Here is a 144,179-nt window from a genome sequence, read left to right on the forward strand (position 1 = left end):
TGTAATATATCATTAAGGAAGCTTGATAACAAAAAACGGATTGCGGCATTGAGTTCATCATAAAAAAGTAATTAAAAATGACGGGTCACAACACCAAACACCACCTTCATATTTAAAATAATTTATCTAATTTCAAAATGGCGAATCCAAGATGGCAGCCGAAAAAATACATCCCTCATAATCAAGTGAAAATAGGTTGACAATGACTGGTGGTGTATACTTATCTTTATCTAGCTCTATTTTGCGATTATAGTTTTAGTTTGTAACTGCACAATGTTAAAATGTGCTAAAAATAAGCTATAAAGTTCTTATAACTTTAGAATGGATCAAGATCTTAAAAACGGATTGCAGCATCGTATTCAGCGTAAAAATATAGTTTGAAACGATGGGTCACAATTCTACCTTTGCATTTGAAAAACAAACTTTGTATCCAATATGGCGGATCCAAGATGGTGGCCAAAAATTTATACCCAGTCAAAATGAAGTACTTACTACTCTACAATGATCTGATGTGGTCCGGAGTTGATATCTTAAGAAATGTAGAAAAAAGTAGGGGGGGACTCATTAAAACTCACCCTTATACAGGGTTTCCATAAAATAATGGTGCGGTTTAATTATGAAATAAATAGATAACGAGAAGAGGTACAAAAAACTATTTATTTTATTGGATTCCTTACATTAAAAAGATTTTATACATATCTAATAAAGCTCAACATGGCCACCATTCCTAGTCCTGCAGACGTCCAAACGATAATCTACTTCAGCCCACACATTTTGCAACATTTCTTTTGTCACCATTGAAACTGCATCAATGATTCTTTCCCTTAGGTGGTCCAAATTGCAATTTTTTTGAGCATATATTTAAAAAATTAGGTGATTTGGGGTTCTTTACATTACCCCAAAGAAAAAAGTCGCATGGAGTCAGGTCCGGGCTCCTGGGGGGCCATGCTATAGGACCGTCTCTTCCAATCCACCTGTTCGGGAACTTAACATCTAAAGCATCTCGAACAATTGTTTTATAATGTGGAGGTGCTCCATCCTGCTGAAAATAAAGGCTTCTTGCATTTTCCATGTTGTCAAGTTGAGGAAAACAATAAGTTTTCTAACGTGTCCAAGTAAAAATTTCCATTGATAGTTTTTTTAGCGAAGAAAAATGGCCCAATTACTTCTTCTCTGGACAGGCCGCACCAAACGTTTATTTTTGGTGAGTCTCTTTCCTTTTCAAAAGTTTCATGAGAATGCTGAGCTCCCCAAATTCTTACGTTGTGCCTATTAACACAACCACTGATGTGAAATGTGGCTTCATCTGAAAAAAACTACTTCATTCAAAAATGATTCATTTTCTGCCATTTGGTTCAACATAAATGTAGCGAATCCTGCTCATTTTTATCAAATCTGTTGTTTTTATTTTTTGAAGGAGTTGAATTTTGTAGGCATGAAGATGGAGTCTTTTGTGTAAAACTTTGTTAAGAGTACTTACAGGTGGGTATTCCTAATTCAAGACTACGGCGAGGGATGGATTTCTTTGGACTTCTAACACAAGATAGTCTGATGTCTTCAACTGTCTGGTTCGATATTGGTGGTCTACCAGGTCTACTTTGCTTTTTAACTGACCCAGTGTTTATGAATTGCTTACTCCAACGATTAATGTTGTTTTTATGAGGCGGAGCTTTATTGAATGTTCTTCGAAATGCCCGTTGCATTAAAGTCACTGACTTTAACTCACTTAATAACAATACACACTTAGCTTTTTCCTGATCTGAAAACATGTTGGTCGAAAAAAACTCAACTTATCGATTAAGAAGTGTTTTGAATAGTACAACAATCAAAACAGCTGTTTTAACAAATGTGAACAACTGTTTGAGCTACTATATACAGGGATACCAACAGAAGTCATTTAATTTGTCTTATAACAGTTTTACAGGATGTTAAAACCACACAATTATTTTATGGAAACCCTGTATTAAAATTCCATATTAAATTCCGAATCACTTGGTACAAGTCCCATGCATCTACGATTTTATTTGTTAAAGTTGTAGGACTTTGAAATTTTGTTATTGATAAGGGTCATTTTGAGAAAAACCATTTTGAAAGTTTCAAATACGCATAAAACCAGTTTTTCATATTTAAGAAACGGATTTGCTATCAAAAGAAAGCTTATAATGTCCTCTTAGGAGGCAAACCCAATTTTTGTCTTAACTCCCAGTAGTTTCCATTAAAATAATTGTTTTACCGAAGCATGTCGTTAAAATCGCATTTAAGAAAAGGGACCTCTTTATTTACCTATTAATATTTATTTATTGATTTTACCTTCCAACGGTCAAGAACCAATTTACAACTAGTGTACCTGTTGCTCGACGGAACACGGAAACTTGTCAACCCTCATCAAACTCGATGAAGATACCAAGAGCAAGGCTTGACTGATGGTCCCCGCTCGACCCCGCATTAGTGCTGGGATCTTCGGTCAAGGCTTGCCAAAACAGGTAAACAATTCTCAGGTCAAATTTAACCCTGGGATCTTCGGTCCGTCTACCATCCGTCTGTCCAACGGATCGTAGTCGTAATGGTGTTCCACTGAGCTATAATTCTAACTGGAGGTAGCACTCAATGTCAAAGATGCGTGTCGCCAGCCGCCTTGCGTGAGGCGTGAGTTATAAGAAGCCATGTTATTGGATAAGAAAACTCACTGCTATACCAACCTAGTTATAGAAGCCATGTTATTGCTATGATAAGAAAACTCGCTGCTATACCAACCTAACAAAATCAGCGACACGCTTTTGACAGACTTCTGCCATGGCAGTGCTCAGTGCTACCTCCTGTTATAATTTTAGCTCAGTGTGGTGTTCGGTTCGCTCGAGCAGTAGTGGAGGTGGGGTCAGGTGGGCGGTGGCCAGGCGGTGGCGGACGGCGGTCTGGTCTGACCTAGGAGGATTTAATCCTCCTAGGGTCTGACTGACGCAAGGCCCCACTAGAAAAAGGTGCTTCCTGGTCTCGTTCTTGTTTGCATTGCTATTGCTTTGCTATATATATTGCTGTGCTCGTGCTGCAGCTGCAATTAGTGATGTTAGATACCGTGATTTAAAAATATCGGTGACTTCGTTCCAGTGACAAAGAAATATCGGGGCGAAATATCGGTGACTAAAATATCGGTGACAGCTTTGCAGACCGCCCTGGTTTGTCTGTCACTGAGGCCTTTGTTATCGATGCTGTGGCCAATGACGATACGTACTCTCCCTTGACGATTTTGGATCAGCTGTTTGTCACAGAATTTTAATTATTTTGGCCATTTGTTCTAGGTACCAATACCTTGCTTTTAGGGTTTTTAGAGGAATATGTACTTGTTTGCTTACACTTTGTGAAATAAAAGGTATGACAAACTAATAAACTTTGATTCCATATTAAATGAAGTTAAAAATATGTAGGTGGTCTATAGCATTGACTATATGTTGTATAGTCAATGTCTATAGTCATAGATACTGACATAAGGCCTAGTGAGGTTAATATTGGGACCTATGCCTAAATCTTTGTCTTGTTATAAAGTTAGTAGGTTAAATAAATCAAGAGTAAATAAGCAATGCTCGATTAATAAAATTGGCTAAAAATAAAGTTTTTAAAAATACTCATATTTTTAGAACGGATCAAGATTTTTTTAAACGGATTGCAGCATCGTATTCAGCGTAAAAATCTAGTTTGAAACGATGGGTCACAACCATACCTTTACATTTGAAAAAAATTACGCCACACTACATTATTTTGAAGAACTTCCCACGCAAGGATTTAGTCCAGAAAACAGCTGTTTATCGCAAGCTTATTCAAATGGGGTTTCATTGCGTACTACTGTACTGCAATGAGTTTTACCGGACCCCAATCAGCTGATTATACTGTATTTAGGGGGCAATGAGTGGTTATAAACAAAAACATAACTTCTCTTAGAGGTGGTTACAGTGATTTTTAGTACTTTAGTTGGTGGTAATATATAAGGATTTGTACGGATTTAGTAGTATGGCGTAAACTATCGTACGTAACTCGTCCAAAATGTGTGTACCGGACTCGTATGGTAATCCCGTACTCGACTAAAACTCACCCTGTATATGTATATATCCTATATGTATAAAACTCAAAATCGAAAATTCCCGACAAGAGGTCGCTATTCGCTTTCCACATGACAAAAAATATTGAATTAGTCAAACAAACATAGTGCATGCATATAGTATGTCCTGTGTACAATATCTGTGCCACCCATTTTCTTTCATCCGGATGCGAAAATAGAAATTTCTGCTGTGAAATAATTGAAAATAAACTCAGCCCCCTATTTAACCAACCAATACGTTGGGCAGAAAAAGAAAAAAGGAATAGACCAAAACCACTGAGCAAAACCAAGCCTATCCTTAATAATAATACAAAACCAAATGGCCGTCGGCCGTCTAAGTTTGTGAAGCTTGAGTAGGCCTAGTTGTTATGAGTTTTGTTTATTATGAAATGTATGTTGGAGTTTACCTGTGTTTTCTGTGCAAGTGGAATGTTTTCTTAAAACTTTTATTTTAACTAACGTGTTTAGAATAAACTTTTGGAATAAATGGTTCTGCTCGTTTCAGTTTCATCGTTATTTATTTTGATGCAAGTATTCGTTTTATCGTTATATTTAAGTTGCTGTCAATATTTGGCCCATGTTAAGGTGAGAAACTAATAATAATCTTCCAGGGAGCTTTATTTCTGAATATTAGTTAGTAGTTTAAGCTACTTTAATACACATTCAATTAAGGCCGTTTGCAAAGAGGATCCAATAGGCAATAGGGACTTTCAATAGGCTAAACTCTGCTCTTGGCCATATTAGGCCTTTTGTCAATCTAGAAAATTTATTCACACTCAATGTTTACAACATGCCTCAAAGCTAATGAAGATTTTAACATTTTCTCTCGCGCAGTTATCTTTAGCCCAGGATTAGATTAGGGCTAGGGGTATTTCTTTTGTAAGTTATAATAAATTCCCTTGCAAATAGCCTAGGGCCTATATTGTCGCCAATTAGGTTAGTCCTATTGGTAACAGTGCAATAATAACCAGTGCTCGATTTGCAGGGAAATGGCACAGCAGTAAGTTGTAACCTCTCAACAATTATTTGAGGGTGGATTGGAAGGGGGTTGTGTCATAATTCCCGGGTAATTTACACTTCCGGCACCTTATTTTTTTTACAAATTGAGCACTGATAACTTATTAACTAAGTTAGGGCCTAACATTACTTAATAACATTGACAAGCAGCCCTGTTGATTTCATCAACTGCTTAACCCATTGGGGAAGGAATTAATGCGCTGCCTGCAGTTCCCTCTGTCGGCAATTAACTTAATAAAAATTACCGAATTTGTAGACTTTTAAGTTACTCTTAATTTTGTTATAGAGAGAAGGCTGCACTTTACTTGACGTCCTACACTCATTCGATTGGTTTTTTCGATTCGATATTTTCATTCGATTCTTTCATTCGATATATCGTTTAGTTAGTTAGGTTAGGTTAACCTTACCTAACTAACCAAACGATATATCGAATGAAGCAATCGATTAATCGATATATTGATCGATATTTTCGTTCGAATGAGTGTAGGACGTCAAGTAAAGTGCAGCCTAGAGAGAAAACTGTAACTTAAATTGGGATATTATGTCGGAGATGGTGACCAAGAGAACCATAGAAACTATATTTTTACCTGAAAACAATGGTGCGAAACTTTTCTGCTGTCTCAAAAACTTAAGTAGGCCTAAATACTTAAACTACGATAGTTTGAATATAATTACTGTAATGCCTTGTCTGCTAGTCTCTGTTGTCATTACTGTTAAGTGTTAATTGATTAACACAAACATAAACAATTGAAAGGATCATCTAGGCAAGAAGAAGAAACCTAAGATGACAAACATTAAGTTTCTACAAAGAGGCAAAGAGGTAGAGACATTGATCAATTCAACTGAACATTGATTATGAACTTAGGCCTAATCAGTTTAGACATGTGAGGTAACTTAGATATGTTTGGATTCGTGACTCTATTAAGGGTTTTGAAGTTAGGTTAGATTAGGAAGGTAAAGCTTAAGTTATAATGAATGGAGTTAGTTGTTGATTTATGTTAAGTTGTCTCCAGACTGTATTTGCACTTTGTAAAATAGTGCTATAGGCTAAACACAATAAATAATATTTACTTAGCCTAAGTTAAGTTATTTACTTTAAAATGGCATATAATCGATCAATACATGTGACTTGGACTATTATCTTTGATTTTACAGAGTAAACATTGATATGTGTCTAAATCAAAGTGCCTAATACAACATTAAATTTAAAATTCAAACGATCGTAGTTTATTCAGTTTTTGTGACAGCAGAACATTTTTTGCACCATTGTTTTCAGGTAAAAATCTAGTTTCTAATGATAAATACCTAACTATGGTTCTCGTGGTCACTATCTCCGACATAATTAAACCTAAAATTGTTACCGGTACTTTTAATTGGTACCGGTAATTGAATAGTCAAAGTGTAAAATAAAAAAATAAATATTAAATTAGGCTATAAATATTATAAAATTGAAAATTTTAAAAACAATTTTTTTAAAGTTAGCCTAAGTTAACTTGATTTACAAATTCCAAGATCAATCCAGACACAAAATGACACAATGTTATAAAGTTTTTAATTGATTCCCTACGTAGAAAAATCACAAATTGTTTACTTTTATAAGTAACTAGCTGGCCTGATAGACGTCGTCCTATCCTATTGTGGTTTTTTGTCAAATGCTCGTTCATTTTCAAGATGAGCTCGTTCGCATCGCTCAGTCACATCCTGGTTGAAGTTTGTTTGCTACGCTTACTCACCTTTAGATTGGAGCTCGTTCGCTGCACTCACTTGCCTTCAAGTTAAGCTCGTTCGCTACGCTAACTCACCTCCAGGTTGAAGTTTGTTCGCTACGCTCACTCACCTTTTGGTTGCAAATTAGCTGTTGTCATAAATTTAAAAATTATAGGGCTGCACCCTGTTGGTAAACATATTTAACTTGTTAATGCTATTGAACATCACAGAATAAAATTGTTTAGTTGAACCAGCTGATAAGATTCTTTAATTCCATTCAAATATAAAAATGTGTTTTTCTTAAGGTTAACATGGGAAACTCTAGAGCCACTGGGGTGGAGCCCTTTTGACGGATATGCACCAAACTTCACACAAACCATCCTTGAATAATGCTTACTAATGCCTGAATGTTTCATTACAATCTGTCAAGCCGTTTCGGAGTCCATAACGTTCAAATATATATATACAAACTTCCTCTTTTATAAATATAGATAACATAGAAACAAATTTTTTTACCTTACCGCAGCTGATTTTGGGTGATATCTGGTTTCCATGCCTACACAACCTGTTTTGTTATTCACAAAAATCAATGAGTAAATATCAATACAAGAAGCAATAGCCTATATTTATAAACATAATTATAAAAATAAGAAGAAACATAATGGGGGAAAATAATAATAATTAAATAACTAGTGGCGCTGCGTAGCGGTGACACGAGCAGCACTCGTACCTAACTCAGTCGCCGGGCCAATGGGTTAACCCAGGCCCCACTTTGGGTGAAAATTTACGACACCCAACATAGGTGTACCCTAAGCACTTCCTGAAGTGTAAAATTGTGTAAAGTTTAGTGTATGTTAAGGTTATTAACTCAACCATTTTTGAAATGATTACGTTTAAAACCTCATTATTTCGATAGCACAAAAAGACTCTAGGGATAATATGTCATATTATACATCATTTTAAAGGTATTTAATAGACAAACATTTTGGCGAAAATAGAAATGAATGATCTTTTTCCGCTTCAAAATGGCGGCAGTTTATTTGGAAAAAATCAATATGTTTTTAATACTCTTTGTTTCCTATACAATGCACTACTTTACTTAGCCCTTTTCCGGTTGAATTTTCTTACTCATTATGAAATTAGCTTTACTGTGATACTAGTGTACCTGTTGCTCGAATTCGAGCAATTGCGAAGCATTACAGGCGTTATTTTAAAACGAATAACAGTCATAATTTCCGATGACTTTATAAGAGTCAACTCAAAGATTATGGAAATACTCACAATGTACACAACAGTTATAATTGTTTGTAAATATCTTATCTTTTTTCAAAAGCTGATCTTGTTTTTTAGTGTTTTCTACAAATGATTCCACTCATAGCCGCATCAGGTTGTCTATAATAACGAATATAAATGAAAAAAAAACAAACATTATTTCTATTTCTTCTACTTGGTTGTGTTTTATGACTTTCATATGTTTGCAAATTGGCTCTTTAAAAGATTGCTCAAGAAATGTAGCACAGTGTTAATTCAGTTTTATTTGTAGTATATCAAATTGTCCAGGCTTTCTCACTTTTTCCATTGTAATAACTACACCAACCCAAGTATCGTCTACAGATGAAATACGCCAAAGAATATCATCTACGTGTATCACGCCTACGTACAATCTCTAAGAAGTGGTAAAAAGAGCAGAAACCAACGCATAAGATAGATATAAGTTAACTTCATGAAAAATAATTTTAAGAGTTACTGTGATATTAGGATTTTCCACTGATTTGGTAATAGAACATTACATTGCAAAACATGACATGATGCAGAAGAAAATCGATTTTAAAATCAGAAAAAGCCATTGCAAATACTTCATTTTGACAAATTCAGTAAATCACAATTTGAATATTAACAGCTGTTTCATTAAAAAGTAGTGTAAAATTATGCATATGGTCGTAATGTAAACAAATCTGAAGAGGGAACTTTAAATGCCTCTGGGGCAGAGCCCCAAGGGAATTAACTTGTTTCTCTTTTGATGGCTCATCTACAGACCAAGACCTTTCTTTAGAGACCCCTACCAAGTTTCTACGCCCAGCCGTTCTCTGAAATTAGCTGTGACAAAAACCGATTTCCCCCCCATAAGAATAACATGGGATGGGAATTTAAAGGCCACTGGGGCAGAGCCCCAAGGAAATTTACCACGTTTCTCTTTTGATGGCTCATCTACAGACCATGCCCTTTCTTTAGACACCTCTACCGAGTTTCTACGCCCAGCCATTCTCTCAAAATAGCTGTGACAAAGAAAAACAGTTTCAAATTAATATATAGATGCTACAAGTAACGGGTTTTTTAAAGAATAAGAATTAAAAAAAAAATGATTTTTGAAAATTTGCAAATGCCCATTGATTAAAATTTTTAATAGCAACATATGTCAATAGGCAGATCATTTTATAGGTTTCATAATCCTTAACAACTTTGTAAATTTACACTTACTTCGTATCTTTTAGTTTTTGTGTAAACAACAAAAAACCTAATTTCCTCATATCAAATTCTGAATGTTATTTCCATGTTTAATGCAGTTATATATACTGCATTAAACTGCCCCGCTGTGTTAAACGGGGCCTTTAGTGTTATGCATTTAATATTAGTTTTTTCTTCCAAAATTCTACCAAATTTGATCAAACTCTTACTAATATTATAAATGTGAAAGTTTGTGTGTTTGTTTGTTTGTTTGTTTGAAGTTCAATCACGCATAAACCACTGGACGGATAGGGCTGAAAATTGGCATAATGTAGGTCACATTCCCGATCAACATATAGGCATATTCTTATCTCATAAATCCTTTCGGGCTCCGCCCCAGTGGCTCTGTAGTTTCCCATGTTAACCTTATGAGTATTCATATTTAAAGAGAATTAAAGCATATAGTCAGCTGTTTCAACTAAAAAGGTTGGTTCTATGATATGGAAAAGCATTAAAAAGTTATCAGATTTACCAACAGGGTTCAGCACTATATTTTTTTGGTTTTATAAAAACAGCTAATTTGAGCTAAGCAGTAACAAAAAACTGTGATTCGCAATGAGAACTGTCAAAGTAGGCTTGTTTACAGTTATGTTAATGTTTTTCATTTTATGAATAATTTGTGATATTTTGCGAATTGTTGATAATTTATTATTCTCTATTGTTTAGGTGAAGTGGTAGAACATTATGGCTATGGTAGATGTGTAGTAGAATACCGGTACTGTAAATCTAAAAAAGCAAATTTTATCAAACTGTGTCCTCCCTTATTGCAAACGCAAAGCTTGAGTATAACTGCAATAAGCATTTTATACTTAACTAGCTGTAACCCGCGGGCTTTGCCCCGTTTAACTTCTTAATTTTCAAGATGATCTCGTTCACATGGCTCAATCACGTCCTGGTTGAAGTTCGTTCGCTACGCTCACTCACCTTTAGGTTGGAGCTCGTTCGCTACGCTCACTCACCTTTGGGTTGGAGCTCGTTCGCTGCGCTCACTTGCCTTCAGGTTAGCTCGTTCACTACGCTAACTCGCCTCCAGGTTGAAGTTTGTTCGCTACCCTCACTCACCTTTTGGTTGCAAATTAGCTGATGTCATAAATGTAAAAGAAATAATAGTGCTGCACCCTGTTGGTAATCCTTGTAACTTTAATGCCATTGAACATCATAGAACAGAACCAACTTGTTTAATTGAAAAAGCTGTTAAGATTCATTAATTACTTTTAAATATGAAAGATCACAAGGTTAACATGGGAAACTCCAGAGCCACTGGGGCGGAGCCCGAAAGCCGGATCAGAATAAAAACTACTTAGTTTTCCTATTTAATGCCCAAAGAATCGGTGTACCGAATTTCAGCCTCCTAGGTAAATGGGAAGTGGCAGAATTAGTGATGAGTCAGCGAGGGCTTTGCCTTTTATATATTTAGATACATTTTCTGGCATGTTTAGGGCTACTAATATAATAAAAATTAAAAACATAGTTAACAAAGTACCCTTAATCAAATGAAATCGGTCAAAATAAAAATGATTATTTAAAAAGGCCACTTTGTTAAGCCCTCCATACATGGAAAAGCATGTTGGCGAACATGCTCGGCGTTGTCAACAGACGGACGAGCATGCTCGCGAACTTGCTGGTCGCTCGGTAGCGGTTCTTAACCCTATTCTTGCTTCTCTTGTGCGCTGTGACCATGTGTTATGTACTTCGATGGCTGTGACAGTCAAGTTGTGTGTATTTATTTATTTAATATTTAATTAGTTTATTTGGATTAAATTTAAATGGATGCCAAATGCTGTTGTGGCTTTTTGCGGTGGTGCAGTTTGATTTGAAGAGGATAGCAAAAGTAAGCCACAAAAAATATGGTGTAAAAATTGGCTCAAAAATAGAAGATGGTTCAGCCATATGTCCCTTCTAAGAGAACTATTAAAATTCCATCGTTGTGCAAAAACATATCTCGTAGTTTTGCTTATTTTAGCCTTCTTTAGAATTATTTAATTGTGACAAATTGCTACACAGAATTGATTGTACACATTTTTGTAATAATATACAAATTTTAATTGATGAACCCTCTATTTTGGAACAAACACAAATAAATATTTATTTAGCTTCTGTAAACATTGATTCTAAATCTATTACTGTAACTGGAATACATCAAGAGTATCAACACCATGATGATTACAAGTGCAATCTGTCTATTGCGGCTACTTTAATGGCGGTAACGAAGTAATCTTTTTGAATCGGAACGGTTACTTTGTAATGAGTCCACGAGTGTAACTGGAATCATGGTTAGCGGCTACATTGATGGAATCATTTAGCCTATCGCTATCCACTGTGGGTGAGTTGCAGCGGCGAACATGCTCTCAAACATATTGGTCGTCCCCACAGACGGGCGAGCATGTTCGTGTGTCGGGCTCAACAGGTCCGACGAGCCGAGAGCCGAGCCCAGCATGCTCGCTGCGATGGATCCCACACACGGGCGAGCATGTTCCTCACCAACACCGTCACAAGCATGCTCGCGAACATGCTTGCCCGTGTATGGGGAGCTTTAACTATGTTTTTAATTTTGTATAAATATTAAATATTATAAATATTAGCCTATATATATATATATATATGTATGAATTTGAACGTATGGTGTTTTTGGTTTCTAGGGACCTCAAAACGAAAAAGCATATCGGTTCAGGGTCCAGGTCTTATCATGAGTACTACGGTAGTAGCTTATTCCCTATATGGGAAATTCGCTAAAAAGCGATCAATGGGGTCATGATTAGTTACCGCTTTGCATGGCTTCTGGGTGGGATCCTTTGGATACGCCCTGATACTTAGGCCTACTTAGGGGACATTGGTGTTATAGTGTAAAAACCATGGCCACCCAGAATGTCACTCCAAATCACAAGGTGACTTTGGGTCAATGCTAGGCCTCCCTCGACAACACCAAGAACTCTTTTTTACAAAATAAATTATTGCATCATAAACTACACACTTTTTTTATCAAAGTAGCCATAAAGAAAGAATTTTTTGACCGACCGAGACAAAAAATATTTCAAGAAGAATAAAAGCTGGGCCCAAAGTCACCTCATTTGACTATACATATAAACATCCAGCGTAAAATTCTGCAAAATTTAAATAGACCTAGCTTAATGTGTGATTTGGAACTTTAAAAAATTCATGTTGATTTTCCAATTTTTAGTACTCTTATTTGACTTTTCCGGGGGAAATGGCAGTCTTATAGACAATTTTAAGGAAATATTTTAGTGAAAGTCCAAACAGTCAAATGGACATTTGCTTAGTCTGCAGGTTTGCTGGGGCGAATGTATTTCTACTTGTGTACTTAAGACTTCTTATATTTTCAGATGTAATGCTGAATATTCTGCTTTGGATTCTATAAAGTTAGTATCTGACAATCTATCTGAAAGAGTGAAACTTGATTGTGCAAATAACTATGAACTATGTGAAAATAAAGATGGTGTTCTCATAGCTAATAAAATAAAAAGTGAAGTTATTGAGGTCTCAAGTGAAACAATAGTAAATGGCTGTTCATCTTTGAAGTCTCCTGAGGTTAAGGGTCAGAAGACACTATACCAAGACAGTGGCAAAGGGAATAGTATGACTGATATGAGCTTGAACAGTAACTTAATGTTTAGAAGTATGTTTTTCATGAATGATGAAGCTACACGACATTTTTTGGCACCACCTTTGCCCCCAGTACAGCCATGTGATATGCAAGCAGATTACAACTTCCAGAAGAAGTTGATATCTCAAGTATCAGGTTCCAGCACTCCAGGATCATCATCAGTCACTACGAGCAGTACAAAGTAAGTTGAACAAAATTTATGTGGGTACAGTTCTGCCGAGAACCTGTGACATAAGATCGGTTTAAATACCAATAGCCTATATCGTATTGATTTTTATTCGGTTTGATATATATTGTTTCTACAATATATTTTTGTTTAATGTAGGCCTAACCATCGAATTGAGTTATGATCAGTTTTAATGTTGATGATTAATAAATGAAACCATGGACAAAAGGAATGAAATAAATCGTCAGCAGTGCTGCGGTTAGCATATGTTCTGGCGTCCCCTGCTAGGAGCGCCATGTAGTTACGGCGCAAACCGCTGCAGCGCCAAGCGCTGGCGACCGTTGCCATGACAACTTGGTAGTTAAAAACCAGTGTTGCCAATATTGGAGTCCCGGACTCTAGGGGATTGGAGTTTGCTGACTTAATTAATACTAAGGAATAACTTCTTTAAATGCCTTATTTAATAGTAAAATAATTATTAAAACATAAATTTGTTATTTTTTTGTTTGGTTTCATTTAAAGTTTTGCTTTATTCATACATAGTTTTAGGAAGAGGGAAGTTCAAAATATAATTAACCTTATTACGTAGGTCTTTACCTATGCCTTACTTTAATCATCTTTGGTTCCTTAACATGGAACATTTCTGTTAAATAATTTATAAATGTTTTGCAGAAAAATGTTTTATTGTTTCTGAATGGTAAATAATGCAGTAAAATAGACTATTACTTTTCCTGAAATTTACCAGGGATTTTGGCTAAATATTCTGGGAAATTAAGAAGAATTTTGTGGGATTTGGTCAGTCACTACGGAGAATTACTTCTTTCGCTGTGGTCCGGATTCATAGCCTACAGGATGAAGAATCCATGACCAATTTGTGTATGGTCTGTATCTGGGATCTCTCAAAAAGTAACTAACTAACCTTTCTAGGTGAGAAGTACCTAAGTCATATTAAACAAACAGTACCTTTACACCTAGGCCCTCTTTCATAAAAGGTGACAGGTATATTAGACTATCTACAATTCTACAAATTTGTGTTTCATATATGTTTTAAAATTGACAATTTTATTTCAAATATTTTTTACAAATATGTCAATGTCTTGACAAATTTGTCAGATTTGTGTTTCATAAAACATGTAGTGTGAAAGGTGATTTTTGACAAATTTTCGAGAAATATGTTGACAATTATGTTGATAAAACCAAGGCCCCACTAGGTCAAAATTAAATTGATTTTACAATACAAATTTTTTGTTAAATTGTTTTGAATAAAATTGACATTTAAGGGTTCTGTGTATGTCAAGCCATTGTGTTTAGTAGTATGAATGTAAACTGTAACGAGGTGTTAGCCCGTCCTACGTACGGGCTGTGTAGGCCTATAATTCAGAACAGCTAGTTTACACGTATAAAGACAAATTTTATTGCAGCCTACAGTATAAAGAGTAATTATCAATTGAGAAGTTTATAGGCCTAGTCAATGATATCACCTTCCATCGCATACCTGCCTCTTCCATAATCAATATAATCACAATACAATTACTCATACTATACACAATTTCCAGTAGGTCTGAATTGAAACTCCCTAAAATAAAACGAAAACATCCAAATAAAATTTACAGTACACATAATTATAACGTTGGTGTCCTGACATCATTAAACGAATCGTCTACACACATCCTTTATGTCAATTTCACTGCATCAATTGCTAAATAAATAAGTGTAAACAAAGAGAAGTAAACACAACAACATATTAGTTTATTTTGTAAACAGCTGAGTCAAAAATAAAATAATATTCATTTGAACAAAAGGACTGGTCACATGTTGAAGGAATTTAAAAAGTAAAAACGCTAGTAAAGCTAGTGACGTAATTAATTGTCTATGTTTATTATCCATTCCGTTATCAGTTCTAATATCCTTGATAATTAAACCACTCTCATTGAATCAATGTACATTGTAATTCCCCATATTCATTTATTTAAACTATAAAATATTCAGCGCCTCCAAACGTAACCACAACTAAACACACGCCAAACAACTTTTTAGATTTCATAAAAAGATGGCTAGTCTAATTGCAGTATCCTACGTCAATGATAACGCTGTGTTCAATCTATGTCATTCATCTGTATATCGTTGGATAACACCCGTCTGAGGTTGTGGTGGTAATTTAAAATCGTATTCCTGAGGATTCTTGATCTCCATCTTTATGACATCAATATTTCCGGGCCTAATCCAAACAGTTCAAGCATTCAAAAACATTGATTGTAAACAAAAAGCTACCAAGATAAATTAAAACATGTAAAAATGTTTTATGATTTTCTTATCCTTTCCAAAAAAGTTGAGCAGTAAAATAATTTGCATATCTTTTTTTTAACTTGTGTACAGAGCCTCGACTTGTTCACATCAATGGTGTTACTTATCTCGCTGGTCTACTAATCTTACTTATTTCCTATAATCAATGACAAAATCAGAGTAAATAACCTCATAGTTCTATAGGGCATTTTTATAACTAACCAGCTGTTAGTTAAAACAAATTATATTGCACTAAAACAAACCGAAGATTACAAAGATTACTTAAAAAAATAATTTGAACATCCTAGTATTTTACTATGTATATTTAAATAATCCGTCATCCTCTTATCGAAGGATTGAACGTATCAATGATTAGCATTACACATAGTATAAATAAGTCAACCCTTAGTATGTCTTTTAATTTGATCCAAATGCTGAATTTGTGTTACAAATGCTGAATGTTTACAGCTGTTATGTTAAGCAAATTATATTATACCAAAAGCTAGTTTAGAATCTTAGTGTCGGCTGCTAGACTTTTCAAAAATTAAAACTTAATTTCTAAAAAACTGAAACCCTAAACTAAAATTATGGCTTCGACATTCCCTAGTTCTCAAAATTATCTTTCTTTCAACACAAAAATCATATAAATCCGTCAAGTGGTTGATTCAGAATCGTGAAATAAAAAACCCCTGTTTCGTTTTAATATTATAGATATTAAAGATAATTATTTTCAGTTCAATTCAATTCAATTAATTTGATTTATTCATGTCATAAACCAGTTTATAAAAAGACTAGCTGTAAACCCGCGGGCTTTGCCCCGTTTAACTTCTTAATTTTCAAGATGATCTCGTTCGCATGGCTCAATCACGTCCTGGTTGAAGTTCGTTCGCTACGCTCACTCACCTTTAGGTTGGAGCTCGTTCGCTGCGCTCACTTGCCTTCAGGTTAGCTCGTTCGCTACGCTCACTTGCCTTCAGGTTAGCTCGTTCGCTACGCTAACTCGCCTCCAGGTTGAATCCAAAAGCCCGGCAAAAAGCCAAAATGAGACTTAAAAATACAATGAAACAAAAGGACAGTTGGCGTTATAGTGCAGTAGAAATAATTGAAAATATAGCTTAAGGTGGAACTAATTGCAACACAAATGATTCTTGCTGTGAATGGTAGGTAGTATGCTTCTAATCAACATACTATAAATATACATCCGTACTGTGGCGCAAAATATGTTTTTTTTTTGCCGCCATCTTGAAAAAAGGGTATCAAATTATAGGAAATTTAATGCTGAAAAATGATATAATAGTGGTTAGAAGCACTATTTATAAATACGATCGTAGTACAAAATACCCCCGCCGCAGCAAACCTGCAGACTAAACGAATTTCCATTTGTCTTAATTGATTTTTAATTAAATCTAATAATTGAGTTTTAAAATCTTTGTACAACTAAATCTAGAGTTCTACTGGACCGATTTTATTAACTAATGGGTCGTTGGAAAGCTTAATTCGTGTAGATTTTCAAATAATTATGAAAGTTTGATTTTTTTTAAGGTGAAACCCGTCAACATCGACAGTTAGTCTACTATTGAGGTTGCAAGCAAAATCTTTTGACTATAAATCGATGTTAAATAACTCCATTTTTAAACAATTTTGGTTGTTTGTGATTTAAAGCAGTGTGCTTTAGGTACGTCCGATCTTAATAATGAATAATTCCAATGGAAGCTGGTATTTCACTGAAGGTTTTTAGATAACAACATATGGGATAATGTAACATCTTGAATACATATTTAATTAAAGTAAAAATTTAAAAAATCCAATTTAAATTTTGTTGTAGATTAATACATTTGATAGATTAATGATGATGCTTGAAGACAAATATGTGCTTGCATAGCTTTGAGACCGAAATTATCAAAATCGGTCGGGTAGAAGAGTTAAACGAACTAAAAAAACACATTTAAGTCACATAAGTAATGTACAAGGAGGCAGTTTGTGCATGACTCGAAATATACGTCAAAATGAATGCCGATGCTTGATGGCAAATCTGTGGTGCATCCATACCTTTAGTTTTAAAGCCGGATTTACACTATGTAGAAAAACCTGCTACATATATAACTTTTGCTATAGCCTATAACATTGTTATTTAACTTTTGCTATATAACATTGCTATATAACTTTTGCTGTATGAAAAATTTACAGACAATTTTAGTGATTCTGGTGCTCGTGCTATAATGCTATGTAGCACAACCTCATTCGCATTCCGTATCGAAATGTACGCTGAAGAGACTTGTTCGTGGCAGCTATCGCGGTGATCTTGGAAGTCAGAGAGAGAGAGAGAGACGGAAGTAAAGATCAACATAAAAAGATAAAATCATTTTTAGAAACTCTATACTGTGAATCTTGGTGACGTTCTGTTCTCTAATATTTGATTGTTTTCATGTTATCTCAAAAATGAGTCAGCATAATAGTTCTTTATTGGTTTGTGGTAGACGTTTAACATCGCTAATAAAGATGAAGGCGCTTATTAGACAATAGACAATAGACAAAGCTTTATTGTACATAACGCATACAATAATTACAAAAGTAATTCCCAAGCTGGTACATGGTCAATTTATATCTAGGTTCCTTAATCTAATTATACCCTGACAAGAGTAAAAACTATTACAATTTATCTTTAAAAAACGTCTGAATTTTGTAATACGCTTTTTGGCTCAAAGTCTCTTTCAGTTTATATGTAAAATTTGATTTTGATAAAGTTCTGTATGAATTAGGTAAATGATTGTAGATTTTTAATCCCATGTAAAGAGGCCCAGTTTCAAATTTTGTGTGCGAGTGATATTGAAAAGTTTTGTTATTATTTCTCGTTTGATAGTTATGATTTATCTTATATTTTTCAAAAAAGAAAGGATTTGCATGAACATACTTTGCTATTTCAAATATATAAAGAGAAGGTAATGTTAAAATGGAATGTTTTTTGAAAAAAGGTTTACAGCTTTTTTTAGACTTCTGGTGAAAAATAGTTCTGAGAATTGACTTTTGGCAAGTGAACACTTTCTTGGCCTCTGCAGAGTTACCCCATAGAGTGACGCCATAAGCCAGCAAAGAATGAACATACGCATGATATACTGTCAAGCAGACTTCTAGCGGCGTGACCTTGGATAGTACACTTAGTGAATACCTTGTTGACCTTAATTTTTTATTTAGATGATGAATGTGATCAGACCAACTTAATTTTGAGTCTATATTTAGACCTAAAAACTTAACAATTTTTGTATTACTGATTGTGGTGTCTGTAACTCTGTTTCTGAGTTTAAATTGAAGAATATTAGTTTTACATTCATTTAATTTCAGGCCATGGCTCTCAAACCATTCATTGATTTGTTTAATTGTGCTGTCAAAAGTTAATTTAAGTTCACTTAGTGTTTTTCTTTTTAAAAGAGCAGTTGTGTCATCGGCATACAAAGTGAAAGCACAGGAATTTGTGGAAAGGCAATTAGGCAAGTCATTAATAAATATAATAAATAATAAAGGCACAAGTATGGAACCTTGGGGAACACCATATGTAACGCTGGCCCAGTTAGAATAATATTTTATTGATTTTTTTATTACTATTGTGCGCTGCTTTCGATTGAATAGGTATGATCGTAATAATTCTAGTGCCATTCCCTCCAAGCCAATATTCTTCAATTTGATCAGCAGCAACCTGTGGTCCACACAGTCAAAAGCCCTGGATAAGTCACAGAAAACTCCTGCAGTCAACTGTGACTGATCCAGAGCTTCAAGGACACTACTAATATAAGTAAAAAGAGCATTATGTGTGCTTAGATTTCTTCTAAAACCAAACTGCTCTTGACACAGTTTTGAGTTACATTCCAGGTAATTTGCAATTCTAAGATGAATAATTTTTTCAAAAATTTTAGATACATTACTGAGTAAAGAAATTGGTCTGTAATTTTGGCTATTATTATGTGGGCCTTTTTTTAAAATTGGTCTGATTTCAGACAATATTAGCAAGTCTGGAAATTCACCCTCACTAAATGATTGATTGATGAGTCTAGCTATAATATCAGAAATAATGTCAGCAGTCCATTTCAATAATTTAGTGGGAATCTCATCCCAACCACAAGAATTACTATTACTTAAACTTAAGATAGCATTTTTAACTTCAAATTTGTTGGTAAAAGCCAAAAACTGCAATTTATCTGTATTGTCTGATTCTAAAGAGTTTTGACTGATGTACTTGTTATTGATGAAAGAGACATTTGGCACATTTAATATTTCCTTTATGTTGGAAAATTGAACATTAAGATATTCTGCAATTTCTTTGGGTTCATTTATCACCCTATCCCCAACATCAATTTTAGTAGTAGTCTCCGTTTTTACTTGAATGCCCAGTTCTTTTTTAACAACTCCCCACATAGCTTTTAGTCAGGGGGCAAACTGTATTCCGTGGGATTTTTTGTGAAGGGAATGTGTGACTATGTGGAATCTCTTTATTATATGTCACATAATGGTGTAGTACCGGGTGTTTACCCTTAAATTGCGGGGTTTGGTTTTTATGACGTCTTAAATCCAAGATGGCCGCCATGTGTGACATCTATTCATTAAATTAATAATAACTCTTTCCAGAGTAAAATAATCAAATTTTTATTTATACCATTGAATTCAGCTCAAAAAATTAAACAATTTGGTGTTTTGAATCATTGCTCTATGACCATTAGTTACCGAGATATTGAAGGCGGAAAACACAGAACATTGTCCCCAAGCAAGACCCCACTACCCCCATGTTATCCTTATGGGGAAAAAATAAAATTGTATATTTAGCTTATTACTAAGCATATCTTAATAATAATTGGTATGTGTCTTCATTTAGTAGAGATCTACTTGATTATGGCCTAAAATCCCCCATTTTGACATTTCCGTGGCAGCAAACCTGCATACTCACTTCCCATGTTATTCTTATGGAATTTTTTTTGCATACTTGTTTATGAACATACATGTTGAGAAATGTTAATGTGTGGCCCCATTTTAATAATTTATTGAAGCATTTGCAATTCGTTGAGTATACAGGTCTGCTGCTACGGGGGTATTGTAGCTATAAACAAATTACAGGTATAAAATAGGTAGAAAATTATATAAATTAGACTATAGTTGTGAGGCATATGTAATTTTGTAGGATTTTGAATTAAGCAATTGTATGATTGTTGGCAATAGACAGGTAATGACATGTCTGAAAGTGTGGCTAAGCTGGTGTTTTCGGCAGCCATCTTGGATCCACCATATTGGATATTAATAACTGTTTTTATGCAATGCTAGTGTTGTGACACATCATTATGAACTAGATTTTCACGCTGATTTCAATGCTAAAATATGTTTTTAAATATCTTTTTTCGTTTGGAAGAGATATTCAAATAAATACTCTCCTACATACATTTCTTAAGGACGTTTCGTAAGGTCATCAGTGTTACAATTTTTAGACGTGGAACCTCTTATATGCCTTATATGTCTTATATGCCTCATCACATATTATTTACTTTGTACTTACACCAAACAAATGTTGTAACCCTGATGACCAGCCCTGTATGTCTTTAATTGCTTTAACCAAAGACAAATTTCAAAATAAAAATAATTATTCATGTTAAATAAAGGTCCATGATTAATTTTCAATTAGTCAGATTTCATTTAGTGATTAATAAAATTTTAAACCAAACATTTACTGAGTAATTTGAGGCTAGAATGGACCCTTTAACGTATTAACAACCCGAGATATAAATCTTTTAATAAAAACTGATTTGGAAAAAGTTAAATTTAATATTGTGCTGTGGTCCATAGCTCAACTCTAACTCGTCCGATTTTAATGATCGATAGCTTAAATAAAAGCTCTTACATCACTGAATACTTTAAGACTAGAACGAATTTCAAGCGATAATATGAACTGGATATATGAGAAAAATAATCTGAAAAATAATCAAAGTACGAAACGTCTGTAAGAAATGTATGGGGGGGGGGGGAGTTTTCATTTCAATATATCTTTGAAACGAAAAACGATATTTACAAACGGTTTTTGGAATTGAAATTAGCGTAAACATCTAGTTTATAATAATGAGTCACAACACCAGCATTAGATTTAAAAAAATTTATTAATATCAAATATGGTGGATCCAAGACGGCGGGCCAAAAACACTAGCTAGGCCACACTTTCAGACAAAACACCCGGTAGTACGCGATACTATATTTCATTACCTATCTATCACTACCAATCATACAATTACTTAATACAAAATCACAAGAAATTACATATGACCCAGAACTATAGTCTAATTTATTTAATTTTCTACCTATTTTATACCTGTAATTTGTTTATAGCTACAATACCCCCGTAGCAGCAGACCTGTATACTCAACGAATTGCAAATGCTTCAATAAATTATTAAAATGGGGCCACACATTAACATTTCTCAACACGTATGTTCATAAACAAGTATGCAAAAAAAATTCCATAAGAATAACATGGGAAGTGAGTATGCAGGTTTGCTGCCACGGAAATGTCAAAATGGGGGATTTTAGGCCATAATCAAGTAGATCTCTACTAAATGAAGCCACATACCAATTATTATTAAGATATGCTGAGTAATAAGCTAGATATACAATTTTAGTTTTTCCCCATAAGGATAACATGGGGGTAGTGGGGTCTTGCTTGGGGACAATGTTCTGTGTTTTCCGCCTTCAATATCTCGGTAACTAATGGTCATAGAGCAATGATTCAAAACACCAAATTGTTTGATTTTTTGAGCTGAATTCAATGGTATAAATAAAAATTCGATTATTTTACTCTGGAAAGAGTTATTATCAATTTAATGAATAGATGTCATACATGGCGGCCATCTTGGATTTAAGACGTCATAAAAACCAAACCCCGCAATTTGAGGGTAAACACCCGGTACTACACCATTATGTGACATATAATAAAGAGATTCCACATAGTCACACATTCCCTTCACAAAAAATCCCACGGAAGCTGGATATGTGCAGTTTGCTCCTGGACTATTTACTCTTGTTACAAGATTTAATAATTTATTTTTGTAAAAAAATACAACCGACTTCAAACGCTCTAAAAAGAATGAAATAATTTCAATAAAGTAAACTTTTGTATTAGGCAAGCTCGCGTATTTTAAGTCGGCGCGGCTCTATGATGATTTTTGATACAAAATTGAAAGAGGGTGTCCATATTGCAGGTGACTATCTATAACTAAAGGTGTTAATCTGCATGTCTTTTTCATGGTTATGCGTTAAGTGTTATTTTATTACCGTAATCAGAGATCGGCATTATAGTGGTACTAACGAGTATCTTTAAAAAGATTATAACGCATTTAAATGTTTCTAACTTGGAAAAGTAACGTTTTAATACTAAACTAGCTTCTTTTCCCTATCATAATATCAAACTAAATTATTTTCCTATTCATATAGAACATTTGTGTGTGTTATTTTCAAAATGCATTTATTCTGAAGTAAACATAAAATATAAGAAAATATTTCCTTTAATATATAAACAAAACAGTTCAGTATGTTTTTTATATATTTATGTTATCCAGCTACAATTTATTGATTTTCAAAATACACACACAATATTTAATTTCAATCATATTTGCAGTTTTAGCCGCGCCGACTTGAAATACGTGAGCTTGCCTAATACAAAAGTTTACTTTATTGAAATTATTTCATTCTTTTTAGAGCGTTTGAAGTCGGTTGTATTTTTTTACAAAAATAAATTATTTCATGATTTTTAGTGACTGTATTTTTTTTATATATTAATTACTTGAGGTTTTTTGATAAGCAAAATTGTTTGAAACAATCAAAAGTTCAACCATGTTCAACAGAACAATCATTATTTTAAAACTGCTTGAGTCACCTGTTCAGGTTACATAATCAATGGGTATGAAAATAAACATTTTTAGATATTCCTTAAGAAAGAAAGAGTTGTCCATTACATTAAGCCTAATGAAAAACTAATTGTCTTTTCTAGATACATTGAAATGTCAGACATCATCGTTTCCTGCAATCGGTGTACTTATACATTATAAAAAGAAATACAGTAACGTCTCAAGCCTTTTGGCACAATATGAAAGTTATTCCTCAGCTACCAGCAATAAAAAATCTCTCAAAAGTGGAAAATTGGTCGTTAACACGTATAGTACCTTTGGAAAATATTATATGAAAGATTGGTTCAGCTAAAAGTGGTGTAATTCATGTAGGGGGTTTTGTTTGCTCAAGATATAGTCTAGTCGAAATTGCAAATCATCTTCCTCTAGGACTTTCCGAAGCAGGCATAATAGTATTGATATGTTATAGTAACTGGGTAGAGAATATTAATAAACATTCCACATCTGCAAATGAAATATGTATATGAAAGATTGGTTCAGCTAAAAGTGGTGCAAGCCATGTAGGTGGTTTTGTTTGATCAAGATATAGCCTAGTCGAAATTGCAAATCATCTTCCTCTAGGACTTTCCGAAGCAGGCATAATAGTATTGATATGATATAGTAACTGGATAGAGAATATCAATAAACATTCCACATCTGCAAATGCATGTTTAGTAATTAAAATATTTAACACTTTTAAGACAATTGACGACTATGCACTGTCTCACTTCATAGGTCGTGTAAGGAATAATTGCATTTAATTTATATTTAGACCTGTTTTACGAATGCTTTGGTTTTCACAATACACCTTTATTTGTCAATATCATACAGCTATTCACTGAAACATATATGTTTTTTTAAGTCAAATATTCAATACTAAAAACAGAATTACTGTATACACAAATCTGGTCAAACGTTAAAATACATTTTTTATAGTAACCAAAACAAAATGCATTTTTCTCAATGTAATTCATTTAGGCTCCATGGCAAGAAATAGTTTATTGGTCAATATGAAGCAACTGTTTCATGAAGAATTGTCTGTAGCTTCATTTAAATGGTTTCAACTAACAGCTGTAGGAATGTTATTATTATTTATTGCCTTCTCTGAACAAATGTAAACAATCTGCACAAATGTAAACAAAACAAATGTTGAATATTTAAGGTTTTCAGAATTTTTCACCGAAACAAATATTATACTTAAACATAATATATAAGGTACCTAAAAGAAACTCTCCTGGTTATTTTGGTGGTGGAACCACACTGATCGGTAAAAGAATCACTGAGAAATTGGTGAACATACATAGAAAAAAAAAACATCGCCACAAACAAATTGAGAACCTCCTCCTTTTGTTGGTAGTGGGGAAGTCGGTTAATAATAAAATTACTATTATGCAATCTCTTAGCCTGCAAAACTACCTTTTTGAAAATTCTTTTATAGTTCTTAACATAGTTCAAAAATGATTTTTGTCTACATGTTTTTGCCAATTGGTGTAATCTTCTTTTAGTCTCTGAAGAGACTGAAGAGACTCTTCTTTTAGTCATTATACCCTGAGTAATCCAATTCTCCTTACATTGGTTTTTCTTTTCTTTAATTAATTTCACAGGATAAACTTCATTCAGTGAAAGTGTAAAACTAGATAAAAAAGATTTGTATTTGTCATTCACAGATTTGTCTAGAGCTAAAGACTTGATATTGTCTCTTAATGAATTAATAAAAAGTGGTAATTTTTTAATAGGAAAAAAGCAAATTCTTTTGTATATACTTTCAGGCAAGTTTAAGGTTTTAGGCAATTGTAAAAATAATGCATTATGGTCAGACATGCCAAGATCAATATTTATGGTTGCGTTTTTATCATAGCTTACACTTGTGAGAATATTATCTATGCATGTTTTTGATGTTTTAAATACTCTAGTTGGCTGTCTAAAATTTATTTTCAGACCAAAATTACAAGACAAGTTCTCAAACATTTTTGTATCATTATAATTTTTTAAAATATCTATGTTGAAATCAGCTGCTACTATGATTTTCTTTGAGAAATCCTTTTTTTGTATTAGTTCCAGAAAAGATCTAAATTTACATAAAAATAGCTGTGTAACACTACTACCTGGTATTCTATATATGGAAACAACAATAATCTTCCAATCTATTATTTCTATATAAGAGGATTCAAAACAGAATTCATCATTAAATTCCTTTAGATCTTGCCTCACAATAAAATTGATTGTTTCATGCAATAGAACGCATGAACCACCAGCCGATTTTGTCCTAAAATACCCATCAGCTAAAGTAAAATTGGGTAATTTATTCAATATAGATTTGTTACTTTCTTTCAATTTGTGTTCATTTAAACAGATTATCTTAATTTGGTCAATATCTTTAATAATAGTGTACAATTCCTCAAATTTATTTTTGATGCCTCTAATATTATAGTGCATTAATTGACAACCTTTGAAAGTGGTTTTCATGTTTTCTCTGAGACTATTGCCAATAGCAGGTTTTTTGAAATTACTGGTTGTCCTATAACAGGAACATTGGACATTAGTGAATTAAAACTACTATTACCACTACTACTATTACTTTGGGATGAACTATTTTGGGATGAACATTCAGTTGCTTGGATATTGGAAATACAAAAATTTACAATTTTGGTTGAATAGGGAGTAGAGGTGTTGGGAGGATTAGGAGGAGAACACTGTTGGGGGAGCACAGACTGGCTTTTACACTCACTGGACACTAACTGCCTCTCAATAGCACCTGCCGTTGACTCCACTGGTCTTGGGTTGGAGTTGCTAGCTATGGCATCTTCTTCAACAGCATGCTGGGACATATTTGCCTGAGGTCTTGATGCCATGGAACATGTTTCCTCAACATTTAGTTTTTCTTCTCGAGTGCTCTTCTTGTATTCCCTTATTTGTTGATGGAGTGTATTTTTAAATGCATCAAAGCTCAGTTTATTGTAAAGATTTCTTGATGATTTCTCTTCTTGGACTATCACTGAAACCGGAACGCCTGTTGCAAGTTGAAAATTTACAATATTGCTAGCAAAATTTTCAATAGGGACCAAGTCTCTCACAAGTCCCATGGGCGAACAAATTAATCTTTTATATTGTCTTTGTTTAAAATCGTCCGTCAGATTACTAAAAGCTGTATCATAATCTGATATTGCCGGTTTCCCATTATACGTGGCTTTGGTAACCAGTCCATAGACAGCTGCTCCATTTTTATAAGTTTGCAGTGTCAGATAATTGTTGAGCATATCTGATTTTTTGGGCCTGCCAAAAAATTTTCTAAATGGAACTGCAACTCCAGCAGACATATTTCTTGGATTTATGAAATCACCTGATATGCAGTGAGAAAAAGCCACCTCCTGGTTTGATTTCAAGCTGTCTATTATATGATGCATATTTGATTCAATGATGTTTATGCTGTTGTGATTATTTAAAATATCGTTTATATGATTTTGTGTTGTCAACCAAGATGAAATAGTGTTAAGGATTATGTGAGCTACTTCAATTTTGCCTAGGTTGTTCAGATGTAAGCCATGTGAAGTGAAGTGTGATCTTTGAAGAATATTTAAGTTGATCAAATAGACATTATTTATTCTGTCTACCAATTCGGTGATATAATTATTAGCAGTTAACAGTTTAAGATTTTCAGGACTTTTTGCGGATTTGTCATGTCTCAGGGGTATCGTGCATATAAAAACTGGCCTAGAAGAACTCAGAAGTTGAAGTTTAGATTCTAAATTACGGTATATTTCATTAAAACAGTCTTTAAGACTGCCATTACTGCCTCCAAGAAAGATAACAGGCGAGGTGTCACTGACAATCGAAGCAGAATCAACAACTTGTGTTAAAGTGGTGTTTGCTCTGACATACCCGAAAGCATCCACTTTACCACCACTGAGAGCAGTTAGTTTTATTGGTATGTCCCTACCCTGACTGTCAGAACAGAAGGTTACTTTTAGATTAGATTTTGTTTTCTGTTGTTTTGCACATTTCCTATCCGATCCTAGTTTTATGTTCTTGTGCTTGAGGTGATTTTTCTTGTGCTTGAGGTGATTTTTCTTATGTTTGTTGTTGGCTGTCTTAGTTTGGTAATTGCTGTTTGTCGTAGATTTTTCTCCATCATTGTCATCTGATAACTTCTCCAGTATTGAAAACTTATTTACTTGTTTAATGTTAGATTCTCCTCCCGCCTTCTTAACATTTTTTTCACAGTTAGTATTGCTTTGTTTCTTTTTAGTTTGTATAACTGACCATGAATTACAACCAGCTGCCACCAGATTTTCAGTGTTAGGAGACTTGTTATGTACAAAATTGCTACTTACCCCATGTGGGATATGGTTAGTTTGCGGTTTAGTCTTCATTTCAACTGCAGGATACTGTTTAAGCATTGACTTGAGAACAACCATGTCAACTTTATTGCTTTGCCCATTGTAACTAAGGTATGCTAATAGTGCACGCTTTAATTACTACGTAAAAAACCAGCAATGAAGCAAACAACATGAGGAACATTAATAATCTAGTTAAGATTATTAAGTGTTTTAAAATCTCCTCTATATAGACTTAATACAAAATTAGTTGACATTGGCTGGTTTTAATTTGTATTCCTTACCATGATTAAAATGGCTTATAAATATTACCGACAGTTTTCTACGTTGTTCGTGATATTATTTTAACACAGGCTTACAACTCATGGCAGAGCAGAAAGCTAACCATTGCTAGCGGGAAGCGTGAAGAGAGAGACGACATATCAATGATAGGAGGCAGTTTGTATCAAGGATTAGTGGGTCGACGAAAATTTTTTGCTGACCGCGAGGTGCTTCATTTAGTCACGGTTTAGCTTGGAAACAGATTGTTTTGGTAGTAAAGTAGGCTACAAATTAGGAAGTCTTAGGATTTGTATAAAAAAGGTGAGAACTTAGCGGTGCCGGTCCTTATTATGCATCGACGGGTGGAGCATCTGCCACACTACATTAGTTTTTTCATATTGACTAACCAAATATATATTTATAAACCTTAAAAAACATACTAAAATTTTGTTTTTGTCACATTTTGCGTATTTTATTTGGAAAAAATATATTGAGGGTAAAACAAAATTGTGTACTCTAAAACATAAACATTATCAAAAAAAGTTAAAAATTTAATATTTCTTTGGATATAGTTTTATAAGAAAACCTTTAGTACAAAAGTTGTAGATAAACTTATTATAAATAATACAAATCAAATTTCACTACGATGGCATGCATAGAATTTGAATTATATCCAGTAAAGGGAACTACTGTAATTTCCAGGTTTGGAAGGGGTTGGGGGGGGGGGGAAATCTCAAGGGGGAGAATTGGGAACTTTTTGAAAATACACGTCTTAAGTGGTTCCTTCACATATAGCAAACTGCGATGACGCAGCGCAGAGGTGTTCAATTAGCCCGCACGGGCTCTCTTTGCCGACGCCCAGCTCTTCACCCGGTCACCTAGATGACTAACCAATAATATATTTGTAAACTAGGGATGGTCAAGTCTCGAAATTTCGGGAAATTTTAAATCTCGTTACACGAGACAAGATTTCTTTTTGGCCGAGATTTTTATCGAGACGAGAATAAAAAAAAAAAAAATTAAAAATTAAAAACGCCTGCAGAAAGTCAATGCAATACAGGAGCGTGTTGTAGTTGCGTTTCCTTTGCGAAGGCGTTCTTATTTAATTAATTCTTTAAATGTAAATATTACTTTAATTATTTAAATAATCTATAATATTAAAACGAAAGAGTGTTTTTTTATTTCACGATTCTGAATCAACCACTCGACGGATTTTCATGATTTTTGTGTTGAAAGAAAGATAATTTTGAGAACTAGGGAATGTCGAAGCCATAATTTTAGTTTAGGGTCCCAGTTTTTTAGAAATTAAGTTTTAATTTTGAAAAAGTCTAGCAGCCGACGCTAAGATTCTAAACTAGCTTTTGGCATAAAATAATTTGCTTAACATAACAGCTGTAAACATTCAGCTTTTGTGTCACAAATTCAGCATTTGGATAAAAATGTAAAGAAATACTTAGGGTTGACTTATTTATACTATGTGTAATGCTAATCATTGATACGTTCAATTCTTCTGTAAGAGGATGACAGATTAATTAAATATACATAGTAAAATACTAGGATGTTCAAATTATTTTTTAAAGCAATCTTTGTAATCTTCGATTTGTTTTAGAGCAATAATAATATAATTTGTTTTAACTAACAGCTGGATAAATATAAACTATGGAACTATGAAGTTATTTTATTTAGGCCTACTCTTATTTTGTCATTGATTATAGGAAATAAGTAAGATTAGTAGAGATAATTATACCACAGTTTTAACCAAAATTAATTAAACCACAGTACAAATCGAGGCTCTGTACATGAGTCTTAATAAAAAAGGATAAATGCAAATTATTTTACTGCTACACTTTTCAAGGAAAGACTAGAAAAATAACAATGTTTACATGTTTTAATTCTTCATGGTAGCTTTTTGTTTACAATTAATGATTGTCTGCTTTAACTTTGTTTGGATTAGGCCCGGAAATATTGATGTCATAAAAAGAAGATCAAGAATAATCCGGAATCACGATTTTAAATTACCACCACAACCTCAGCCGGGTTTTTTACAAAGATAAACAGATGGATGACATAGACTGAACACAACGTCAACATTGACCTAGGATACTGCAGTTAGACAAACCATCCTTTTATGAAATCGTGTTCAGTTGGGGGCGCCTATATCAGCGCCCCCTAACGTGAAAATATCACTTTTATTTCAACTATGAATATATTGTAGTTTAAATTAACTAATATGGGAAATTACGATGTACATTTATTCAATGAGGGTGGGTAATTATCAAGGATAGAACTGATAACGGTATGGATAATAAACATTGAAAATTACGTCATTAGCTTTACTAGCGTGTTTACTTTTTATATTCCTGCTACATGTGACCAGTTCTTTTTTTTGAAATGAATGTTATTTGAACCAAACAGCTGTTTCAAAACAAACTGTTATTGTTTTTACTTTTCTTTGTTCACGCTTGCAATTAATGCAGTGAAATTGATATAAAGGATAGGTGTGACGATTAGTTTTGATGTTAGGACACCAAAGTTAAATTATGTGTACTGTGAATTTTATTGGATATTATCGTTTTATTTTAGGTTGTTTCTATTCAGACCTACTACAACTAAGTTACTATACACAATTTCCAGTTATTGTGGTGATAATAATTATGGAAGAGGCAGGTATGCTATGGAAGGTGGTATCGTTGACTAGGTCTATACACATCTCAATTGACTATTACTCGCTCTACTGTAGGCTACTTATAATCAGATTGCGTCTGTGCGAATCTGTTGCAAATCTCACTTCAACGCTTTTCACATCGTAAAAATTGCAGAACTGCTGTTTTATTGTAAAATTATCGGATTTAAAATTCATATCGTATAGGCCTATGATGAAATAAAAACATATTTGGTCACACAAAATTTGTTTACGAGAGGATTTTTCACATTAAAACTGCATGAAACTTTGTCTTTATATGTGTAAATTAGCTGATCTGAATTGTAAACGGTTTTATGACTACTGAATTCCCGTACGTAGGACGGGCTAACACCTCGTATTACTTTAATAACATTTGAGAAGTTTTGTTAAGTGTAAGCAGTGTGAGGAATGTTTTATTACTATAAAAAGTCAAAACAAGTAACTATTTTATAAAAATTAATATTGCTTTTATTTGATGATTTATTTTATTTTAGGATAAGTTGAACTCTATCCTAACTGATATCACTATGTTTTCTAATCGTAGGCATTTTTAATAAGTTAGGCGTGATTAATAAAAAAATGTTATACTGATGTTTTTTAATAAAATATTGTAAATATTCTTGCCTATTATCATTATTTTTGTATTTAAACAGTCATCTAACAATGTTACAAAATCAGGTAAAAATTTTGAACGTGTATTTCCCGTTGTGTATGAGAAGGGAAATCCCGTCTCGATCTCGTCTCGAAATTTTATGAGAAATAAAAAATCTCGTCTCGTCTCGTCTCGAACTAAAAATCCAATCTCGTCCATCCCTATTGTAAACCTTGAAAGATGTACTGTGACGCAAAATTCTAAGGGGGGAATAAACTAATATTCACCTAAGTCAGGCTAGGCCTACCCCTAGAACTGGCCACACTCAAATTTCTTCCCCAGAGTGCTCAGAAGGAGCCGAGAAAAATCCAGGGGTCAATACGAAGTTGTCACGGCTTTGACTGATCAATTTATTTAAATTTTATCGAAGGCTCAGAGCTCTAGAAGCGCTCAGGAAATTCTGCAGACGCTCAGTGGGAGCTATATCATCCCAGCCTTCGTAATAGTGTTTTAGAAATTTTGCCTAACTTTTGAATGACTCTGTAGGGCCGACGAGTATTCAATCTTAAGCCAGTGTGATTCAATTACTCATAATAAACTTTAAAATAATTAACTAAAGGCCTAGGTAAATAATATAAAATCGAATATAATGTAAAAGCAATTCCTACAGAGTCGTTGGGGCCTAATTAATATAATTGGACGGATAATTTGACGTGAGATGATTTAAAATAAACATTAATTTACGTAGCTGATTGTTCAAATCAGCCTGCTCCCAAGACTTGGTTCTTTCACCCGCCAAAGACGGGGTTTAGAACTTAGACGACAAGTCTCGGGGTATTAAAACGTCGAATCGATTAAAATAATTTAAGTAATAATTCGTTAAGCGGATGAAACAAATGTAATTTCGTGGACAATTAATTTAAACGGAACGAAAGATATCCTCCGCTAGTCACTGACCGGCAGGAACTGGCGGGTCGACAAATATAATCGAACTTAAAACGGGTGAAAATAAGTGGCAGACGAGTATACGTATGTTAAAATAAAACGAAAATAAAATGAACGTTAGAAAGTCTAACAACGAAGTTAGCTAACCTGAATCAATAACGTAGAATCGTATGGCGTGATCGTAATTTCGCAAGAGCTCCTCGTGAACAAGTCGACGGTTGAACAGCGAATAAAAACTTGTCCGGCTCAAATCCCGATTTCCTCGGCCGCGGCTCAAGCGCTGCGGTGGCGATTTCGGAAACTAGCCAACAGCTGATCGGGGATTCGCCTGTTGAGCCGGTCTAGTTGTCGTCTGTCGTTGGTCAACAAACACCAGCTTAAGGTTATGTTGTCGTGGTCGGTGATAAATACTTGTAAAATCGGTCGGTTTAACTTTATTATGTGAAACGGAGTGCTATTATGAATAAATATATCGTTGTGGGTGTGTTTGTGTACTTCACTGTTATTAAAAGTAGGCCTACATTCTTTGGCCCATAGCCCAAGCTATGGCCAACACATAGGCCTAGGAGTAGGATGTTGTGGGTAAAAATCGGGTAAGTTATGGTGTTTGTTGACTATCAATACGTTTTTTTACCCCCCTTAAAATTTGGTACCTCACAGTACTAAAACTTTTGTTCGAACCATATTTGCGAATTATTTCTATTTAAAAGTAAACATAGAGAAAAACAAAATTTTGCACTCTGAAACAAAGCTTTTAACGAAGTTTAAATTTTATATCTCCCTAAGTATTGGTTTTAGAAAAATGTTGTAAATACAAAAGTTGTAGGAAAACTAACCAGAAAAAAAACAAAACAAATTGCAGCTCGATAGCTTACATAGCATTCGAGTTATGATCAATTAAGTAAAACACTGCAATTTCTTAGTTTGGAGTGGGGTGGGGGGGGAAAGCTCAAGGGGTAGAAGTGGGGACTTTTGGGAAAATACACCTCTCATGTGGTTCTATCACATATAAAAAATCCAGCTTTTTACCATTTAGTTGCGATAAAAAAAATTTATTGACTGGGCTAAAAATAGGTTACACAACCAATAACTTGATTCTTTTTTACTTGTGGGTGTATTTTGAGTTTGCAGTTATGAAAGCACCAAGCCAAGTAACTTAAGCACTTTAATTAAAGAGCATTGTTCTTACCCAGACCAATTTCAGTCATGAGCAACTATATTATATGTTGTTTTAAGTAAGGCTACATCTTTTAATAGGTTACACATTCACTATGGGAAATTTTGACGAGGGTAATCTTCCTGGAGGTAACTTCAAGAATAAAATCGTAGTATTCATATGGAAGTGCTTTTGTGGTTAAAATATTGTTTTTTTAGTGTTTATTTTTTAAAGTGTTTTCTTCAAGCAGCATTTTATGACCCTCAAAATATGCTACATAGGCCTATTGGTTTGATATGATAAAAAGTTTTGTTAAATGTGTTTAAAAAAAAATTTTAAATAACTACCCTATAACATACTTTAGCACTTATTAATTCACTAAATAAAATACACATACAGCTAGAAAATTGCTGGACTGCTTCTCTTCTAAGGCTTTATTATTACTGTATTTAATTTTTTACGTTGAGCCAATATATAACACGATGAATTTGTTTTCTAAATTCATATGTAATTTTGCGGGGCATTGAGCCGCACAGGTTCACTAGTAAATAATAAAAGTACAAAATTCAACATACATAACAAGAGTAAATCTATAACAACACAAAGCTGTGCAGAACAACAAAACTAAATCATTAAGGTTAAGAACAGGTGAAAAAAGGGGTTTGCTGAGGGTAATTTACAAGAGGCGAGATGAAGGAATATACAGAGAGAAGCACCTTGTACCGGAAATTCTGGCTTAGCTTTTCACTGATCAGGATTATAACTTTGTACAAACACATTAAATTTTTTCTTGAACTCTGCTTGGCTCACTTTTTGTGTTCTTAGACCAATTATCAATATTAATTATCAATCATTAAGATGGGGACGCCTAAATCTCTTTGACTCTTTATTGACTAAATCCACTTGTGCTGCATTTCCCAATTGCATCGAAAGAGGAATCGTACTGTGGTACAGGTATGAAGTCGGGTAATGCTGTCTGGTGAAAAGATGCTGCGGTCGAGTTCCTTGAGGTATGTGAAAGTCCAATTTTGTGAGAATTTCAGGACATTCCACCATTACTGATGGAAATTTATTAGAGACAATTTTAACTTTCTTTATCAAATTCTCAATAAGTTATGAGTTCAAGTGATAGTAGAAGTAATGATAGTGACTCTAAGGCAGTGATGTTGGTGAAGAGGTAATTAGATTAAAAAGGGGTTTCAAACAAAGGATAAACATCCACAATCCTTTCCCACAAAATTTTTCCAAAAAGGATGTCTTTATTCTCTTTTATTAGCTTTAAAACATTGTTATCTTGTCATCAGACATCTCACACTGGAGTATGTTGGGTTATCCTGAACAACAACAATAAACAACCATTAAATGTAAATGTAGCTAATTCATGACATGTTTTTCGTGACAATTGTCAATTTTATTAAAAGATAAATAAAACATGTGACAATTTGCAATTTTTAAATTGTCACCTGTCGGAATTGTCATTCCTGTCACCTTTTATGAAACGGGGCGCTTATTCATCATAAGACTATCTTTATAATTGTAGTAAACCGAAGCTTGATATAAATTTCTCATGTTCTTTTGATATTTCTCTATTTCTTCAGCACTGGTAACATCAGTGTGTCTTCGGCCAACATTAACACAAGTGGACAAAGCACGACAGGTACCAACACGACCAATCCTGGTAACCAACAGACGACAGTGAGTGTAGGTTCAGCTACATCTCCTGTGGACAACAAACTCAACATAACTCTGCCTAAACAGAGACCTCACACCTGTGAGGAGTGTGGCAAAACATTCTTGATGAAGCATCATTTGCTCACTCACATGCGGGTAGTGAGTAATCATTTTATTGATCTATTTTAGTTATAAATAACTAGTTAACTATAAATTAACAAGAGGATCTACCCGCAAATTCACGGATGTACAGAAGCCACCATTAAATTAACTTTGACTTTATATTTAATTTAAAGGGCCCAAGTTCAAGAAATCGTCATCAGAAGAAATGTTAAAAGCAGCAGAACCTTCATACCTTACGTTCTGAGGTGGCCGAGGTGGTTACTTTTGTACCTGAACTTGCCGCTCTCTTTCACGACGTCCTGTTAAAGATCGGTGACAACCTCTTGGAACGACCAACCGACATGTTTTGTTAATCTCATATTCATGGATTAATCAAACCCGAAAAGAGTCTTCAATTAATGTTTTCCAAATAATCTAATTACTTAAATGCTCAAAATTTACCAAAAATTCCTTGTTTCAAATTGAGTGGTAACATTGTAGACTGCTGTTTGTCCCAGGTACACACTGGTGAAAGGCCATATGTATGTCCTGAGTGCAACAAGAGCTTTGCACTAAAGCATTGTCTCAGCACTCATCTGCTGCTACATACAGCCGAACGCCCTTACAAGTGCAACGAGTGCAACAAGAGCTTCACACTTAAACATCATCTGGTGAGTGTTGCATAACCCTATATCCTCATCTAATCCATAGACATAATCATATTTTATTTGCACATAACATTCTATACATGTGTTACATACAGAATAGGTGCATTGTCAGAGTTACAATTATAAGGATATAATACCCCCGCCGCAGCAAACCTGCAGACTTAGCGAATTTCCATCTGCCTGATTGGATTTAAACTAAAATGTCTCCTTAAAAATATCACATTTATTCCCTATTTTAACAGAATTAGTTTAATGAGTACTTAGGTTTGCTGCAACAGGGAGGGTAAACAAGTTTTTTTTAATGTAAAATATTAAAAGGTACTGTGGTTTAGTAAGAAATTAATGTATTTTCCAAATTTGATCAAAATATGCTCATAAACAAGCAAACTACAACAGTTGACTTATTCTCCATAAGAATAACATGGGAATTTTAAAATTACAATTATTTTGAATTTTCTCCTTAACAATTAGGCGCATAATAACGCTTCAATATACTAAATTATTTGTTTTTTTAAGCTCTACAAAATGGTTTAGAAACAAATTGTGAAATTTTGTGTTTTTAGGGTCAAAAATGGGAAAAACCTATTTTTACCCCATAAAACCCCCCATAAACCCCCGTTCCCATAGTCCGATCATGCTGGTTCACGAACTCATTCAAGTTTATCCCGCCTTACACCTTCAAACCAAATTATATCAAAATCGGACAAAAATTACTCAAGTTATCGTGCGGATGGACACATATATATATATATATATATATATATATAGATAGATATATAAAAATTTGAACGAATGGTGTTTTTGGCCTCTGGGGACATCAAAATGAAAAAGTAAATCGGTCCCGGGCTTAGGTCTTACCATGAGACCTACGGTAATAGCTACTTCCCTATAGGGAAATTCGCTAAAAAATAAAATAGTAATCAAGATAATAATATAAATTAACAAAATTGAATGATAAAACTGATAAACTATTCTAAACTAAAGGGGTATTGTGAAAATGTGCAATTAAGTAAAAGGCTCTGTCAATTAAGAGTTCACCTATTTTATCTTTAAAATTATTTTCATTTAACAATTTATAGTTTGCATGCAGCACATTTTACAGCCTCAGCCCAGCATATAGTGGACTTTTTTCATAAAGGGTCAAATGGTGCCTTGGAAATCTAAAAATGTTTTCATTTCGAGTATTATATCTATGGTTGATTTGAATTGATTCTGGGAAGTTGTTTTTAGCTGAATGAATGTAGTTTAGTGATTCCAAAATGTACGGTCCTGTTAGGGTGTGGATTTTTAAATTTCGTAAAAGGTTTTTGCATGAACTACGTGGATGAGAGCAGGTCATAATACGGATAATGCGTTTTTGTAGCCTGAATATTGATTTGACTCCGGTAGCCTGACCCCATAAGATTATACCATACCTCAATACTGATTCTACATAAGCATGATAAACCATTTTCAGAGTTTCTTTAGGAACACAGTCCCTTAAGTGCAGAAATACAATTGACATGGATCTGTTTACTTTTTAATTGATTCAGATGTACATCCCATTTTAGTGATTCATCTATTTAAACACCTAGAAATTTATGAGAAGTTGCCAATTTAAGGGATTCAATTTTATTACCATTATTTCTGACGGAAAATTTTATTGTTTGCGTTTTTTCAAGATTAAGTTTTAATCCATTGTTCAAGAACCAACCCTCCATGTCATGAACCACATTTTCAAGAGAAGATAGCATTTCAGAAGTACTATTATTTTTTATCAAGGCTGTTGTATCATCTGCAAAAAGAATTAGTTCCTGATTAATAGCTTTAGGGAGGTCATTAATGTAAATTAGAAAGAATAGAGGACCTAAGATTGAACCTTGGGGCACACCTGCCAATAGGTTTTCCCATGGCGAATAGTACTTGATCTTATCCAGTGTTATTACAGTTCTTTGTTTTCTATTAGAAAGGTAAGAACTCAATAGAGAGTGACAACTTCCCCAATACCATAATCACTCAGCTTGAGCTGAAGGACTGAGTGATCAACACAGTCAAAAGCTTTGGACAGGTCACAGAAAACACCAGCTGTAGCCTGAGACCCGTACAAAGCCTGGGTAACCTCATTTATAAACTGTGTTAGTGCATAACCCTTGCTTAAATTTTTCCTGAATCCAAATTGTTTGTTATAAAATAGATGATTGCTTTCAAAATAACTAACCAATCTCAAATTTATGACCTTTTCAAATATTTTAGAAAAATTACTCAATACAGAAATTGGACGGTAATTGTTAATATCCGATTTAAGGCTCTTTTTAAATATTGGTGAGATTTGGGAAAGTTTTAGTTTATCCGGAAAAATTCCATGTATTAAACACTGGTTAATAATTTGAGATAAAGGTTCGGCAATGACATTAACAGTGGCTTTTATCAATTTAATTGGGATCTCATCCCAGCCAACGGATGATTTGTCTTTTAGTGACAGAACAATCTTTTTGATTTCCTCCACATTAGTTAGCCTGAGGCTGCACAAGGATATCCCATTATCATTACAGATATGTTTCACTGAAGCATGGACTCCATTGACAGTAGCCTTTTGAACATTTAAGTTACTTACTGTATTCGAAAAAAAATTGTTAAAAACTTTATCAATACTTCCAGGATTACCAAGCTCATAACCATTTGTATCTTTCAAAACTATTCTTTCTTTTGGTTTTTGGTTTGTATTCCAAGCTCTTGATTTACAATTTGCCAAGCTGCCTTAGTTTTGTTTTCTGATGTTTTTATAAAACTGCTATTCGCTAGTAATTTTGCTTTTTTTACAACTTTGTTAAATATGTTTTTATAATGCTTAACATATGTAATAAACTGTTGGTCATTACTGAGCTTGGCTTGCATGTGCAATTGTCGTTTTGTTTTACTTGAAATTTGTATACCTTGAGTAATCCAGTTTACAGAGAAAGACTTGGTTTTAGAATTATTACTATTATTTTTAAGAAACTTTGGAGGAAATATAGAATTAAAAGTCAAAAGAAAATCACTTAAAAAGTTACTAAAGTTTTCATTTGGGTTCAGGACTGGATCAAATGTAAAATTAATATTTTGGTTTAAATATGTACAAAATTCATCAATTTTTCTATTTGAAATTATTCTTTTGGTATATGAACTTGTATTATTATTACCAGTAGTCAATATATTCTTATATTGCCCAGGGAGGCTCAGGAATATGGCGTTATGGTCAGATAAACCTAAATCATTATTCAATTTGTGGTCTACTTTATACATTTTTTTTGTAATCATGTTATCTATACAAGTAAATGAATTGGCAGTTATTCTAGTTGGCTCATTAAACTGCAAACAGAAGCCATTACATTCGACAATTTCCTTAAACCTACTTGTGATTGCATCATCTTTTAAAATGTTTATATTAAAATCCCCTGTTATAAAAACATTTTTCCTTTTGGTTTTTTTTTGTAAACTAACAAGTAACTTTTCAAGTTTGTCCAAAAACAATTTACTTGAATTATAATTTGGCACTGTATAAATGGAAAAAAATACTGAATTGAAATCTACAAGTTCGATAGCGGAACATTCAAAAATAAAATCTTCATTTAAATAAGAAAACTCCTGTACAGTTAAGTATTTACAATTATTATCAACTAATATACCTGAACCACCCCTTAGACCACTATTTCTGACATACGAGTCGGCCCTTCTAAAATTATCTATTGTGTTGAGTAAAGAAATAGAATCATTATCCAACCAAAGTTCATTCAATGACATGACTTTAATATTTAATTTGGACTGTGATAAAAATAAATTGAGCTCTGATATTTTAGTAGAATTTAACCCTTGACAATAATTGTAGTGCATTACTAAATTAAATTTACTGTAAGTATCACTGTTTTTTATGAATCTGAGCTAATATTTCTCTGAGCTTTACTGTTGAGATAGTAAAATTTGTCTAGAACTAGTTTAGCAGGCATTTGGTCTTTTTTTTGGCATTTGGTCAGGATATCTTAGTTTAAAGACAAATGTAAGCTATTATATAAGGAGGAATCTACATCTATCACTGGATTGCTCTCACCACTTGACACAACACATTTACTCTGCTTTTTGGCACTTGACACTGATGGTTTCCTCTTCAACACCTCATTGTAGTTGAGATGACCAGGAACCGTTCGGTAGCCTGTGGAGCCAACATCAGGAACTTCTATTGCAGAGGGATGTTGTTGTGTTGAGGGATGCTGATCTGGTGATGACTGCTGTTGAGGGCTACTAGGTGGTGATTGTAGCATTGTAGCTGAAGTTGAAATTGTTGTTGTGAAATCATTTCTCTTGATTGTGATACTTTTTGTAATTCTTGTCGAAGTTTGAGGGTGAATTGGGGATGGGAGAGTCCATGATGGAGAACACGCTGAGCTCCTGGTTGCATGTTGGTGACAACTATGACCAGTAAACCGGTGATATCATGAAACTCGCTTATCTTCATGGCAAAATGCTCAATCTGCACAAGATCTCGGTCCATTGGGGAGCAGATTAGCACTCTGAAGCTCTTGGTTTTAATATTGTCTGTCAGATCTTTGAAAGCAGAGTTATAAGCATCCAGCGTGGGTTTGCTATTGAAGTGTTCTTAGGTTATAAGGCTGTATACCGTTGCTTGTTTAGGATTGGTCCTTTGGCATGTCAAAAAGTTTGTTAGGCAATCTTTTAAGTCAGGCTTCCCAAATAAAATAAAAGGGTTTCCTAAAAGCCACGGCCACACCCGCATCATTCTTCTTGGGTGATGGAAGTCGCCGGAGATGGTATGGGCGAAGGCTACAGAATTACACATATGAATCAATATTTCTCATGGATTGGTAACTACTTAATTGTAGTAAAACACAATCACACATCTATGATTCTCTCCATCCTCAATATTTTGATAGTTTGGATTCAATGCCGATTTCAAAATTGCACCAACATCGAATATTTTTGATCAAACAATTTTCACTATTTGGCCTCTGTGATTACTTTAAAATCCCAAGATTCCCTTCGCTAGATTGTAAACTTACTCTAAAAGACGGAAACGAAAATTCCCCAATACCATATTTTGGGTCTTCCAACATCAGAGAATCTCATTTTAAAATTTGACATAGTGTCCACCAATAAGGAGACCCGGGAATTATGCGTGAATTTTGAATTCCTACCGGGAGTTTTCAATTTACCCCAATCCCTCATGATAACGATGACGTTTCCGTGACCGCTAGAGACGATGATGATGTCCTCACGCCCATGGGAGATGGTCAATATTTTGCCGCAATCGTGGGAGACGATAACGATGTCTACACAACCGCAGGAAATATCAGAATGTTGCTGCAATTGAGGGAGACGATGATGACATCCATACGACAGCGAGAGATGATAATTATGACTACACTGGTGTTATGGATGATCAGAATTTGGCCACGATCGTGGAAGACAATGTTTATGTCCACATTACCACCCCGATAATTAACATTTTACCATGATCGCAGAAAATGTTCATGAGACTGCAGAAGACGATTATGACGTCTAAAATGTAGCCCCGGGATATTTTCATGGTTTTGCCATAATCGCGGATGATAATGACGATGTTACACAACCGCTGGAAATGATTATAATTATGCCACGATCACAGAATACGATTTTAACTGTTGACAGTTATGATGTTTTTGTTACCGTTGAGCGATATTTTGCCACGACCACAGAAGACAGTGGTGACGTTTCCGTAACTGAAGAAGACACTCAGGATTTTGCAGTGATCGTGGAAGAAGGTGATGATTTCTTTATGACAGCGGTAGATGATCTCGATATTACCTCGAGTTTAGATTGATAGACAATTTCAGGATGGCACACCTCTAGCAATAAAGTTTTCTATTGATATTTTTTTGTAATATAGCCTAATTTACCTTTGATATGATTTATTTAATGTGTTTAGAAGGGTTTAAAACTTAAATTGGCTAGTTAGAATGTTCTCATTGCTGCATTAATTTTTTCTGTAGGCTACTTGAAAAATAACCCATAACTCCAAAATACAAAATACATTATGGAAGTACATAAAGACAGGGGTTAGTGTAGTAATCCAAACAGAAATTTGGTAAAATTTTAAAAATGGTTTAAATTGATTTTTAGCGAATTTCCCTATAGGGAAGTAGCTATTACCGTAGGTGGCATGGTAAGACCTAGACCTGGGACCGATTTACTTTTTCATTTTGATGTCCCCAGAGGCCAAAAACACCATTGGGAACGGGGCTTTACGGGGGGTTTAATGGGGTAAAAATTGGTTTTTCTCACTTTTGACCCTCAAAACAAAAAATTTCCCAATTCCCCTTTAGATCTTTTTAAAGAGCTTAAAAAACTAATAATTTAGTATATAAAAGTATTTTTGTTCGATTATTATTAACCAAAAAAATTAAAAAAATTGTAAATTTAAAATTCCCATGTTATTCTTACGGAGAATATTGTCAAATGTTGTAGTTTGCTTGTTTATGGATATATTTTGATCAAACTTGGCAAATTTATTTATTTTGTACTAAGCTATCAATACTTTACTCAAAAACACACTTTATTAGTTTCCTTGTAGCAGCAAACCTAGGTACTCGTTAAACCTAATGTTATTAAAATATATTTAACTGAAAATCAATTCAGACAAATGGAAATTCGCTTAGTCGGCAGGTTTGCTGCGGCGGGGGTATTCAGGTTTTGGTATGGAGAATCGATCAATTTTGATATTGATAAATTACTTTTTTTTGATAAGTTATTCATAAATTGCAGGTTTAAGAATTAGTTTTTTCAAAGTAATATTTAAAAATTGCATTCTTGTGTCTAGAAAAATTACATTAATCACTAATATAATTAATTTTGATCTTTTAACTGAGTAAGCTTTTCTTATTAACTAAAATAGCAAACTGTGTTAGCCCTAAGCATTGCAGGGGTTGGCGTGATAAAACGTGTTGGAAAGTTTGGTATAAAAAGTATGACCTGAACTACCTGGAATTACTCGTGAATTTTTTCTGGTCGGCCTGGTGGACACCCTGTTTGAGTAGGGACCTTGAAATCAAATCTAAAAATACCCTATGAGGATCTGTATATAAGATACTTAAGTTTAGATTTTGCTACAAAATTCATTAACAAAGTACAGTACTCTTGCGTTATTTCCAGGTGAGCCATGAGCGTGTCCACACCAGGGATCGACCGTTTGAGTGTACTGAGTGTGGACAGCGGTTTCCTCAGAAGAGGCATCTTTCAACACATATCAAGTTCCATTCTGGAGAAAGGCCATTCTCATGTCAGGTATATTAAATTAGCCTATATAGTGTGAGTTTTAATTTGATTAGTACAACTATAGTACCTCTAGTGGGGGAGCAAACTGGTCTAGTGGTTAGAGCGTGGGACTTTTTGGTCCCTGAGGTCCCGGGTTCAAATCCCGCCAAATCACCAATGGATTTTATCTAAGTGATAGCATAGACTAAGCAACACAAGTAGACTCCTCGTCCCATTGTAAATTTTGAAGCTTGTTTTTCGTGTCTAGTTCATGTACATCAACACTGATCGCTGGGGCAGACGAAATTTTGTTTCTATTATTTTAGGGTTATTTTCATGATTTGTGCTTTACCATTTGGTTATATAACTAGGAGGCCAGTTATTGTTAATGATTATATTGTTTTACTTAATTAAATGAGGCTTTAAATGACTGAAATAACAAGAAACAAATTGTAAACAAAACACGACCCCTACAGTTGGACGTTGTAATATTTCATTTAATTCATTCATTTTTTTTAGCATGAAGTTTCTTAATATGTTAACTTTTGTTCATACACGTTTGTTATTAATCATTCCTCAGAAAGGCTGGCCTAGTATTCATTTTCCTAATTTATACAATTTCATTAATCTGTTCAATTAATCATTAATAATATTCTTTCCATAGCCTATATATATATATGTATATATAATTTTTTTTACAAAACCCAAAACTTGTTTATTTATTAAATTTGTAAGAGAATTGCAATACATCAAAATTTCTTATAATATCATTTCAAAATCCTATATATAATACGAGTAAAGTTTGAATACTTGTTACTTCGATCTGGGAATCGGCTCTAACAAAAACGTTTATATTTACGTTACGGAATAACTAAGTTCTGTGTCAAAAATAAGTTTTAGACCAGTGGTATAGCCAGGAAAAATCTATTTTCGCCATAATATGAGTACAAACTTTTGAAAATTTAACATGGGCCTTATGAGAAATCATTCCGTCATTATTGTCATTTGTTTACAGTTTACATTTTAAGACATAACTCGACGTTCTGTACCCACGGGCACCTCAGCTTGCGCATGCGCAGAAAGCTCTTGAAGCACTTTCCGAGGTTACTGTTGTATTCTGATGTGTATTACAGGGTGTCTAGTAGTCGGGAAAATCGGGAAAGTCGGGAATTAGTATTGAATTTCAAAATGGTCTTGAAAAGTCGGGATTTAGTCTTAAATTTGATTTCAAAGTCGGGAATTTTCATGATTTTGCCGCGATCGTCGTCTTGCATTTACGTAACCGCGAAACCCAATGATGATGATATCTGCTCGGCCGCGGGAAATGTTCATGATTTTGTCGCGATCGCGGACGACGACGATTACGTTTCCGTGACCGCGGGAGACGACGATGATTTTTCCGTGACCGCGGGAGACGACGATGACGTTTCCGTGACCGCGGGAGACGACGATGATATCTGCTCGGCCGCGGTAAATGTTCATGATTTTGTCGCGATCGCGGGAGATGACGATGACGTTTCCGTGACCGCGGGAGATGACGACGACGTTTCCGTGACCGCAGGACACGACGATGACGTTTCCGTGATCGCGGCAGATGACGATGACGTTTCCGTGACCGCGGGACACGACGATGATATCTGCTCGGCCGCGGGAAATGTTCATGATTTTGTCGCGATCGCGGGAGATGACGATGACGTTTCCGTGACCGCGGGAGACGACGATGACGTTTCCGTGACCGCGGGAGACGACGATGACGTTTCCGTGATCGCGGCAGATGACGTTTCCGTGACCGCGGGACACGACGATGATATCTGCTCGGCCGCGGGAAATGTTCATGATTTGGCCGCGATCGCGGACGATGACGATGACGTTTCTGAGACCGCGGGAGACGACGAGGATTTCATTGATGTCTACAAGGCTACGGGAAATGTTCATGATTTTGCTATGATCGCGGACGACGACGATCACGTTTCTGTAACCGCTGCAGTCAATGATGATGTCCAAACGTACGGTACGCGGAAGATTTCACGAAAAAAAAACTAATTTGCTAGTTAGAATTTTTTATTGCTGCATTATTTCTTTACTTGAAAACACGACATTATCATGATACTACTTTATGACAAAGACAGGGGTTGGTGTAGTATTGTTTAAACAATTTGGTTAAGCTATAAAAATTGGTACCGGTATCAAGGATCGAGAATCGATACATTTTGGTATCAACACCCACTAATTGTTGAACAAACTAGTCTTGAAAAATCTGGAATTAGTCTTGAAAAGTCTGGAATTAGTCTTGAATTTTGTAATGGAAATAAACTAGACACCCTGGTATTAGCTTCTGACTTACAATCTTGTCAACTTTGCCGACTCGACTTTGCTCCAGTTCATCAAATCGTTTCATGTATAAGAATTTGTATTACATTATACAACTTTCCAGAGTAATGAGTTTCTAATCCATTAATATATTATTCTCAGCTTTATTACTGTTTATTTAATACTTTTACCAATATAAACGAGCGATATATCTTATTTTTTATATTTTTAATGGTTTTATTACTAATTATCATCACTAAATTACTCTTTTCGTTGGTTGCCGTGTCGTGTCGTTGTCAATAATGTCGTCTTAAGGTCGATTCACACACATCAGTTACGGAACGTCACAGTCCAGTCACTTCAGGCACGTCACAGTTAACAAAAATATCCTTTAATGGAGTTTCTATTGCGCTGTCTACACTAATCCGTTGCAGTCGGGTCAGTCGCTCTACCAGCATCCGTCAGTTAATTTCAGATTTCTTTCCACCGATACTTTTATATTGTTCGGACGCCTGACAGACCGGTAATAGTGTTATTGTTGTTTAAATGGTTGTATTTATATTTTGAGTACAGTTTGTAACAATCAACAAGATGGACAATGAAAACTTGATAGAATATAGGTTTATAATTTAAAACTTTCGACTGTAAATTACTGTGAATTTTAGAGACGGAAGACTGACTGAAACCAACTGACGGACTGTTGACTGAGAAATTGCGGATGCAACTGAGACTGAACTGTTACTGGACTGTAACGGAACTGTGATGTGTGAATCGACCTTAAAGGTCGATTCACACACATCAGTCACGACACGTTGCAGTCCAGTCACTTCAGGCACGTCACAGTTAACAAAAATATTCTTTAATGGATTTTATATAGCGCTATCTACACTCACCCATTGCAGTTCCGTTAGTAGCTCTGCAGGCGTCCGTCAGTCAATTTCAGATTTCTTTTCACCGATATTTTTGGATTGTTCGGACGACTGATGGAACTGTTTGAGGTTAGAAAAAAGTGTTATTGTTATTTAAATGGTTGTGTTTATATTTTGAGTACTGTTTGTAACAATCAACAAGATGGACAATGATAATTTGATAGAATATAGGTTTATAATAAAAAAATTTGGACTGTAAATTACTGTAAATATTAGGTAAAATTAATTGATTGAGAAATTGTGGATGCAACTGAGACTGAACTGTAACTGGACAGTAACGGAACTGTGACTGAACTGATATGTGTGAATCGACCTTGATTCTGACTGATGTCAGATGTTACACTGAATCGGTTACAGGGATAATAATTAATTGTAACTAGAGGTGTGCGGATAGTGAAATTTCATTTCGGATCGGATTCGGATTGGATAGTTGAGGCTCGATTCGGATCGGATCGGATATTGGGAGGCTCGGATTCGGATAGTTCGGCGCGGTTAATAATAAGCTGCATATGTATTTTTAACCTATAAAACAATGTAAAGCTGTGTAAATAAACTTAAATGACGATTTTGAACTATAGAATTTCAAATTAGCCAAGTCCACAGTTTTCTCTCTCTTGAAAATCACAATTCACAACATTTATTTTCAAAAGTTGGTTGCTTGAATTAAGTACACTAGCAGCCAAAATCTTCACACAACACCTTAGCTCAGCAGGACTGATGTCAAACGTTTGGGCTTGTTTACTTGAGGTTATGTTTTATCTTGATTCCTGGTTCTCACAAGCCAAGGAGTTCGATCTCAAGTTTTCACATTGTATTTCCTTACGTTTTTGGAACGGATTATTGGCCTTAAGTGGCATTTTGCGGGTTTGCCAAGTTTAGAAAACATCACTAATGCACTAAGATGGGCTCTAGCTCACGATTTGATGTTGGGCAATTAAATTAGACTTTATAACTGTGTAAAAGGTGTGTATCCCTGAATTTATAAATTGCATTCTACACTTATTCACTGCCAAACATAATTCAGTAGAACCTTGATGAACCGAGAATTACACAGGGTGTCTAGTAGTCGGGAAAATCGGAAAAGTCGGGAATTAGTATTGAATTTCAAAATGGTCTTGAAAAGTCGGGATTTAGTCTTAAATTTGATTTCAAAGTCGGGAATTTTCATGATTTTGCCGCGATCGTCGTCTTGCGTTTACGTAACCGCGAAAGCCGATGATGATGTCTACACGGCTTCGGGAAATGTTCACGATTTTGCTGCGATAGTGGACGACGACGATGACGTTTCCGTGACCGCGGGAGATGACGATGACGTTTCCGTGACCACGGGAGACAACGATGACGTTTCCGTGACCGCGGGAGACGACGATGATATCTGCTCGGCCGCGGGAATTGTTCATGATTTTATCGCGATCGCGAACGACGACGATTACGTTTCCGTGACCGCTGGGGACGACGATAACGTTTCCGTGACCGCTGGGGACGACGATAACGTTACCGTGACCGCTGGGGACGACGATAACGTTACCGTGACCGCTGGGGACGACGATAACGTTACCGTGACCGCGGGAGACGACGATAACGTTACCGTGACCGCGGGAGACGACGATAACGTTTCCGTGACCACGAGAGTCAACGATGACGTTTCCGTGACCGCAGGAGATGACGATGACGTTTCCGTGACCGCGGGAGACGCCGATGACGTTTCCGTGGCCGTGGGAGTCAATGATGATGTCTACACGGCCGCGGGAATTGTTCATGATTTTATCGCGATCGCGGACGACGACGATTACGTTTCCGTGACCGCTGGGGACAACGATAACGTTTCCGTGATAGCTGGGGACGACGATAACGTTTCCGTGACCACGAGAGTCAACGATGACGTTTCCGTGACCGCGGGAGACGACGATGACGTTTCCGTGGCCGTGGGAGTCAATGATGATGTCTACACGGCCGCAAGGAATTTTCATTATTTTGTCGCTATCGCGGACGACGGTGATGACGTTTCCGTGACCGCGGGAGATGACGATGACGTTTCTGTGACCGCGGGAGACGACGATGATGTCTACACAGGCGCGGGAAATGTTCATGATTTTGCCGTGATCGCGGACGATGACGATAACGTTTCCGTGACCACGAGAGATGACGGTGATGTCTAAACAGCCGCAGGAAATGTTCATGATTTGGCCGCGATCTCGGACGACGACGATGACGTTTCCGTGACCGCGGGAGATGACGATGACGTTTCCGTGACCGCAGGAGACGACGATGACCTTTCCGTGACCGCGGGAGACGACGATGATATCTGCTTGGCCGCGGGAATTGTTCATGATTTTGTCGCGATCGCGGACGACGACTATTACATTTCCGTGACCGCGGGAGATGACGATGACGTTTCCGTGACCGCGGGAGACGACGATGACCTTAACGTGACCGTGGGAGACGACGATGATATCTGCTTGGCCGCGGGAATTGTTCATGATTTTGTCGCGATCGCGGACGACGACTATTACGTTTCCGTGACCGCAGGAGATGACGATGACGTTTCCGTGACCGCGGGAAATGACGATGACGTTTCCGTGACCGTGGGAGACGACGATGATATCTGCTCGGCCGCGGGAATTGTTCATGATTTTATCGCGATCGCGAACGACGACGATTACGTTTCCGTGACCGCTGGGGACGACGATAACGTTTCCGTGACCGCTGGGGACGACGATAACGTTACCGTGACCGCTGGGGACGACGATAACGTTACCGTGACCGCTGGGGACGACGATAACGTTACCGTGACCGCGGGAGACGACGATAACGTTACCGTGACCGCGGGAGACGACGATAACGTTACCGTGACCGCGGGAGACGACGATAACGTTTCCGTGACCACGAGAGTCAACGATGACGTTTCCGTGACCGCAGGAGATGACGATGACGTTTCCGTGACCGCGGGAGACGCCGATGACGTTTCCGTGGCCGTGGGAGTCAATGATGATGTCTACACGGCCGCGGGAATTGTTCATGATTTTATCGCGATCGCGGACGACGACGATTACGTTTCCGTGACCGCTGGGGACAACGATAACGTTTCCGTGATAGCTGGGGACGACGATAACGTTTCCGTGACCACGAGAGTCAACGATGACGTTTCCGTGACCGCGGGAGACGACGATGACGTTTCCGTGGCCGTGGGAGTCAATGATGATGTCTACACGGCCGCAAGGAATTTTCATTATTTTGTCGCTATCGCGGACGACGGTGATGACGTTTCCGTGACCGCGGGAGATGACGATGACGTTTCTGTGACCGCGGGAGACGACGATGATGTCTACACAGGCGCGGGAAATGTTCATGATTTTGCCGTGATCGCGGACGATGACGATAACGTTTCCGTGACCACGAGAGATGACGGTGATGTCTAAACAGCCGCAGGAAATGTTCATGATTTGGCCGCGATCTCGGACGACGACGATGACGTTTCCGTGACCGCGGGAGATGACGATGACGTTTCCGTGACCGCAGGAGACGACGATGACCTTTCCGTGACCGCGGGAGACGACGATGATATCTGCTTGGCCGCGGGAATTGTTCATGATTTTGTCGCGATCGCGGACGACGACTATTACATTTCCGTGACCGCGGGAGATGACGATGACGTTTCCGTGACCGCGGGAGACGACGATGACCTTAACGTGACCGTGGGAGACGACGATGATATCTGCTTGGCCGCGGGAATTGTTCATGATTTTGTCGCGATCGCGGACGACGACTATTACGTTTCCGTGACCGCAGGAGATGACGATGACGTTTCCGTGACCGCGGGAAATGACGATGACGTTTCCGTGACCGTGGGAGATGACGATGGCAATTCCGTGACCGCGGGAGATGACGATGATGTTTCCGTGACCGCGGGAGATGACAATGATGTCATTGATGTTTACAAGGCCGCGGGAAATATTCATGATTTTGCCGTGATCGCGGACGACGACGATCACGTTTCTGTAACCGCTGCAGTCAATGATGATGTCTAAACGTACGGTACGTGGAAGATTTCATGATAAAAAAACCAAATTTGCTATAGCTCGGCCGCTTAGAAAACGACCTGCGCGCTAATGCTAAACCAATGCTGGAGGAGGTCGTTTTCTAAGCGGCCGAACTATAGTTAGAATTTGTTATTGCTGCATTATTTCTTTACTTGAAAACAACATTATCATAATACTACTTTATGACAAAGACAGGGGTTGGTGTAGTATTATTTAGAAAATTTGGTTAAGCTATAAAAATTGGTATCAGTATCAAGAATTGAGAATCGATACGTTTTGGTATCAACACCCACTAATTGTTGAAAAACTAGTCTTGACAAATTTGGAATTAGTCTTGAAAAGTCTGGAATTAGTCTTGAATTTTATAATGGAAATAAACTAGACACCCTGATTACACTAGCCTACATAACTTCATTACCCCAAGTAAAATACCAAGATAATTTTTATAATCTCACTCAGTGGGGAACCCAATACCACAAATCAATATTTTAAATGAATACAAATATTTGGTAATAATTGTTTTATTAATATTCCCCTTGAAATTTCAATTAATTTGGTGTAAAATTTGACAAAAATCGGCCATTTTGACCGATTATTAATACAGTACCGAATACCAATAAAGTAGTCCATTCATTAGTAATTAAATAATAGGTAAAAATTAACCGATTTTCGTCAAGTTTTACCCCCCTGCTGTGCGCTATCTCACAAAAGCTGATAACGACATGGGTGATTAGTAACCATGGCAACTTGTTGAATGCGTGATGAAGGGAAATCCAAGAAATAGAAGAACAAAGAGAAAGAATAACGACGTTGTTATCTTTATACCCTTTTTACAATTTCCGTTATTGTTATCTTTATGTAAGATTTTATGATTTTGTTTTATAGGTTTATAAAATAATTCTTTTTAACTACGGGAATATCAATTTATGATTTATCAACGTACTTCTCTTCTGAAACAGCAATACCGGATGCATAATAAAGGTCAATGATCTAAAATATCACGATTGTGCAATATTGTATTTTGATGTTGAAATTAAAATCACGACAAAAGTTTGTATATATCCATGGTCCCTATAGTTTAATCATTTAATATGTACACAATCAATGCTAAATAATCGTGGTTATTTCTAACTTTATTTTTTATTATTCAAAGTTTCTACACAGTAAGACAATCCAAAGTCAAACCGAGCAATGAATACCCAAAAAACAACGTATCTTTTCCTGTGATTGGAATACCACTCGCCGGCCAGTCCTTTAGGTTTAGGGAAGTAGTGCAAGTCTATATATAGCTTCAAGGTCTTCTTACCCACCCCTTCCCCCTCCGGTCCTACTTGACTCACTACCCGCGCTCCTTTCGAGGTCATTGCCCAACCCCTCCCACCCTTCTATTGTGTTGCCTTTCTATTGTTTCTATTCTGACTTTTTTCGGGAAACATTAAATCTATTGTTTACGTATCATCACAGTAGTAGGCTAGATTTTTCTACTATGAAACAGTACTGTAAAAAAACCACTACGCAGCGCCCCTAGTATCAGGAGCGAGACAAGCACGAGTTGACTTTCATTTGACCATGGTAGTTCTTTTCTGCTTTATGTCTGTTCGTTCCAGACGAAACTAATCGTAAAGCAAAACAGCTGATAACTAGTGATGTGACGAGTCGGGTACTTTCCTGACTCAACTGCCGTGAACTCGAGTTACGAGTCGAGTCAGACTCAACTCGAAACTCGACCCGTAACCAATGCAACATGGGAGTCCGTAACGACTCGGAGTCAACCAATAGGGTTATAGTTTTGCAAGTCGGCCTACTCGGTAGCGGCCAATAGCGTATCAGCTTTACGAGTCGAGTCGACTCGACTCGAGACGTTCCGAGTTCGTGTAAGTTCGGCTTTCTCCGTACGAGTTCTATTATACAATTTGAACTAACACATATCCCGCCAGACTCGCACTCGGCCAATAGGGTTTCAGTTATACGAGTCAACTCAACTCGTGTTCCGCCAATAGCGTTGAATCTATGCGAGTCGACTCGTAAAGCTCTGACGCTATTGGCCGAAAGCGAGTCAACTCGTTACGTCCCGAGTTCATAAAGGTTCGGCTTTCTCCGTATGAGTTCGGTTTCTTGCCTCGCTTTGAGGCTGTGAGCCAATAGCGTTTAAGTTTTGCGAGTCGGACTCGTTACGTTACGAGTTCGTGTAGCTTCGACAATCTCCGTACGAGTTCGTACCAACTCGAGTTGTGAATGAGATGACTCGAGTTGACTCGACTCGGGTCTTGAATCGAGTCAACTCGACTCGCCAACTCAACTCGTCACATCACTACCGATAACGACTAAACTAGTTATCAGTATTGCATCATACGGCTTCTTTGCCGTTTGCTGTTAGGTCGTTGGAAACGTATTGCTGTAATTTTGTCCTGGGAAACTAATGGTGGCTATGGAGATTTAGTTTTCTGTCCAAAAAGTCAAAATATATTGTCTATCCGAAAAAGTCGGATATATAACGGATAGTGTTTATCACGGGTATTATGTAACTGTAAATTAAATTAAATAGCTAGCAATCATCCAGGTTGGGAACCGGAGATTCTGTGTGTATCAAGTTGTACTTGAATTTTGATTACCAGGAAAAGACCGTGAATCAGTGTTGTACAGGACTGGAAAACTTACCTTTCTATATAAATAAAATTAGAGTTTTATAAGTCACCTCAATTTAGGGAATTTATTATTGCCGGAATATAGCGTTCGTAACCTCTGCTTAACGAATTGTCAGCGTCTTTCTCTTGATTTAACGACCCCCTTTTCCTCCCGTTTGAAACATCACAGCTCCTTTGATGAAAATGAAATGGAAACAACGCTTGCGCCAACAATTGTCTGCTCAGTCTGTCTGCTGTGCGCTATATTACATCAGATTTCAGATACAACAGCTGGGGAATCAAGGCTCTGATTGGGCAACGAGTAGGCCTAAATATGGCGACTTGTTCAATTTGTGTATGAATTGAAGAGAAACCTAATAAATGACAGAAGAACAAAGAAAAAGAATAACAAGATTGTTCTCGTTACATTCTTTTTTTAAGAGTATTTTTACTTTCTCTAAATATAATTTTACACTTTTTTATTACTTATCTATCAATTCCTATGTTGTGATACAGCACCTACCGGTAGCCTTTCCTTATATCATGAGCAGTAGCTTATAACACTTTCTAAGGTTTAATATTTACGTTATTTATAGCAATGCAGTGTTTGGCTAGCTATATTTTTAAACGTTGCCGTTTGTGCAACTGAACCAAGATAAATAATTTGAAATGTCATAATTGCACAATAATAATGATTGTGCAATATTGAATTTCGTTTATAAAAATGCAAATCATGACGTTAATGGCTGTTTACAGCGTTTTTAATTTTGTTTGGTTTGTCATCTGTTTTTATTTTATATGGGATTAACTGTATTTTTTATTCTCCCCCCCCCCTCCACTACTAGGTCAGGTAATCGAGTATCTACACAATAGTGTAAAGTATTGTAGCCTATGCTACTTGATAGACAATAGACAATAGACAAAGCTTTATTGTACATAACGCCTGATACAATAATTACAAAAGTAATTCCCAAGCTGGTACATGGTCAATTTATATCTAGGTTCCTTAATCTAATTATACCCTGACAAGAGTAAAAACTATTACAATTTATCTTTAAAAAACGTCTGAATTTTGTAATACGCTTTTTGGCTCAAAGTCTCTTTCAGTTTATATGTAAAATTTGATTTTGATAAAGTTCTGTATGAATTAGGTAAATGATTGTAGATTTTTAATCCCATGTAAAGAGGCCCAGTTTCAAATTTTGTGTGCGAATGTTTGGGATATTGAAAAGTTTTATTATTATTTCTCGTTTGATAGTTATGATTTATTTTATATTTTTCAAAAAAGAAAGGATTTGCATGAACATACTTTTTTGCTATTTCAAATATATAAAGAGAAGGTAATGTTAAAATGAAATGTTTTTTGAAAAAAGGTTTACAGCTTTTTTTAGACTTCTGGAAATAGTTCTGAGATTTGATTTTTGGCAAGTGAACACTTTCTTGGCCTCTGCAGAGTTACCCCATAGAGTGACGCCATAAGCCAGCAAAGAATGAACATATGCATGATATACTGTCAAGCAGACTTCTAGCGGCGTGACCTTGGATAGTACACTTAGTGAATACCTTGTTGACCTTAATTTTTTATTTAGATGATGAATGTGATCAGACCAACTTAATTTTGAGTCTATATTTAGACCTAAAAACTTAACAATTTTTGTATTACTGATTGTGGTGTCTGTAACTCTGTTTCTGAGCTTAAATTGAAGAATGTTAGTTTTACATTCATTTAATTTCAGGCCATGGCTCTCAAACCATTCATTGATTTTTTTAATTGTGCTGCTCCAATCCAAAAGTTAATTTAAGTTCACTTAGTGTTTTTCTTTTTAAAAGAGCAGTTGTGTCATCGGCATACAAAGTGAAAGCACAGGAATTTGTGGAAAGGCAATTAGGCAAGTCATTAATAAATATAATAAATAATAAAGGCCCAAGTATGGAACCTTGGGGAACACCATATGTAACGCTGGCCCAGTTAGAATAATATTTTATTGATTTTTTTATTACTATTGTACGCTGCTTTCGATTGAATAGGTATGATCGTAATAATTCTAGTGCCATTCCCTCCAATCCAATATTCTTCAATTTGATCAGCAGCAACCTGTGGTCCACACAGTCAAAAGCCCTGGATAAGTCACAGAAAACTCCTGCAGTCAACTGTGACTGATCCAGAGCTTGAAGGACACTACTAATATAAGTAAAAAGAGCATTATGTGTGCTTAGATTTCTTCTAAAACCAAACTGCTCTTGACACAGTTTTGAGTTACATTCCAGGTAATTTGCAATTCTAAGATGAATAATTTTTTCAAAAATTTTAGATACATTACTGAGTAAAGAAATTGGTCTGTAATTTTGACTATTTTTATGTGTGCCTTTTTTTTAAATTGGTCTGAATTGATTGTATTTTAATGAGCTTTATGTCAACAAAGCGTTCTGTGCTGAGTCGCGGTGTAGCTGGACGTGTCTGTACCACTCGTTTTCTTTATCTATCTCAGCAGTTGAGCTATTCCGTGCCCTCCCTCTTAGATCTCACGTCTGTCTAATCTTGAATAATAACTTCCTACACGAATCCTAAACCATCCTAAAATCCTATTTTAACTAATTGAATAAAATAATAATTACGAGAGGTCGTCCAGTGGTCGAAACTCGACCAAAAATATGTAATGTACTCACTTCTCTATTTTCACCCCACACTGTAAATAAAACATGTGATTAGAGTTTCTTCCATTTGTTTTGGTTTTCTGTTTACATTTCGTTGTTATTTCGTTACCAGCATGGCAACGCATAAGATCCATGTTAATATTTTCAAATTTTTAAACTCATTTTTTGTGCTTATCTTTGAGCCTATTTAAATTTATGAAGGGATTCTGCACACCTTCAGGAAAATAGTTTTCTAACGGTATGCGTTGATTTTCCCTACGATGAACACGAGCTGAGAAAAAAGGTTTTAAAGAAACATGCTTGCCTATTAATATATAGATAGATAGATTGGCATTAATTAATCCACTTTCTATCTGGTGACTTGTAAAATATTTTTGATTGTCGTCACGTTGAACACTGTTGCAATTAACTTTAGCCACCCCCCCTCCCATTTGAATTTTTGCAACCCCCCCCCCAAATTTCAACTACGCAGTCTGCGTCACAGCCCCCCCTTGTGGGCACCCCAGGAATTGATACTTACTGTGAATGATTGAAACTTGAAACTAACTAACTGAAACATCACTACATTAAAAAGAAAAAGTTAGGTAATTTTATCCCGTAGAGAAGTCATGGCTCATAGTGTCAGGTAATAGCTAATAAAAACATTAAATACTATACCAACGGGCCTCTACTATACTAGATGTTACTAGATGATCTAAGGATCATCTTCCCATAGATGTATAGTACATTATCCTATATATAATACGAGTAAAGTTTGAATAATTGTCCACTCGATCTGGGAATCGGCCCTAACAAAAACGTTTATATTTACGGAATAACTAAGTTCTGTGTCAAAAATAAGTTCTAGACCAGTGGTATAGCCAGGAAAAATCTATTTTCGCCATAATATGAGTACAAACTTTTGAAAATTTAAAATGGGCCTTATGAGAAAACATTCCGCCATTATTGTCATTTTGTTTACATTTTATGACATAACGTGACGTTCTGTACCCACGGGCACCTCAGCTTGCGCATGCACAAAAAGCTCTTGAAGCACTTTCCGAGGTCCAGGTGACTGACTGTTACTTCTGAATCTGATGTGTATTGATTCATTGATTGGCTTCTGACATACAATTTTGCCAACTTGTGACAGAGAGAAAGAGAACGACTCGACTTTGCTCCAGTTCATTAAATCGTTTGATGTATAAGAATTTGTATTATATTATAAAACTTTAGAGAGTAATGAGTTTCTAATCCATGAAAAACTATTCTTATATTAGCCTCAGCCTCAGCTTTATTACTGTTTATTTAATACTTTTGCCAATATAAACGAGCAATATATCTTATTTTTTATTTTTGTAATGGTTTTAATAATAATTGTCATCACTAAATTACTCTTTTCGTTGGTTGTCGTGTCGTGTCGTTGTCAATAATGTCGTCTGATTCTGACTGATGATACACTGAGAATAGGTGTGAGAAAGGATAGGATAAGCAGGCTTACCTTAAAAAATGTAGGCATCCCACTTCATTCACTACAGAACACAGAAGGACACAAACAAAAGAAAAATAAACACTGGATATTTCGAGGCCACTGGCCCCTTTCTCAACATGGAGAGTCACATTGGATATTAATTAAGAGTCTTTCACTGGCAAGGAAACAGTGTTGCCAACACACTATGAATTTACAAATGAATATTTACAGGTTATGAGTCATTGATTTTATTTACACTTAGTCTAAGCCTGCTTTTTAGGTGTGGAAGGGGAAAGGAAAATGTTAGGCCTATCTGAGATTGAGGTTTTGGGGGCTCCCTGGATTTAGTGAACCATTGATAAGAGAGTTCCCATCTCCTTAGTTGTGATGGGTTACAGGTGGGAGGGAAAGATCTTATTATTTTTGAATTGAAACAACTGTTTAAATCTTGCATATTGTGGCTGGTAGCATGAATAGGCACTGGTTTTTCTGGATGGTTGTTTTTTATGTCTGTCCTATGATTTGAGATAAAACATGAATGTACTCATATGTGAATTGTAGCTAAATTACTTTTAATATTTATTAATTACTGTATTTTCAAAAAGAATATTTAAATTTAATGAAATATAAATTAGTGAAGAAGAAAAACTATATTCAAAAATACCATTCTAAAATTAAATAGTGTCTAGGTAGGAAATATTTTTTTTGTACTGTCCAGTGTCCAGGTGTGAAGTAATTGTTGGAAGGAAAGCTAAAGAAAAGGAAGAAAATGTGCTTGTGGTGGAAGATATAGAGAGAGATGGATGTGGGAGCCAAGTCTCCAGTGATTTAAATATCCAAAATTGAAAATTAACATTCAGAATACATATAAATATTGAATATAAAGAGACATAAAGAAAGAAGAAAATCACTATTCAACAAAATTGGTAATATCAACCTCAATTAACACTTAAAAAACTCATCATCAATTTCCAACCACCACATTGTGAATTGACTAAATTCAAGTGACTTTCAAATTAAGAACTTATAGCCTAAATTTTTTTATTCTCATTATTAGCCTATCTCATATTATTTAGCCTATATTAGTACTGTATAAATTAAATTAATCAGCCTATCAGAATTTCATACCCGGCACGAACCAACCCCTAGATTTAAGATAATTTGCTCTCCAAATTGTTAACTAGCCTAGCCCATCAGAAAAACCTAAACCAAAATATAATTTCACTATCTTAGCCCAATGAGATTATTGTAATAGCTATAGAACCTAAATATATTTTATTGTAACTTTATTGTAATTTTATTATCTAATTTAAGTAAATACATATTTTGAAATCCATTAATAAAGAGGAGTAGGTTGCAGATTGTTCATTCTTGTTCTAAAACTGGTGGTGGCAAGTCCAATGTATTGAGATGGGCAATGGTTGCATTGAAGTTGATATACAACATTTTTCGTGGAGCATGTATTGTGTCCTTTAATTTTGAAGGTTTCTCCTGTTGATATGCTTGTAAATGTTGTGCTGGGCCTATTAATGTGGCAGGATGCCATGTCACATGGGAATGAGCCTTCTATGGGTTTATCTTGGTCTTTGTTAGGTTTTGATTGTTTAGGGTGAACTAACAACTTTTTTAAATTGGCTGGTTGTCGGAATGTAGTTGTGGGAGGTTTTTCCAAGAAGTCTTTGGTGTGTGGGGATGCTCTGAGGATTTTGAAACCGTCTTTTAAAATTGTGTTTAAGGATTGGAGGCCGTGGTGGTAGGTCGTGATAAGCTGCAGGTTTTGTTGGGAGTTTCTTTTTTGAGTAGGCCTAACGTTGGTGGTTTCTGATTGAGCAAGACGGATCTGGTTTTCAACCAGATTGGCCGGATAACCTCTTTTAGTAAGGGAGTTTTTCATTCTGCTATTGAACTTTTCCAGTTCTATGTCAGAGGAACAAATTCTTTTGGCTCTCATGGCTTGGCTGTAAGGAATTGAACGTTTAGTGTTGGTAGGATGGCAGCTATTGAAGTGAAGGTATTGCAGGTGGTTGGTTGGCTTAATATGAATTCCAGTTTCGATGACACCATTTTGTAATTTTAAATTTACATCCAGGAAAGTGATTTCTGCGGTGGACGTGGTGTGGGTGAATTGGAGGGGACTGAAATTGGAGAGGTCATTCAGAAATTTAGTCAGATCCTCCTCTGAATTTGTCCAGATCATGAAGATATCGTCAATGAAACGAAACCAGTAGGTGGGTTGGGTTTTTTGTGTTTTCAGGAATGATTGTTCAAGGCGGCCCATGAATAAATTGGCATATGATGGGGCCATTCTAGTGCCCATTGCAGTACCCTTTATTTGTAGGAAATTTGTGCCTTCAAATTGAAAGTTATTTTTTTCTAGGATAAATTTGGCTAAATTAACTAAAAAAGCTGTACTCGGAGACGTATTGTTAGGCCTTTGGTCCAGGAAATGTTCTATAGCAGCTAGGCCATGTACATGAGGGATGTTTGTGTATAGTGAGGTGACGTCTATTGTTACCAATATGGTATTTGGTGGTAGAGGGGTGGTTATTGAAGATAGGCGGTCCAGAAACCAACAATCTAACAAAAGAAGAAAGAAGAGCTCTGCAGTCCTTACAGAAAAATGAAACTATAATGATTCTCCCGGCCAATAAAGGATCAACAACAGTAGTTATGGATAAAAAAGACTACCAAACAGAAGCCTATAAACAACTAGCTGATAAGAGTGTTTACAAACCATTGCAAGAAGATCCTACCGACAAATTCCACACTGAACTAACCACTTGTCTAAGCAAAGAAGCACCCAACCAAAATATCTCTCCGGAATCATTAAATCTACTAATAAACCAAAGTCCCACCACTCCACAGTTTTACATCCTCCCTAAGATTCATAAAAACATTACACCTCCTCCAGGACGCCCAATAGAAGCCAGATACAACTCAGCAACGGAACGCATCTCAGCCTACGTAGATTCTTATCTTCAGCCACATGTCATTAGCCTACCCTCTCATATTAAGGACACAAACCACTTTCTGGACCGCCTATCATCAATAACCACCCCTCTACCACCAAATAATGAAATGAAATGAAATGAAATGAAATGAAATCAACTTTATTCATACTTTGCAAACATGTGCACGAATGGCGTCATTACATTGGATCAAAATCATAATGCTTAATCCTAAAAAAGTACAAAAGATATAATCACTATTGAAAAAGTTCTTATTCTAATACATTATGTAAGAGGAAAAATTCGTTCTTTGAATACAGGGGATTGGTTAAAAAGTACATTTTTAGATTATTTTTAAATTTTGTAGTCCTTGTGTAGTCCTTTAGTTTTGTTGGAAGAGCATTGTAACATTTTATACCCATATACATTGGTTTTTTTTCAAAAAATCTTAATCTATGTGAAGGTGTTGCATAGTTATTTCTGTTTCTGGTACAATATTGATGAGAATCCCCTACCAGTGAGACATTATTTGAATTTTGGACAGTATATAATATACATTGATAGATATAATACCCCCGCCGCAGCAAACCTGCCGACTAAGCGAATTTCCATTTGTCTGAATTGATTTTCAGTTAAATATATTTTAATAACATTAGGTTTAACGAGTACCTAGGTTTGCTGCTACAAGGAAACTAATAAAGTGTGTATTTGAGTAAAATATTGATAGCTTAGTACAAAATAAATAAATTTGCCAAGTTTGATCAAAATAAATCCATAAACAAGCAAACTACAACATTTGACTATATTCTCCATAAGAATAACATGGGAATTTTAAATTTACAATTTTTTTAATTTTCTCCGTTACTAATAATCGAACAAAAATACTTTTATATACTAAAAAATTTGTTTTTTTAAGCTCTTTAAAAAGGTCTTAAGAGAAATCGGGAAATTTTGTGTTTTGAGGGTCAAAAGTGAGAAAAACCAATTTTTACCCCATAAAACCCCCCGTAAAGCCCCGTTCCCATGGTCCGATCGTGCTGGTTCGCAAACTCATTCAAGTTTATCCCGCTTTACACCTTTAAACCAAATTTAATCAAAATCGGACAAAAATTACTCAAGTTATCGCGTTCACGGACGTATATATATATATATATATCTATATATATATATATATATATATAAGTCTATATATATATACATATATAAAAATTTGAACGAATGGTGTTTTTGGCCTCTGGGGACATCAAAATGAAAAAGTAAATCGGTCCCGGGTCTAGGTCTTACCGTGCCACCTACGGTAATAGCTACTTCCCTATAGGGAAATTCGCTAATAGCTACTTCCCTATAGGGAAATTCGCTAAAAGCTATATACAGTCATTATGCCTAGTTCTTCAAATTTTTTCCTAACAGAATCTTGCCAATCCAAATTTAACATAATGCGTATTGCTCTTTTCTGGAGAATTAAAATTCTGTCTAAATTAGCTTGTGATGTTCCTCCATAAATACTTATACCAAAGGATAAATGTGAGTGAATATGAGCAAAATAAACCAATTTTAGGGATTCAAGTTTACAAAATTTTGATAATCGATAAAGTGCAAATAGGCCTGTTGACATTCGATTTGCCACATGATCAATATGATCATTCCAGCTTAATTTACTGTCTATGTATAATCCTAGAAATTTAGTGTTCTCAACAATTTGTATATCTTCACCGGCTAATTTTAGTGCTGGGTAATCTGAATTGGTATTAGTTTTTAGATTAAAGCGTGTAAAATTAGTTTTGGAAAGATTTAGTAATAGCTGATGATCTGAAAAAAAGTTATTGATGTTCATCAAGTTATCGATGGCAGATTTTTCTATCTCATGAACAGATTTTCCGCTTACAAGAAGATTAGAATCATCGGCATATAAACAGATGGTATTCATTGTTGAATTTGAAATAACATTGGGTAATCCATTGATATATGTAAGAAATAGTAGAGGACCCAAAATAGAACCCTGTGGTACACCATGTTTAATTGTTCTCAGCTGCGATCTTGTTTTAACCATCTGGTTATGGTTGTTTAAGTGTGTAATTTCTACGAACTGTTTCCTATTAGTTAAATATGATTGAAACCATTTTAGTGAAATTCCTACAACCCCTAGTCCTTCCAATTTTTTTAACAATTTATGATGAGATACACTGTCAAATGCTTTGCTTAGGTCCATAAATATTCCAATTACTTTATCTCCCCTATCTACAGAATCAATTATTGACTCAATATATGTAGCAGCCGCTGATATTACAGAATGGTTTGATCTAAAACCGTGCTGCTCTTTATCGAGTAGATCATTACTTTCTAAAAAGTTAACGAGCTGATTATACATAGCTTTTTCATAAATTTTAGACATGACAGGTAACAAGGCTACTGGGCGATAGTTTGAAACATCTAATTGGTCCCCTTTTTTATAAAGAGGTTTTACTTTAGAAATTTTTAATTTATCTGGAAATATGCCGGATATAAATGATGAATTTACTAAGTGTGCAAATGGTTTTTTAAGTGAACTCTGGGCATGCTTTATTACTGTTATGGGAACATCGTCGAAGCCTGATGATAGTTTATTATCAAATATGGAAATTATTTTACTGATATCTGTCTCACTGATTGGTTCACATCTAAATTTATTTTTTTGGTTATTTATTACTAAATTAGGTACTGATAAATTGGGTGTATTTGTTTTTGGAATTACATCAGAATCAACTACATTGACATAAAAATCATTAAAAGTGTTACATATAACCGTAGGGTCATTATATACTTTTGAATTTACCTCTATTTCATCTATGCTCTTCACAACCTTTTTTTTTTGTTTTTTATATTTAAATTAATTAAATTCCAAGTTGTCTTGGACACATTCCCTGATCTCAAAATTTTTTCATCCATATAACTTTGTTTGGCTTTGAAAATATTTTTTTTTAATGCTTTGTTCATTTCTTTAGCTGAATTCACTAAAGATTCATTTTTTGTTATCCTTCCTAATGTGCTTTTTTCTATAATTTTTTTCCTCTCGGTTTCTAGCTCATGATTATTCCAAGGGACTTTTTGATCAGTATCTCTACATTTAGTAATAGGAAAGCACATATCAAAGTAATACATAAAAATACTGTTGAAGATGTTAAATTTAAACTCTACTGGTGCAAAGTAGACCTCCTCCCAACCCTCCTGACTCAGCATATTTGAGAATTTTTTAAGATTTTGGTTAGAAAATATTCTTACTGATTTGGTTATTGGTTTATTGTTCATATTTTTATTGGGCAAGTTGAAGGTTAATAATTGAGCATCGTGATCAGAGATTTGTGTGTTTAAACCACTAATTTGCATGTTGTTGGGATAAAAATTAATGAAAACGTTATCAATAGCACTCTCGGTCTTTTCACTTACTCTAGTTGGAAAATTTACTAAAAATTCAAAATTATGTGAGCCAAGAATATCATTAAGTAGTCTAAACTCATTACAGTTTGGGTTTAGAACATTTATGTTAATGTCTCCAGTCATAATTACATTAGTGTATGTTTTTGAGAGTATTTCCAGGGATGCATTTAGTTTTGTCAAAAAGATATTAACATCAGAGATAGGAGAGCGATATATACCAGCTAGCACAAAAGAAAATGAATCACATTTAAATTCTATCAAACAGCATTCAAATTCCTTTTCAGATGTTAACTGATTCATTGACGGTAAATTCAAACTTTTAATTTTAAAATTTTTAGCCTTTAAATTTGTTTTTGATAGTATTATGACTCCACCTCCAGCATTTAAACTACGTGAATAAAAAGTGTTAATATTATATCCGGTTATGGTGAGAAGGTCCAATTCATGACTTTTCATTTTGTGTTCACATAATACTATTATATCTGGGTCAATTTCTTGAATAGTAATTTCTAATGGTTCTATTCTGCTCGGTAGATGTTGAATATTAAGGTGAAAAATTTTTAAGATGTGTGAATTTTGTGATATTTTATCGTGTGCTGCTGGTTTACAATTTTTTACTTTATTGGTATATTTTTCGGAGTGTCGGAGTTTAAAGGTAGGTTGTGTTTATGGGCTGTGTGAGATTGAGGGATGTCTAGGAAGTGGGAATTGTCGTTATCTTGTCGCCCACACTCACTTTCACTCACACCGGACTGACTCAGATCACGCATCACTACACTGCCGGACCGACTAGAACCCTTAGGAGATGGTTGCTGCTGGGTGATGGAGCTGATGTCACTTATTCTCTTGATTGGACAGGGTGTGGAGGTGTTAGTGTCTGTGAGCTGCTCTTGGAATGCTGTGATGTCCGGGACAGGCAGGTGCGAAGTTATTAGGCCTCTCAATGTATCTACAAACTCTTCATGAGAAAGTCCTCTCCATAAGCTTCTTCTTGCATTTTGGTTGTATGAAACTATAACTACATTAGCCTTGGTTTGCTGGTGAAATTTGACGATGTTTTTGATGAAATGCTCAGGCTTAATGAGGTCTCTAACGCAGCCCATTGCTGAACAGATTAAAGTTTTCAGCCGCTTAGACCTGAAATCTGTTGTAAGCTGATCAAAAGCTATATCATAGTCAATCTCACTAGGTTTGCCTGAGAATCGGTTTTTTGTGATCAAACTATATACAGTAGGCCCTCCATTCATTCTTTGACAGGCCAACCTGCTGTACACCAGATCACGAAAACAAGGACGTCCGTACCTCTCTCGGAAGGCAACAGCCACACCAGCAGACATGTGATTCGGATGCTGAAAGTCCGATGAGATGGTATGGGCCAGAGCAACTGAGGAATCCTGGTTAATTTTTCCAAAAATATCCTTCATATTGGTTTCTATTACAGATATTCTGTTTCCTATGAGGAATGGCTGAGAAGAGTTTGAGTTTGCGTTTGTTGTAGGCTGTGCTATTTCAGTCTTTCCTTCCCCTGTGATAATTTTCACAACCATTTCAGATACTCTTGCTTTCCCTCTCTTGTTTAGATGTTGCCCGTGGTTTGTAAATAGGTGGCGAGGTAGATGGTGAAGTGGTAAAGTGAAACAGTTATTTTTAGCAGCCATTTCTTCCAATTTCTTATTGATACTTGAGATTTTAAGTCTAAATTAGGTTGATCATACCTCAAAGGCAGTGTTGCTAGAATCAAGTTTGGATCTTTAGATCTTTCAAACAGACTCTGTACTTCGTTCAGGAATTGTGTTGAGCTCATGGTTTCAATGTTGTTGGAACCTGCAATTACAAGCACAGTATCCTCTTTCTTCATGTTTTTAGTGTTTTTAGTGAGTCGGTGGCTCAGTCGGTAGCGTCGCGGACTTCGGGCCCAAGACAGCGATGGCGTGGGTTCGGATCCTGGTCACTGCCGATAATATTTTATCAGTACAGTTCACCTTTGTACTGTACCGGCTCACTCCTTGCTTTGCTGTAAACGATCCACGCACGGGCGCTTAGTCTATGTGGACGGGCAAATGCAAGGTTAAAAGAGGCCGCCAACCTCTTTTAAAAAAAAAAAAAAAAAAAAAAAAAAAAAAGTAAAGGTGTCTAGGTCCTCAATCACATTTCTAAATTTAGCTCCAGGCCTGACACAGGAGAAAACGCTCAGCGTCGATCTTTGCTCAACACTATGGCTTAAATTTTTTCCGTGACTGTCGGCTAAGATAAGTAGTTGTCATTTTGAAGCCCCCGATACCGTAGTTGCTTTCTTGCATTTCTTATTGAATGTCTCATTTTTCAATGTACTATTATTCTGATTAAAGTGTGTAGTGGGAACTTTCACCATGGTACTATATTCATGATTTAAGTCAGTCTCAGAGAGTTCCATAGAAAGAACAGCAAATCGATTGGCGTTTTCCATATTTGATGTATGTAAATTATTTATCTTGGTGCGACAAATAGTGTTTGTTGGTTTTATCCAGGGATTATTGTCCGGTTCTGAACTCCTTAATACGGGGAAGCAATGCATACATCCTTGAGTTTTGTTTTTCATTGTTTGTATTTCATTTTGTAAATTTTTATTGTCATTTTGAAGGCAGTTTGTGGCACTGTTCAGACTCAAAATTTCAGTTTTTGCTCTGTTAAGTTCTTGTATGAGAATTTGCGTATGAAAATCTTTTGTTATTGGTCTACTACTAGACGAGTCACTTTCCTGTGAGATGTCAGCACTTTTCCCCTCTGACGTATTTTTTTCTGATAGCCTTTTATCTAAGCTTTGTGATACTGCATCTTGCTGATAGGTCAGGCCTAGGTCTGGACTGGTACTAACACCACGTTTGTTCCCAGTTACCGTAGTTGAGGTGTTTTCAGAGGCAGGGGAAAATGGGGAAACTGTTGAAATGTTGTTGACACCAGAAATACAGTTTTTGTTTATTGATTTCCTTAATGGCTTAGTCTTTGACCTTTTTCTTATTTCTTCGTCAATTTCCTTTATTGCCAATTTTAGATTATCATTAGTTTTTTTCCCATTGAAGAAAATGTGCTTGTGCTCGGTGTAGCTACTCAATTCACCACACCTACACACACCAGTTTCTCTAGTTCCAAAGAAGGTCACCTTAAATATATGTGATTTCCCTTTCACTTCTATTTTATCAATGATAGCTGGCCAGTGGGGATGGCCTCTTAATTTCACAATAACCAGATCATTTATTTGAAACTTGGATTCCATTGTGCCAATATTACATACAAAATTAATTGATAATACAAAAATTAATTCATATATATTTATAATAGTTTACAATGTGCTGACAATTGATTGATTATATTGTATATCAATAAAATATATTAATTCAATTCAAATATGATTTCCAATTGAGTCTTGCTTTCAAAATATTAAAATAAATTTATTGCAGCAGATAGTCATTAGGTAAAATTATGTAAACTTTGTAACATTTGGTTCCATTTGATTGTCTAATTTTCACATATAAAACAAAATAAATTTAATTTTTTATTGAATAGTAAAATATTTTATATAAACAGAAAAGCAAAGAGAGTATTTTGAGATAGCAAACACAGACAGATAGTACATAGAAACAGTAGAGAAAGAGGGAATGAGTTGGCTCTAGATATCAGCTGGTCAAAGGTCAGTTGACTCACTCCTTTGGGCTCTGATTCCTTATCTACCCCGTCTTATCTCTCAACATCTACTCTTGCAGGTAGTTACCCAAATTTTATACTTTTAATCATTAAAATGTCACACGATGGTATAATTTTAGACACCTATCCAATAATAATCTTGAAAAGCAAAACTTACTTCACACTTTGGTATCAATTATAACTTTAGAAAATTGCTAAAACCACTGATAAAGCACAATTATTCAACAGAAAGACACACACATGTACTGCTCCAACAGGGGTCCAATACCATATTGGTAACAATAGACGTCACCTCACTATACACAAACATCCCTCATGTACATGGCCTAGCTGCTATAGAACATTTCCTGGACCAAAGGCCTAACAATACGTCTCCGAGTACAGCTTTTTTAGTTAATTTAGCCAAATTTATCCTAGAAAAAAATAACTTTCAATTTGAAGGCACAAATTTCCTACAAATAAAGGGTACTGCAATGGGCACTAGAATGGCCCCATCATATGCCAATTTATTCATGGGCCGCCTTGAACAATCATTCCTGAAAACACAAAAAACCCAACCCACCTGCTGGTTTCGTTTCATTGACGATATCTTCATGATCTGGACAAATTCAGAGGAGGATCTGACTAAATTTCTGAATGACCTCTCCAATTTCAGTCCCCTCCAATTCACCCACACCACGTCCACCGCAGAAATCACTTTCCTGGATGTAAATTTAAAATTACAAAATGGTGTCATCGAAACTGGAATTCATATTAAGCCAACCAACCACCTGCAATACCTTCACTTCAATAGCTGCCATCCTACCAACACTAAACGTTCAATTCCTTACAGCCAAGCCATGAGAGCCAAAAGAATTTGTTCCTCTGACATAGAACTGGAAAAGTTCAATAGCAGAATGAAAAACTCCCTTACTAAAAGAGGTTATCCGGCCAATCTGGTTGAAAACCAGATCCGTCTTGCTCAATCAGAAACCACCAACGTTAGGCCTACTCAAAAAAGAAACTCCCAACAAAACCTGCAGCTTATCACGACCTACCACCACGGCCTCCAATCCTTAAACACAATTTTAAAAGACGGTTTCAAAATCCTCAGAGCATCCCCACACACCAAAGACTTCTTGGAAAAACCTCCCACAACTACATTCCGACAACCAGCCAATTTAAAAAAGTTGTTAGTTCACCCTAAACAATCAAAACCTAACAAAGACCAAGATAAACCCATAGAAGGCTCATTCCCATGTGACATGGCAAGATGCAAAACCTGCCACATTAATAGGCCCAGCTCAACATTTACAAGCATATCAACAGGAGAAACCTTCAAAATTAAAGGACACAATACATGTTCCACGAAAAATGTTGTATATCAACTTCAATGCAACCATTGCCCATCTCAATACATTGGACTTGCCACCACCAGTTTTAGAACAAGAATGAACAATCATAGGACAGACATAAAAAACAACCATCCAGAAAAACCAGTGCCTATTCATGCTACCAGCCACAATATGCAAGATTTAAACAGTTGTTTCAATTCAAAAATAATAAGATCTTTCCCTCCCACCTGTAACCCATCACAACTAAGGAGATGGGAACTCTCTTATCAATGGTTCACTAAATCCAGGGAGCCCCCAAAACCTCAATCTCAGATAGGCCTAACATTTTCCTTTCCCCTTCCACACCTAAAAAGCAGGCTTAGACTAAGTGTAAATAAAATCAATGACTCATAACCTGTAAATATTCATTTGTAAATTCATAGTGTGTTGGCAACATTGTTTCCTTACCAGTGAAAGACTCTTAATTAATATCCAATGTGACTCTCCATGTTGAGAAAGGGGCCAGTGGCCTCGAAATATCCAGTGTTTATTTTTCTTTTGTTTGTGTCCTTCTGTGTTCTGTAGTGAATGAAGTGGGATGCCTACATTTTTTAAGGTAAGCCTGCTTATCCTATCCTTTCTCACACGTATTCTCAGGCAATTAGCCCTTTCTCTCCAAACCTGATGTTACACTGAATCAGTCATAGCGAAAATAATTAATTGTAACCTAACTTACTACTAGCACTAACTAAGAGTGTTGCAATTAGCAGTGTAGGATGATTGCACTGGATAATTTAGCTATCTATTTCAGAAAAATAAAATTTTAAATAGATCAAACACTAAGCCTTGTTGAGATGGATCCTTTCAGGTTATCCTTGCCTGAACAACTGGGTTAGTAACTTAGCTTGACTTGGTTGTTCATCCATGTTTTGTTTATTCACACTAATCAATGGCTACTAGATTAGAAATGCCATATTCTGCTATGTTTTAAAACCAATATCCATAGGCCTTAAGCCCTAATTTTTGTTTTAAGTACTGGCACTGGGTACATCATTAGGTAACTCGGTAAGGTTGCTTTTTATAAATGGATCATTTCATGAATCACTAATACCCTATATCTAGGTGTGTTCAGTACATAATGAAACTCTAAAAAAAGTACTAATCCTAACCCAAATAAAATATAGGTAGCTTTAAGCCTACAGAGGATGAGTGTTTATATTACTTCTCTGTGGTGTAAGTTATGTATGCCTTAAGATGGCTATAAGTTTAGGACTGGATATTAAATAAACTCCCAATTAACTTATAGGCCTAGCCTATTATTTGTCAGTGTCAATAAAATAGTGCAATTAGGCCTTTATCGAGGACAGCCAAACTTGGATATACAACCATGTTTATACCTAAGATTCCTTTTTGGTACTCACCAACATGGATCAACCCGGGAAACGTTTACCCCTTAGTCGAGCTAGACCTAACCTATGTGGCTTAGCTACAAAACTTTACTTAAATAGGTTATACGTTTTCAAACTGAGCTAAGTTTGGCAAATTGATATGATATAACATATCCCAAGTTAAAGCATGCGTCGCATGTCATAAAATGATGCAAACCGACAAATGTCACCAGCTCGAAATTTCTCTGGAGAGTGGAGGCTATCTATTGTATTTTAAGCATTATAGCCTATGTTTCTGTACCCAAGACTGTGATGATTTTGAAAAGTGTGTAGGGATTGGTCTCCTAAACTGCCTAAAAAGTTTTAAAATGTTTGTGTTGCAGCGTGTCGTGTGTCGACAAATGTTACAAAACGACAAACGTCAACAATTGAATTTGCTCTGGAAGCTATCTATCCTTAAGCATTATAGCCTATATTATCTTAGTCCAGGAGCTGAGGGGGTTTGAGCATGCATGAAAGTAGTACGCAATGTTATTGCTGATTATTGTAATATGGACTGTGGTGATCAAAATTACGTATGTCGCCTATTTCAAAAGTGGTCGATAAGGTGGGGGGGAGGGGGCAAACATGGCGGTTTGCGCTATGCGTTAAAACGCTGATAGTTCGAAAACGGTAAAAGATAGAACATCGGTTAAAACGTCGTTGGAATTCTAAATATGTGGACAACAATAATGGTTATTGGGTCCGAGGTCGTATCTCTATAAATAAACAAGTTATTGTATAAAATATGTAAAAATGGACTTTTCGTGTAGTTTTTTAACCGAAAGTAGAATTAATTTGTGAGTGTCGCAAAGAAGTAATATCAAATATCTTTGCTGATAGTTGTAATATGGACTATGGTGATAAAAAATACGCATGTCGCCTACTTTTCAGGTGGTCGAGAACTTGGGGGAGGGGGGAAAAGATGGCGGAACGCGCTATGCATCGAGACGACTGTAGCTCGAGAACGGTACGAGATAGGACATCGGTTAAAACGTAGTTTTAATCCAAAAAATATTACCAATAGAAAAGGTCATTGGGTAAAAAGTTGTATCTTAACTAATAAAAAAGTTATAACAATAATAAGTTTAACAAAATCTACATCGTACAGCTATTTTTTCGAAAATCGTATGGATTGTTGATAAATAATAGTGTAATTCCTTAATTACTCGGCTATATATTAACTAGATGCATTTTCTTATAAGAAAAAAATATATTATTACGAATACATTTGGTTTAAAATGTAAAACACGGCCTCCAAACTACGTATAATACTTTGGGGTTTCGCCGCAATCAAATGCATAATACAGATTACCACTACAAATCCAATTTTAATTATTATAAAGTTGTAGGTTATTATAATATGATTATGTAACAGATTCTTATTCAGTTATGCCAGTTATTCAGTTCTTATTAACAGTTGTGCCGATATCAGCAGCACTGCGCAGCAATTATGACGCAACCTATCGGACGAACCCCAAGGCGTTTGGAGGCCGTGTTTTACATTTTAAACCAAATGTATTCGTAATAATATATTTTTTTTCTTATAAGAAAATGCATCTAGTTAATATATATAGCCGAGTAATTAAGGAATTACACTATTATTTATCGACAATCCATACGATTTTCGAAAAAAATAGCTGTACGATGTAGATTTTGTTAAACTTATTATTGTTATAACTTTTTTATTAGTTAAGATACAACTTTTTACCCAATGACCTTTTCTATTGGTAATATGTTTTGGATTAAAACTACGTTTTAACCGATGTCCTATCTCGTACCGTTCTCGAGCTACAGTCGTCTCGATGCATAGCGCGTTCCGCCATCTTTGCCCCCCTCCCCCCAAGTTCTCGACCACCTGAAAAGTAGGCGACATGCGTATTTTTTATCACCACAGCCCATATTACAACTATCAGCAAAGATATTTGATATTACTTCTTTGCGACACTCACAAATTAATTCTACTTTCGGTTAAAAAAACTACACGAAAAGACCATTTTTACATATTTTATACAATAACTTGTTTATTTATAGAGATACGACCTCGGACCCAATAACCATTATTGTTGTCCACATATTTAGAATTCCAACGACGTTTTAACCGATGTTCTATCTTTTACCGTTTTCGAACTATCAGCGTTTTAACGCATAGCGCAAACCGCCATGTTTGCCCCCTCCCCCCCACCTTATCGACCACTTTTGAAATAGGCGACATACGTAATTTTGATCACCACAGTCCATATTACAATAATCAGCAATAACATTGCGTACTACTTTCATGCATGCTCAAACCCCCTCAGCTCCTGGACTATCTGTAGGCATACACAAGAGTGCGATGACTTTAAGTGTAAAGGGTTTTTCTCCTAAACTAGGCTAGGCTACCTACATTTTTGTGTAAATAGGCCTAAGTAATACAACTAAACCAAGCCAAAACAAAAACTAAATAACATGAAATATTTGTCAATGGAAACCCCAATCAAGGGCTGCAAAAGATTCTTCAAGGTTAAAACTACTCACTATCCAATCCTAAAGTGTCTTTGTATAGATAAAATAAATACTTAACTCTTGATTTGATGTCAATCAATATTTTCATTAATTATGCCATATACACCGTAACAGTGTTGTTATTAGGACAATTTGTTCTATGAAAGCGTGTTACATAAGTTATTTTAAATTAAAGCTTAAATTTATTATTATTTATTCTTTAATGTATAGTTTCCCGAGCAAAGCTCGGTGCCCAGGTACTGTATGTTTTATTTGGGCAGGGCCAACAACTGTTTTTTGTATTGTACCTGTATCACTTTGTCCTTCCAGGTTTGTGGAGAGTCATTCTCAAGAGAGGAACACTTGGTGATGCACTCGAGGTTCCACGGAGGTCTCAGCCCCTACAACTGTCCTGACTGCGGGGCCGGGTTCTTGCGCAAGTTTGAGCTGGTGAATCACGAGCGACAGCACGGCCGCAACCCTGAGTCCTGCCCCCAGTGTGGCAAAGAGTTTCTGCAGAAACGCACTCTGCTGGTGCATATGCGCTCCTGCAATGGCAGTGGACCTGTCAATCAGCAGTCCTTCTCACCCACCAGGTGAACAATGAGAACATTGCCTGTGTTTTAGATTAACACTCATTTCTCCTTTGATCTGTTACTAAACAAATCAGATATTAAAAGCAATAATAATATTTTTCAGATTCAATGAGAGTGGTTCCCCTCCTAGATTTACTGATAGCTCTCCAACAAGATTTAACGATGGAATTAACCAGCGGTTTCCAAACAATAGTAATTCTTCTCCGAGATACTCTGAAAACAGCAGTAGCCAGTTCAGGTTCCCTGAGGGCCAGATCAGGTTTAACAATGATAACACACCCTCACCTTCTACTGTACCTTCAATGCAAGCCCCAAAAGACAAAGTTTGCAAGTAAGTGTTAATATTTAGTTAACCTGTGAAATTAATTACAACCTTATAGGTAAAATTAACGTTTTACTCATAATAATAGCTTAGTCAGTAAACATCTATACAAGTTTAAAGCCAACGTAGACATTATATTTTTTGAAATTAGTACCTACTCCAAACATAACATCCACTTAAGTTTGAGCTTTAAGCAGGATTCAATTGATTTTCGGGAGGGGGTTTGGAAGAAACACATGCAATATCATTGCAATTTGGAAAATTCAAAGTGTTAGTCATAGAGAGTGTAAAACTACTCTTTTTACTTTTTGTTAAAATAATAATAACAACAAAACTCAATGTTGAACAAACACCATATGTGGAAAGGTAGCGAAAAACCTTGTATTAACAGTAGAGTCTCGATTATCTGACCTAAATCCGTGGCAAGGTCGGATAGGATAAGTGAATAGATTGTGAGCGTTGGATATGCTGAAAATTTTATTGTGTTATGATCGCGGGAGATGTTCAAGATGGTGCCATGGCCACAAGACATTTTGAAGAAGCGCCGTTCTCGCGGAATATCTTGACAATCGTGTGGCGAATGTGGGACATGTTGAGGATGGTGACGTGATCGTGAGATCTATTAACACTCACGCTGTGACCGCAGGATGTGTTGACAATCGCACCGTGAGCATGGGATATGTTGACAATGGTGCTGTGATCAGAGAGATGTTCAAGGTGGCGCTTCGACTGCGGGGCGTATACAATCACATCTCGAGCGTGGAACATGTTGTCGTGATCGTGGGAGATGTTTGAGGTGACCCCATAACAGATGATTGCCCATGAAGGTCGGATAACCGATACTCTACTGTACCATTATGAAATAAATTCAGGCATTCAGTAAATGGCTTCGTTACTATGTTTAATTTTATGTTTCATCTTGAACTCTTGAGTTGAATGAATTTATGATGAGGGAGTTTTATTTTTTTCAGGGAGTGTGGGGAAACTTTTGCAAGTGTTGAAGGACTTGCTCTACACTTACGTTTACACTTTGGGGATCACAGTTTCCTAGCTGACATTTGTAGTTTAGCTGCGTCTTTGAAACAAACTGCAGTCAATGTTGTAACCAGTCTTAAGAAGACACATATTTGTAGCGACTGTGGCCGTGGATTTACTCAAAGACATGGTCTGTTCCAACACAGACAACGACACGCCAACGGAAGTTGCAAAGAAAAACCCTTTGCATGTGAAAAGTGTGGTAAGAGTTTTGCGCAGAAAAATCACCTCATGCTTCATGAGAGACAACATATGGATTTACCATCAAGAAGTACAAAAAACAATCAAAAAAGCCTCCAGCGCAGGTCAGATAGTGTGGAGCAGATGGATACATCTAGTAACTCTGGACAACAGATAGAGCAGAATCATCAGGGAGAGAGAACCACACAGAGCTCAGACATTATAATGCAGAATCACTCTGATCATCAGAGGGTCGATATGTTAAATATGCACTCGTCAAAGCCATCCGATGGCACTTCACAAAACGAGAAGGGAAACATTATGATGATGCAGACCAACCATTCCGATCTCCAAAGAGACTTGTTGAACCGACACAGTTCAGAATCTTCGAGCGACAGGAATTCACAGATGCATCAAGATCTTATAAATAGGCATACTTCTGACTCGACTGATAGTACCTTACAACCTGACCATCAGCGAGAACTGTTAAACAGACATCCTTCAGAATCTTCAGCAGAGAGGAGTATGCAGATGCAGCAGGCTCATGCGGATAGTCATCTGATCAGCCGACACAGTAACAATCCAGTGCCATTAATAAGGATGCACAACCGAGTGAGTCAGAGTGGGTTACAACAAGGCTCTAGCAGTCGGTCAATGATAACTCACCACCATCACATGGGTGGAGCTCAGAGCTCAGAGCAAATCATGCCTTGTCTGCACCCCGTGCCTAGTAAACAGTATTAGCCATAGCTTAGTACTTGTCATTCTAAGCAATAAAAAAGTAGTTAAAATAGAGTGTACATTAAAGTATTGTTGCATCATGAAAAAGAATTGTTAAAAATCCATATCGTAACAAAATAAGTACGGGACTGATTGCTCTAAAGTCACAATTCCTGTTTTAACCCTTTGAACTCTATTGATTATTTAATGATTTGACTATACCTATTTTAATAATGTTTCACCTCATATAATCAACTATAAAATCCAAATTATTTCAAAACAAGAGAATGGTAGACTCACACACACAAAACAAGGGTAGTAAAATGTAAGATTTGAGGCAACTCGCAAAAAATTCACCCATCCTGTAAACTTCTATCTTCTATCCAATCCGCTGTTTATTTTAGGTGGGTGTCTCTTCCCACCAAGCTCTGCCACAATATACTGTGTTGTCAGAGAGAACCCTTAGATTGCTCAGCCTGTGATCTGACCCTTTTTAGTGTTGTATAGGCCAACCATAATGGTCTACCGAAATCCCAAGCTTAGTAGTTACGGACTAGCTTGCACTGATGAAAGTACAAGTTTGGTTATGTTAGTCTTGGGTCCCATAATATATCATAGGATAGCGTTCAAATGGTTAACCAACAAACTTAGTTTGTTCTCTTCCATAGTATGTGGGTAGTAGGGAGTGGAAGATAAAATCAGAACTTCCTCTGGCAGCTTTAAACAGCCAATAATTTGGAATGTATAATTTAAATTATAATTGTCTAATGTCATTAGACTCATGTACTCATTGAACACCCAAAGTCATTTAAACAGCACATTCTTATATATTTTTGTAAAAACAGATACAACATGGCAAGTGCAAATGTACCTAACTAGTTATTAAAATGATTAATCTGATGATGGTTCTCAGAATAATTTCGATTGAACCAGTGGGTTTGTTTGTAAGTTTTGTCGCTTAAAAAATCAATATTTTTTAGAGTTTTAATACCTTGAAAAGTTGCTAAATTATAAGACCAAAACAGGAAAAAATAAAAAAAAGATCGGTTGTTATGTTCCGGTTGTGCATGTGCTCTAAAGTTTGAAAAAAAACTGATATTTTATAAAAAAAAATTAAGATTTTTATTTTTTTTATTTTTAATATGTAATACAGTACCTAGTTGAAAATATCATCTACAAGACTAAGGAATTTAAATTTAAATTATGGTATTGTATGTTACGATCTTCTGGTCGTGCATCAACTGCAAATATTGCAAAAGTCAAGAAAAATGTCATTTTGTACTAGTCTTATTTAAAATATAATTATTATGAATATCAAAATGTAATACTGAAAATCTGTGTGTACACATTCAGATAGTAACTTAAAAATCCAACTGAAAACGTCCGAATTGATCTTCCAGTTGCACATAGCAATACAATAATTCACTTGAGCGCGGAACTGTTTGGTCAGTGACCCACACGACGTCATGTGATAAGTTTCCGAAATTGAAAAACAGGATGGTGATGATAATGTATCCTTGTGCTCACCCTTCTAAAATTGACGATTCTAGTGACAGCATAATAGAGAGCAGGCTATTTTCAATACTCTAAAAATTACTCTCTAATGAGCCAACTATTTTTTGTGGCAAAACAAGTACAAATAATGCATTACTAATTCCTATATATGTAACTATGGCCCATTTTTACCCCATAAACCCCTGTTCCCATAGTCTGATCATGCTGGTTTTTCTAATTTGTTTATTGTAGGTTTACACATTTATACCAAATTTCATCAAAATCAGATAATTTTTTTATATAATAGTCTAAACAGGAGATTTTCATTAACACAAGCAATAAGTATGATTGAGATTTTGTAAGCGTATGTAACTTTTTTTACATTAGATTGTTAGACCCACATTATTCTCCACCAAGTATTCTTGTCCTGTTGTGAAGCACAGCAGAACAACTTAGTTCATTAATTTAAAGCCCAATGATCAGGGACAGCCGGGTCCAGTTTCAAACCATCAAAAAGCTACTGACTTTACTCAGGATTGTACCGGCGACCTTTTGATTGTTAGGCAAGGTCTAAAACCACTCGGTCTACAGTGTAGGCCTATGTGAAAATTATTGTGAAACAACAACTCAGCAATTTGTGAACCCAGAGGTTGTCAAGTTATACAGAACAATAAAATTTTTAATAGGTTTTAAATCGAATACATAACAGACTACTTTTTACTTTGGAGAAAGTATTTGTTTCGTCAAAATTTTTGAGTTTTGAGTGGATATATCCATTTTGGGCCCCCCTGAACCCAAAAAAGTGGTTTTCGAAGTGTGTGTGTCTGTATGTGTGGATGTGTACAGAGCTACAGACCACACCCGTAGTCCGATTTTGATGAAATTTGCTATGTAGGTACTAGTCAATGGTATCTCCATGTGTTTTTTTTTATTTTTTTTTTATTTTAGCAAATTTCACATATAGGGAATAAGCTATTACCGTAGGTCTCATGGTAAGACCTAGACGCAGGACCGATTTACTTTTTCGTTTTGAGATCCCCAGAGGCCAAAAACACCCTCCGTTCAAATTCGTATACAGGGTGAATAAAAAGTCAAGACCCCCCCCTCTAATATTTTTCCAAGTAAATATACAGAGATATCCTTTTGGTGGTCGAGCAATCTTAGCAGGAAGTTTCATTTTATAGTTTTGAAATTTTTGAGTGTCCCCCCAAAAGGGGGGATTTGGGGGGACACTCAAAAATTTCAAAACTATAAAATGAAACTTCCTGCTAAGATTGCTCGACCACCAAAAGGATATCTCTGTATATTTACTTGGAAAAATATTAGAGGGGGGGGGTCTAAAAAAACTTAAAGAATGGTGAAAACCAGAGCTCGCTATCTCTTCTCTATCCAAAATGGTAGCCCTTCAAATGATATGGAAAATCAACGGTAAAATTGTTAATATTGGCTGCCATTTTGGATAGAGAAGAGATAGCGAGCTCTGGTTTTCACTATTCTTTAAGTTTTTGTAAACACTTCAAAATGAGGTGTCACTTGAAGGGGGTTTACATTTAAAATTTTCGAGTGTCCCCCAAAAGGGGGGATTCGGGGGACAACTAAAGATTTTTCAGTAGAAACCCCTATCAAGTGACACCTCATTTTGAAGTGTTTGACTTACTTGACTTATTTCCTTTAATCCCGAGGGGGACGTAGGGCCGCAACAAATGCTCTCCACCGGACACGATTCTGGGCCATCTGCTTTGCCTCTCCCCAGCTCTTGCCTTCTTCCTGCAGTTCCTTCTCAACTGATCTCCTCCAAGTCATCCTCGGTCTGCCCCTCCTCCTGCTTCCTTGCGGGTTCCACTCAAGAGCTTGACGGCTTATGTTGCTTTGCTCTTTCCTTAGAGTGTGTCCAATCCACCCATATTTCCGTCTTTTTATTGTTTCCGCAATGGGTGGTATTTGTGCCCTCCTCCATAGCTCTTCGTTGGTAATCATATCTGGCCATCGGACATTAAAAATTCTTCTAAGGCACCGGTTTATAAATACTTGGAGTTTAGATGACACCGTTTTAGTAACTTTCCAAGTTTGGCAACCATAGAGAAGTACAGATGTTACATTTGTTCCAAATATCCTGAGTTTGGTGCTTCTTCTCAATTGGTTAGATCGCCAAATTGTAGCCAGCTGAACAAAAGCTCCCTTGGCCTTCCTGATCCTCTGTGCCACATCTTCGTCTGTCCCGCCTAACTTTGATACGATGCTTCCTAGATACAGAAATTCTTCGACTCTTTCTATGACCTTACCATTTAGCTCTAGTTGGTGGTTGTCTCTTTCATTTATTCTCATTTCTTTTGTTTTCCCTAAGTTAATTTTCAGACCAACCTTCTTTCCTTCATTTTCGAGTTCTTTCAATTTTTGTTCCATATCTATTTTCCTATGGGCCATAAGACACAATGGGCCAATATTAACAATTTTACCTTTGATTTTCCATATCATTTGACGGGCTACCATTTTGGATAGAGAAGAGATAGCGACCTCTAGTTTTCACCATTCTTTAAGTTTTTGTTAACACTTTGAAATGATGTGTCACTTGAAGGGGTTTTACATTTAAAATATTTGAGTTGCCCCCCAAATCCCCCCTTTTGGGGGGACATTCAAAAATTTCAAAATGATAAAATGAAACTTCCTGCTAAGATTACTCGACCACCAAAAGGATATCTCTGTATATTTACTTGGAAAAATATTAGAGGGGGGGGGTCTTGACTTTTTATTCACCCTGTATATTTATATACATGTGACCATTAGCGAGATAACTCAAGTAAAAATGATCCGATTTTAAATAAATTTGGTACTAACATGTAAACTTAGTTTATTTGAATGAGTTAGCAAACCAGCATGATTGGACTATGGGAATGGGGGTTTTATGGGGTAAAAATTGGATTTCCCATTTTTGACATTGAAAATCAAAATTTCACAATTTCCAAACCATTTTGTAGGGCTTAAAAAAGAAAAAAAATTTAATTCAAAATTCCCACATTTTTCTTATGGAGAATAAAAAAACTTTTGTAGTTTGCTGGTTTATGGATGTATTTTAATCAAATTTGGCAATTTTGTTTATTTCATACTTATGTTTATATTTTCACATATTGAGTGAGTAAATGATCTTCAAAGAAATTTTGAATATACTAAATGTTCTGAAAAAAGCCTCTGTACATCCTGTTCGCTGTTGACTCTCGAATTACCGGGTGTTGAGTTAGTGGGGTTTTACTGAACAGGTTTTTAGGATAAAAAGTATTATTAGTATAAGCAGGTCATGTTGATCATGTAGAGATAATAAAAATAACAGTCAATCATGATATTTTGAATTGAGTTGTACAGCCATAATTAAACTAGTTTTAGATACTATTTTATTATATCACTAAAAATAAAAAATAAATTGAACCTATAAAAAGGCTGCTTTGGCCTTTTTAGTAAACAAGATTAGTAAAACAATTAAATTGTTATAAGTTTATGAGACCACTAATTGTAAAACTTGAACTTTTCATAAGATGTTGAAAAATTGGGTCATTTTAAAAAGTTGAATAGTGCTACAGATTGGCCAAAACTTCTGTGCGGGTCGCTACTAGCCACACTAAAACATACAGGTTATTGGCACTGCTAGAGGTAGGAGTGAGTGAGTAAAGGTAACAAGGTAATAAAGGTAGCAAGACACAAATGTTTTCACTAAAGTATCCCCTCGCCAAGACTTGACCAGATCTGACCACACTCACATAAATTTTGGCCAAACTGTCCTGGAAAATTTGCTATCTCTACATTAACTTAGGCTTTTTTAAATGACAAATTATAACCAATGAAGTTCATATCGACTTAACTGTAATTTTAATGACACACTTCAAACAATATTATTATTACTCTTACTATGACATTTTAAGAGCCCTTGGATGTTAGCGACCATCGTGGATACTTTCAAACAGCTGCTGAAGAGTTATTAATCATTAAAAAATAAACACCAAAGTGATCATAGTTTATATCTAGGACACTGTAAGATTATAAATTTTCTTTGTAGTTTTGAATTTTCTTCCAAGGGAGTCCATTAAAGCTGACAGAAATCTTGGATTTGCCTGCCATAAGAGCAATGTTAATTTTGTTAATTTCAAACAGCCACTAAAGAGGTATTCACTATCTCAACATGTTTTTTTAAACACAAGAGTGATTGTAATTTAAATATCTAGTGCACTGTGGGATAAGAATGTTCTTTTCAGTTTTTTTAATTGTTTTATCTAACGTCTAGGCTCCAAGGACTCTTTAGACAATATTGCCAGCTAAGCAATTAGTGTCACAGATTTTGCTGGTAAAGGGAGGAGAAACTCCCCTGAGTTTCCTAAGTTTGTGGTAGAATTAAATGTTCTACCTACTGTATGAAATAATAGGTTGTACTGTACATCTAATTATGAAACAAATATAAAACTAAATAACTTCTTGATCAGCATTGTACGTGTTATTAAATCAATCATCATCAGACCCAATAGGCGAATCTTGTAATCCATTCCAATGCGAATCCATTCGCCTATTGGGCCTGATGATGATTGGAGTGTCCAATCGAAATCGATCACCACTTACCATCTTTTGTATATTTACCGTCTTGTGAGTAACAGTATAAGCGTAAATATATGTTTTAAGTGTTATAAGACCTATCTTTATTTACTTTCCGTAAATATAAAACTATCAACATAAAACATGTCAAACATAAAATATTAGTGAACCAAGATGAACAAACAGTTCTGTACAACTCTTATTAATGCTATGATAGTTTAATATTCTAATTTAAGATGAAACGCTAAATAGAAGCTATAATTTTAAAAATGATGTAAATTTGCTGAAAGTTTATATGCAACGGATCACACAAAGATAGTGTTGACGACACAAGTAAAAAATTAAGGCAGGAGCCTTAAAAACTTGTCTTTACCAATACTCTCTCTGTTCCTTTTTTCGGGGAATAGGTACTGCTATACAGCAATATAGCAGCATTCTTACCATAAGTACGGTTTCAGGTGCAAGTAGACAAAATGTTGCATATTTTGAGCAATACTGAATGTATTGAAACAGTTGACTTACAGCATTGAAATCAAAACAAATAAAATTTAATCTTGAGTTATTTTTATTATCAGTGAATGGTAATCAATAAAAAGTTTTGCTCACATACTATTTCTTCAGTAACGTTTCTTTGATTTAGGTGGTAAAAGAATATTACTAAGCGTTTGAGCACATCACTTGTATATTTCACTAGAATTGTCTGACTATTTCAATAAAACCTGCTACTGTTGGTTAGCAAATCATTTACAGTAGTTCCAATTTTTAGGTTAAGGAATAAATGTGTGAGTTTCCAGCGGAAGTCAGCAGGTCAACAATTGAATTGGTAATGACAAGATGAACAGCTGGAATTTGAGGCATTACAATTAGTTTGACTTCTTACCTCTCAATCCTTGAACCCCGATTGTTCCTTTACTTTATCACACCAGTGCTGTAAAGTAAGAAAAAATGGAGCACAGTGAATCTTTTTAGTTATAAAAATTTGAATTGAAAAGGCTACTTTAAAAACTGAGTTCTTGTGTAGGAATAAATTGGTAGATCCCTCAAGCTATAGGCCAGGATTTCTAAACACTTGATAATGCTTCGTTTTCTTTCCTTACACATATACTAGTTATTTACTGAAAGTAAATTAAAAAATATGTATAATAACACTTGACACATACATACTAACTTGCAAGACGGTAAATATAAATATAACAGTCAAAAAGTTCCCGGAATGAATTTCTTTAGACACTTAGCACGATCGCCAGCGGCAAATTCGCCTTGCAGTAGTTGGTATGACTCCTGGGGAAGGCATATCGGTAGTGGGGGTATAGCTGACGAGCCATAGTGCAGCATAGGTAAGCGCTCTTCGTGTTCCTGCAAGTCTACATTGTCGGTTACTGTCTGTTGTGTACCTACTTGTAATTCAAGCTTTTACAAAAGAGGTGATGAAGAAAAGTCAAGTTTATGAGTGGCACAAACGGATTCGTGAAAGCATTGACAATGACCCTCGTAGCCTTCAACATCACATCAGTCAATGTGTCAATGACGTAAACATTGAGCGAGTAAGAACAATTTCCATGACATTTGATGTACATTTATCTCATGGATGTGTTCACACACTCCTTCAGGATCATTTGAACATGCATCGAATTTGTTCGTGAATGGTTCCAAAAATGCTGTCTCCTGAACACAAAGAACCTCGAATGTTGATGGCTGGTGATATGGCCAATGCAGGTCAAAACTTTTTGAATTAAATTTTGACTGGTGACAAAACATGTTGTCATCTCTACGACCCTCTACTAAGTTTGTGCCACTCAGTTTGTGGTACACGACCGACAGTAACTGACAAAGTAGACTTGCAGGTACACGAAAAGCGCTTACCAATGCTGCACTACGGCTTGTCAGCTATAGCCCAACTACTGATATGCCCTCCCCAGGAGTCGTACTATCTACTGCAAAGAAAATTTGCCACTGGCGATCGCGCTAAATATCATTACGGGAACTTTTTCTGTAGTAGTATATACAGGGTGTTTTTTTTTAAACTTGCATCTTTATTTATGTAAAAACCGCAATAGAAAGAAATATGCAGTTTGCGGGAATCATCTATTGACGTAGGGGACCCAATTTTTTTAAATAGCAAGGTACCCCTTGTGACATATCAAATAAAAGAGCATGAAAAAAGAAAATGTTTGATGAAAAAAATTGAGAATCGGTTCATAAGTTTGTGAGATATTCCTCCCCCCCCTCCCCGGAACTATTTTTTTTTAAATAGTAAGGTACCCCTTGTGACATATCAAATGAAAGAGCATGAGAAAAGAAAATGTTTGGTGTAATTTATTTTTCATTTGATATGTCACAAGGGGTGCTACCTTGCTATTAAAAAAAAGTTATGGGAAGGGGAAAAGTGGGGGGGGGATTATCTCACTAATTCATGAGCCGATTTTCAATTTTTTTCACAAAACCTTTTTTTTCATGCTCTTTCATTTGATAAGTCACAAGGGGTACCATGCTATTAAAAAAGAATTATGTTCCGTGGAGGGAGGAGGGGAATATCTCACAAATTTATGAACCGATTTTCAATTTTTTTTCATTTAACATTTTCTTTTTTCATGCTCTTTCATTTTTTGATATATTACATAGAGTACCTTGCTATTTAAAAAAAATTAAGTTGGGGGCAGGGGGGAATGGAAATGTAACTTTGAATTCAAAAAAATTGGGCCCCCTACGTCAATAGATGATTCCCACAAACTGCATATTTCTATCTATTGCGGTTTTTACATAAATAAAGATGCAAGTTAAAAAAAAAACACCCTGTAGATATTTGCGATTGGACATTCCAATCATCATCAGACCCAATTTACGTATTTCTGATTTACTTTCTGTAAATGTTATGTAACATGTACAATGCTGATAAAAAGAAATATTTTATTATAAAGGGTGCGCCAAAAAAACCTGACGGTTTCTGTTTTGTAATAAGTCAGCTGTTATACTAGCTAGAGACCTCATTGTTGTAGTGAACGATTGCTTATGTTATGCCATTTTTAGGTTATGTTTGGTAAAACATCACGTCAAAAGAAAGTTACTGTCTAGTGTGGTGCAGTGTGGTGTGGCACTGTTTGGAGTCATCGGACCATATGTTTTTGAGGACGAAAGTGGGAACACCCCTCTGTCACTGTGAACTCGGAACGCTATTTGGAAATACTGAGGGGGTTTTTGGTTCCACAACTGCGGATGTTATGAGGGATAGACATGACTAACACGTGGTTCCAACAGGACGGCGCAACTTGTCATACAGCCAATTATTCAATGTCAGTTTTGCGTGAACTCTTTGCCGGTAAAGTGATTTCTTGGTTTGGTGATGTGCTGTGGTCAGCTCGATCCCCAGACTTAATTTTGTGTGACTGTTGGCTGTGGGGATACTTAAAAAGCAAAATGTTTGTTTCGAAATTTCAAACCATCCCTGAACTCAAGCAGTGTATCAGGGAAGAGATTGCTTCTATTCATCAGGCGAAGGTGACTGCAAATATGCAAAAAAATGGGATGCCTGTGTTTAGCAGAAGGCGATATAAACTGAGTGATATAATTTTTCATAAATGAAAATGGCATAGTAGTGTGTACATTATAACGTTATTTAATACATGAAATTGTAGTTTGTTCTTGAGTTATTTAGTATTAAAAACCGTCAGGGTATTTCGGCGCACCCTTTACTTGTTCAACAATTTGAATATAAAATACAGTATTAGAAGATGTTACTTCTGCTAAATTACCTTATTATAGTAATAATATGATTTTTTTTTAAACAGGCAAGGACCTGTGATTGTTAAAACAACATTTTAAATACTTTTTCAGCTTCATAAATCTTCAGCTGACCCTGTGAAAGTTTTTTTCAGATCATTCTATTTTATTGTGTTATGTGATTTCTAAAATCTAACGAATTTATAATAATCATATTTAGTAATATTTATTAGTTATTTTAGAATCTTTATAGTTATAAATAATTAGTTGTAAATAATTAGTTTTGTACATTTAATTGGAAACATTCAAAAATCACTAGTGAAAAGATGATAGTCCAAAACCAATTGCTGTTCAGAGTAACCACTTTATTAATGAAGATTCATTAATGATAAAAAAAAACATATTTTGTAAAATGAATCAATGCTTGTATGTTTCTTTTTTATATTCACTCATTCACTGAGTGTTTTTTATAGAGCTTTTTGTATATATATAAATGTAAGTGTACAAGTCAATCACGTTTTGTAATCACTGTTAGAATCAAACCCTTTGTCTCACTAATCCTCTATTTATATGTCCTGATTAATTTGTTGTGGTGAATGTTAATTAATCTATTGTACATAGCAAAAAGCTTTAATTTAAACATTTGTTTTACAAAATGTTTGACTCAATGGCTATTAAATCTCAAGTTCTTTTTTAATTTCTGCCTTTTTACCCTCCTAAATAAAATATTTATAAAATACTCACCCCCGCCACAGCACAGAAAACGTACTACTATAACCCAGAATGCCAACCGCATGGTAAAAAGCATTAAGTGTTTTGAGAGAGCTTTGCCTGTCAATCCGTAGGCAGCGCCACCAGCGTTGCTATGCTATTGCATGGCAACGCTGGTGGCGCTGCCTACGGATTGACGGCAAAGCTCTCTCAAAACGCTTAATGCTTTTTACCATGCGGTTGGCATTCTGGGTTATAGTAATAAGTTTTCTGTGGCCACAGCAAACCTGCCTGCTAAGTAAATTTCAAATTGATTGGCTCTTTATTACTAAAATATATCTTTTAAAATGTAAGATTTATTTCTTGTTTAAATAAAATTAGGTTTAAGGAATGCCTATGTTTGCTGCCACAGGGAAGCTAATACGGCGTGTTTTTAGTGAACTGCAGACCTGAATATAAAGCTGGATACCAGAATATTAGTCTAGCTTAGTGGAGGTTCCAAGAGGGCCAAAGCCCCCCCCCCCCTCCACTCAAAACTGGACCCTAAAATATAAATTAAACATACATTTTGTCATTAAAATGTAACAAGAGGTTATTGTACTTTGTTCATCACTGTGTTAAAAATAGCAAAAGTCCCAAATGGCTTAAAAAATAGCAAATTAAATTACAAATACTCAAATTTATAGTGAAGTTCTCGACTTTAAGCCCTGACTATTTTTACCGAAAATTGCGCCCCTAGGGTAGTTCGCTTGTGCTTTTATAATAAATTGAGTTTGAAAACTTTTTTACAATAATTTTAAAGGCCTCTTTCTTTCATGCCACCGCAATATTGCGAAGCATATTTTCATGAGGTTTTCCTGGTTTTGGTATAACATTTAATTGAGCTTTCTTAAATTGATTTGGTATGTGGCCAGTCTCAATATAGAATTAAAGAGAAATGTAATAAAAATAATTCCCCTCGGCAGTTCTTTTAACATTTTCCCAGTGATAGAATCGTAACCAGGAGATTTTGTCGGATTTAGCGATTTGTCAATGGTTGCCTCAATTTATGTAGGTCTGAATTTTTCTAGAGAAAAGTCAAGTTGAAGTTCATGGAGAGGCCAAGAACTCTATTATTTCTACATGCTTGAACCTCTCGCACACTGGAGAAGCAAAGAAACAAAACGCTTCAAGCAATTCGTTGTGCAACGTTTTGCTTCATGCGAAATGCTAGGTCAGTGTGCGCCCAGCCTTAAATTGTGCTAAATATCGTGCAGATCACTTCAGCCGTTCAGCTAGAAGGAGTATTTGTAAAACAAAAGCAGTAGTGTAGCAAGAGGTTCGCTTCGCTCCGCTCAATAAATACCATATAAATGCATGGTTCGAGCTAGTGACGTCATTTGTTCATGTTTATGATCCACACGTTTATGTTCTCTAATATCCTTGATAACAGTTACAATTAATAATTCCTTAAAAGTCATCAGCTGATGCCTTTGTTTTTGTGTCAAATACTGCTTCCAGAAAGATTACATTAAAACTTTGAGGGCCCATGAGGCAGATTCCTTGGAGAATTTGTATCATATGCTAGCACTAACCGATATGGTCTTTATTACCATGCAAAATTTGAGAATGATTTGAAATAAACCTCTAAATATGGTGTTATTCTAATCTTATCTTAGTTTATCTAAATATATGAAAGGCAAAGCCCTCACTGACTGACTCACTCACTCATTCACTCACTCACTCACTCACTCATCACTAATTCTCCCACTTCCCATTTACCTAGGAGGCTGAAATTTGGTACACCGATTCTTTGGGCATTAAATAGGAAAACTAAGTAGTTTTTATTCTGATCGGGCTCTCGGGCTCCTCCCCAGTGGCTCTAGAGTTTCCCATGTTAACCTTATGATTTTTCATATTTAAAAGGAATTTCTTAACAGCTGTTTCAATTAAACAAGTTGGTTCTGTTCTATGATGTTCAATAGCATTAAAGATACAAGGATTACCAACAGGGTGCAGCACTATTATTTTTTTAATTTATGACTACAGCCAATTTGCAGCCAAAAGGTGAGTGAGCGTAGCGAACGAACTTCAACCTAAAGGTGAGTGAGCGTAGCGAGCGAACTTCAACCAGGACGTGATTGAGCCATGCGAACGAGCTCACTTGTGAAGTTAAACGGAGCAAAGCCCGCGGGTACAGCTAGTACAATAATAATTATGAGGACAGAGGTTTTAAAGTACAAGGTTTAATGGTATATAAATGGTTGAAATAAGGCTACAAAGATTCTTCAGGGGTGGGGATTCGTGCAGACTGAATCAAAAGATTTCGTTGATGCCTAATTTAAATTTTCAATAAGTACGGTAAGTTATAAATTAAATAATCTTTTAGAAACAATAAATAGGAAGGATTTTGATTTTAGTGAATGGAGGTAAGTTGGGTCCAAATGGATGCTTGAAGCAATATAAATATAAATAGCAATATAAAGTGTTATGCTTGATAGTCTGAGTTAATAACTTAATAAATGGAATTTCCTCACCAATCTTCTATAATAATAATTTTCTTCTTAATAATGCAGGCCTAAATTCTTCTTTCTTCAGTTAACTTGATTTGGATATTTTGCCAATACTTTATTTTATAATTTCACAATTTATTTCACAACTAATAGTTTAAAAACTGTATGTTCTTCTTGGATGGGAGTATTTCATTTGGTCCAAAATTGTTTGGTCCAACAGTTTAAAACAGTTCGTTTGGTCCAACACTCTAATACGAGTTCGTTTTGGTCCAACAGTATGAACAGTATTGCGTCCCTCACATTGAAGGCGTTCAAATAATCGCCGTCACGTCGTCAACCCTACCTTCCGAGGCCTATTTGTTGTTTTGTGTTATGTTTCTATATAATTGATATGTTTGCATTTATATACACGTACATATATTTATTTATACTAGAGGTCGTCCAGTGGTCGAAACTCGACCAAAAATATTTAATGTACAGACTTCTTTATTTTCATCCCACACTGTGAATAAAACATGTGGTTGGAGTTTCTTCCATTTGTTTAGATTTTCTGTTTATATTTCGTCACCAGCATGGCAACCCATTAGATCCATGTAAATTTTTTAAAAATTTTAAATTCATTTTTTGTGCTTATTTTTGAGCCTATTTTAATTTAAGGGATTCTGCACATCTACAGGTAAATATCTTTCCAACATTATGCGTAGATTTTCCCTGCGATGCAAACAAGCTGAGAAAAAAGGTTTTAAAGAAACATGCTTGCATGTATCTCTATGTTTCAAATGCTATGCATTTAATAATTTAATCATCTGTTAGTTCAAAAAATGTGATTCAATTAATGTAAATAAACTAGTGACAAAATAAGGCTCATTTTTCATCTTACATTTATTTAACTATTTATTTCAATATATAAACTTACAATACATAACACTTGCCTATTAATATATAGATAGATGTTTGCATTTATATACACGTACATATACATATATTTATTTATATATGAAGTACTTGTGTCCTGTTTACTTTTTATCCCCAGTCAATTTTAAAACAACGCGTTTTAATTCCCTAGATTTGTGGATAAAAATTTTTTTTAACATAGTTTTATTTACAATCTGTTTTGCATTAAACAATAAGTAAATATGATGGCATTTTTACCAAGAAAATAAAAATTGGAATGCATGAGTTAGCAGCTAAACAGATTTAGCACTAACAAAAAAAAAAAAAAAAAAAAAAAAAAAAAGAAAATAAATTTCAGAGCTGCTGTACAAATCGAGTCGGAAGGTCTATTTTTAGTCTGTAGACATGTTGACTGTTGTCTAGGAGGTTGAGGGCCAAATGGTTCGGATGATACTCAAGCTTTGAGATGTATTTTTTACTGCAGCTCGTAACAAATGGAATTTTGCAATCATTGTGAATGGTGACGTTGGATACATACCAAGGGCTTTCAGGATGGTTCTTAGTAACTTTGACTGAAATCTTTGTAATATATCCAAGTTTGATTTTGAAGCTGTTCCCCACAAAGAAATGCCATATGTCCAAATTGGTTTGGGGACAACCTTGTAAAGCAATAATTTATTTTCTATTGACAGTTTTGAATTTTTATTCATGAGCCAGGCCATTTGTCGAAACTTTGAATTTAGATGTTGCCGTTTGTTCCAAATATGGCTTCGCCAGGTAAGTTTTCTGTCGAGGTGGATGCCCAAATTTTAGCGAATTTCCCATATAGGGAATAAGCTATTACCGTAGGTCTCATGGTAAGACCTAGACCCGGGACCGATTTACTTTTTCGTTTTGAGGTCCCCAGAGGCCAAAAACACCATCCGTTCAAATTCATATGTATATATATATTTTAACATTGTGCTTGTACAAACTAAGACCATAATCTCAAAATAGTGCTAGATAGAGATAAGTATACACTACTTAGGTATATATTTGAAATAATTTATCACATTTCAAAATGGCGGATCCAAGATGGCGGCCAAAAAATACATAATTCATAACCAAGTGGAAATAGGTTGGCTATGACTGGTAGTGTATACTTATCTCTATCTAGCACTATTTTGAGATTATGGTCTTAGTTTGTACAAGCACAATGTTAAATTTGGCTAAAAATAAAGTTTTAAAAAGGCCTCATAACTTTTTTTTAACGATTTTTTTAACGGTTTGCGGCATTGTAATCGGGGTAAAAATATAGTTCGAAATAATGGGTCACAACCCCACCTTTACATTTGAAAAAAATATTTTGCATCCAATATGGCGGCCGGAAATGACCACCTTGTCAAAATAAAGTACTTACTACCCAACAATGTTTGGAAGTGGTCTGGGATTGATATTTGAAAAAATGTAGAAAAAAGTTGGGGGGGGGACAATTAAAACTCACCCTGTATAGATTACTTAAAGTATGATACTGTTGTTTGATAGTTGGTCACATAATAAAAAAAAATGTATAGGTAGTAAAAGTGTTTGTATTTTAGTATTTGTAACATAACAGTCCATTCTTAAAATCGTTTCAGTTATTGGAACGGTCACTCATAAACGATAAAAACAATATGATTAATTACATTGAGGTATACACCTCTATTGTGAAAATTATTACACGATAAAGTAATGTACAAATTTCAACGACCTATGAATAAGGTTCATATAACCCCAATAACTAGTTTATATCAAGACACATTTCATGAAAAGATTTATAACTTTTGCAAATGTATAACTTAGAATTAACAAAATTGCCTATTTTTGTCTTTGAATAAGTCAAAACTTTATTGATTTTATGAACTTTGGAGAAACATTCGTGATCTGTAAAAAAAGCATCTCTGAAAATTTGTAAATAAGAAATTCATATTAGCTATGAACTAAAACAAACTTTATGAATATGATTATATGAGTGGTTACAACAAAGATAGAACCATTCCCTGAGTATATGAGTGGTTACAACAAAGATAGAACCATTCCCTGAGTATATAACTGGTTATAGCTATTAGAGAACCATTCCCTGAGCTTATGAGTGGTTACAGATAAAAGAGAACCGTTCCCTAAGTTTATGATTGGTTCCAGATAAAAGAAAACCATTCCCTGAGTTGATGATTGGTTAACAAAGATAGAACCATTCCCTGAGTATATGAGTGGTTACAACAAAGATAGAACCATTCCCTGAGTATATGAGTGGTTACAACAAAGAGAGAACCATTTCCTGAGTATATAACTGGTTATAGCTATTAGAGAACCATCCCCTGAGCTTATGAGTGGTTACAGATAAAAGAGAACCGTTCCCTAAGTTTATGATTGGTTCCAGATAAAAGAAAACCATTCCCTGAGTTGATGATTGGTTAACAAAGAGAGGACCATTAACTTATTATATTGCGGTTACAGCTAAGATAGAACCATTTCCCTTAGGATATGAGTGGTTACAACGACGAGTGAACCATTTACACATTATAAGAATGGTTAAAACTAAGAGTGGACCATTCACTGAGTCGGTGAATGGTTACAAGCTACAGCAAAGAGTGGTCAATTCACTGATAGTAGGCCTATATGAGAAGATGGTATATGAGCTACAAGTATACGAGGGTATATGAGTTTACTCGATACATTGTAGTAAAGACTAAATTAGCAGTGCGGAGTGTGGGATCTGTTATGACGATTAGATTGAGGTAGATTTCCCATCCTTATGGAACAGCTGAAGCCAATTTTATTGTTAGTTCTGTCCGGTTTTCTGTAGATGTCGTGCTTTGTTTACAATTTGTTTCTTCTTATTTCAGTAATTTAAAACCTCGTTTAACCAAATAATACTATTTTTAATCATAAACGATAACTCGTTCACTATATTACCGTACTATATTACTATATTACTGTCGTTGGCTATATAACCAAACAGTGAGACACAAATAATGAGAAACTAACCCTAAAATAATACAAATAAATTGTAAAAAAAAAACACGACATCTACAGAAAACCAGACAGAACTAACAATAAAAGTGGCTTCAGCTGTTCCATAGCAATCCTAAAATGCTATGGGAAGGGAGGAAAATAGGTCCGAGACGTAGGAAGTGGTGAAGGAAGTAGTAAAGGCTGGCATCGTAGAGTAGGGGAATGATTTTCCCCGAGCAAAGCTCGGTCCCCAGGTACTATATATTTATATATGTGTCCGTTAGCGCGATAACTCGAGCAAAATTGGTCCGATTTTGATGAAATTTGGTACAAACGTGTAAACCTACATTTATTCGAACGAGTTCGCGAACCAGCATAATCGGACCATGGGATCAGGGGTTTATGGGGGGTTTTATGGGGTAAAAATGGGTTTTTCTCATTTTTTACCCTAAAAATTTCTAAATTTCTCTCTCTAGACCATTTTGAAGAGCTTAAAAAACAAATAATTTAGTATATTGAAGTGTTTTTGAATGTTCATTGACTACGGAGAAAATTAAAAAAATTGTAAATTTAAAATTCCCATGTTATTTTTATGGAGAATAAATAAACTGTTGTAGTTTGCTTGTTAATGGATATATTTTAATCAAATTTGGCAATTTGGTTTATTTCATACTAAGCTATCAATATTTCAATTGAAAAAACACACCTCAACATCTTCCCCGTAGCAGCAAACCTAACTACTCACTAAAATTAATGTTATTTAAATAGGAAATAAATCTGAAAATTTATAGGGAATATTTAAAAATAAATCAAGCCGGGTAAATGGAAATTCGCTTAGTATGCAGGTTTGCTGCGACGGGGGTATTTTACTTCATTGTGGTGAGGCAGAAGTACGTTGTTTAAGTGGACTGGGGGGACAGTTAGCTGTTCTGGTGGTGAATGTTATGTGTGCAGACTTGCTTTCGTGTGTGGATAAACATTGAGTTTGCATTTAATGTTAAACAGATGGTTTTTTTAATTTATCTATATAATAAATTCAATCTATGTTTGTTGTGTGTTTGTCATGGTATTTGTAACAATCATGTAGTTAATAATACAAATATATAAAGTGAATTTCTCATTTAGGATATATTATCCTATTTGTAAAACTTCCCAAAATTTTATGTTTACTCCCCATGAGAACCTAGAATAAATTATTGAAAAGAATAGAGTTTGTATTTGTTGTGGCTTATTGTCAATGGTATTATCTTAACCATTAACTCGATCTATAGCCTATATATAATTGAGGAGGTATGTATTTTTATAACAGTGTATTAATAGTGATTAATAACTGAATAAATAAAACATAGAAAGTCGGCATGTTTAAAGCAAAAATTGTACAATATTAATATCTTTCTGATTTCGCTGTGATCGTACCGTAACGGAGGTTTAACTTAACAGATGTAGCTAAACTCGCTTTTCCAATGTGTCACTTTTGGTTTCTACTTACTTACATTTCGACAACGATATCGGTACTTTTCCTACTTAGGAAATAAAACTACAACAAACGTACAAAACCCCGGATTTGTGCGTTTTTTGTCACATTTCCTTCGAATGTTTGCTAGATATATGTACCGATTATCTAGAGATTAGGTAATCTTTTAAATAAGAAACCTTTGTTTGGATACCTTTGGTTTCTTCAAACTGCCATTAATATGTTAACATTAAAGGCTGCTTACAAATAATGCTATTAATGGGAAATAACTTTGATTTTCGAAAACTTAAAAAAAAATTAAAACTAAAGGAGATTAATAACTTCGGTACTGCACCACATCAAGTGAAAGTTTTTTTTAGCAAACCATAGTAAGTTTTCAAAGCTTTACGTTGTTAACGTTACATGTTACAAATTGTGGCCTGTGTATTTATTTATTTATATACTAGCTGTAACCCGCGGGCTTTGCCCCGTTTAACTTCTTAATTTTCAAGATGATCTCGTTTGCATGGCTCAATCACGTCCTGGTTGAAGTTCGTTCGCTACGCTCACTCACCTTTAGGTTGGAGCTCGTTCGCTGCGCTCACTTTCCTTCAGGTTAGCTCGTTCGCTACGCTCACTTGCGTATATTATTATATATATATCTCGTATATTAGCATATATTATTATATTTGCCAACAGATTAATTAACACCTATAATACAGTGTGAATTAGTCGTCTTAAGTACTACAGTTCTTTTCTCAAATGTAAACGTTGGTTTTTGGTACTGGCTACTTTTCTTTAGAACCGGTGGTATTAGTAAGAATAATTTTTACATACAAACACATCACTACTTTCACTATTTATTTATAAACACTGCACCTTATTGCTTATTAAATTTAATTGATGTCTTACTGTATAATTTTTAGCATTTTCTGTCTGGACACAAAAATGTTGTGTGGACTCAATTCTGTATTTGTGTGTGTATGTCTGTTAGTAACGCATTAATATCCTTATTTTTCGTGGAAAAGACAAGAGCACCATTGTTAATAAAAATTTCAACCCGAATAAAGTGTGCAATAGTGAGGTTGAGGTAGTGTTTTAACTACTTTTAACCAGTGTGAAAAGTAACTTTAAATTACTGTAAAGCAATTCCTTTGATCGTTTGATATAAAATATGGACTAACACGATCGGGTGACATTTAATTGCGAAGAATTCGTTTTGGCTTTGAAACTGTCAGATATTGTATTTGAGAAGGTTTATATGTATTCCTAAACAGTTATAGTTTTGCTATCATATCTGGAAAAATGCACACTAAATATGCAAACCAACTCCTGTTCTGAATATAAGGTTTTAACTTACTACTAGATTCCCGTACGTAGAACGGGCAAACAGCTAATGTTAAAAAAATGTGACTTTCAGTTTTATTTTTCTACGCAATTAGATTTTTGTTGGCAGTTCTAACTGCAGTAAACTTTTTCTTGTCAGGAATAAACTATTTACAACATTTTAAGAAAATCGTCGGAGCCGTTTTCGAGATCTTTGTGCAAGCAAGCAAGCATACAAGCAAACCTTGCTCATATTAGATTATAGGATAACAAATCCGATCAGACAAAACATCATCATCATCCTATATATTAAAACGTGACAGGTTTTTTTTATTTCATGATTCTGAATCAACCACTTGACGGATTTTTATGATTTTTGTGTTGAAAAAAGGATAATTTTGAGAACTAGGGAATGTCGAAGCCATAATATTTAGTTTAGGGTTTAGTTTTTTTGTTAATAATAGCTAGTTAGTATTATCTTATTTTTCCACACCTGAATGCCAATTTTGGCGAGAATCGCATTAACCATTCTCCCTGTGAATTGGTAGGCCTACCAAAGATGAAAAAATACTACTTTCAAGCTCCATATCTCGCTTAATATTCAAATAAAACATTTTTTCTTATTTGTATCTCTAATTTTTAGTACAATTGAACAATAACAAAAAACCAGACATGAACAGCTGTTCGGATCAAGATTTTTTTTATAGCTGTCATTGATATGTTTACAAAATGTTGTTTAAAAATACCGCAACAATTATCGATCACGTTTTGAAAGCAAATCTCAACCAAGTGAGATTAAAAACGTTTTTCTTACATAACGGATTTAATTATTCGCAATTGCAATAATATATTGTAATGGTGTAACTGTAAATTAAATTAAATAACTAGCCATCATCCAGGTCAGGAACCAGAGATTCTTTGTGTATAATATTGTTCTTTAGTTTTGATAACCAGAAAGAAGACCTTGAATCAGTGTTGTATAAGGCTGGGAAACTTAAATTTAATAATGATCGTCGCCAATAGCTTACAAACAAGGTGTCCACTCATTGACGGCGCTTCAATGGTGGTTGTGTAAAGTGTAAAGTAAAAGATCACAATTGCAGTGGGTGATTGTAACAGAGGTTTACGGATGATGCCAAACTCGCTTTTCCAATGTGTCACTTTCTGTTTCTACTCACCGTGTGAAGCAATGGCTGGACCATACAGCCAATAGGCCGATAGCCCATCTCTTGGGTACGTACGTCTACCTATTTATTCATAAACAACCTTTTCGACGACGATCCTTGATATCGGTACTTTTCCATAGAATAGTACATAAACCGATGGACGTTCTTTATCAAATGCCATAGGGCTAAACCCAAGACTAAATCAATATCTCCAAACCAGGAAACTTGACTAGCCTATTTTCACCACATAGCTTGAAAAGAGGTGAATAAGTTAGTAGTAGCCTATTTATTTACTATCAAAAACAATTTGTAATCTTTCAAAATAACTTTAAATGCACAGGTTTTAACGTGCAGTAACTTAAATAAGTTTTTGATATAAGTCCTTGAAATAACGGATAGGCATAACCTCAAATAAGGAATGGTATGGTTAGGTTATAATGAATTGGAATTGGACAGCATCCATCGATATAGATGACAGCATCCCACCAACCGATCACACGGCCAACCTAACAACACGAAACGCCGAAAACAAACCAGCAAAAACAGTGGCACGATTTTCTCTATAATGTTTAACCAGAGAGTGGTGACTCCAGTTATCCTACTAATATTATAAATGAGAAAGTTTGGATGTAGGCCTATGGATGTATGTATGGATGTATGTTTGTGACAAGTGAACGCATTAACCACTGGACAGATTTTGCTGAAATTTGGCATGATGATAGCTCACATTCCCGATTAACATCCTACTAATATTATAAATGAGAAAGTTTGGATGTATGGATGTATGTTTGTGACAAGTGAACGCATTAACCACTGGACAGATTTTACTGAAATTTGGCATGATGATAGCTCACATTCCCGATTAACATACAGGGTTGGGCAAATGTCTGGATACCCCTGGTTAACTTTTTAACGCGTTGCAATAGGAAAACCTAACTCGACACATATTTGCAACATAAGAAATTGCACTTTTTCATCAAAGTTACAGCTTTGCCCCAGCCCCCAAAATGGGGTATTTTGGGGGCAGCCCCAAATTTTCTACTGTAAACACCTATCATGTGACCCCTCATTTTAAAGGGTTTATTAAGAGAAATTGAATGGCGCAAACCAGAGGTCAATATCGCACGCCTAATCAAAATGGCAGCCATTTTAATTTAACATGAGCAATCATGATAAAGTCTGGACACCCCCAGTTAACTTTATAACGTGCGGCAGTGGGAAAACCAAACTCGGCACATGTTTACAACATAAAAAATGCACTTTTTCATTAAAGTTAGAACTTGTACCCGGCCCCCAAAATGGGGTATTTTGGGGGCAGCCCCAAATTTTTAAAAGTAAACACCTATCATGTGACCCCTCATTTTAAATGGTTTCTCAAGACAAATTAAATAGCGCAAACTAGAAGTCAATATCGCACCCCTAATCAAAATGGCAGTCATTTTGGAATATCCCCTATTAATTATTTAACAGGTTATAGCAGGAAAACTAAGCTCAGCATACCTTTATGAAAAAAGAGAATTCACCTTTTGGTCAGTAAATTTTTAAAGTTAACTGGGGGTGTCTAGACTTTATCATGATTGCTCATCTTAAATAATTAAAATGGCTGCCATTTTGATTAGGCGTGCGATATTGACCTCTGGTTTGCGCCGTTCAATTTCCCTTGATAAACCCTTTAAAATGATGGGTCACATGATAGGTGTTTACATTTGAAAATTTGGTGCTGCCCCCAAAATACCCCATTTTGGGGGCTGGGGCAAAGTTGTAACTTTGATGAAAAAGTGCAATTTCTTATGTTGTAAATATGTGCCGAGTTTGGTTTTCATATTGCAACGCGTTAAAAAGTTAACTAGGGGTATCCACACATTTGCCCAACCCTGTATAGGCATATTCTTATGTCAAAAATCCTTTCGGGCTCCGCCCCAGTGGCTCTATAGTTCCCCATGTTAAAATTACTCTTATGCATTTCGTAATACGCAAACTCCTCCTAGACGGCTGAATCAATCGTTTTCAAATTTTGCATGGTGATAAAGACCATATCGGTGAGTGTCAACATCTATATGGCGTTAAAAAAGTCTCTCAGGAATCCGCCCCACTGGGTCTCAAAGTTTCAATGTAATCCTTATGGAAGCAGTATTTGACACATAAACAAAGACATATGATCAGCTGTTGACTTTTGAATGCAGTAGATAAAGAAATAGCTAATAGCATTATTCCACAGATATTAGAACAGAAACGGTATGGATCATAAATATAATCAAATGACGACGTGACGAATCAAGTGGCGAAGTAAGTATTTAGTGAAGGAAGTAGTAAAGGTGAGCAGTCTGGAGTGTGGAAACTGTTTATGACGATTAGAATAAGATACTGTATCTGCATTCCTAAATTTCTATGGGAAGGGAGGAAAACAGGTCCGCGACGTAAGAAGTGTTGAAGGAAGTAGTGAAGGCGAGCTGTCTGTAGTGTGGAAACTGTTTGTGACGATTAGATTAAGGTATCTGCAATCCTAAAATGCTATGGGAAGGGAGGGAAACAGGTCCGCGACGTAGGAAGTGGTGAAGGAAGTAGTCAAGGCGAGCTGTCTGGAGTGTGGAAACTGTTTGTGACGATTAGATTAAGGTATCTGCAATCCTAAAATGCTATGGGAAGGGAGTGAAACAGGTCCGCGACGTAGGAAGTGGTGAAGGAAGTAGTCAAGGCGAGCTGTCCGGAGTGTGGAAACTGTTTATGACGATTAGATTAAGGTATCTACAATCCTAAAATGCTATGGGAGGGAGACGGACAGCGGCCCAGATCTTTGTTTGGGTTAATCCCCTGATTTATGGCCTGAGGGTAGTGGTCACCGGAGGAGGGGTGGGGAATCGAGAATTCCGAATCCCACAGGAGGCGTTAACTTTTTGTCAAAGATTACGCTTAGAATGTGATTACTTCTTAACTGTACATCTTTTGTTCGAATTTAAGGCATTTATGATCAGAACTACTTTTCGATTAGTTTAGACCTTTATTAGATTTTGTCATTATCAGCAAGTTTGGTTGGTTTGGTTAGGTTATGATAGTTTGATTTTATAATTTAAAAAATGTAAAAATGAATTTTAGGCATTTGTAGTTTTATTTTATGAACAGAACTATTTTTTGATTAGTAAATCATAATTTGATTTTTCATTATCAGCAAGTTTGGTTCGTTTGGTTAGGTTATGACAGTTAAATTAAATTAAAATTTAACCATAACCTACAAACGATACGTTTTGACAGCGACGGCGATAGAGCTAACATTTTGCCGCTAACAGTTCGGCTATGCACGGTATGATGCGGAAGCATTCTACACCAACATAGAACTGACAGGTCAACCGACTGTGATTAAGAGGATTACAGCCTGGTCCATGTGCCTACACCCGCTATGGGAAGGGAGGAAAACAGGTCCGCGATGTAGGAAGTACCCTAGTCAAGGCGAGCTTTCTGGAGTGTGGAAACTGTTTATGACGATTAGATTAAGGTGTCTACAATCTTATAATGCTATGGGAAGGGAGGAAAACAGGTCCGCGATGTAGGAAGTGGTAAAGGAAGTAGTAAAGGCGAGTTTTTCGGAGTGTGGGATCTGTTTATGACTATTAGATTAAGGTATCTGCAATCTTAAAATGCAATGGAAAATGAGGGAAACAGGTCCGCGATGTAGGAAGTGGTGAAGGAAGTAGTCAAGGCGAGCTGTCCGGAGTGTGGAAACTGTTTATGACGATTAGATTAAGGTATTTGCAATCCTAAAATGCAATGGGAAGGGAGGGAAACAGGTCCGGGACGTAGGAAGTGGTGAATGAAGTAGTAAAGGCAAGTAGTCCAGAGTGTGGGAACTGTTTATAACGATTATATTAAGGTATATACAGTCTTAAAATGCTGTGGGAAGAGAGGGAAACAGGTCCGCGACGCAGGAAGAGGTGAAACAAGTAGTAAGGTGAGCGGTGTGGATTTTGGGAACTGGAAACCGTTTGTAGCAGTTTTAATGTATCTGCAATGCTGAAATGTTATGAGAAGGGATGGAAGCATGCCCACTGCATAGGAAATGGTGAAAGAAGTAGTGAAGGCTAGCCGTACGGAGTGTGGGAATGTTTGTGGCAATTAGATTAAGCTATCAAAAATACTAAAATGCTATGGAAAGTGATGAATACAGGTCCATGACGTAGGAAGTGGCTTAGGAAGTATTAAAGGAATTATTTATAGGAAGTATTTATATTAGGAAGTATTTAAGTATGATTATAGTGTGAGATCCGTCTGTGGCAGTTAAATTAATTTATCTTCAATCCTAAAATGCTTTGAGAAGGGAAGGAAACAGGCCCCACGACGTATGAAGTGGTGATGGAAGTAAGGCTGGCAGTGCAGAGTGGGGGAACCGTTTGGGACGTTAGATAAATGTTTCTGTAATACTTAAATGCTATGAGAAAGGAAGGAAACGGGTCTATGACGTAGGAAACGGTGAAGGAAGTAGTAAGGCTAGCAGTGCAGAGTGTGGGAACTGTCTTTGGCAATTACATTCAAGTATCTGCAATCCTAAAATGTCATGGTAAGAGAGGGAAACAGGTCCACGACGTAGGAAGTGGTGAAGGAAGTAGTAAAGGTGAGCAGTATTGAGTGTGGGAATGGATTAATATATCTGCAATGCTAAAATGCTACGGGAAGAGACTGTAGACTGTATGTTGAAATGATTACGAAGCACGAATCGATACATATTTTCAGGGGCGGACTGGCCCGCCGGCCCACCGGCCAGTGGGCCGATACGCCTTCTCAACATTCCAATATTTGCGCCCTCGTTAAAGGAAAAATTCATAAAAAATTTTAAAAAAATGAGTCGAGATGTGTTTTTAGAAATCAAGAGGAAAACTTAGAGTAAAAGTTTCAGCAGTGAATAGCAAAACATAAAGTCGGGTGTGAGACCTGAATAGACACTGTCGACAAGCGAGAGCAAAGCAGCTCTTCTCTCTCGTACGTGTAGGCCTACTCCGAGTGGAAGGCACTTTAACTCTGTGGTCTGAGGTTGAGGTACTTAAAAACAGCTGTCCTCTTCCCGCGTCATTTTACGCCGAACCCGAAAAAAACTGCACTGCGACTGCATCCGGCATCGGTCGGTGTCACGATGTCGTCTGTGGTAAACAACTAGTGAAGATAATTTAATATTATTGATATTTGTTATAATATTTAATTATTGCTCACACTATAACTATTTCAGTTTAAGTCACATTTAATTTTTATCAATGTCAACTTAACTCTCTTGTAAAATGGCGTTTGCCGTGCATGTAATAAATAAATAAAGAGTGTGAGCTGCCAATTAAAATGTGTCTCTCTTTAGTGAGTGTCTGATTTGTGTCTCTGTGTCGAAAGCTTCAATTTATTTTTATATTATTTACCTACACAGGAAACATGAACGAAAGCAGTATTGTAGAATCACTACTTTTACAAAATTTAAATTAGATTTAGTGACAGTGCATTTGTTGACTTAACCATTACACAGTAAAGGTTAAACAGTAAACATGATTTTAATACCGTATGTGGCTACCGCCTATTAATTAATTATTTCAATATGCACTATGGCACTAATTTGGTCAACTTTCCTATTTTACTTACAGATAGCCAGCTCAAAATACCTTCGTAGTTCTCTCTAGGCTATTTCGTTTGTAGAAATAGGTTAGGTAGGCCTACTTTAGGGTTACAGTTTTGACTTAATGTAATGCTAAAAAAGTTTAAGTCAATAAATTGGTTTTGTTCACAGTGAAAGCATATTGTTTGTGTTAAAATAATTTCATAGAAATCTAAAATATATAACTTCTGTTATTTACAGTGCCAAAAAATACAACAGTTGCAAGTTCAGGTTGTAAACAGGAAGCAAATGATTTATATTGTATGCATGCAGCCAAGTCATGCAAGGGAAAAATAAAGAAAATACACAAATATAATACGAAAGAACCTAAGAAAATCATTTGTATTTTTATTTTTGTTAGGATATTTACTGTCAGAATAGCACCAAGTCGTGTGGGTAAATAGTCTAAATTTTGTAAACCAAACATTGACCAATAGTGTCAGTTATCAGATTTCTGATTTTCCACTGTTAATGCCTCTAGATTGCCTAAAAATGCGAGTTTACAGGTATAATTTTTTTTTAATTTCCCGGGGGAGGACCCCCGGACCCCCCTCTTTCCAGGGGGGTATTCCATACCCCCCAGACCCCCCGGTTGGCGCCTTCGGGCTGGTCAAGGTTTACGCCCTAATAGAGTACCCAGTCCGCCCCTGCATATTTTCGATACATGCAATCGTTTACAATCGAAATTTACAACTGAGTTGACAACAGCTGATTTTTACTTCATAGAGGCTGTAAAAAGATGAAGATATTAAACAGAAGAAATTGATTATGAACCTTTATTTGGTATGAAAAACAATGCAGATTCTACATCTTTGAATAAATCAGAAGTTAAGACAAGACTGGAAGTTTTGGAATCAACATGGATGAAATTTGAACGTGATCATGAAAGGATATATGAGTCAAAACCAGAAGTTCTGAAGGACAGCATGTACATCATTGAAGATCATTATAGTATTGGACAAGAAGCGTACATGATGAGTAAATCAGCAATGATTAACCATTTAGAGAGCCTACACGAAGAAAGCAAGCTTGAGCACGAAAAAAAGTGTTGATGAGATTGACTGCTTCATGAAAATCAAAAGGGGCGTGGGAAAGAAATAGTTGACAATCATCAGCGTAGGAATGTAAAGTAGAGAATTTCAGAATGCTATCAAGGTCATGGGTATACAATATGAAAAGTATTGGACCCAGACAAGTTCCCTGAGGGACCCCTACCTCTCTTTGAATCAACTCAGAGCACCTACCATTCAGGAAGGTATGGGGGTTTAGTGAGTGGGAGAAAATTTCGCGCCGTTCCGGCCAAACCTCGCATGCGGGGTTGGTTCGGCAGATTGGCCACAACCTAAACCCCAACTCTCACTTGTTAGCTGCGGAGAGCTACCTTCTGCCACTGGGTGTTGGTCCACCTACAGAACCAAGTGAGGGGGGCCCTAGACTAAGGTGTAATGCGATCCGTGCCAAGAGTCTTGTGGCACTGGGGGCCTAATATTCAGTGTCTTAACGGAGCCCTCTGGGAACCAGGGGTAACCCAGTCGTACGCACCCCTTACCTCTCTAATCGGGTCACTGGGGAGGTGGACTTAAATACCCGGTATTCGTGAGAACAATGTAGACAATCTGACCCAAATGGAGGAGGAAGGTCTACTGAAATCTGACGATGACGACAAGCACGCAGAAACCGGAAAGGAACGAAAAACGACTTTCCAGGGGCGAGTTGCAAAGATGGAGGATAGCTGATGCTTAAGCCAAAGGCGAAAAGGTGCTATCCAGAAGTGAGAGGAGGCTGGTGTGGGCTGCCAAGCACCCTAACTCTGCTGCCTGCAAAGCCAGTTCCTCCGGGAGCTAGGATGCTGGGAAAAAACAGAGCAAGGGTGGTACCCCCAAAACTGACTCTAATGAAGCCTCCAGGAAGAAAGGTGGAGGCTGTGCTAACGCAGCCACAAAGGATTGGCTGGTCAAGCAAGTTCAGGAGCTGAGTCCTTTCAGGAAAATCTCGCTACGGCTTGCCCCAGCCAGAGGCCTTGTGAAAGCTGTGAAGGTATATTTATGTACCCAGCCCTACAAGGTCTGCGTATGAGATCCCTCGTACGAAAAACGACTTTCCAGGGGTGAGTTGCAAAGACGGAGGATAGCGGATGCTTTAGCCAAAGGTGAAAAGGTGCTATCCAGAAGTGAGAGGAGGCTGGTGTGGGCTGCCAAGCACCCTAACTCTGCTGCCTGCAAAGCCAGTTCCTCTGGGAACTAGGATGCTGGGAAAAAGCAGGGCAAGGGTGGTACCCCAAAGCTGACTCTAATGAAGCCTCCAGGAAGAAAGGTGGAGGCTGTGCTGACGCAGCCACAAAGGATTGGCTGGTCAAGCAAGTTCAGGAGCTGAGTCCTTTCGGGGAAATCTCGCTTGCCCCAGCCAGAGACCTTGTGAAAGCTGTGAAGGTATATTTATGTGTCCAGCCCTACAAGGTCTGCGTATGAGATCCCTTGGCCTATTGATGGGAGATCAAAGGGAAAAACAGGTCACCATAGTCAAAAGGCTCTCACGGTTCACCAAAGACCTGGGATTTGACGGAGAATGAGGATCTGTGAACGAGGGTGCACAATAAGCTGTTCTAGCTGCGATGCAATCCCATGGTAACTTGTAAGCCTGGCCCTCTATTAAAAAAAAAAAAAAAAAAAAAAAAAAACCTACCATTCACCTTAGTCACCTGGGATCGGTGGCAAAGATATGAGGAAAACCATTTGAGTGTACTCTCGTGGAATTTTAGAAACCGGAGCTTTGATATGAGCATGTCGTGATGAACAGAGTCGAAAGCATTTGAATAATCAAGTGACGCCATAAAGCTGTGCAACCCTTGGTCCTTGGCCTGAAGAAGCTCATCAGTCATATTATTGAGAAGAGCAGTGCAGGTGCTGAACCCTCTACGGAAACCCGACTGTAATTCTAAAAGTATGTCCGACTCCTCCAGGTAACTTACCAACTGTTCCACAACAATTTTCTCTAAGATTTTCGTACAGGCAGGCAGAATTGATATTGGGCGGAAGTGGCTGCTCGTAGTTGGATTAGAGCACTTTGGGAGTGGAATCACAATGCTTTGCTTCCAACAATCAGGGAAAACTCCAGTTTCTAGTAACACATTAATCAGATGAGTTATTGCTGAGAGACAATAAGGGCTAACACCTTTTAACATATTAATTGATATGCCATCGATATACCAGATGCCTTTGAACGTATTTTATTCATAGTTTCTGAAGTGCAAATAAAACTCATTATTAATTGACCTAAGGATAGGTTTTAATAAACTCTGAAGTCAAGTAAGATTTGTAACATACAAATACAAAATGTAAATAGTAAACAAAGAACAACTGTGAGACAATAAATAAATTCATGAATTAAATAAGGAATAATAACAGTTCATATGTATAAAAATATTATCACATTCTTCCCACCCTAAAACGAGACGTAGTCTTTTAGATAGTAAGGTCTTTGCCGTACACGCTGTGGATGCGTTTTGGAAGGCACTGAACTTGAGTCTTTGCAAGAACTGTTTGCATGTTCAACTGGTACATTCGTGTCACTTAATGTCCCACTAGAATCATTTTCCTCTTGTTCTTGATCAAATGAAACCTCCGGTTCTTGAATAACTTGTTCATTTCCATCTGTTTCTGGCAATTGGTAGTCTGTTTCTAAAGATGATTGTCCAGGTGCTGGGGCCAGATCTCTTATGGATACTGTCTTCTCTTGTCCATTTGGGAGTTTCACATGAGCATAACCTGGATTTGCTTGAATAAGTTCTACCTCTTCTACAAGCGAGTCATACTTGCTGGATCTGTTGTGCTTTCTCAACAGCACTGGGCCGGGTTGTGACAGCCAGCTTGGAAGTGAACCTCGATAATACGATCTTCTGGGGTGCTTTAACATCAGTTCATGAGGTGTTGTATTGGTTGATGTACATAATAATGATCTTATTGAATGAAGTGCTTCAGGAAGAACTGATTCCCAATACTTTACGGGTAGGTCTTGGGTTCTGAGAGCAAGCATAACAGTCTTCCATATAGTACCATTGAATCTCTCTACTTGGCCATTCCCTCTAGGATTATAAGCAGAAGAGTGGCTTGACGCAACACCATGAGTTTGTAAGAAAGACTTTAATTCGTCTGACATTAATGACGTTCCTCGGTCTGAATGAATGAATGAAGGCATACCAAAAATTGTAAAAATTTCTTTCAGTTTCTCAATCACGGTACTGGAAGTCATGTCTCTACAGGGGAAAGCAAATGGATATCGTGAATACTCGTCTACAACAGTTAATATGTATTTATTTTGTGTAGCACTTGGAATTGGTCCTTTAAAGTCCAAGTTCAGTCGCTCAAAAGGTGCTGTAGCTTTGATTAACGTACCTTCATATTTACAAAACCTAGGCTTAAGTTCAGCACAAATTCGACATTGAGCTGTCGTACGACAAACTTCTTCCAGTGAAAAAGGTAAGTTTTTCGATCTAATCCAGTGGTAGAATCTTTTCACTCCAGGGTGACACAGACTCGTGTGGATATCATTTAAGTTTGGACGACCACAAATCGTTCCACACAATCGTGACATGGTGTCTGCAACTCCATTTTCCTTGCCTGGTCGATATACTATATCATACTTGAAACAAGACAGTTCTAAACGCCAACGCTGTATCTTTTCATTCTTTATTTTTCTAAATCTTTTATTGTCAAACATGAAAGAAACTGATCTTTGGTCTGTAATGAGTAGGAATGGGCGGCCAATAAGATAGTGTCTCCACTTCTTTAGAGATTCTACGATTGCTTGAGCTTCTTTTTCAATAGAAGAATGGTTCTTTTCAGATTTTGATAATGTTTTTGAATAAAAAGCTACTGGACGTCCTGCTTGTGACAAGGTTGAGCCGATTGCAAACTCAGATGCATCGGTCTCAACTGTAAATGGTATGTCATTTTGGATTGGGGCTTTAGTTGCACTTACTATTTCATTTTTCAATTCATTGAAGGAGTTAATTGCTTCTTCTGATAATGGAAAAATTTTAGTCGATGAAAGGGGCTGAATCTTCTCTGAAAACCCCTTAATAAAGTCAGAATAATGAGCGAACATGCCCATGGTTCGACGCAATGATTGGACATCATGAGGAAGTGGTAGTTTCAAGAGCGGCTGAAGACGGTCTGGATCAGGACGGATTTCGTTCTTTGTTATTACATATCCTAACAGATGGATTTTGTCTTGTGCAAAAGAGCATTTTTCCATGTTCAGAGTTAAGTTGTACTTCTTGGCTACATCAAAAAACTTGTTCAAATTTGTATCATGTTCATCTTTATTCCTCCCTCCAACTGTCACATCGTCCAGGTAAGCTACAGTACATTCAAGTCCTTTTTGTATGATCGAATCAATTTCTCTTTGGAAACAGGAGGTGCCATTCGTAACACCAAAAGGAATTCTGCAAAATCGGTAAAGGCGTCCACAGGCTTCAAATGCTGTATATATTCGCTCTTCATTTCCAATTTGTATTTGATGGTAAGCACTCTTAAGGTCAAATAGTGCTAAAAACACTGAACTTTGAAACTTTGTTAACGACATCTTCAACTCTCGGAAGTGGGTAGGCGTCAAGTTGAGTGAATCGATTTATTGTTTTGGGAATTAATCAATGCACATTCGCTTCTTTTTTGTTTCACCTTTAACTACAAGTACTTGTGCTCTCCAAGGTGAAGTGCTTGGTTCAATGATACCCTCTTTCAATAAGCGTTCAGTTTCTTCTTTTATGAATTTCGAATCTTCTTCTGAATAACGTCGTGATTTAACTGCAATAGGTCTACAGTCAAGAGTTAAGTTTGAAGACAAGTGGACGGGTACAACCTTTGCTGCTGTAAGTCCGCACACCTTCAGCGTAGGTTTCTTACCCCCAAGTGAAACTTCAACGCTTGAGTGTTCCTTGAAAATGTCATGTCCTAAGACAACATCAGCGCATAAGCTGTCTAAAACAAGGAGTTTAGTTTTGATGTAATTATGACCTTGGATCGTCAAATCAACAAGACTGTAGCCAGCTGTAACTGGTTGATAAGAAGTAGAAGCCATAGTGACACTAACGGTGGTTGGAAAGATTGTTATTCCCCTCTTTTCTACTAGAGATTTACTAATAAATGTTTCCGAACTACCAGTATCAACTAAGGCATCAGTTTTAATCCCATTTACTTCAATCGTAATGGTAGACTTAGATAAAGATTTAGGTGCAGCTGCACATGTAGCTGGATTTTTGCTGAAAGTTTTTTTAGAGTCAAGTTTTGGAGGAGGTAATGAATTACTTCCTGACTTACAAACCTTCATGAAATGTCCTTTCTTGCCACAAGAATGACAAATATGATTTGCAGCAGGACATTCACTTCTAGTATGTTTTTTACTGGAACCACAGAAATAACATTTCCAGGAAGTGGCTGATAAACAAGTTTCCTCTGCATTATTTGAGGACATGTTACTTTTGACAGATTCTGGTTCTGAAGTAGTAGAATGTTGCATGCAATTTAATTGAGAATGTTGCTTGTTGTAAGATTCTGATTGATACTGAGCTAATTCAAAAACTCTAGCTTTCTCAAAAGCCTCATTCAAAGTTAATGTTTTATTTTCTAGAAGTCTTTGTCGGATAACTGGGGAAATCAAACCTCTGATAAATGCATCACGAATATAGTCATTTTTATTTTGTTCAGCAGAAACTTGGGAAAAATTACTAGGTTTACTTAAATCTTTCAAAGCTTGTAAATATTGGTCGACTGATTCCCCTGACTTCTGAAAATGAGTTGCTAGAAGATGTCTGGAATAAATCTCATTCTTAGGACGGATATAGAGTTCTTTCAAAATAGCTATAGCTTCATCAAATTTTGTAGCTCCAGAGATGTATTTGTAGACAGATGGACTAATGTGATTAACAAGTAAACGTAATTTTACCTTTTCATTTGTTGCATTAGAGTCACATTCCTCTAGGAAGTTAGTAAAAGTCTGGTACCAATGCAGCCATTGTTCTTCTGCACCATCACTTTCTGGCTCTACATCAAATCGGTCAGGCTTGAGGAGTTTGTCCATGACTTGTGAAAAGAGTTTATTAAATTGAAGTGCAAATAAAACTCATTATAAATTGACCTAAGGATAGGTTTTAATAAACTCTGAAGTCAAGTAAGATTTGTAACATACAAATACAAAATGTAAATAGTAAACAAAGAACAACTGTGAGACAATAAAGAAATACATAAATTAAATAAAGAATAATAACAGTTCATATGCATAAAAATATTATCACAACGTCCTAATATGGTTTAGACAGTTCAAATGTGTATTCTCATCTGACATTGAAAAAATGTATCGACAAATAGCCGTACATCCTGATGACTGGGATTTACAACGAATCCTTTGGTATGAAGAGGAACAACTTTGTACCTATCAACTGAAAACTGTAACATATGGATTATCATGTGCTCCATTTTTAGCTTTAAGGACAATGGAACACCTGTAGTTCTTAAAGCTAAAATATTTATGCAACAGCTATGGCTCATGAATCTAAACTGGGATGAAATTCTTCCCCCGTCCTAATTGAAACAATGGCAAATATTTGAAAATCAACCTACCTAAAATATCAATTCCCAGATTCTTAGGAGCTACAAAGTCAAAGAGGATCGAGCTCCATGGTTTTTCAGATGCATCACAATTTGCAATGGCCGCTGTTATGTACATCAAAGTGATTTCTTGTTCACAAAATGTAACAAACATAGTTTGTTCAAAAACTAAAGTTGCTCCACTTAAAAGAATGAGCATCCCCAGACTGGAGCTGACAGCAGCACTATTGTTGGTACGTCTTGCCCACTATGTCAAAAAAGTGTTAAGTATTGAATCTGCACCATTGTGGTTATGGACAGATTCTCGTGTGGCTCTCACGTGGATCCAAAATCAACCATTTAAGTGGAAAGACTTTGTTTGTAATAGAGTTACTACTATTCAGGAACTAGAACCATCAGCTCAATGGAGATTCGTTCCCGGCAAAGATAATCCAGCTGACTGTGCTTCTCGTGGATTATGCCCTAAAGCCCTCAAAACACATACGTTATGGTGGTCAGGTCCCTCTTGGCTTGCAGAAGACTCTACAAAATGGCCTACAACTTCTCATGAACCTGCTAAGGAAGCAGTATCTGAACTTAATCGGCAGAAGTCCTCAAATGTAGTTTGTTCATACTCTGAACCTGAGTTACTGAGTCGCTACTCTGATCTTAATAAACTATTGCGTATTACATCATGGTGTAAACGGTTTATAAATCGTCTCAAAGGGAATCATGATACTGCGTATACTCCATACTTAACTCCAAAAGAGTTGAATGATTCTCTCTTATTCTGGACAGGGTTTTTCCAAAACCAAGCGTTCATAGAAGAATTTAAACTGCTAAAAATGAACAAGCCTGTACATCAGTCCAGTAAACTTTACAACTTCAATCCATTTTTTGATCATGACAAACTCATCAGAGTTGGCGGAAGGCTTCAAAATGCATCTATTGAGTATGATACAAAACATCCTTTCATTCTCCCAAAAGATTCCCTCTTATCAAAACTAATCATCAACGATGCTCATATTCGCACACTTCACAGTGGAACTACCAACACTCTATCAAAAGTAAGACAGCGCTTTTGGATTCTTGGAGGCCGTCCAACTGTAAAGAAAGAATTATCACGCTGTGTTATTTGTGCTAGATATAGAAGTGAACAAGCTCAACAGCTCATGGGACAGTTGCCCCATCAAGAGTCACCCCTTCACGTCCATTTCTACATTCAGGAGTTGATTATGCTGGACCTATCATTATTAAAACTTGGCATGGAAGAGCAGCGAAAACATACAAAGGATACATAGTATTGTTCATATGTTCTTCCTCTTCAGCAATTCATCTTGAACTAGTCACAGATTATTCCTCAGAAGCTTTTATCGCTGCATATGAAAGATTTACTGCTCGTCGAGGGATATGTGCAACTATCACTAGTGATTGTGGAACAACATTTGTCGGTTCAGACAGTGAACTAAACCGCCTTTTCACAGCTTCAACATCAGAATCAAACAAATTAAGAGATCTGTCATCTAAGGACGGAACCCTATGGAAATTTAACCCTCCTTCTGCTCCTCACTTTGGTGGTCACTGGGAAGCTGGAGTGAAGTCTGTTAAATATCATCTAAAGAGAGTTGCAGGTGACCACATATTAACGTATGAAGAGTTTCTTACAGTTCTCATCCAGATAGAAGGAGTATTAAATTCAAGACCATTGTGCAAATTGACTGAAGATCCAGATGACTTAACAACGTTAACACCAGCTCATTTTCTGGTTGGTGGTGCTTTATCTGCTGTTCCAGAACCAGATCTAAAAGGAGTGCCACAAAATCGACTATCACGGTGGCAGTTATTGCAACAAATGAAACAAAGCTTTTGGAAAAGATGGTCCAAAGAGTACCTACAAAAAATGCAAACAATGTACAAATGGAGATCTCCATCAACACCGGTGGAAATCGGATCAATTGTTCTCATTATCGATGAAAAATATCCCCCATCAAAGTGGCCTTTGGCTAGAGTGATTGGCGTTCACCCCGGACAAGACAAGATAACTCGAGTTGTGACACTTCAAACCGCTACTGGGATATTAAAAAGACCGATTGTAAAGTTGTGCCGTCTACCAATATCATCTGCAAGCTGATGCTCTCTTTTTCTTTTGGTGCGGGAGAATGTTAAAAGAATTGTATTTAACATATGTTCGTTTACAATATTTGTAAACATCTCAGTTCATTGTTTTTCATACCAAATAAAGGTTCATAATCAATTTCTTCTGTTTAATATCTTCATCTTTTTACAGAGGCTAAAATTGATTTTTACTCCCTTATGATTAAAAGAGCTACTTAGATACCTGCAACGCATGCATTAAAAACGACTGTTTTTACTGCAGTATGGCAAAAACAATATAATATGAACCCTTGATGACTCCGCTCAATTTTGTGGATGCCTCTGCGAACGCCACCTAGTTTAAAAAGGGAATTAAATAATTTAGTCAGCTGTTTCAACTAAAAAGTTGATTCTATGATATGCAAAAACATTAAAAACTTACAAGGATTACCAACAGGGTGCAGCACTATTATTTTTTTTTTTATCTATGACAACAGCTAATTTCCAACCAAAAGGTGAGTGAGCGTAGCGAACGAACTTCATCCTGGAGGCGAGTTAGCGTAGCGAACGAACTTCAACCAGGACGTGATTGAGCCATGCAAACGAGCTCACTTATTAAGTAAAATGGGGCAAAGCCCGCGGGTACAGCTGAGTGAGCGTAGCGAACAAACTTCAACCTGGAGGCGAGTTAGCGTAGCGAACGAGCTAACCTGAAGGCAAGTGACCGCAGCGAACGAGCTCCATTCTAAAGGTGAGTGAGCGTAGCGAACGAACTTCAACCAGGACGTGATTGAGCCATGCGAACGAGCTCACTTATGAAGTAAAACGAGGCAAAGCCCGCGGGTACAGCTAGTAATCTATATCTCAATGTTTATTATAGGATACAATAAGTAAAATTCTATAATCTGTATACGAACCGAAGCTCCACAAATCTTCAAAAGAGAAAGCTTATGAAAATTATTTTTCCATCACTCCGTAACGAAAGTAACTACTTTCGATAACAGCTGACATCAATGAAAGTATGTAGTCGTTTCCCAAGCTCTAATTTAGGGCGAGGGAAAATCGATCAGCTGATTTTCCCTCGCTCTAAATTTACTTTCCCTCGCTCTCAATTAGTTCTCTATTTATTCACTACGCGCGCTAGTGTTTTGTTATGGTTTAATTTAATGATTTGAATCAGCTGTATGTATTGTTCAAAGTTGTTTTATTTTTTTATTTTATTTTAAAACGTTTTTATTAGCTCGCTTTCTTGTCCGGTACAAACATTGCAATCAATTTTATACTAACTTCCTGATGAGCTGGAGACTTGAAACTTGAAACATAGCTCACAAATGGAAAACAATGCAATATAATATCATTTAATTTTCATATTTCCCTTGGGCTACGCCCCATGGGCTTGTTTTTATTTACTCGCTTTATTGCAAATTTTGATACTTCCCGATGAGCTAGAGACTTGAAACTTGAAACATAGCTCACAAATGGATTACAATGCAATATTATATCATTTAATTTTATATTTCCTTTGGGCTACGCCCCATGGGCTTGTTTTCATTAGCTCGATTTCCTACAAATTTTGATATCAATTTTAAACAAAGTTCCCGATGAGCTAGAGACTTGAAACTTGAAACATAGCTCACAAATGGATGACAATGCAATATTATACAACTTAATTTTCATATTTCCCTTGGGCAGAATGTAAATAAATCAATTAATTTAAGTCAGCTGTAAAAACTTAAATTTGACAGTTTGAAGAGCAGAGGTAAAGAGGTACAAGTTCTGGTTCCGAGATATTCTAGAAATATAACACAAGCATTTCAAAGTAAAGATAAAACATCTGATTACAGATAATTAAGGAACGCGGCAGCGTTCCGCCCCACCAAGTCCCTCAGCGGTACACAGCTGCTGCAGTGTATATATACATGACGTGACAAAGTGGCTTTTTTACTCGTCTATAGCTCTGAAGAAACAAAAGCTATTAAAATAATTATTTATTTACTGGATAGGGGCACTCATTCTCAACAAAATAAAAAAAAGATTTTAAAAAACGGTTGTGTTTGAGCCAAGAAAAACTAGTTTGAAAATTCGCAAATTTTCCGTGTTCTCCTTCTCCTTCTCCTCCTTCTCCTTGAATGTTGACGGACCTACAGCCCAAACCACTGGCTCAATTTTAATGTTCTTTATGTTGTTTGAAAGCCCTTAACGTGTAGATGTGCCTTTTGAGGGTCTCAAGTCGGTGCATTGACCCATAAACTCTTGGCAAGCCCTCATAGTACGATTTTGGCCCATTTAAATAACATGGGAATAAAATCAAAACAAAAGAAGGACCAGCTGCGATTAAATCTCAATCAATTTAAATGTTAGAGAAACTAGCTGTTACCCACGGGCTCCACCCTGTTGTACTACATTAGTATTAATAAAACTATTGATTGGTTAAGTTACGATGAAATAAACAAAACAGAATACAGTAATGGTAATACAAACAAATAATAACAGCTGTGGTATTTTTAACTTTAGGTAAATGGAAAGTTCCCTTTGGAAAGCAATTACGACCTTATAGGGCAATTTACGAAATAATGGACAATTTTGCGCAAGGTTTCTCGTCATGACGAACATTTTAAGTATATGGTTTATGGGGGTGTGACTTGTAGTTTTCTCAAAAGTTCATGGGTACTTTTGGCTTTATATATAGATTCTTAGGAACAGCTGAAAAATTATTTTAAAACTTTTATAAAGTATTTTTTCAGGTATACTGAATGATTTGAACTACTTACTATATAAAATTACTTAGAGCAGTGATATTCCCCGATAATGTCCATTGAAAAATGCAGTGTACCGATGGTACACTGGTACAGCAGCTCGTCATTTTTAACAGTTTAAAACTACTTATCAAAACATATGAAACCTAGGAACTTGAAACTTAGTACTAGTACTAAGGTTGGTTTTATGTTTTGATACACCAAAACAAATAAAACAATCGGGAAAATCACTCTACGTATGTTAAACAAGCAATTAAAAAGTGAGATGTAAATTTAAGATAAATGAGTTATTCGATATTATTTGTTGTGCCTTGCTATTTCTATCAAACCTAATCTGTTTGATTACGTTTTACTTCTCTAATAAGGGCTAAATTTACACTAGTCTTTAGATGTACGGGTTGAAGGCTAGGATTATACTAGGACGCTGGCGTCCGAGAGGCCAGCGTCCGGGACGCTAGCGGGGCATTAAATCAAATGGGGGCGATTATACTATGGATGCTAGGCGTCGGATGCTAAAAAAAGCCACCGGACGCTCGAAGCTATTGCCGTAGGTGGCATGGTAAGACCTAGGCCCGGGACCGATTTACATTTTCATTTTGATGTCCCCAGAGGCCAAAAACACCATCCGTTCGTATAGATTTAAATATTATGTCTGTAAACGCGATAACTGGAGTAACTTTTGTCCTATTTTGAAGAAATTTCGTTTTAAGGTGAAGGGTGGGATAAACTTGAATGAGATCGCGAACCAGCATGAAAAGCCTGGGGAACGGGGTTTTGTGTGCTTAAAAAGGGAGTCTGTCATTTTTGACCCATAAAACTGAAAAATTCTCAATTTCTCTCTGGACAATTTTAATGAGCTTAAAACAAACAATTTAGTGTATATATTTAAGTGTTTTTGTACTGTTATTAGTTATGGAGAAAATTTAAAAAAAGAATATTAAAAATTGCCATGTTATTCTTATAGAAAATGTTATTAAGTGTTGGAATTTGCTTGTGTATGGATATATTTTGATTATACTTGGCCAATTTGTTTTATACGAAGCTAATAATACAGTATTTTACTAAAAGCACACTTTATTAGCCCCCTTAAAACATCAAACCTTGGTACTCGTTAAACATAATGTTGTTTAAATAGATCTAAACAAAAAGTGACTAAACATTGAAATTAAATGGCAGTGCGAGAAGCTAGCATTCCAACACAAATCGCGTCATTTTTCGGGTCGAGGTGGGACGCTAGCCTCTCGGACGCCAGCATCCCGGACGCCAGCGTCCGGGACGCTAGCGGGGCATTAAATCAAATGGGGGCAATTATCCTAGGGATGCCAGCATCGGATGCTAAAAAAGCCACCGGACGCTCGATTTTGTGCCTCCCAGCTGGGTTGATTGATTTGTATTGAAATGAGACAAGACAGAGAAAAATGTTTTAGATAAAAAAAGTTGGCGTATTTTTCAATCTTTAAAATGATATCAGTTTTATATATTTTAACTGCAGCCAGTTGACAGAATCGGTCCGAAAACGGGAAGCGGCGTCGGGTACAAGGGCGCTCGCGGCGCGGATCCGCGAGTATACTCGGGTTGCAGCAAATACTTGGATTTTCTATTGTTGGAATTTGTTATAGAACACAACTGGTCTAATTATTTATACCTATAAACTGATGATTTAGAAATGCTGTATTAGTGTAATAAAGTATTACGCAATTGTCCAGTTAACGGTTTGAATAAAAAAATTACATGGTTCTTAGATGCAAGAGCTATCAATAACAACAAAACAGTGTCTGTGCCATACAACATAAAATTTGACTGTCTTTTGCGTTCATTTTGGGGTTTTGAGCTTAAAAACAAATAATTTTAGTGTATTAAGGTGTTTTTGTACAGTTATTAGTTACGGAAAAAAATCTAAAAAGTGTAAATTAAAAATTCCTATGTTATTCTTATATGAAATATTGTTAACTGTTGGAATTTGCTTGTGTGTGGGTATATTTTGATCAAACTTGGCCAATTTGTTTTATACTAAGCTATTAATATTTGACTAAAAACACACTTTATTAGCCTCCTTAAAGCAGCAAACCTGGGTACTCGTTAAACCTAATGTTATTTAAATAGATATAAACAAAAAGTGACAAAACATTGAAATAAAATAATGGCAGTCCGAGAGGCTAGCATCCCAACACAAATCGCGTAATTTTCGGCTCGAAGTGGGACGCTAGCCTCTCGGACGCCAGCATCCTAGTATAATCCTAGTCTAATTATCAGAACACTTATGTAACAGTAACACCAACGCAGTTTATGTTGTTCAAGATGACCATTGATGAAATTTGAAACTGAGTTTAAGCCCAGGGGGTTTGTTAAATAGAAATTTTGGTACGTGTGTCAAAAAGTTTTTAATAGGTTTAAAACAGATAAGACAAAAAATGTAGAATTTAGTTCTACACAAACAATATTATTGAAATTAAATTAGATGTAGTTGTGCCGTGGTCTATATCAGAGAAAAGAGGATTTTTATTTTAACTGTTAATTTTTTACAAAAATAAATAAAATCTAACAAAAAACCACTAAGTGGTAACACTTTCCCCGCCAAGTCAGCAATCCAAAAAAGATAATAAATCATTACTTTTTCCGCCAAGAAAAACAATGTAATGTATGTAAGTTTGGCAACTTGGGGGCAGACTTTTGCTCGATCACTTTAAAAAATACCATAAAACTAGTTTCATTGAGCAAGTATCTCTCCCATTAGTACATTGCTAGGTGAGAGCTTATTTTACAAAATTTGACCTTATTTGTGCCACATTTCATAAAATCATAATAGTGATGGTTTTATATTTACTGATTACCTCGAAACTATTATACTTAGTTGGACTAATTAATTAGAGAAGTTGATTTGTGAAATTATCCACGAACGTAACTTTAATGAAAAAAACCAAGCAAAAGTCTGCCGCCAAGTTGCCAAACTTACATACATTACATTGTTTTTCTAGGCGGAAAAAGTAATGATTTATTATCTTTTTTGGATTGCTGACTTGGCGGGGAAAGTGTTACCACTTAGTGGTTTTTTGTTAGATAAGGTTTTGGCTATGTATTAACAGGCCATATAAAATAGATTTTTCACCACACTATGATGTTTTTGGCTGTATTACATACGTTAATTGGTGGCTGAAAGTTACGTTTTGCTGGCCATGCCAGCTGTCATCGAAATTTGGGGACCGAGCAGGTTTTTACAGGCCGGGACCGCAAAATCAGCTGTCCGCTTACTTACTTAAAACATGAATGCATTTTAAATACACAATCAAAATCCATAGCATTGCAATAGAATTGTGTTATTGTCGCCGTTGCCTAGCAACTATTAGCGAATTTTCCCATATAGGGAATAAGCTATTACCGTAGTACTCATGGTAAGACCTGGACGCGGGACCGATTTTTTTTTCGTTTTGAGGTCCCTAGAGGCCAAAAACACCATCCGTTCAAATTCATATATATATATATATTTATATATATATATATATATATATATATGTCCGTCAGCACGATAACTCGAGCAAAAATGATCCGATTTTGATGAAATTTGGTACAAACGTGTAAACATACGTTTATTCGAACGAGTTCGCGATCCAGCATGATCGGACCATGGGAACGGGGGTTTACGGGGGGTTTTATGGGGTAAAAATAGGTTTTTCCCATTTTTGACCCAAAAAACATAAAATTTAGCAATTTCTTTCCAAACCATTTTGTAGAGCTTAAAAAAACAAATAATTTAGTATATTGAAGCGTTATTATGCGCCTAATGGTTACGGAGAAAATACCAAAAAATTGTACATTTAAAATTCCCATGTTATTCTTATGGAGAATAAGTAAACTGTTGTAGTTTGCTTGTTTGTGAACATATTTTGATCAAATTTGGAAAATGTTTTTATTTCTTACTAACTATTCACATTTTACAAAAAAAAACAGTTTTACCCTCCCTGATGCAGCAAACCTAAGTACTTGTTAAACTAATTCTATTTAAATCAAGAATAAATGTTATATTTTTAAGTAGACATTTCAGTGTAAATCCAATCAGTCAAATGGAAATTCGCTTAGTCTGCAGGTTTGCTGCGGCGGGGGTATTTATTTTTATTTTTGCTGATTCCTCAAATTATTTCTTTACATAACCTTAATGTTGTAGTTGTGTTGACTATGAGTGTGCATTATTATAGTGGTGAATAGTGGTAATAGAGTATAGTGTGGTGAAAAATAGCGTTCGTACCACGGGCAGAAATGGTTTTGCAGCTCTCGATCGATTTAAGTTCTCGACTTCGTCTCGAACTTAAAAACTATCTCGAGCCGGCAAAACCTCATTTTTGGCCCTAGGTACGAAATATACTAACCACATTAAAGACTAAAAAGTAGAAAATAATTTATAAATAAAAATACTTTTTAAGAATGCTACGTTTTTAAACGCACTAAAAAGTAGACAATAATTTATAAATATGTTGAGAGAATAAATACTTGTAAGATTTAAAACGAAAAACGTGTGACGCATGCAGTAGATCATAATAGTTCAATAGGTGAAGTTAATTGTAAATTAGCATGCGCTCCACATTTTACGTTTTAAATCTTACAAGTATTTATTCTTTCAACACATTTATAAATTATTGTCTACTATCTATTATTCTTAAAAAGTATTTTTATTTATAAATTATTGATATTTAAACAAAATGTATTGAGAAATATATGTAGGTTTCCTTTTAGAAAATTTTATTTTATTTTATTTTGATGATAGCATACTCATAGTAAAATTGGTGTGTAAATCCGTTGGCAAATATATAAATAAGTAAATAAATACACAGTCCACAAAACATTGATACTTTATCAACGCCAAGCTTTAAAAATTCATTATGGTTTGCTAAAAAAAATCTTTCACTAATGTTTGATCATTTTCATAGCATAAACTAACATGTTGGAGTCCAGACAGAAAATGCAAAAATTATACAGTAAGACATCAATTAAATTTAATAAGAAATAAGGTGCAGCACTAACGATAGGCCTAACTATAGTAAATAGTGATGTGTTTCTGTGTTTGTACGTAAAAATGATTCTCAATACTACCACCGGTTCTAAGGAAAAGCAGCAGTACCAAAAACCACCGTTTACATTTAAGAAAAGAACTATAGTACTTGCAAACAATTCAAACTGTCCTTCTAATCAAACTGTATTATAGGTGTTAATCCGTTGGCAAATAAATAAATACACAGGCCACAAAACATGTAACATATAACGTTAACAATGTAAAGCTTTAAACAATCACTATGGTTTTGTAAGCAACTTTTAATGTTAACATATTAATGAAAGTTTGAAAGAAACCACCTTTATCCGAACAAAGGTTTCTTATTTAAAAAGCTACGTAATCTCTAAACGATAATCGGTACATATATCTAGCAAATATTCGGAGGAAATGTGACAAAAAACGCACAAATCTGGGGTTTTGGACGTTTGTAGTTTTTCTTAAGAAGGAAAAGTACCGATATTGTTGTCGAAATGTAAGTACTGTAAGTAAAAACCAAAGTGACACATTGGAAAAGCGAGTTTAGCTACATCTGTAAGTTAAACCTCTGTTACGATCACAGTGAAATCAGAAAGATCTTCCAAGATCGCAGCAACATCCACGATCACCCACTGCAGTTGTGATTTGTTACTTTGCACTTTACACAACTAACTGTCATTGAAGCGCCGTCAATGAGTGGAAACCTTTTTTGTAAGCTATTGGTGACAATGATTAAAAAAATGTAAGTTTCCCAGCACTAATACAACACTGATTCGAAGTATTTTCCCCGGTTATCAAAACTCAAGAACAATCGTTGCACTTGCGATTAATTAAACCGGTTAAGTAAGGCCCGTTTTTAATCTCACTTGGTTTGGTGGTTTGGATGTGCTAACAAAACGTCATCGGGAATGGTTGCGGTGTTTGTAAACAACTTTTAATGTAAACATATCATAAAAGTAATAGTAAACATTGGGATAAAATTTGACAACAATCGAACAAAATTGGGTTTTTGATGGTTCGTTATTTTGTTTTCAAAGAATCGAGGCCATGTTTCTATAGCCAAAGACACTCTCACCATTCCAGTAAATACAGAGAAATGATTAGAACCTTGATCGGTACTCTAGTTTTCTAGGAGTAGGCCGCGTAAAATGACAGTTTGGCGTTACAGACGGAACCACAGAATGGACAAACAGACAAACAGACAGAAATTGAGATAAGACTCGTTTCGGCTTTCTTAGGCTATGAAACGTAAAAATAACCAAAAACTGCATGATTCTAAGCAATGTACAGACAAAACTGTAATTTTATTTATATAGAAGATAGATTTAAGCAACATGTATTGAGAAATATACGTAGGTTTCCTTTTAGAAAATTTTATTTTGATGTTCAATCAAATTAATTGAGAAATAAAATAGTTGTTATATTACTGAGGTCTGCTATTCTGTGTTTGTGTATTTTTGCGTCGTGATGAAAAGTATCGTTCATAACTCGTACCGAACGTTATTATCCGGCACTTGCTCCATTATTCCCGTCCTCGGATTCGCCTTGTACGTGAAAATAATAGCTCTTACATACTCTACTTTGCCTCGCACGTGAAATTGATGTTCCTTGTGTTCGGCTTCGCCTCACACATTAACTTGAGCGCGTGACGGAAAATTCCACTTTCGGTCCTAGTAATGAAATATACTATACTATTCGAACTTTTGAGGAAAGTTTGGGAAAATAATGTTTTAATTGATCTTCAGCTTTTTCTTTACAATAAATTGTGAACCTGCTTAAACTATGCTTGAATTAATAGACACACTATATACAGTTTTAATGGACTACTCGATTCCCTACGTAGGATAAGCCGTATCTAATCTTATTAAAATTCTAGATTTTTGAGCGGAACGAGTGAAGCTCAAATACGTTGACTCTTATGCATTTTGTAATACGCAAACTCCTCCTAGACGGTTGAGCAATCTTTAATGACTCAAAATTCAATGTTTATAAATATATAGTCCTTAATTAAATTCCAAACTAAATCGTGTTATCTTTTTAATATTTATTCATGTTCATCCTACTAATATTATAAATGAGAAAGTTTGGATGTATGTATGGATGTATGTTTGTGACAAGTGAACGCATTAACCACTGGACGGATTTTGCTGAAATTTGGTATGATGATAGCTCACATTCCCGATTAACATATAGGCATATTCTTATCTCAGAAATCCTTTCGGGCTCCACCCCAGTGGCTCTATAGTTCCTCATGTCAACCTTATGAGTATTCATATTAAAAGGGAATTAAATAATTTAGTCAGCTGTTTCAACTAAAAAGTTGATTCTATGATATGCAAAAGCATTAAAAACTTACAAGGTTTACCAACAGGGTGCAGCACTATTATTTTTTTTTTATCTATGACAACAGCTAATTTGCAACCAAAAGGTAAGTGAGCGTAGCGAACGAACTTCATCCTGGAGGCGAGTTAGCGTTGCGAACGAGCTAACCTGAAGGCAAGTGAGCGCAGCGAACGAGCTCTAACCTAAAGGTGAGTGAGCGTAGCGAACGAACTTCAACCAGGACGTGATTGAGCCATGCGAAAGAGCTCACTTATGAAGTAAAACGGGGCAAAGGGAAAACGGGGCAAAGCCCGCGGGTACAGCTAGTTGTTAATATTATTAAAACCATACTGTCTCAACATATATAATTTATAATCAAAATTTATTCAATGCTTTTCCAAAATTAATATTCAAAACAATTCCTCCATTTAAAATACAGTGCATCTCGGATCAAGATTACAAGTAAATTTCAACCATGTTTTTATTTATGTGAACCCCATAACTTGAAATGATTTACAACAATGAATAGTGACAGTGCTGTTAAGGCATCCAAGAGGATCATCTTCAAATGGTCCAAAATCGTTTGGTCCAACGATTATATTGCCGTTCGTCTGGTCCAAAATCGTTTGGTCCAACAGTTAAAAACTCCTTCGTTTGACCCAAAATCGTTTTATCTAACACTTAAGGCCTCGGTTACGATACGAGCGGCGAGCGGTGAGCGGTAACCTGAGCGGCACGTAAACGGCGGTGGTGGTTACGATACAAGCGGCAAATTTTTAACGCTCATCAAATTTACCAAGTTATATGAGTCAGTTTAGTCGAAAATGGTAAACTACGCTTACCTGCAAGATGTATTGTAACTATCGTTGTTATCTGACAATTGTTTGCCTTTAAATAAAAACTTAGTTTTTAGAAAAACCTTAACCCCAACTTGGTCACATTTTTTTCTGGCGACTGAAATGTTTTAAAACTTCCGTGCTGGTCATTTGACAAACATTCCCTGGACTGCCCCTCATGTATCGACCCGTATCGCATGTTTGCTGCTGTTTCCCTGTCATTTTAGGCCGAACTGAAGCATGACTCACCTGAGCGGCGAGCGGCGTTTTCGCGAAAATCGGTTTCGATTTGGAACCATGAGCGGCGCTGAGCGGTGCCGCTTACCGCTCAGACATATCGTAGCCACCCTCAACAAATTTACACACAACTACTAAGGTAGGTCTACCTAATGAGACCCGATGTCAGAGCGGCGCCGCTCATGCCGCTCGTATCGTACCCTATATACGGGGCCTTAATACGAGTTCGTTTGGTCCAACAGTATAAACTATTGCGTACCTCACATTGAAGGCTTTGAAATATCCACCGTCGTATACAATAATAATATTAATATTGTACAATTTTTGCTTTAAACATGCCGACTTTCTATGTTTTATTTATTCAGTTATTAATCACTATTAATACACTGTTATAAAAATACATACCTCCTCAATTATATATAGGCTATAGATCGAGTTAATGGTTAAGATAATACCATTGACAATAAGCCACAACAAATACAAACTCTATTCTTTTCAATAATTTATTCTAGGTTCTCATGGGGAGTAAACATAAAATTTTGGGAAGTTTTACAAATAGGATAATATATCCTAAATGAGAAATTCACTTTATATATTTGTATTATTAACTACATGATTGTTACAAATACCATGACAAACACACAACAAACATAGATTGAATTTATTATATAGATAAATTAAAAAAAACCATCTGTTTAACATTAAATGCAAACTCAATGTTTATCCACACACGAAAGCAAGTCTGCACACATAACATTCACCACCAGAACAGCTAACTGTCCCCCCAGTCCACTTAAACAACGTACTTCTGCCTCACCACAATGAAGTAAAATACCCCCGTCGCAGCAAACCTGCATACTAAGCGAATTTCCATTTACCCGGCTTGATTTATTTTTAAATATTCCCTATAAATTTTCAGATTTATTTCCTATTTAAATAACATTAATTTTAGTGACTAGATAGGTTTGCTGCTACGGGGAAGATGTTGAGGTGTGTTTTTTCAATTGATATATTGATAGCTTAGTATGAAATAAACCAAATTGCCAAATTTTATTAAAATATATCTATAAACAAGCAAAATAGAACAGTTTATTTATTCTCCATAAGAATAACATGGGAATTTTAAATTTACAATTTTTTTAATTTTCTCCGTAGTCAATGAACATTTAATAACACTTCAAAATACTAAATTGTTTGTTTTTTTAAGCTCTTCAAAATGGTCTAGAGAGAAATTTAGAAATTTAAAGTTTTTAGGGTCAAAAATGAGAAAAACCCATTTTTACCCCATAAAACCCCCCATAAACCCCTGATACCATGGTCCGATTATGCTGGTTCGCGAACTCGTTCGAATAAATGTAGGTTTACACGTTTGTACCAAATTTCATCAAAATCGGATCAATTTTGCTCGAGTTATCGCGCTAACGGACACATATATAAATATATAAATATATATATAAATATATATATAAATATGAATTTGAACGGATGGTGTTTTTGGCCTCTGGGGACCTCAAAACGAAAAAGTAAATCGGTCCCGGGTCTAGGTCTTACCATGAGACCTACGGTAATAGCTTATTCCCTATATGGGAAATTCGCTAAAACCACATTTTTTAAATATATAAGATTAGTAAAACCAAAAGTAACGATCAGCTGATGTTAAAAATGCCTTCCCTATCCTGAAATGTACCATTTTATCCTTTTACATTACCTTCATATTATCCGTTATTTCCCAACCATCTTTGACAAATATCATAAAATTTGTTTATGTTTTATTTTTTGTCAATTAATTCTTTGTGTAAACAACTAGACTTTTAGGCCAATGTAAAACTCCAAGGGATTAGGCTACTTCGTATTACTAGAGGAGAATTGATAATGAAATAATTAATTTATTTATTGATCAACCAGTGGCAGGCGTTTTATCAACATTTAATTGCATTGTATTTTTACCTCTAGTAATCAGAAAATAACCTCATCCCTCAATGTTATGTATTAAATTTCACGATCTGCGCTCATGCACCGTTAGCGGTTATTGCATGTGAATGTTGGTCAACCTTTAAATCACTGTCTGGAAATAAATCAAATGCTTAAGGGTCAAACTTTTGAAGCACTTTATCAAAATATCGTTTTAATTACCCTTTTGCGTTGCGCTGGATCTTAAGATTTAAAATTACACCTCAATAATAAAAATCGGTGAAGTAGTTCGGGTGAAAGAGGGCTGTTACAGCTTATTTCAATAGGAAGATAGATAATGTTAAACAAGGCAATGACATATCACATGCTTAATACTAGATATTAGAGGGTAACGATTAACCGAAGAGCCGTTGATTTACATAAAGCAATTAATAAAATCAATTACAACTATGAATATTGGCCGATACGTGGCAGAGCTGACCACGTGGAGTAGATTTCCGGGGGTAGATGTCCGGGGGTAGATGTCCGGGGGTAGATGTCTGGGGGTAGATGTCCGGGGGTGGATTTCCAGTCGCGGGTTGTTTCTTGACCGTGTATAGGCCCCGCCCCTCGTGACGTCAAAATGACGTAGGTGTTTTTTCATGGGGGTAAATATCCGGGGGTAGAAATCCGGCGACCCCGCTATGAGAAGGGATGGAAACATGTCCATGACGTAGGAAATGGTGAAGGAAGTAGTAAAGGCTGGCATCGCAGAGTGGGGGAATGATTTTCCCCGAGCAAAGATCGGTTCCCAGGTACTGTACAGTAATACGAGTAATCCGTGTTCAATATATGCTCAATTGTATTAAACTAGTGGCTTGTAGGGGCAATTGCCCCTATAAATATATTCTGGTAATTATTTTGTACAAATTATTAGTCTCATGGGTTACCCTACCTTGAATTATCGTTTAACATTTTTGTATATTATAACTTGTATAACATAACTGCATAATGCATTTTGATATCTGCTTTGTTTAGAATAAAAATTCCAAAGGACTGTTCATGTGGTGTGTTTATAATACAAACTTTCTAATCATAATACAACTAACGAACATTTTCAATAATAATCTTCATGACTATAGATTAAATATACAGTAGGTCTACCTATATAAATTTCTTTAGATATAGACAAATTCACTTCGATAAAACACATAGTGATAATGTCATCCTCCAAATTGTAAAATGCTATAATTCTATAACAAAATCTCTTAAAACAAAATTTTTTTTATAGTATCCATTTTGGTAGATTCTTTGGTCTTAATTTGGTTCTAGTACTATTTTAACATCATCTGGCCGTTTTTTAAAAATAATTTATTTTACAAGGGCATTCAACTGTTTAATGCACTGCCCACTCCCCTGAAGATAGAAAATAGTGTGGACAAATTTAGGAAAGCGGTTCTTTTGTCACGCTGTTGTTACAGTGTTGAAGACTTTTTAAGAAGAAGAGAACAATGATCTTTAGTTTTTAGATTTTATGTATAAGAAAATAGTTTCTTGATTTGTTTAAGAGAAATTTGTGTTGACACTATTATGCAGTTTGTAACAACTGTCAAAAATAAAGATGTTTGAGTTTACCCGAGTAAAAGCAACATTATAAAGTTGACCATGGGTAAACACGGTTTTTTTCTTCAAATAAATGCCAACTTTTGTGAAGGTTTGGCCTTGCGCTTGTAGTAATAGTGAAAGCTAATCGCAATGGGAATTGAATCCTTGTAAACTTAAACGGCATATTAGGATCCGTAGATATTAGTTTTATTTTTGGCATGAAAAATATGTTCCCTTTGTCTACTCTAGTAATTACTTTCTAACTTTACACTTTTTCAGAAATACCTTTATAGACCTTTAAAATGAGTCCTCTCCCAGCTTTCTACGGCCTCCCGTTCGCTCACAATTTCATTGTAGTATTTTGGGCTTACGGAATTAGATATATAGATTGTTCTTTTTGACTTTGTATTTAGCGGTTTGCTTGATACAAATAACTGTCATAATTATTTTGTTTACTTACTTTTTCGTAGGATTATCTACTTTTCTAAATTACGATTACCGGTATGTAAGGCTATTCAATATTATTTTATTTTAAAAGAGTATCTATATCAGATGTCAGTCATGTTGAATTGCATTGATGAGCATTTGGTAAGTGATTTGTTTCATCATTAGTGGTGTGACCTCGGTGCATCACCTCCCTTTAATCATTGCAAACTGCAACTAACTGCAACACATTCTTTTTACACATATTTCAGTCATCATCTATGCTTTGTATGATCGTCATTTCATTGAAAAGTATTAAAGTATGGACCAGATTCGGCTCACATCATCCACAAAGCTCGTCTTTGTTTGTTTCTGTTTCTGCGAATGAAACACAAAGGAAAGCAAAGTACTGATTGCTCAGCTGGCTAGTGGCTAGGAACAGCTGACGTGACGACAGACGAGACGTACAGTAGATCGAAACATCGGCTGTATGTTGGCGTGGTGTGGTGGGGGCTGCGCACACCAGCTGCGCACCAGTATATGTCACTCAATGTCAGTTCTGTTCTGTTCTGTTACTCTACTCAGTCAGTTCAGTGGTGATGGTGGAGTGGTCAGTCGACTGCTAGCACGTAGCAGACGATCATTGTTGTTGACCGTGTGGCGTAGTGACTTTGGACTTTTCGAAGATTCAGACGCTGAGTTTGTGGTTAAAACATCGTGTTAGACATCAAAAACCCGTGTATAGGGTACTCCGTTCGTCTTCATGATATGGAGGTTAGTTTTTGTACAACAAATTTGCTTACTACATTTTACATTTTCTTTCTTTGTTTTTGTCCCTAATTTGGTATGTTGTTTCTAGTTTAACACATTAACATTGCTTCCGAGCTGTATTTACGGTGTTTGTTTGGCACGAATGTATATTGATTTTCACTTTGACGGCTTGACCTAGAACTTGCAGCGTAGTTTCTTTGTGAGGTTTCATTAATGTCACAATCATCAATGACGGGTTGCACGATTAGTAAAGTGTTAAGCGTTGAACAAATCAGGATCCTGTATGATTGCTACTGTCTTTGCCAATTACGCGATTTCTTAGGGAATGTTATAGTTTTCTTTGTCTGACGAGTCCATGTTTTGCTCGTCAGCTGTGTGGAGAAGTGGTGGGGGAACCTCTCTTGACAACAACAGGGCCTGACAACAGTGTATGTATACTGCATCTTTCCTTTTTGTAAAATGGTAATTTGACTTATTAACTATTGACTGAGGCTTAAAGGCTGCCTTTAAAATTAACTAAAATATTTTAATCATATGAAAAATCGGATCGATATTTTAAAACCAACCACTTTATTAATGACTAGCAACAGAGCTCGTTGTGGTTAAATAGAACGGTCTCTAGTAAAATTGGTTATGAAATCCATACTCCACTTTACTCACTAATTTTAATGGTACAGATTAAGCACATAACATTAGAATGACACACTTAACATAAGGAACACACTTTAAACCCAAATTCAAATTGTTAGCAACAACATTCAATCAAAGAATAATCAATTAAATAACAATATACGAATAAGCTGTTCAATTAATTATTAACACATGTTTTGTATGATTAGATTATGCATAATGGTAAACCAATTATTACCATCTATAAAATTTATTGGTTTTTCTTTTCCGAGTCGGGTTAGCTCTTCCACCTGACCGATTTTCATAATTTTGGCCTTAAACTAAAGGTATGGACGCACCACAGGTTTGCCATCAAGCATCGGCATTTATTTTGTCGTATATTTCGAGTTATGCACAAACTGCCTCCCTGTACATTTTTTATGGGAGTTAAATTTGTTTTTTTCGAGTTCGTTTGGCTCTTCTACCCGACCGATTTTCTTAATTTTGGTCTTAAAATAAAGCTATGCAAGCACATATTTGTCATCAAGTATCATCATTAATTTATCTAATGTATTACTCGACAAAAAATAGAAATTTAATTTTTTTTTACTTCAATTAAAGTGTATTTCAGCAGTTCTAATTACATAACCCTATATGTTTTGGTCTGAAAACCTTTAGTGAAATACCAGCATTACCAGCTTTCATTTGAGCTATTGATTATAAAGATCGGACTACCTAAAGCAAACTGCAGAATCATGAATCAAGAATAATTATAATCGTGTTAGTACTTATCTGCAATCAATTACGTAACTCTATTTTTATTTAAGTTATTTTATATGTCTTGGTCTTAAAATACTTCTAGAAATAAAGGTTTTCATTTGAGATATTGATAGTTTCAATCAGTTAAGTTCAAGATACTGTATCGCTCAATCAGAAAACATAAATTTGGTTACATCTTGGATATGGAATTTAGTTTTAGATATATTTACTCAATTCTAATTACGCTAACCACTTTGCCGTTCTCCAAAAGATATTCCAAAAGCAGGTTGACCTAAGAACCTTCAGTGAAATACCAGCGTCCATTTGAATGATTGATTATTAAGATCAGACGTACCTAAATAAAGCACACTGCTAAATCACGAACAACCCAAATTGTTAAACAAATTTAGTTATTTATCATCGATTTATAGTCAAACGATCTTGCGTGCAACCTCAGCATTAACTGTCAACTTTGACGGGTTTCCCCTAGTAAATCTAACAAATCAAACTTTCATAATTATTAGCAAATCTACACTAATTACACTTTCCAATGACCTATTAATTATTAAAATCGGTTAAGTAGATCTTTAGATTTAATTGTACAAAGTTTAACAACTTTTTTGAAATGGTGAGGAAATCGACCAAAGTGGAAGGTGATATTATGATAGAGGATAAAATATCCTACAAATTACTGTCTTGATTTCTTGAAAATAAATAAAGGCAGCCTAAAGTTGGCTACAAACATAAACTTGGAAATATAAACTTGGAGAAAAAAGGTGTTTTAAATGCATTATTGTTTATTTTTATTTTTTCACCTCAAATATGTAATAAAATCAAACTTTCATAATTATTACGAATTAGGCTTTCCAACGACCCTTTAAGTAAGAACATCGGTCCGGTAGAAGTCTAGATTTAGTTGTACAAAGTTTAACAAAAATACATCTAATTCAGTATTTTCCCACTACCATAAATTTGGAGGTCACTTAGCTTATTGCCAATAACTTTAAAATGGAGGGAAAATCGACCAAAGTGGATGTGGTATTCTGAAAGAGAATAAAATTTACTACAAATAACTACTATGCATTTCTTGAAAATACTAAATAAAGGCAGACAAAAGCTGGCTACAAATAGAAACTTGAAAACAGAAACTTGAAAAAAGCAGTTTTTAATGTATTTTTGTTATTTTAATTTTTTTACCACAAATATTTAATAAAATCACACTTTCAAATCTACATACATTAGGCTTTCCAATGACCCATTAATTAACAAAATCGGTCTAGTAGAAGTCTAGATTTAGTTGTACAAAGTTAAACAAAACTATCCCTAACTCAGTATTTTCTCATTCCCTACTATAATTTCGGAGGTTGCTTAGCTTTTTTGCAAATAACTTTTAAATGGTGAGGAAATCGACCAGAGTGGAAGGTGTAGGTGATATTCTGAAAGAAAATAAAATTTCCTACAAATTGATACCATACACTTCTTGGAAATACTCAAAAAAGGCAGCCAAAAGTAGCACACAAATAAAAAGTGTGAAAACACCGTTTTCAATGTATTTCTTATGGAAAACACGTTTTTTATTTTTCACCACAAATCATGAATCTGTCCAGTATAACTCTAGATTTAGTTGTACAAAGATTTTTAAAACTGAATTATATATAGAATAGATGGTTACAATTACAGTAGTGTATTTTGAATTATTTCCACTTTTCTTAAACAAAAGTAGACTAAATAACATTTTTAACTCATATAGGCCTACACATTCGACTAAACAATGCAGTTAAATACTTAAACCCCATAAGTTTACTTAGGAAAATGTTATCTTATAAAAAAACCAGTACTCTTGGCACCCTCATCGCAATAATTACCAAGTACTCTTACAATTGAGCTAACATAACATAACATAGATTAAAAATATAGTGACCAGATACTATGCGAAAATTGTTATTATCAAGGATAGGTGTGTAACATGCAGTAATATTATTTCCCATTATTTTCTTAGCTTAATGGAAGTATTTTAACATTAAAATATTAATTATAGCCTATATGGAGGTAAGGTTTTTTAATATAAAATTACTTCTTTGTCAAAGCTGACTCAAAGATATTAAGTTAACTGTTAATTATAGGAGTAGTTCTTTGACTTTTATTATTTTAGGGGTGTTGTGTGTACCGATTAGGCCTACCACCATTGAATATAGTGTTATATTCAATGTTATCACTCATCAATAGTTTGTAGGATACATACACTGATTATTTTCGTAAGCTTCAACTCATTATTGGCCACTATTGTATACAACCATTGTCGATTACAGTAGAACCACAGAAAACATACTACTATAACTACTATAAGATAAGGTTATAGTAGTATTTTTTCTGTGGTAGAACCTTGATAACAAGACTCTCATGGGGATTGTAAAATAAGACTTGTTATCAAGGTTGACTTCTTATCGAGGTTTGTAATAAAATGTGATTAGGGGCAAAATAATGTTAAAGGGATTTGAAAATGACACTTGTTATCAAGGGCGACTTGTTATCGAGGGTCTTCTTATCAAGGTTCCACTGTATTATTATTATTTTCATGATGTGTTCTTTATTTACACAATTATATTTGTGTGTCTCTTCAAAGGAAGAAGGTACACAAATTAATATGAATAAAAAATAACCGTCCGCATTTGATTGATTTAACTGAGTCGTTTATAAAGACAACCTCTATGACCTAAGACACAAGACCAACGATCACCTAAGACGCACTTAATTTGGACAAAGACATTGAACTGTACTAGATTATCAATGCCAATCACTCTTACTCATCACAATTTCGTAATTTTATCAAGGGTGATTTAAGCAGAAATGTGAGAACCATCTCACGAGATCTCTCAGGGTCAGAATGAGAACCCTGCCATCTCATTATATATGTGAGGAGAAAGTAAGGATTTGATTTATTAACAAAGTTTGTCATGTAAACATTAAAACAGAACTGACGTGTCTTTAAAGATTATGTGTTTATAAAGAAATTCAACTTTTATCAAATCTGTACAATTTAAAAATTATATACTAAGTAGAAGGATCCAACATGCTGTGATATTCTTTGAAGCCAAAGACGAGAGATTATGTACAATTAGAATTAAGGGTAGGTTTAAAAACTTATCTGTGATAAGCTTCTATGCTCCGATCGAAGATGCAGAAGATAAAGAAAAAGACAAATTATGCAAAAACTGCGGAACAGATTCCAAGTTTTTGAAGAGGAAGAAACTGAAGAAAATGTAGAAAACCAGTGGAACAGATTGAAAAATTCTATTCAAGAATGTGCCCTATAAGTGTGTGGACAGAAGAAAAAGAAGAAGAAAAAAACCTGGTTTAATGAGGACTGTAGAGATGCGGTCCACAAAAGAAAAGCAGCGAAAGGAAAGTGGTTAAACCAACAAAACTTAAATAACAAAGAAAATTATATCAAGCAAAATAGAGAAACAGTCAAGATTCTTAGAAAGAAAAAACGTGACTGGATTAACAGCCTGATAGAAAAAGCGGAACAAGACAGAACAGCCAACAACAGCAGAGATTTCTACAGGTCAGTACGCTACTTCAAGAAGGGGTTTACACCCAGCACATTTGGGATCACCGACAAAGATGGAAACATAATAATAAATAAAGAAGAATGTTTAGATAGATGGCGAGAATACTTTATGGAGTTACTAAATGGAGGCTTCCAAGAAACAAACGAAGAGCCTGTTAAATATGAAAATGTACAGCCATTTGTTCCAGAACCCACTTTAGAAGAAATAAAAAACCCAATCAAAAGCATGAAAAATAATAAAGCTCCGGGAATAGACGGAATAACCATAGAATTACTAAAAGCAGGAGGAGACGGACTAAGCAGACAAATACATAAACTTATTCTAAAGATTTGGGAACAGGAGACAATTCCAAAGGACTGGCATGAGGCTATCATAATCCCAATATTTAAAAAAGGAGACAAGCGTAATGGTAACAATTATAGAGGAATTTCATTGTTAGCAAGCACCTACAAAGTACTCTCAAAAGTAATACAGAGGAGACTAGAAGAGTATGTGGAAACAATCATTGGAGAACACCAGGCTGGTTTTAGGAGAGGAAAATCAACGATAGATCAAATCTTTATTCTAAAAGAATCAATTGCCAAACATTGGGAATATAACCAAAATTTCTTCTGCTTATTTGTGGATTTCGCCAAAGCATACGACAGCCTCAACAGGCAACGTATATGGGAAATAATGGAAAGTTTTGGGATACCGGAAAAACTAACAAGGTTGTCCAGTTTAAGTGTAGCTAACTCAAGATGTAACTACAAAGATGTTGTAAGATGTTGACTCAAAGACTAACTATATGTAGTAGGGAGGACCCAAGAAGACCTTAGGGAAAATGATTTTCTGGAAGTTGGAAGCCACAGATTTAGAAGAGTAGATACATTTACATCAGGACAAAGCAGAGAAGATCTAGAAGTACAGAATAGACTAAATGCAGCAAACAAAAGTCTCTATGCCTGCAATAAATTAATGAGCTCAAAATTATTATCCCACACAACAAAACTACGTCTGTACAAAACAATAATCCGACCAGTAATTTTATATGGCTCAGAGACTTGGATCCTGAACAAAAAAGAAGAAAGAAAAATAATAGTTTTTGAAAATAAAGTATTGAGAAAATTTTTTGGCCCAACGCTAGAAAATGGAGAGTGGAGGAAGAGGCACAACCAAGAAGTAAGAGAAATGTACAAAAATGCAGACATCATCGGAGAAATAAGAAGTAGGAGACTAAAATTGGCAGGATACATACTAAGAAGAGAAGAAGAGTCAAACCCGAAGAACATTCTGAGGGGAACACTAGAGGGACGAAGACCCAGGGGACGAAAAAAGACTAAATGGTGGAACCAGGTGCAACTAGACATGAGGCGGCTGGGAACTTGAGAGGAGGATGCTGAAGAAAGAGACGGAGGAGGCGCTGTGTTGCTGAGGCCAAGTACCGACTGGGGTACAAATGGCCAGGGCAGTAAGTAAGTAAGTATACTATCACAAAAAAAGAGTTATACAGGAAAAACAATGGAAGACCTTTAGAGAAATAATTTATATTAGCTAAGAAAATACAAAAGTGATTGACGTGTGCAGTTTATCAACGCATCAAGCATAATCTTCGAATCGCGGGTTTTTACTACTGGCAGGTGCCCACGACCACAGATAACAGAAACCCTCCACGACGTAGCCAGTTTTACCATCCCTCGTGTATAGCCACTTACTACTCTGGCAATTGCCCACGACGTAGCCAGTTTTACCATCACCTGTGTAGCCACTTTCTACACTGTCTTTTTCCACACGACGTAGCCAGTTTCACCTTTCCCTGTGTAGCCACTTTCTACCCTGGCAATTGCCCACGACGTAGCCAGTTTTACCATTCCCAATGTAGCCACTTTCTACCCTGTAGTTTGTCCAGTCAGTTTTACTATCCCTTGTGTAGCCACTTTCTACACTGTCAATTGCCCACGACGTAGCCAGTTTTACCATCCCCTGTGTAGCCACTTTCTACCCTGTCAGTTGCCCGCGACGTAGCCAGTTTTACCACCCCTTGTGTAGCCACTTTCTACACTGTCAATTGCCCACGACGTAGCCAGTTTTACCATTCTCAATGTAGCCACTTTCTACCCTGTAGTTTGTCCAGCCAGTTTTACTATCCCTTGTGTAGCCACTTTCTACACTGTCAATTGCCCACGACGTAGCCAGTTTTACCATCCCCTGTGTAGCCACTTTCTACACTGTCAATTGCCCACGACGTAGCCAGTTTTACCATACCCTGTGTAGCCACTTTCTACCCTGTCAATTGCCCGCGACGTAGCCAGTTTTACCACCCCTTGTGTAGCCACTTTCTACCCTGCCAATTGCCCGTGAAGTAGCCAGTTTTACTACCCCTTGTGTAGCCACTTTCTACCCTGTCAATTGCCCGCGACGTAGCCAGTTTTACCACCCCTTGTGTAGCCACTTTCTACCCTGTCAATTGCCCACGACGTATCCAGTTTTACCATGCCCCGACCCCCGGTACCACGTTTCCACCCTGTCCAGTGTCTATGCCACGGTCGGTCAGTGTCCCAGATTGGGTCACTCAACTCGTGAGGCAGGTCGAAAACCTCCTTTGTTCTCTTTCCTCCTCTTTTTGCCATCTCCGCTGCTGCCGTAGTCAGTCGTGCCCTACTCCCCGCCCCCTCACGGCTGCTCTCTATATCCCTCTATTCCTCTTCCTCCGACGCCGCTTCTCTGTGGGATGCCAGGATATCCGGACCACCTTTAGTATGATGGGGATTGGGGATTCTACCTTGTAACTGGCTGGGTAGCTGAGTGGTAAACAGTCCTCGCCCAACAATAAAAATGTAGCCAGTTCGATAATGAGAAAAGTCAATAGCTTTTTGATGGTTCGAAACCGGAACCAGCTATTCCTGTTTATTGGGCTTTAAACAATCGATACTGACTGATGAATCAGCTGATCTTAGTCAGTAACAAAGCTTCACAGACCACCTCACAACATTCTACATTTATCCTTTACTCATATTTGGGTTAAAATATGCACCTAGGTGGCGTCCCCATCTCAAACACTGTAATAGAAAATAGATAATTAAAACCCCACATTTTATTTATCTGAATAGCCTACGACTACTAAATTATAAGAACGGCGTTGTGCATTTACGAATGATGTTGTTCCTAGGGGATTGGCGTGTGTTGAATGTTGTAACATAGATTAACATAATAATAAATCGGTTTATTGTTCAACGATGACAAGTCTCTTACATCGATAGAGTTATTATACATCGATGGTCTCTTACTGTACATTTTTAAATTCAGACCAGTAAATTTGTTTTACTTAAAGCAGCAATTGCTTATTCAAAAGAGTCGTTGCATTTCTAATACAGTGGGTTTATCAGCGAGTAGCTGTATAGTAACTTCACACAATCATACTGTGTTCTCAACAAAATCCAAATGAATCAACAATAATCGTGTAGTCACCATTATAACAAAATAGTAATGCTCTCGTCCCGACGTCCCCTCTTCCCTGCCGTGCTTAGCGTGTCTTTGAATGCAACTTGTACATTTATCAGTTGTTCAGTTGTTGTTGTGTCATAATCTTGTAGCCAGCCTACCAGTGTAGTCTACCAACCATACATACACGTAAAAAAGTATACGGTTCAGCTCGCCTTGCGGCCCCCCGGGCCCCAAGTACGATACGAGCAAGGCCACACTATACGAGTGACGAGCGGCGCGAGCGCACCGCTCAGACATCGGGTATCATTCAATTTCGTGCAAATTTGTTGAGGGTGTCCACGATACGTCTGAGCGGCGGGCGGCGGTACGCTCATGGTTCCAAGTCAAAACCGATTTTCTCAAAAAGCCGCTCGTCGCTCAGATGAACCGTGCTTCAGTTCAGCCTAAAATGACAGAGGAACAGCAGCAAACGTGCGATACTTGAAGTGCAGTCCAGGGAATGTTTGTGGAATTACCAGCACGGAGGTGGGTTCAGTCACCAGAAAAGTATGGGACGAATTAAGGGCTAAGTTTTATTTCTAAAAACTAAGTTGTTCTTTAAATGCGAACAGCTGTCAGATAGCAACAATAGTTGCAATACGTCTTGCGGGTAAGCACAGTTTGCCATTTTTGACTAAACTGACTCATAAAACCGGGGAAATTTGACGAGCGTTATAAATGTGCCGCTTGTATCGATCGTAGCCACCAAAAAGAATGCCGCTTTAGGCCGGGGCCACACGAGGCGGATCATCCGCGCGGACGGTCCGCGCGGATGATCGCGTGGTCCAACAACACATTGAATCAAATGAGAGTGGCCACATAACACGGGGCGATCCTAAGCCGCGTTGGAGGGGATGACACACGTAGTCTTATGAGAGTGGCCACACGATACGGATTGTCCGCGCGGTTGGAGCTCATTTTCAAGCATTAGTAGTTGTTTTTGTTTTTTTTAGTTTGTGCTTATGCGTTTCGGTTTATAGGTGTAAAATGTTCGATACAGACAAATTAATAGAACTTGTTAAAGACAAACCATGACTGTGGGATTTCTCATGTTGTATTTCATGTTGTACATTTCTCATGAGTGTATCTTCCTTAGTTATATGCGGTCGAAGCAATTGAAGTACCTCGTAAAACGATGCTATCTACATGCGATAGTAACCAAAAAACTTCCGAACTATGGTTTCGCATGTGCTCGTAAAAAGTTCGGAACGCAAATGGTTTATCGGTCATGAAAGGATGGACCCAATGATTTCGGTTAACCTTAGGCTCTAGCTCACCACACGCTTCTAATGCACAAACTAACATGTGTTTCGTCCATGACTACAACGAGAACAAGTGAATTAAACCATGTTCTAATCTAGGCTGGGAAACCTCAACCGGAAGCGGTTCATCCGCTCCGTGTGGCCACGATCATAAGCCGCGCGGACGATCCGCCACGTGTGGCCCCGGCCTTACGTGCCGCTCAGGTTGCCGCTTGCCGCTCGTAACGTACCCGAAGCCAACTGTGCTATGATCTGGGGAAACACGATTGCTATCTGCGTGAAAATCTTGGAAAACGTTGTAGTGCAATTTATTCTTTTAATGTTTGGTTTTTGTGCATTTCAATATTTGACGTCTTTTACATTAACAATAAATTTACGATACTGTTTCCGATTAGGGGTTGTTTCATAACGTACGCTATTTCTCTTAGTTGCGACTTATATAGACAGTTTTATATAAACGCGGGCGTTTGTCGTAAAGTAAATATTCACTTGTGTAGCGTCTACGACTGTGATCAGCTGTTTCGAGCCAACCCAGCTGGGCCTCTGACAGAACAGGTTATACACGTGCACACGGGACATTCAACCACGCAGCAGTCAGCACGCAGAACAACAAAGAGATACTCTCCTCTCATGCTCTCACACTCACAGTACACCACCAATGCGCAATGCGGAACATACTTAACTGTCCTATTTATTTTTTTCTAAATATTTCATACATTATTTAATACTATTATAAAACACAGTCAAACTTGTTTAGCCGAAGTAGTTAATGTTTTGTTTTACTTCAATGCAGGATTCGATTTTAAAAGAATTTGATAATATTTCAATTTATTTGTTTCCAAATTGAATTGTGTGGTATTTTATTGAATTATATCTCCTAACATCATTACAAGAAGTAAGAAAATAAAAATCGGACCGCTAATAACGAAATTACTTTTAATTTCATACAGTCGCTTATGATGTTCAGTACAAGTATTGTGCAAGGCGAAAACAAAAATTACGTTTCATTTATGCTAGGCCTAATTATGTTAATTAATATTATTAATAAAAGTTGCGTACGCATAGGTATTGTTCCATGTATTAATATTAGCATTCAATATATATATATATTACGTTTTATGTACGGATATTCATATTTTTTATAAGAAGTAGGCCCCAGGTACGATACGAGCGGCGAGCGGCATGAGCGGCGCCGCTCTGACATCGGGTCTCATATACTAGGTAGGCCCATCGATGTATAATATCGATGGGTAGGCCTACCTTTAGTAGTTGCGTGTAAATTTGTTGAGGGTGGCCATACGTCTGATACGTCTGAGCGGCGAGCGGCGGTAAGACCCTGTACACATGGGAGCGTTGCAACGCGCGTCCTAGAAACACAGCAATCAAATGAGTAGGCGTTAATTCCGCCTCTCCTCATCTACCTGTAACTGTGGTTGTGACTGAGTCCTACCTGCTGTGTTCGACTGACATTTTGTGAGGCATATCCTCGACTTTGGAAGTAGCCTCGTCCTGGGAGGTGAAATACCTAGCCCCCAGAGGGGAGGTAAATGCTCCGTGTTGGTATCGGCATTTTCAAGTTGGCCACAGACATGGTCGACTGGGCATCGGGTCCCAGTGACATTCCTTTATCCAGGATGGAGGGGTGTTTAGCTCTAGGAGAGATGGAAGTACATCATAATCTCTAACCTACCTGTGTCTGTCGTTCTTTGGGCTTCGGCCTGCTTGTTGTGTGCGACCAGCATTCAGTGGGCAGATCCTCGACTTTGGAAGTAACCTTTCCTGGAGGTGAAAACGGGCAAGTACCCGCAGCTCACGGGGACACTCAAGGGCAACGTAACTTTCCGCAGTGTGAGGGCAACGGTTTGTAGGTACTTATGCAAACCTATCCCTGTCTCTGAGCACGGACGGTATGGTTATCTTGAGTGTGGGGGGTTCTTCCCGGAACCTCAATTGAGTCAAGGGTGTCGCCACCTCTGGTGGATAGGTTCATCCGGGTGGGTCCCACTTCTATACCTGCCTCCTTTTGGGAAACCCTGATGGCCTGGCAGTGATGTTGGGTCTGACGGGCAAACGAAGTAGATCGGGTGCTGGGTCCGAGCCCGCCAGGGGTATCTGGGGATCTATCGCTCTGGATATCTCTGGTTCCCAGCAATGGGTCAGGCCTCGATCGGGCAGCGGTGTAAATGGGAGGTTGGGGTTCCCCCTGTCAGCGTGCTGATGGTCCCCTTCCTCCTGGCTATTGATGGCGGGTTCTGCCTGTCAGGGATGAGATAGGTCCCGAGTGTTGCTTGCACTAAATGCGTCGGGGCGCTCTACTATGGACCTCTAGGTTCCGACCTAGTGGAACCCAGGTGGAGTGACGCTTAAACAAGCAGCCGGAATCCCTGGTTAGGATTGAGGGGCAACCCTCTTTCCGAAGGGTCTGCTTCGGCAGCCGGCGAGCCTGATGACCTTAAGTCATCCGCCCATGATGTGCTAAAGGTTGATGCGTAAGCTTCGGCCTACATCATGGGGCCCGGGTATGTCCTGAAGGATAGGTACCGGGTAAGCAGTCAGGGGGCTTCGGCTCTCATGACAACAAATCTAAATCTAAATCTAAATCTAATCAAATGAGTGCGTACACATGCAGCGCCAGTGCTTCGGCCAACGCGCGTTGCAACGCGCGCCTCAGAGGTTCATCGTGCAACGCGCGCTAGCAGCGCGCCTCGAGTAACGAAGGTTCTAATGTGACCGTAAACATGTGAGCGTTGTAACGCGCGTTTTGGAGTAGAGGGGAGTAGGTTTTATGCATGTTTACTGTATGTACTTCTATATACAAAACCTTATGGTAGTTATGATGTTCTCTTCTGTTGATATCCATTCCCTAACAATGCTCTCACAAGGTGCTAGACAGCCTTTAACTTTAGTTAGATGAAGCAATTAGCATGCTTTAGTATTTAAAAGCTGACGTTCATATCCTCGATTAGGTTACAACGTATAAAAGAAAAAACATTCAAGGTAAACTTTCTTGTAAAAAGTGTTCTTAGGGAATTTTCCTCGACACAATTACCCGGGACCGCTTTACTTTTTTCATTTTGATGTCCACAAAGGCAAAAAAATCATTAATTTAATATTTTATAGTTAAAATATTAAATGAAGCTGCAACGAGGGTATATTGATTTTGTTTTTTTCTTTTATATCTATAGTACAACTCCCTTACAAAAAAGTGAGTAAAAACTACCTTTTCGATTTTTATGACTATGCCGAGACATGCCATGAGACAAAATTGCTCAAACGCGCGTTGCAACGCTGTCATGTGTACGCAAAGGCTTATCTGAAGCGCGTTACAACGCGCGTTGCAACGCTTCCATGTGTACGTAGCCTAAGCGGCTCCGCTCAGCGCCGCTCATGGTTCCAAGTCAAACCCGATTTTCGCGAAAACGCCGCTCGCCGCTCAGGTGAGTCATGCTTCAGTTCGGCCTAAAATGACAGGGAAACAGCAGCAAAAATCCGATAAGGGTCGATAGTGAGGTGCAGTCCAGGGAATGTTTGTGAAATGACTAGCACGGAAGTTTTAAAACACTTCAGTCACCAGAAAAGTGTGGGACCAAGTTAAGGTTAAGGGTTTTCTAAAAACTAAGTTTTTCTTTAAAGGCAAACAATTGTCAGATAGCAACAATAGTTTAAACACGTCTGCAGGTAAGTATAGTTAACCATTTTTGACTAAACTGACTCATAAATCTGGGGAAATTTGATGAGCGTTATAAATGTGCCCCTTGTATCGCAGCCACCCCCGCCGCTTACGTGCCGCTCAGGTTGCCGCTCGCCGCTTTCCGCTCACCGCTCGCCGCTCGTATCGTACCCGAGGCCGTATGATTGTCGCACTAACTCCAGTTATCTCGGAGTTATAACTCTGCATTTTCCTTGTTTAAAGATTTTGGTCAATGTCAATAGCTGATAACTTAGTTAGAGAATGTTTAGCTGTACCATTGATTTATAGTAGAGATGATTTAACAGTTTTCGAAACCAAATCCATCCTCTCGCCATACAGGTTGGATGTTTTGCAGAAGCTCCTTTACGACGAACTCCAGTAACATTTTTTGTTGTAAAATGTAAGATAAATTCCCATCATAGTGTATCCGTAGCGTGTATTAAATTGGAATGTATAGCCGATTAAATACTTGAGTAGCTTTTTCAATACTGCAATTAATTATAAGTTATGGTGAAAGGAGCATCATGCCAAAGCGCAGCTAAGCTAAACCCGCTAGGTAGTGATATGGTTTAAGTCGTTATTATATTGAATTCCACTTTCCGCTTTACCATCTACATAATATGTAGTGTGTGTGCACTTTGCAGCGGTCCTAAGCTGTTGGCCTATATTCGCTCTATTTCAGTGCAGATGTGTTGGGTATTCGACCGTACCCGTTGCATCACCCGCTGGGGACTGACTCCACTCCAGTGCTGGAAATACCTTGGAGTTATTCCGGATACTGGTTGAGAGTCCCTTGCAGAGCGAGAACGACTAACTAATCTGTTTCATATGACGGATTTCTGTGGGTTTTACACCATAATAGAATTATATTCGCGTAACAACTCGTGACCACACTTTTGGAGTCAAAATTTAACCGGTTTCTTATTTACCTTCTTAGGACTAAGTCTAAGTTTTGCTTTTCTAGCAAGTAACATCTTTCGTGCTATACGAAAAATAACTTTGATTCTTGTGTTTATTGAAATAATGTTATAATAGTTGTTGTGTTGGTTTGTAGTTTCAGTTATGTAAAAAATCATAGGCTATTAAATTGTTAAAATACAATTTAACTAACAAGCACCAGGGTGATATTTGACCAAAGAGAAATTTCACTTTTATTTGTCTGAAGCTCAAATTAACTCAATTAAGATGTTCATTGGGGGTACACAAGCTGACATTGCCAAACAGGTGAGGAGCTTGAGTTACATTTGTGATATGTACTAGCTGAGTGTACAGGAGGGGGTAGCGGATTTTTATCCCCCTGGAATTTTACCCCCTGGGCAAACGTGACGTCACAAACCAGGGGGTAAAATTCCGGCCGCGAACTTTTGAGTTTCGCGACATCAGCTCGACGGATTAAACGCGGAATTAAACATATATTTTCACGGTTGTGAATTTAATCAGAACACATCAAATTATAAAAACCTAGAGTGTACGGCCCGGATTTTTACCCACGGAATTTTGCCCCCGGATTGTTACCCCCCGGAATTTTACCCCCTGGCCGATTTTATAAATTGAATGATAGATTTTCTTATTTCTGTTTTTAATTAATTGTAAACATTTCATTATTAAGTAGCCTATATTAATTTATTTGTAACATTAACTAATCGAACAAGTTTTTAATTTTAATTTTGAGATTCTGGTATTAGGATTCGATGTTTGAAGCCAACAGTTGGTTAATATGACGTATAAACAGTCAACTGAATGATAATAATTGTTTTGAACATTTCTTTACAGAATAAATAAATAAAGATAGGCTTTACCATAGATAAAACATACATGGCTTTACATAGGGTTTACAATTAATTTAAAACAGAAATAAGAAAATCATTCAATTTATCAAATCGGCCAGGGGGTAAAATTCCGGGTACGAACAAACTTTTGGCCACTCAGGTTACTACGTCATAGTGACGTCAGTTTTGCCCAGGGGGTAAAATTCCAGGGGGGATAAAATTCCGGCGACCCCGGAGGAAAACTCAATTCGAAAAGGACAAAATATTAAGTTTCATTGCAACCCAGTTAAATATATAACTTCACAGTGCGTAAGTGCATGCCAAACACAATTTTAATTCTTTTAGATAAAACGGCAAGCCTTTTCAGCTCGAAGTTATTATTTTGTTACACTCGTATATTTGGGTGTTTTACATTCCTTTCTTAATACAGTAAAAAAAGTTTTTCAATATGACTTATTAATTTTCAATGATTGTAATTAGTTGAGAATTGTTTTACTATTTAAGCCAAACTAATTTATATACAGTTCTCATATTCATTTCAACATAATTTGTAAGGCTTCAAATTAAAACAGTTTTGGAAATATTTTTGGCAATTTTACAAAATCAATTTTTGTTACGAAAAAAAAAACAAGGCAATATAGAACGATTACTTCTTTCATTTATGTGTATTATGTTAATTCAATCGTGCTTAAAGCCTGATTAGTCATTATTGTCTCGTCAGAAAGAGGGGGAGAGAGTGAGAGAGAGAGAGAATGAATGGTGCCAATAGTACGGCTCTGCTCGCCTGCATTCATAAAATGACAAAACTATAAGTTCAGCGCGACCACAGCCGTGAAATGTTCCAGTTTTAATACGACCCTAATTGGTTAGAAGCTACGCCACGACTCCGAGGCTATTCATTTCATGAACACAGCGAGTAGTGAGAAAAATCCTTTTCAACATTTTACCGCATTTGAGTTATACTTATGCACGTTTTGTCCATTGAGTAAACTTCTAAAAGTAAATTAGCTGAATTTCTTCGTCCTGGATATTTCTGAGGCTCCAAATCACAATTTAATATTGTGTGTTAAGACTCCTCAAAATGTATTGCAAATAAGTAAAATCAGCTGTTCACTTGGACAATCTAATGAGTTATTTTAGACAATTTCTACAAAAAGATACAATATATGCTGGGTTATACTGGGTCAAATGTTACTGATATATGTAACTACTAGCTGTACCCGCGGGCTTCGCCCCGTTTAACTTCATAAAGCCCTGTACACACCGGAGCGATACTTTATCGCTGGGGACGCGCGATACTATTCCTAGAATTTTATCTGCGATATTTGGGCGATAATATCGCAGCGAAAACAGGTGCTTCCACACCAGAGCGGGAAAGGGACGCGCGGGAAAGCCAGTACACCTCAGAGGGTGCGGTGGTTGTGAGACTCTCTAGTTGCAAAAGTGTTGTGTTAATAGTTAGTGTTTGTATACTGTACTGTGTGCAAACTTAAAACTATGACATGGTCTGATGAAGAAGAAGCTTTTCTGTTAACTAGCCGTGCTATTATAGAAGATGAGAGAGCAAGGAAAATGTGGGTATACGACATAAATAAGAACGGCTGCGATTTGGCGAGTACCATATACGCTCATGACCCAGTTAAGAAAAGATTAAACAAGATTATACATATTCTGGAATTAATCAGGAATGTTTTGACGAGTTGCTGAGTTTGATTTCTGGCATTATCGAAAAGGAAAGTACCCACTACCGTGAAGCGAGTGCCGAAGAACGGCTAGCAATCACTTTAAGGTTTTTTTTCCTAGGACGCTAGGCACGAGCCTGGGATTGTTTTTCACATTACTTCAAGCTAGACCTAGGGGTTGCGGCATTACCAGTTAGATAAAATCCATTGGTGACTTGGCGGGGATCGAACCCGGGACCTCAGGGACTGAAGTCCCGCGCCCTAACCACTACGCCAGCTCGCTCCCCAATCACTTTAAGGTAAGGCTGGTATGTAGATATATTTT

The 144,179-nt window shown here is 36.3% G+C and overlaps 3 protein-coding genes across 3 annotated transcripts; 2 read left to right on the forward strand and 1 right to left on the reverse strand.

Moving 5' to 3' along the window:
* Positions 1-4,440: 4,440 nt before the first annotated feature.
* LOC129005734 (zinc finger protein 774-like) lies at positions 4,441-77,596 on the forward strand. Its single transcript, XM_054434719.1, has 8 exons — positions 4,441-4,675; positions 12,661-13,122; positions 34,866-35,097; positions 35,559-35,711; positions 42,867-42,998; positions 72,574-72,839; positions 72,943-73,170; positions 74,133-77,596. The coding sequence occupies exons 1-8, from the start codon at positions 4,668-4,670 to the stop codon at positions 75,118-75,120; spliced, it is 2,469 nt and encodes an 822-aa protein (XP_054290694.1). The 5' UTR covers positions 4,441-4,667; the 3' UTR covers positions 75,121-77,596.
* A 27,359-nt stretch (positions 77,597-104,955) lies between these two features.
* On the reverse strand, positions 104,956-106,623 carry LOC129001101 (uncharacterized). The gene has a single exon (XM_054428316.1). The coding sequence runs from the start codon at positions 106,621-106,623 to the stop codon at positions 104,956-104,958; it is 1,668 nt and encodes a 555-aa protein (XP_054284291.1).
* Positions 106,624-109,309: 2,686 nt separating this feature from the next.
* LOC129001461 (uncharacterized) lies at positions 109,310-110,398 on the forward strand. The gene has a single exon (XM_054428793.1). The coding sequence runs from the start codon at positions 109,310-109,312 to the stop codon at positions 110,396-110,398; it is 1,089 nt and encodes a 362-aa protein (XP_054284768.1).
* Positions 110,399-144,179: the final 33,781 nt, after the last annotated feature.

Source organism: Macrosteles quadrilineatus, unplaced genomic scaffold (assembly GCF_028750875.1).
Source record: "Macrosteles quadrilineatus isolate MER2022 unplaced genomic scaffold, UCM_ALF_1.0 Scaffold_1__1_contigs__length_201487025, whole genome shotgun sequence".
Taxonomy (NCBI): Eukaryota; Metazoa; Arthropoda; class Insecta; order Hemiptera; family Cicadellidae; genus Macrosteles; species Macrosteles quadrilineatus.

Bases quoted from the DNA above. Each gene is read 5' to 3' on its own strand.
- LOC129005734 (XM_054434719.1), top strand. The intron at 13,123-34,865 runs GTAAGTTGAACA...CTATTTCTTCAG, and splicing joins GTCACTACGAGCAGTACAAA to CACTGGTAACATCAGTGTGT. The intron at 73,171-74,132 runs GTAAGTGTTAAT...TATTTTTTTCAG, and splicing joins CCAAAAGACAAAGTTTGCAA to GGAGTGTGGGGAAACTTTTG.
- LOC129001101 (XM_054428316.1), bottom strand. From the start codon at position 106,623: ATGGGCATGTTCGCTCATTATTCTGACTTTATTAAGGGGTTTTCAGAG.
- LOC129001461 (XM_054428793.1), top strand. From the start codon at position 109,310: ATGAGCATCCCCAGACTGGAGCTGACAGCAGCACTATTGTTGGTACGT.